Genomic DNA, 119,801 nt, shown 5'->3' with positions numbered 1-119,801 from the left:
GACACAGACATGTGTGCACACCGAGGAAAGACTGTGACAACGGAGAAGACAACCATCTATAAGCCAACGAGAGGACTCTCATCCTGCAAACACTTTGATCTTGGATTTCTAGTTTCTAGAACTGCGAGAAAATTAATTTCTGTTGTTTGAGCCAGTCTGCGGTACTTTGTCATGGCAGCCCTAACAAATTCATACATGTTATAACATGGAAGAATCTTGAAAACATACTAAATGAAAGAAGTGAGACAAAAAAGAGCATAGTGTATGATTTATGTGAAATGTCCAGAAAAGGCAAATCTATAGAGACAGAAAGGAGATTAGTGCTTGCCTAGGGCCGGTGGGATTAGGGAGAATGAGGAGTGACTGCTATTGGGTGTGGGGATTCTTTCTAGGGTGATAAAAATATTCTGGAATTATGGCCGGCGCAGTGGCTCACGCCTGTAATCCTAGCTCTCTGGGAGGCCGAGGCGGGCGGATTGCTCAAGGTCAGGAGTTCAAAAAACCAGCCTGAGCAAGAGCGAGACCCTGTCTCTACTATAAATAGAAAGAAATTAATTGGCCAACTGATATATATATATATAAAATTAGCCGGGCATGGTGGCACATGCCTGTAGTCCCAGCTACTCGGGAGGCTGAGGCAGAAGGATCGCTCGAGCCCAGGAGTTTGAGGTTGCTGTGAGCTAGGCTGACACCACGGCACTCACTCTAGCCTGGACAACAAAGCGAGACTCTGTCTCAAAAAAAAAAAAAAAAAAAAAAAAAGAAAAGAAAAATATTCTGGAATTATAAAGTGGTGAGGTTGCACAATGCAGTGAAGATACTAAACACCACCCAATTCTTTCCTTCTTTTCCTTCCCTTTCTCTATCCTTTTCCTTTTTGTTTGAGACAGATTCTCACTCTGTTGCCCAGGTTGGAGTGAAGTGGCAAGATCAATCAGTCGCAGCCCACTATAGCTTCCAACTCCTGGGTTCCAGTGATCCTCCTGCCTCAGCCTCCCACGTAGCCAGGGTTACGGGCTGGGGAGACCACACCCAGCCAATTTTTCTTTATTTTTTGTGGAGATGGTGTCCCATTATGTTGCTCAGGCTGGTCTCTAACTCCTGGGCTCAAGTGATCCTCCCTCCTTAGTTTCTCAAAGTGTTGGGATGACAGGTATGAGTTACTGAACTCAATCAATTTTTTTTTTTAAAGACAGAGTCTGGCTCTGTTGCCTGGGCTAGAGTGCCGTGGTGTCAGCCTAGCTCACAGCAACCTCACACTCCTGGCCTCAAGCAATCCTTCTGCCTCAGCCTCCCAAGTAGCTGGGACTGTAAGGCTGGTGGCAGGGGCCCCCTCCCCTCCCTAGATGGAAAAAGAAAATGCTTAGTGACCTGACCTGCCAAGGACAAACTGCCAGGCCCCACTGAGAGGAACCACACCCAGATCTCCACCTGGATTCGCTCCTGGATTCCACAATACCTCCAGTCCCTCCTATTTCTCAACGACCTTCCAAGGTCACAATAGAGAATCCCAGCTCTTCCCGCCACAAGTCCCTAGCCCCGCCCAAAGGGTATAAAAGGCCTCAGCCTCTTCAAACTGCAGCTTCCGGGGGGCCCCGCTCTTGGGGCCCCAGAACCTCATCCACGAGTGTATAATAAAGCCACATGGTTTGGCCCCCCTACTCTTTCTCTTTCTGTGTCTCTTTTCTTTTCACCACCGCTGAAAAACCTTACAGGGACTACAGGCATGTGCCACCATGCTCGGCTAATTTTTTCTAGAAAAAATTAGTATTAGAAAAGATTTAGAAAAAATTTTAGAAAAATTTAGAAAAAATTTCTATGTATTTTTTATGCCTCAGCCTTTCAGAATACCAAAATTACAGTCACTCCTGTAATCCTAGCACTCTGGTATTTTAATTTTTTAAAATTTTGTTATTTTTGTGCAAAGCATGCAGCCCTTGCACCAACCAGAGTAGGTTCCAAAAGACTCCCTAATTCTATATCTTATTTTTTTTCTTGGTGCCATAACTCAGATATGAATAATTTTACACAGGCCAGGCACAGTGGCTGATGCCATGGCATTCCAGCTCAGGCAACAGAGTGAGACTATGTCTCAAAAAAAATAAAAAATAAAAAGAATATGCAGCTGTTATAGACCTATTGAAAGGTGGCCTTAGTAAGCTACGTAACAGGGGAAAATAAACTATCAAACAGAAAGTAAGAGAAGTAAACTCACAGCACATAATTGACTGTTTGAAGAGGAAACTCACAACATAACTACCCCCTTTGTTTTGTTCAATTAAAACACCTGTGGCCTAACTCAGTTATCTTTTTTTTTTTCTTTTTTTTGAGACAGAGTCTCTCTTTGTTGCCCAGGCTAGAGTGAGTGCCGTGGCATCAGCCTAGCTCACAGCAACCTCAAACTCCTGGGCCCAAGCAATCCTCCTGCCTCAGCCTCCCGAGTAGCTGGGACTACAGGCATGCACCACCATGCCTGGCTAATTTTTTCTATATATATTAGTTGGTCAATTAATTTCTTTCTATTTATAGTAGAGATGGGGGTCTCACTCTTGCTCAGGCTGGTCTCGAACTCCTGACCTTGAGCAATCCTCCCGCCTTGGCCTCCCAGAGTGCTAGGATTACAGGCGTGAGCCACCCCACCAGCCCCTAACTCAGTTATCTTTAAGAGTTTTCCTTTTCTCAGCCTTGAAGAGCCCCAAGTGGACAGTAGGGGGGGCGAACTCTGCTCCCAATCTCTGCCTCACTTCCTGTCAGAATCAAATTCCAAGGACTCTGATAAACTGGCCTCACAGAGAAAAGAGAAAATAAAGAACACCTGCAACTGCTTTGCCACTGCTTCTGTTATCAGCCTGCTAAAGGAGAGAAAAAAAAAATTTTTTTACCGTTAAAACTCCAAGCAGCTTTTTCTCAGCTGCCAGGCATTTTCATTCCTTCATTCACGTGCCGTGGCCTCTCTCTCTCTCTCTTTTGCTCTTTCTTGAGAAAATAAAATAAACTTCATTTCCTAAAACTATTCTACCCCTGGTGTGAGAGTTCTTTCTCCAGTCCCTGCTGTATGCTCCTCATGAGGTCCCCATCCTAACACCTATTAACTGGAGAATACAATGAAAGTTTCACTGACTTTGAGAATCATAAGATCACACTCAGATTACCATTTCAGCCTCACCTAGTCGAGATCATCAAGATAGCTAAAAAACTACAGATGGAATTGATTGAGTTCTCAGTAGATGACTTTTTAAAGTCAGTGTTTGATACTAAGAAAGATTCAGTTGAAATATGGAAAAATGGGGTAGAATACCCATACCTTTGGCAACATTCCCAAAAAAATGCTTTCTTGCTTTTCAACCACTTATTTTTGCAAATCTACATTTTCCTACCTAACCCAAATCAAGACACCCTTAGGGTCCCAAATGACTGATACCCATCTAGTGCAGGGGTCCTCAAACTTTTTAAACAGGGGGCCAATTCACTGTCCCTCAGAGTGCGCACTGTGGGCCCAGGACTGGTCAGCTAAGCAGGACAGGCAGCAGCAGCAAAAACACCCAGAGGGCTGGATAAACGTGCTAGGTGGGCGGCATGTGGCCCAAGGGCCAGGCCGTAGTTTGAGGACACCTGATCTAGAGGATCAAACGAAACTGCAGACCACCATACTGCAACCAAATATTCAAATGCTTTCCAACAAAAAGCAGACACAACAAAGTCATTAAAAGGTTAGTTAACTTTAAAATTAACAAATAGTTTTCATTTTTTGAAATTGTTAAGTACACAGTTTTTACAAAATCTTATACATTTTTAAGTATATCTAATTGAAGTTTATTGAATGTGGCCTTATTTGATTACAGCTAAATGATGCAGCCTTCCAACATGAAAAGGTTCCCCACCACTGCTCTAGGAGATGAGAGTGTCTTTGGCTGACAGCTAGCAAGAAGAAATGGGGATCCAGTCCTATCACTGCAAGGAACTAAATTCTGCCAACAACCTAAATGACCTTGGAAGAAGACTCTGAGCTCCAGATGAGACCAAAGACCTGGCCAACTCTTGATTTGAGCCTTGTGAGACCCTGAGTAGAGAATCCAGCTATGCTATACCTGGACTTCTGACTTACAGAAACTGACAAATAATAATGGGTATTTTTTTAAGCTGCTTAGTTTTGGTAAATTGTTATTAAGCAATGGAAAACTAATATAAACAGCTAAGGACTGCCCTCAAGGTAGCAGGGAATTCAGAATTGACTGAGAGATAAGCAAAGGTTACCTGCAGTGGTGGTGGGGAAAGAAAACAATCTCTGGAGTCAGACAAGCTAGGGCTCAAATGTAAGCAGCATGATTTATTAGATGTCTGATTCTTGGGCAAGTGTCCTTCAAGTCCATTCGTTTCTCAAAACATTAGAGATAAATACTTATGTCATAAGGTTGTTATGAGGTGTAGCTGAGGTAATAGTTTGTGGCATACAGTGGCACATCATAAATTATAGTCATAATTGTATTTTTTTAAAAAAGGCTGGGCATGGTGGCTCACATCTGTAAGGCTGAGGCAGGAGGACTGCTTGAGCCCAGAAATTTAAGACCAGCCTGGCCAACACAGCTAGACCCCATCTCTACAAAAAATGTTAAAAATTAGGTGGGTGTGGTGGTGCATGCCTATAGTCTCAGCTACTCATGAGGCTGAGGTGAGAGGATCATGAGTTCAAGCCCAGTCTGGGCAAAATAGGGAGACACCTCCCCATCTCCCCAAAAACAAAAACAATAGCCTTACTTCAATATCCAATCTAAGCTGACTATAGGCAAAGTGGAGAGACTAAGAGCAAGGAGACTAGTCAGGATTCAGTTGTATTATACCCAGTTATTTCTCATTTATGCAAGCTCTTATCCTAAACTTGATGGAGATTTGATGAACATTAATTAAACTGCAAAGAAGTCAAAGCTTCCCCTGATGTCCTTTGGCTAGTATAGGGGTAGATAGGGAGTGATTCTTTTCTTCCCCATCATAAGGGTTGTGGCTGAACCTCTATAACACAAGACAGGTTAACAAGAGAAAAGCATAACAAGTTTGATCACAGGTTTTTTTAAATTTTATTTTAGCATATTATGGGGGTACAAATGTTAAGGTTACGTATATTGCCCATGCCCCCTCTCCCTCCTTGAGTAAGAGCTTCAAGCATGTCCATTCCCCAAACGTTGCACATCTTACTCGTGGTTGTATATACCCATCCCCTCCTCCCCTCCCAACACCCGATAAATGTTACTCTTACATGTCCACTTAGGTGTTGATCCCTTAATACCAATGAGTACATGTGGTGCTTGTTTTTCCATTCTTGAGATACTTCACTTAGTAGAATGGGTTCCAGCTCTATCCAAGAATATACAAGGAGTGCTATACATATACCACATTTTATTAATCCACTCATGAATCGATGGGCACCTGGGTTGTTTCCACAGCTTTGCAATTTTTCATAAAGTGACTTTTGATCTTTTGGGTAGATGCCCAGTAGTGGAATTGCTGTATCTAAAGGTAGATCTACTTGTATCACTTTGGGTATCTCCATATTGCTTTCCACAGAGGTTGAATTAGTTTGCAGTCCCACCAGTAGTGTAGGAGTGTTCCTCTCTTTCCGGATCCACGCCAGCATTTATTGTTTGGGGTTGACCACAGTTTGATGTGATACAGGAAATTTCAGATTACAGACCCAAAGATATAGGGAAAACTGTACATTTTTATGCTTAGGTTCCATAAAGTGAAGATAGCTATGTAGAAATGTGATTGCACAAAAATGGTCTGACCTAATGAAAATAAGAGTGAGTGGGAAAATCTAGCAAAGCCTGTCTGTTCAGATTCTTCCTAGCCATTTTGTGGCAGCATTTCTTCCTCCTGGGTATGGAGTAGGTCCCCTCTGGAATAACTGTCTTAATTTCTTCATGGCCAGCTGTTATACAGAAAGGCAAGAGGCAAGGTTAGAGTGATATTTTTAGGTTTTATGGCTGGCTTTGGGGGATATGGGTTCTAGTTTCTATGACCTACCTTGGGGAAGAGGGATTCTAGTTTCTATGGCTTGCCTGGAGGTACAACAAGGGGCAAGAGACAGCAGGGTAGCAGGTCAGAGAGAAACTTGGCTTCTGAGGCCTTCACTTAGGGTAGTTATTATTTTCTGAGCCTCAACACAAGATTAGTGGTAGAAGGTGAGGGGAAGTGCTTTGAAACCAAATGCTTTTTAAATCCTTTTTCCAGCCAGGTTCATACCCACTAAAGCCTCCCTGCTAGGGAGGAAAAAGAGAAGGGCAGATGCTGAGGCTTGGGAGATAGGGACGGGAGTGAGGAAAAGGGGCCTGGAAATCCAATTTTCTTTCCTCTGTGTCCAGAGATAGAGAATGGGCGCTACTATGACCAAAGAGACTGTCAACTCTGGCTTGGCATCCATATAATTCAGGCGTGGGAGAAGTGCCCCCACTGCCCAAGGACTCAAAGTCAGGTTGCAGTTACTGCCGTTAGATGTAAGAGTCTCGGAACTTGATCAACCCCTTTTCAGCGCGGTCTGTTACTCAGGTTCAAGAGCCCTCCTGTAAGGGGTGGGGACAGGCGTTTGGCCGAAAACACCGAGGTGTCTCAGAACTGGAGATGTGGTGAAAAGAGCCCTGATTGCCAGCAAGCAACCTAATTTCTGTGCCTCTTATCTGTGAAACGAAGCAGTTGGATTCATTTTTTAAAGCTTGCCGGTTTGTGACATAAGCATAGTTACTAATAAAATCTCTTACATGTAGGCAGTGTTTTCCCATTCGTTCTCTTATTTTGTGTCCAACGTGGGGGGCGGGGGAGGAAAGAAGCAAAGTAGGTATTTTTGTTATAATTTGTGGTTGTTATTGCCATCATTCCCATTTTGGTGATAGAGTCGCCTCCGGAGCCGGACCGGAACGCCCACGCAGTCCGTCGCTTGCCCTACGCCGTCGTTCCACCCTAGTTCCACCATGGCTGCCGCAGGTCGCCCGACCCTAGACAGGGCGGGGCGCGCGCCCACGCGGTTTGTCCTCAGCGCGCCGCCGTAGCCCGTCGCGGCCGCGCGGGTCCCTCCTCTCGCCGAGGCGCGAGCGCCGTAGTGGGCGGGCCTGCGCCGTGCGTCCCTGCGTGAGTCCGGCCCCCGCCAGCTCCTGAGCGTCCCGCAGGCTCACAGCCGGCTTCTCTCCAGATTCGTCGTGCTCACTAGCATCGCCGTCATGCTGGGCACCGCTCTCCGCCGCTGCGCCGTGGCCGCAGCCAGCCGGGCCGGCCCTCGAGGCCTCCTGCACCCCGCCCCGGCCCCCGGCCCCGCCGCCGGTAAGGCCCCCAGCCAACCACTGCCCGCGCCCTCGTGTCCTTGCGGTGACCTGGGCCCCCGCCGCCACTCGAGGGCAGGCTCCCCGCCTCGGCCTAGCCACTGCCCTGCCGGCCGGCGGCCAAACCCCGGGACTGCGGACCGTTCTGGCCGCCGCCTCGAGTTGTGGAGGACGTGAGGGCGCGCCCCCGGTGCCTGCTTCCGCGCCTTCCTGGCGCTGGCACCGAGAGTGGTCAGGTGTGGATCTGCTGTGGGCGCCAAGGAGGGGACTCAGCGCTCTCCTTGGGTTCCCGGGCCGTGACCGTGCCCCGGCGCCGACCCTGCGGCCACCTGACCGGGAGTGGCTGCCGCCGGCCTGCAGTGCCTTGGCGAAGGTGACATTGAGTCTCCGGGCGCGCCCTCAGGGTAGAGGCGGGGGTGGCCCCTTCCAGGGACCTCGGCACCACTGCCCGCCTCCAGTTTCCGAGGACTCCAAGTGCTTCCATGTGGGAAACGTTATTACACTGTTAAATCAGGCGTTTCTTAGCGTTTTGTGTCACCTTTACAGCCTGTTGTGTCATTTTTTAGAGATTGCTGTGCCACGTTCTAATTCTTCCACGTTTAAAACAGATCGACGTGTGTGGTTGTTCGCTGGGAGCCGGAAGAAAGCCTGAGTATTGATAGGTCTTATGATAAGAATATTACTATTGAAAATTTGATACCACAGACTGTTTTTTTTCCCCTTCGGATCAGAAGCCTGATTGCTGGAGTATGAGATATGCTGCTAATTCTTGTCTCTTATTTTCCTTCCCCTTACATGTGTTCTGGGACATTTTGTGTCCAGCACTCTACTTTTAATTACAGTAACTACATTTTGATCTTGGTCTATGATGATAGTATGTGCTATGTTATGAAATACAGCTCCTAGGCATGCCTATTGAAACATATGAACTCAGAAACTCAAAACCAATTATGTTTCCTTGACTGTTTTAGGTATTGTAACTAAACACTTAAGAAGATAAAGAATATGTTTTGCTTCGTTCAATTTATGCTTTATCTTTTATAATTTATCATACAACAGTAAATTGGAGTGCACTTGAGAGACTATGGAGACCATCTTGTTTTACAGAACAGGAAACTGAAACCCATCTTGAGAAACTGACTCCTTTATTAGTGGTGAACCATTTTTGTTTCATTTTTTTGAGACAGAGGCTCACTCTGTTGTCCCAGCTAGAGTGCCAGAGTGTGGTGGCCTCAGCCTAGCCTACAGCAACCTCAGACTCCTGGGCTCAAGCAATCCTTCTGCTTCAGCCTCCTGAGTCCCTCCTGGGACTACAGGCTTGTACCACCATGCCTGGCTAATTTTTTTCCATATATTTTTAGTTGGCCAATTAATTTCTTTCTATTTTTGTTAGAGACAGGGTCTTGCTCTTGCTCAGGCTGGTTTTGAACTCCTGACCTTGAGCGATCTGCCTGCCTCCGCCTTCCAAAGTGCTAGGATTACAGGCTTGAGCCACCGGGCTCAGTCTCCATTTTTGTTTCTTACCCATAGTTAGGTTTAGGCTATCCAAAGTTTGTCAGATTTTGGGAGATTTGTTTGTTTCTTTCCATATCTAATTGCTAAGGCAGCAAATACTATTTTAATATTTTCATATAGATACATTTGGGGAGGGTACTCTTGACTTTTTCGAAAGAATTGCTGCATTTTGTGGCATTTTGGGGAAATGGCAGGGGTTTTAGGTAAACTATAGATTAAGGGGATTCTTTTCTTAGTGGTTTATCTCCTAGGTGTTGTATTGCTCCCCCCCAGTGTAATTCATAAAGCAAGAACTTTATTTTAGGTGTTTGTCCTATAGACCTAAATACTTGCCACAGGGAGGCAGTATTAGTTGTAAGTGGTGTCAGCTACGACTTTCTGTGTGACCTTGGATGTGTTAACCTTAAGCCTCAGTTGCCTCTAAATTCAGGATAATATTTGGTAGTTGTGAGGTTTAAGTGAGATAATGTAACTCTTAGTACCTTGCCTGGCACAACTGCCTAATGCATATTTGCTTTATTACAGTGCATTTCATTTTTGCATATTATGGGCTGGGATTTGTTATCAGTATGAGACTGAGGAGGTTTTGTGTAATTGAAAGTCAAAAGGAATTAAGGGGCCAAGTGCAATGGCTCACACCTGTAATCCTAGCACTTGGGAGGCCAAGATGGGAGGATTGCTTGCAGTCAGGAGCCTGAGCCAGAGCAAGACGCTGTCTCTACAAAAAATAGAAAAATTAGCTGGGTGCCGTGGCACAAGCCTGTAGTCTCAGCTACTTGGGAGGCTGAGTCAGTGGGATCACTTAAGCCCTGAAGTGTGAGGTTGCAGTGAGCAACACTGCACTTTATCCCGGGCAACAGAGTGACACCCTGTCTCCCCCCGCCCCCCAAAAAGGAATTAAGGGTCTTGGGTGAAACTATCCAAGGTCAAATACTTGAAATGTCTGGAAGGATTGACTTAAGGGACTTCAAATTTGCTCTAATTAAGTAGCAGCCCAAATTCCATATTTGGTCAATGAAGAAGCCTTCGACTTAAAACATAACTGTTGCCTAATAACTGCTGAACTAGATGATTAAATGTTTTAAATAACGGTTAGGTCTTCTAGTCAACTCTTTTTTTTTTTTTTTTTTTTTTTGAGACAGAGTCTAGCTTGTTGACCAGGCTAGAGTGAGTGCCATGGCGTCAGCCTAGCTCACAGCAACCTCAAACTCCTGGGCTCAAGCAATCCTTCTGCCTCAGCCTCCCGAGTAGCTGGGACTACAGGCATGCGCCACCATGCCTGGCTAATTTTCTATATATATTAGTTGGCCAATTAATTTCTTTCTATTTATAGTAGAGACAGGGTCTCGCTCTTGCTCAGGCTGGTTTTGAACTCCTGACCTCGAGCAATCCGCCCGCCTCAGCCTCCCAGAGTGCTAGGATTACAGGCGTGAGCCACTGCGCCTGGCTAGTCAACTCTTAAAACCTATGAAATCCTGGCTCTTACATCCTTACCCTGAGACCTGGGGAAACCTGGGAGGTAGAGAATTTTGTCTTTCTTGATGCAGGGCTGAATTTTTTTTTTTTTTTTGAGACAGAGTCTCACTTTGTTGCCCAGGCTAGAGTGAGTGCCATGGCGTCAGCCTAGCTCACAGCAACCTCAAACTCCTGGGCTCAAGCAATCCTTCTGCCTCAGCCTCCTGAGTAGCTGGGACTACAGGCATGCGCCACCATGCCCGGCTAATTTTTATATATATATTAGTTGGCCAATTAATTTCTTTCTATTTATAGTAGAGACGGGGTCTCGGGGTCTCGCTCAGGCTGGTTTCGAACTCCTGACCTCGAGCAATCCGCCCGCCTCAGCCTCCCAGAGTGCTAGGATTACAGGCGTGAGTCACCACGCCTGGCCTGCAGGGCTGAATTTAAGTGGCACTCTTATTATCTTCCAACCTTCTTTTCTGCACCACTCTCACATTTCCAAGGTCCAGTGCAGTTTTGCACCTTCAGTAACCCTCCTGATAATTGCCAATAACTTGTTAATGTGCCTTCTACATCATTCACTGCCATTGCTCATTGCTAGAGTTACCACCACCAAAATATTCATTCTTTGGGCCTGTCTGAGCTGATTAGTTATTAAATATAAAGCCATCTGATTTAACTAAATTGAAACCCAAGGATTAATGAGCCATTTGATTTTTCTAAATACATTAGGAGTTTTATTTTGTTTTGAGACAGTTTTGCTCTGTCACCGTGCTAGAGGCTAGAGTGTGGTGGTATCATCATAGTTCACAGCAACCTCAAATGCCTGGGCTCAAGCAATCCTTCTGCCTCAGCCTCCTAAATAACTGGGGCTACACGCTTGTGGCACCATGCCAGACTAATTTTTCTATTTTTTGTAGGGGCACTTGCTCGGGACTGGCCTCAAACTCCTGGCCTCAAGCAATTCTCCCACCTCTGCTTCCAAAGTGCTGCCTGACCCACCTAGCCCAGTAAATTGAGTGCGTAACTGAATGCCAAAACGCAGTGTTAGAAATAGCTTTGTAGTTTGAGGCCCTAGAAATGTCCCCATTTTTCGTAGTTGCCTCCCTTTTCTTACTTTGGAATCTTCAGATTGTGTAAAAACACTGAGTAATTGTTATCCAAAATAGTTTGCCTTACAAGCCTCAAAACTAGATGGAAAATACCTTATTTTTTTTTTTTTTTTTTTTTTTATTTCGATTGGCTACATCTGTGGAATAGATGGAAAATACCTTAAAGGTGGTGGTGGTGGGCAGAGAATTCTTGTATAGTTCGCCTTAAAAAAATGTTAAGTATGGTGGGGAAGGGCAGGACATGTCCATAGCTAACAGTATAGCTACTGCTCTTCCCATAACTAAAGTTAGGGATATAATTTAAACCATGTGGGAGAGTCTGTTTTTGCCTTCCTGGAAGGGATGTATGCTCCAAACAGTTGTTTTCTAAAAGACTTTGAAATACAACCAGTTTGTAATTTGGCTTCCAGAGAGAGGTGATCAAATCATTGACGGTAATGATCCTGACTTGGATTTGTAGTTGCTGGTCATCTTTTTCACAGTTAGGAAACAAAGCTGGTACTCATCTAGTCAAATCCATGCCCGGCAGTGAGCAAAAGGAATTGCTTATCATGAAACATTTACTGTTCTGGGTAGAAGGGCAGGTAATTACCTCTGGAGAGAGAGTACATAAATTTTCGTTTTTCTTGGGTAAACACTTAGGAATGGAATTATTGTGTTATATGGTAGATGTGTGTTTAACTTGATAAGAAACTGCATAAACAATCTTCCAAAGTGGTTGTATCATTTTACACTTGGACTTTTAAGTATTCATTTAAGGGTAACTTTAGTTTTTGAAAACAGTAGCTTATAAATTCTTTCTTTTTCTTTCTCCAGTGGGGTTAGACCACAGGAATAAATTCTTCTTTTTTTCTTTTTTCTTTTTTTGAGACAAGAGTCTCCCTTTGTTGCCCAGGCTAGAGTGAGTGCCATGGCGTCAGCCTAGCTCACAGCAACCTCAAACTCCTGGCCTCAAGCAATCCTTCTGCCTCAGCCTCCCAAGTAGCTGGGACTACAGGCATGCGCCACCATGCCAGGCTCATTTTTTCTATACATATATTAGTTGGCCAATTAATTTCTTTCTATTTATAGTAGAGACGGGGTCTCGCTCTTGCTCAGGCTGGTTTCAAACTCCTGATCTTGAGTGATCCGCCCACCTCGGCCTCCCAGAGAGCTAGGATTACAGGCGTGAGCCACCACGCCCGACCTAATTTATGCTTTCTGATATATTAAATGTGAATATCAGTCTTGTAAGCCTTACTAAATATCCATGTAGTGTTATTAAATGTTTGCACTTACCAGATACTTTTAGGTCTAGAGATCCATTCTTTTTTGTCATAGAAATTAAAATATGTCCACTTCTAGTCCATTTGAAAATATGTCCCTCTTCATTCTGGGCTTGGATTGTGAATATAATTCAGGTCTCTGGGAAGATTGGGACTTGTGCTTCGATCCTGTGGGACTAATGGCAGATGTTTTGCTATAGGCTCAAATGATAATTTAAGTGGAAGTCCTTTCACTTAATCTAGCAGTGACAGTCTGTCTCCAGAACTGGCTAGTCTCCCATATTCATCATTTCTGCTTCTGTTTTTCCCGACTCTTCTGCCAGTTATTGTATTAAGGATATATAGGATATTCCTAACATTTAATTTTTAGAGTATTCTTTCATTTTTCTTGAGATAGAGTCTCACTCTGTTGCCCAGGCTAGAGTGCCATGGCATCAGCCTAGCTCACAGCAACCTCAAACTCCTGGGCTCAAGCAGTCCTCCTTCCTTAGCCTACCAAGTAGCTGGGACTATAGGCACTCACCACCACACCCCACTAATTTTTTCTGTTTTTAGTAGAGATGGGGTCCTCACTCGTGCTCAAGCTAGTCTCAAATTCCTGACCTCAAGCGATCCTCTCACCTTGGCCTCCCAGAGTGCTAGGATTACAGGTGTGAGCCACCTCACCCAGCCGTAATTTTTAGAGTATTCTTAGAACTATAATGATGAGAGGTTTCTAGGTGAGGTGTTTTTTTTTTAATATGTTAGGAAGCCTTAAATAACTAGAATTATACCAACCATGTCTACTTCAGATAATAGGAAATGTCCATAACTAGGTCAATTAAGATATTTTTAGATAAGGGTTAATTTATGGCTACCATTTAGTTAGTACCTACCAGGTGCCAAGCCCGATGCATAGTGTTACCTATCTGCTTTCATAGTTAATATTCATAATCTGCTAAGGTGATAGTATTGCCATTTTATAGGTAAGAAAAATGAAACTTAAGTTTCCAACAGTGGGAGAATGCAGAGCCTAGCTGTATCTGACCACTAGGCTGTGCTGTATCCTAAGATCCAAAGGTAAAAGTTCTTGCCTCCTATCCCCCACCTGTTTGAGAGGCTGTTCAGAAGGAATCCAGCCAGGTGCAGTGGCTCATACCTGTAGTCCTAGCCACTAGAGGGCTGAGGTGGGAGGGTCACTTGTGACCAGGAGTTCAAGGCCAGCCTGGGCAACATAGCAAGATCCCCATCTCTAAAATAATTAATCAATTAATAACATAAGTGGAATCCAGATTTCCAAACTCTTTATTCAGCACCCATTTCACAGGCAGAAAGAAAAAAATGAAAACACTTTTGATAAGGTACTGTAAAGGGTATATTGGTTGGGAGCAGAATGCTAAAGGCAAGAAAAAGCAAGAAAATAGTTGTGTGTCCTGCTTTCTTGACAATATTATATTAAAAATTTCATTTATAGGTATCTTATAAAACAGTATTTTTTTTTTTTGCATTGGGTGTAGATCAGAGGGCATGTTCCACCTTAGGGGATTATCAAAATCTTTGGAGAAGGGACTGTAGCTTGATAAAACAATTTCTAAAATTACCATTGCTTTGTTGGGATGTATAACTTATTTTGGAATATAATAGCATAAGATTTTTTAAAAATTATCAATAAAGTATGTTATAAATTTGCTTAAGAACTTAGAGGGACATTAATATAATTTTATTTTATAAAGATGATTTTATTTTATGTTGCCCAGCCTGGCGTGCAGTGTCTAGTCACAGGCATGATCATCACACACTATAGCCTTGAACTCCTGGCTCCTGCAGACCTACTTTAGCCTCCCACGTAGTTGGGACTACAGGCATGTACCACCATGCCCAGCTTGGACATTTTTAATTAGGAATTAATACTTTGATTGTTGTAAAAATTTAAAGAGTATGGAAGTATATAAAGAAATAACATTTCTAGGCCTTGTGCAGTGGCTCATGCCTGTAATCCTAACACTTTGGGAGGCTGAGTTGGGAGGACTGCTTGAGGCCAGGAGTTCAAGACCAGTCTGAACAGAAGCGAGACCCTGTCTCTACCAAAAAAAAGAACAACAACTAGCCAGCTATGGTGGCACATGCCTGAAGTCCCAGCTACTCAGGAGGCTGGGGCAGGAAGATCACTTGAACCTAGGAGTTTGAAGTCACAGTGAGCTATGATGACACCACTGCACTCTTAGCCGGGGCAACAGAGCAAGACCCTGTCTCAAAAAAAGAAAAGAAACAAAGTTTTTCCTTCCCAGAGGAACCACTATTAATAATTTCAAGCTTATATTACACATTAAGGGGAAAGCATAAACATAGCTATATAATAATTTTTTTTCTACTTGCTTTTCTTAATTTTAAAGATTTCTTTCCATATTAATATATGATATATTTCATTTGACTTGTTAAATATTTTTCTGCCATAACATATATAGCTGATTCAGAATTTAATGCATTAGACAAGATATGTCAAGTACTATTTTGTACGTTGAAGTTATTGCTCTTTCATTATTATAGCTATTCAGTCAATTCGCTGCTATTCCCACGGGTCACATGAGACAGATGAGGAGTTTGATGCTCGCTGGGTGACATACTTCAACAAGCCAGATATAGATGCCTGGGAATTGCGTAAAGGTAATTGGAACATAGCCATATTTATCTAATTTAGTGTGTAAATATGAATTGTTTCCACTACTATGTTGAAAGCAGCTATTTTGAAAACATGTATCATGTAAACTCATTACCGTCATGCAACTTGCAGGTAGGAAAGTTTATAGCTTCCATAGTAAGTGTTTCCTATGAAGGAGGGTTTCAAAGCAGGTGCTATTGACATTTTGGGCTACATAATTGTTGTAGAGGACTGTCCTTTACAGTGTAGGATGTTTAACAGTATTGTTGGCCTCTCCTCACTGGATGCTGATACATACACACATCTGCATGTTTTTCTTTTTTTGTTTTTTTTTTTGAGACAGTCTCTGTTGCCCGGGGCAGAGTGCCGTGGCATCAGCCCAACTCACAGCAACCTCAAACTCCTGGGTTCAAGCCATCCTCCTGCCTCAGCCTCCCAAGTAGCTAGGACTACAGGCATGCGCCACCATGCCCCGCTAATTTTTTGTATATATTTTTAGTTGGCCAATTAATTTCCGTCTATTTTTAGTAGAGATGAAGTCTTGCTCTTGCTCAGGCTGGTCTCGAACTCCTGAGCTCAAATGATCCACCCACCTTGGCCTCCCAGAGTGCTAGGATTATAGGTGTGAGCCACCGCACCTGGCCACATCTGCAGTTTTGACAACCACAAATGTCTCCAGACATTACCCAGTGTTCCCTGGGAGACACAACCATTCCAGTAGAATACCACTGCTGTAGCCATAGGGCTAGGTGAGCAAAAGCTAACAGTTTTGTACATTTTAATTTTCTTTCTAGGTGCCTCATTAGCTCAGTGGGTAGCATGTCAGTCTCATAATTTTCTTTATTTTTAACTTGGTACAAAGAGTCAGCATGGATATACATTGTAAATAATGTACACAGCAGTCATTTGGGTAATGGTTTGGTTTTTTGTTATTTTTATTCTCAGTTATGAATTGTCTTGCCCTGAATAAGTGTCCAGTCTAAATAAGCTAGAATTTGTCTTTCCTAAGTTTGCAGATGCACATTGAACATGCATAAGTACCATTAATGATAACTTAGTCACTAATTTTAAGTATAGAATAATTTATTTCAGACCAAAAATTCATTCTCTGTGACAGCATTCTAGCATTGTATTCACCAGTGTACTTTGTTTAAATATTTTAAAATAATAAAAGCAAGAGACCTAACTGCTTTAAACTTCTCTGCAGGAATGTAATGACTCCATTTTGCTACAACCAGGGGAATTCTTACTGAATAATCTTGAGTAGAAGTAATGCAAATAATAGCAATTCTCTGTTTCCATTAAGAGAATCTTAAATTTTATGATGTGTCATTTTGTGCAAATCTGAAAGTAATAATGCCCAGTCGTTTTCTGGTTGAATGTTTATGAGTCTATGCACTAATTCTCTATAAAATCTCCCTAATGTCCTCATTTGGGCTTCATTAACTCTCCTTAAGCATTTCTCTGGTTGTTTTTAGATTATTTTCCAATCGAATCTGTTTTAAAGCATCCAAAATACATGCATGTACTAAGTGTTAAAGATAGGGGTTGAAAGTGACCCTCTTGGCTGGGTGCGGTGGCTCACACCTGTAATCCTAGCACTCTGGGAGGCCAAGGTGGGCAGATTGCTTGAGGTCAGGAGTTTGAAACCAGCCTGAGCAAGAGTGAGACCCCATCTCTACTAAAAATAGAAAGAAATTAATTGGTCAACTAATATATATAGAAAAAATTAGCCGGGCATGGTAGTGCATGCCTGTAGTCCCAGCTACTTGGGAGGCTGAGGCAGGAGGATTGCTTGAGCCCAGGAGATTGAGGTTGCTGTGAGCCAGGCTGACGCCAAGGCACTCACTCTAGCCAGGGCAACAAAGCGAAACTGTGTCTCAAAAAAAAATAGAAAGTGACCCTCTTGTTTGAAAAGAAACCAGCTAATTATTATGAAAAGTGTTTACATTTAAGAAAACTCTTAGGGTTTTTCCTTCAGTGTGAATGCCATTTCATAGTTCTTTCTTTCCACTAATACACTGTGGAAGATCGATCAATTGTGATCTTATCTAGAATTTGTTAATGGTAGGTTTTTCTTATTTTATAGATAAGAGAATGGAGGACCTGGTGAGGTGGCTCAGGCCTATAATCCTAGCACTCAGGAAGGCCAAGGCAGGAGGATTGCTTGAGATCAGGAGTTCTAGACCAGTCTGAGCAAGAGTGAGACCCTGTCTCTACTAAAAATAGAAAAAATTAGCTGGGCGTAGTGTTGCAAGCCTGTATTCCCAGCTACTCAGGAGGTTGGTGATAGAAAGATAGCTTGAGCCCAGGAGTTTGAGGTTGCTGTGAGCTAGGCTGACACTGTGACACTCTAGCTTGGGCAAGAATGAGATTCTGTCTCCATAAAAGAAAGAAAATAGAGACCCAAACAGATAAGATCACGTGTCTCTGATTCAATAAAAATATAGATAACTAAATTATAGTTTAAGTAAGGATATACTATGTTGACATGGCTCCTTTTTTTAATTTTGCAGGGATGAACACACTTGTTGGCTACGATCTGGTTCCAGAACCCAAAATCATTGATGCTGCTTTGCGGGCATGCAGACGATTAAATGATTTTGCTAGTGCAGTTCGCATCCTAGAGGTTGTTAAGGTCAGTGAAATAACAATACTAAAATTGTTCTGGGAGTGGGTGGGTTGTTGATCGGGTATTAGCATATTCTATATCTTTGAATTGGTTAGAATGCCTAAAATTAGTTCTTATATAGCTAGAGGAAATGTACATTGCAATTACAGTCTTTCTAGAGGTCACTTTGACAGCATTTATCCAAAGCCTCTAAAATTGTGCATGATATATATTCTTTTGTTCAGCAATTTCATTTGAGAATTTATCTTAAGGAGATAAGAGTATACAAAGGTTTCATCTTTTTGCTATTTGTGATACGAAATTAAATATTCTTAGTGGTTTCTTAAAATGAGACTTCCCAGAACAGATTATTACTACACAACTACTGATATTAAAGAAATGTGTTTGACATTGAGCATATTTGTGGCATATTAACTAGAGAACGTTATGAAACAGTGTTTGTGGTGTGACTCCATTTTATTTTTTAAAAAAATACATACATATGAAAATGTAGGAGAATATATCCTAATTCCTCTCCCTCTTGTTTGGTTATAGTTTCTAGGTTTTTTGTAATTAACAAATATATTACTTTTTTTTTTTTTTTGAGACAGAGTCTCACTTTGTTGGCCAGGCTAGAGTGAGTGCCGTGGCGTGAGCCTAGCTCACGGCAACCTCACACTCCTGGACTCAAGTGATCCTTCTGCCTCAGCCTCCCGAGTAGCTGGGACCACAGGCATGTACCACCATGCCCAGCTAATTTTTTCTATACATATTAGTTGTCCAATTAATTTCTTTCTATTTATGGTAGAGACGGGTCTCACTCTTGCTCAGGCTGGTTTCAAACTCCTGACCTCGAGCAATCCGCCCGCCTCACCCTCCCAGAGTGCTAGGATTACAGGCGTGAGCCACCACGCCCAGCCTAATATATTGCATTTTAAACATGAATTTTTGTTTTGTTTTGTTTTGTTTTTTTTGAGACAGAGTCTCGCTTTGTTGCCCAGGCTAGAGTGAGTGCCATGGCGTCAGCCTAGCTCACAGCAACCTCAAACTCCTGGCTCAAGCAATCCTCCTGCCTCAGCCTCCCAAGTAGCTGGGACTACAGGCATGCGCCACCATGCCCGGCTAATTTTTTGTATATATATTAGTTGGCCAATTAATTTCTTTCTATTTATAGTAGAGACGGGGTCTCGCTCTTGCTCAGGCTGGTTTTGAACTCCTGACCTCGAGCAATCCGCTCGCCTCGGCCTCCCAGAGAGCTAGGATTACAGGCGTGAGCCACCGCGCCCGGCCTTAAACATGAATTTTAATTTAAAAAATATAATTAAGGAGACCTAGAATTTGTTGAAGCAGAAGAATAGCAGCTTGGCACTTTCTTAGTTCATTTGACTTTTTAATATTTGCTCTTGAGGAACCTTGTAACAATACAGGTATAATTGTATGTTGTGAAAATTCTGCTCTGGGCGTGTATATTCTCTAAGCAAAGCTCTCCATGAAAAGACATTATGGTCTGTAAGAAAGAAATTCAAGGTCTGTTAAGGGAAAGTGTGACATTACTTTATCTATAATGGGTAAGATAATTAAGGGTTCTGTAGGCTGTCAATCCATTCAGCACTGGTAGTTAATTCAGTTAGGGTCTCAAATTGGAGGCAAATGAAAGTATTTTTCCTGTGTTAACTTAATTATTTCTGTTGCCTGCTGGGCATGTTTAATTGCCTTCGCAGAATTCTGTCATCACCACCTTCTTTTCCAGTAATTCAAGACTGTGAAATACTTTTTCTGGATTTAGTGTAAGTGTCTTAGTCTTAAAAACCTACCTGGGCCGGGTGTGGTGGCTCATGCCTGTAATCCTAGCACTCTAGGAGGCCGAGGCGGGTAGATCGTTTGAGCTCAGAAGTTCGAGACCAGCCTGAGCAAGAGCAAGACCCTGTCTCTACTAAAAATAGAAAGAAATTAATTGGCCGACTAAAAATATATACAAAAAATCAGCCAGGCATGGTGGCGCATGCTTGTAGTCCCAGCTACTTGGGAGGCTGAGACAGAAGGATCGCTTGAGCCCAGGAGTTTGAGGTTGCTGTGAGCTAGGCTGACGCCATGGCACTCTAGCTCTGGCAACAGAGTGAGACTCTGTCTCAAAAAAAAAAAAAAACTACCTGAATAATGCCTATATAAGACGCTCTTTTTATGAACAAATGTGTTAACTAAAAAGTAGATGACCTGTATTTTATGCTACTAGCCTCTGTATGTAATTAAAACCTTTTTCAAGTTCATTTTATTAAGAAAGAGCTTTTCAGAGAGTTAAATGTGAATATTCTCTTTGCCATCAGGACAAAGCAGGACCTCATAAGGAAATCTATCCCTATGTCATCCAGGAACTTAGACCAACTTTAAATGAATTGGGAATCTCCACTCCCGAGGAACTGGGCCTTGACAAAGTGTAAACACCATGGGTAAGCAACAAACCACTGAACAAGGCAGGAGAAGAACAATCCAGGGAGGGATGAGGAGATGACATTTTGGTGCTCTCTGGTAGATAAGACCTTTTAATGTTCTTGCTAGAGGTAGTGGCCATGAGCATAAAGAGATTTAGAAAGTACCAATGATGATAAATTTAATGAACTGAAATTATTTCTAGTTGTTATCATTGTTTTATTACTGGTATAAAGGCAGTAAAAATCTGTATAAACTATTATAAGCATAAAAAATAGCTTAGAGGACCATATAATGAGTCCATGTACCCACACCTAGATTTCAGATACTATTATTTTTCTTTCTTTCTTTTTTTTTTTTTTTTGAGACAGAGTCTCCCTCTCTCACCCTGGCTAAAGTACAGTGGTGTCTTCATAGCTCACTACAATCTCAAGCTCAAGCAATCTTCCTACCATAGCCTCCCAAGTAGCTGGAAACATGGGCTCACACCACCATGCCTGGCTAATTTTTTTCTATTTTTAGCAGAGATGGGATCTTGTTCTTTCTCAGGCTAATCTCGAACTTCTGACCTCAAGCAATCCTCATGCCTCTGCCTCCCAGAGTGCTGGGATTATAGGCATGAGCCACCATGCCTGTCCTTTTTCTGACTCAAAGTCTTGCTTTGTTGCCCTGGCTGGAGTGCTGTGGACTCAGAATAGCTCACTGCAGCCTCAAACTTACGGGTTCAAGTGATCTTGCCTCAGCCTCCCAAGTAGCTGGGACTACAAGCATGTGCCTCCACGCCTGGCTAATTTTTTATAGAGACAGGGTCCCATTCTTACTCATACTGGTCTTGAACTCCTGGCCTTTAAGTGATCCTCCTGCCTCTGCCTCCCAAAGTTCTGGGATTACAGGCATCAGATCATGCTGTCCCCTGATCTTTTCATTTTGTCTTTGTTCACCCCCTCACCAACACAAGCTCCGTGAAATCAGGCAGCTCATCTTTATAATATATGGTAAGAATTTTGTGTTATTAAAGATTTCTGGGCCGGGCTCAATGGCTTACACCTGTAATCCCAGCGAAAATTTTAAAAATTTGCTGGGCGTGGTAGTATTTGCTTATAGTCCCAGTTACCTGGGAAGCTGAGGCAGGAAGATCACTGAGCCCAGGAGTTGGAGGTTGTAGTGAGCTATGATGGATGATGCCACTGTACTCTAGCCCAGGCAATAGAGCAAGACCCTGTCTAAAAAAAAGGATATATATATATATATATAAATATAGCCAGATGTGGTGGCTCATACCTAGTTTTTATATATATATAAAAAATTATTTCTTAAAAAAATATATTTTAGAGACAGGGTCTCACTCTGTCACCCAGACTGGAGTACAGTGGTGCCATCATAGCCCACTGTAACCTTGCACGCTGGGCTCAATAGCTGGGACTACAGGTCCTGGCTGGGAGCTATACTACCATTCCTGGCTTTTTTTTTTTTTAAGCAGGGTCTTTCCATGACCAATGCCTCAAAGAGTGGGGGCCGAGTTCCATCTTGCTATGTTGCCCAGGCTGGTCTCAAACTCCTGGCTTCAAGCGATCCTGCCTCAGTCTCCCAAAATGCTGGGCTTATAGGCGTGAGCCATCACACAGGGCCTAGTTACATTTCTGAAAATTTTTGTCTATGGTTCAACTCTTAATTTTTCATTTTATCATATGTTATTTCCCCGGGGTCCAGAAGATCCATGTTATATGGAATATATTCTAACTGCAGTAACATACTTTTCCCAAAAAAAAAATTTTTTTTAAGGGGCAGCTACCAAATGCTTTTCTAATTGGAAAAGAAGACTACCCCAGTAAGTACTAGTGGTATAAATGGCAGAAAAGCCACAAAGCTAGTTCCCTGTGAGTTGACTATAGACAGGATTAAGTATTATAAGAGCAGAAGGGGCTACAGAGAAAGGGTGTTTTTCCTGGAGTGTAGCTCTAAATGTTATTTTTAAATAAGATTTCTAGCTTTTTCTTATTCTTTGTGTTTTCTATTACAGATGGGCTTCCTAAGAATTTATTGATATTACTACTTGATTACAAACAGTCACCTGGAAATACTGATGATAACATATTACCTTATTTGAAAATGTTTTCCTTTATTGGGTACCAAACCATGTAATGGTAACTTGGACTTTAATAAAAGGGAAATGAGTTTGAACTGAAATTAGGTATTTGTTTCATGTGTTTACATTGAGAATCAGAAAGTGAAATGTCATAGGGTCATTGGTTTCCCAGTTGGGTTGCCTTCTTACATGGTGAGAGAACCACTTTCATTCTCTGGAAACCATCCGATTTGAAAGTCAGTTTCATCAACATGTTCGAGTGCTCTGGCTGGCAAATTTGCTCAAGGCTAGAAGGCATTTATATAAAATTTTCTTATTGACACCTTAGGCTTAGGTGACTAGTTATCTGTGGGAATGGATCAAATTGTGTACTTTCCCAAAACAAGTGAAATGAGGTTTAAAAGTGGTCATTGAGATAGTCTTGAGGATGTGCTGTGCAGCAGCCAAGCCCTCTCATACTGTATGTCTCTCTTAGTGCCCCTTTCCTTCCCTATCTGTTCCTCCATAGCAGTGTCCCTGTCAGTGTAGTGATTGCCTTGCACATCACAGCATTTGCTGTGGCGGATTTGGAAGCGTTCTGATTAAAGAAACTGAGTAAAACACATAAATCCTGCTTTGCTTTAGAAGCCCCATAATACTAGAAGCCAGCTACTGGATAAGGAAGTTCTAAGTCTGTGTGACTTATGTAATAGTGTAGCCAGTCCTGACCACAGTATCAGAGAAATAGGGTTAATATTAGGTTGAAATTTAGATACCTTCTCTCCTAAAACCATGTAAGGAATTGTTACTAAAATCAGTTTGAATAAGGTTTTAACACCAATGACGTTTTGTAAAGGCTGATCCCCTACCAGCAAATCCCCTCTCCCTTTTTAAGAAGTAGAAATGTGAAATAAACTAAAACAGCACATATGTTTGTTTAATGTGTAGTTAGGCCATGGTTCGGTTCTTAGTTTGATCTCCTTTTTCGCCAGCTCTTTCCCCCTCGCTCTGTGTAGTATAGCATCCCAGTCACCACTGCTTTATAGCTTTCCTCCAGATCCTTCCCTGTTCCTTCTTCCCAGCAATGAACCTCATAAATCCTGAATATGGAGGGGGTGGTGTGGGAGTGAGAGTGTAAACAGAGTAATCACATATACAGGTATGGCAGATTTTAAAAGTTCTATGAATGTACATATGGGTTCTGTGAGAAAATAGAAGGCTTCTGAGGAAGTGACATTTAAGTTGAAGCCTAGAGGATGAGGGTGGGGTGTTAATATTTGGTCTAAAAGGCAATTTTGTATGATATGTTTGGTCTTAGGAGCACTGGAGTGAGGAAGAGAGATTTTCTTTTTTAAACATATGTGCATACATAATCACATTTAAACCTTAAGTTACCAAGATCGAAAAGATTTGCCATAATGAGCTGAAAGAGGACCACCATGTCAGTGTCATGGGCTCTTATCATATAGGGGGAAGGTAAAATGGTCTGTGTTCTCAAGGTCATGGGAGGGAGCAGAGGAGGAAACATAGGTTCACACTTATCTATGAGGGTGAAATAAATGCTATGATGGTCTTCATGCTGCAAACACTTACTGAACACCTACTGTATATCAAACTTGCCAGGCACTGAAGATAGAGCAATGAACAGGAGAGACAGAATTGGACCCCAGAGACACTGGAGATAGGCACAAAAATTACAAAGTTGTACAGTGTGCCTATAACTTAATGAGGATTTTGAATTAGGGTGACAGGAGTAGAAATGGAAAGAGATGAATTTTGAGCATCACATTACTGAGGTGTAGTTGATAACTAATTCAATGGGAGGAAATGAGAACTCGGCCAGTTTTATAGATTTGAGTGATGATGCCATTCCTAGGAAAATAGTCAGCAAAAAGGGGAGCTTGGTGGGAATAGAGAAGTTGCTACATTTGATTCTGGATCTGTTTAATTTTAGGCATCAGTGGGGAAGGTATGTATGCCTAGAGCTCTGAAAAGAGACTGAGACTAGAGAGAAGAATTTAAGGTTTGAAACAGCAAAAAGCGAGACTTCAAGGAGGCCCTTCGGAGGCAGATGTGAACTAGGCTGAAGGCTGAAGTTGTGGGAGCAGGTACATTTAGAGGGAAAGAAGAGAGTAACTTTTTTTTTTTTTTTTTTTTTTTTTGAGACAGAGTCTTGCTTTGTTGCCTGGGCTAGAGTGCCGTGGCATCAGCCTCTCTCACAGTAACCAACTCCTGGGCTCAAGTGATCCTGCTGCCTCAGCCTCCTGAGTAGCTGGGACTACAGGCATGCACCACCATGCCTGGCTAATTTTTTGTATATATTTTTTGTTGGCCAATTAATTTATTTCTATTTTTAGTAGAGAGGGGGTCTCACTCTTGCTCAGGCTGGTCTCCAACTCCTGACCTCAACCTCCTAGAGTGCTAGGATTACAGGTGTGAGCCACTGAGCCCAGCCGGCAAAGTTTGTCTTTTTAAAGCACGACTATAAGGAAGGAATGTTAGACTTTTTTTTAAAGAAAATTTTGATATAGGTCTTTTTTTCTTCCAATAAAAATGTCTTTACTGTTTTTCCTAATCATGATAATGCATGTTCATGAAACAATACCAAAAACAAGAATGTAAAAAGTGTCTGAAATTCCACCACCCAGCTATAACCACTGTTAGTGTTTTGATGACCATGCTTCCAAACATTTCTCTGTTGTGCACATGTATATACTTTTCTTTTTTGAGACAGAGTCTCGCTTTGTTGCTCCGGCTAGAGTGAGTGCCATGGCATCAGCCTAGCTCACAGCAACCTCAAACTCCGGGGCTCAAGCGATCCTCCTGCCTCAGCCTCCCGAGTGGCTGGGACTACAGGCATGCACCACCATGCCCGGCTAATTTTTTGTATATATATTTTTTAGTTGGTCAATTAATTTCTTTCTATTTATAGTAGAGACGGGGTCTCGCTCTTGAGCAATCCGCCCGCCTCGGCCTCCCAAAGTGCTAGGATTACAGGCGTGAGCCACCACGCCCGGCTGAATGGAGAACTTTTAAAAGCCATTTTCCTGAGGATTAAATGAGTTTAGGTGAAGCCAATAAGCATATAATGATGCTTAACAAATGTTAGTTTTTCCACAATGGAACTGAGGGAGCTGAGGCCAAATTGCAGGTGAAGGAGTGATCTTGGGCAATGAGGGCAATTTGAAAGATTGGTGTTTCTTTCACATGCTAAAAGTTTAGTGTGTAGCTGGATAGAACCAGTAGATGGAAAATGGTTACTGTTTCCTTTGTGTCTTAAATTCGACTGAGATTTCAAAATTTTGTTTTGCCTGAGTCAGTCATCTCTACTTAGACAGGTACTATGATAAGTTTTTCTGTAAATGTTGACTTTTAAGAGGAAGTACCTCAGAACCAGTATTTTCCCCCATCCACTCACTGTAAGATGTTGATCAAAACATACCATTGTCCCTGGTTATCTAATGGCTAGGGGGAAAAACATACCATTGGCCATGTAGTAAAATGTTACAGCTACACTTCAGACTGCAAAAATAAGCCCTACCATTCAACATGCATGCTCACATTATGTATTTTCTTTATCTCCAAGATGGAGGTGGGCAATCTATGGCCCATGGGCCAAATTTAGCCCACCATCTGTTTGGTACTGCCTGCAAGCTAAGAATTGTCTTTCCATTTTTAAATATTTGAAAAAAATTAATAAAAAATATTTCATGACATGAAAATTTCATGACATGAAATTCAGAATTCAGTGTCCATAACCAAGGTTTTGTTGGAACATAGCCTCATTCATTCATTAGCATATTATCTATGACTGCCCTTTTTTTTTTTTTTTTGAGACAGAGTCTCACTTTGTTGCCCAGACTAGAGTGAGTGCCGTGGCGTCAGCCTAGCTCACAGCAACCTCAATCTCCTGGCTCAAGTGATCCTCCTGCCTCAGCCTCCCAAGTAGCTGGAACTACAGGCATGCACCACCATGCCCGGCTAATTTTTTGTATATATATTTTTTAGTTGGTCAATTAATTTCTTTCTATTTTTAGTAGAGACGGGGTCTTGCTCAGGCTGGTTTCGAACTCCTGACCTCGAGCAATCTGCCCGCCTCGGCCTCCCAGAGTGCTAGGATTACAGGTGTGAGCCACCACGCCCGGCCTGACTGCCCTTTTTTCCTTTTTAATAAGTTGTGGTACCAGGCACGGTGGTTCATGCTTGTAATCCAGCAACTCAGAAAGCTAACAAGGGAGGATGACTTCAGACCAGGAGTTTGAGGCTGCAGTGAGCTGTGATTGCACCATTGCATTCCATCCTGGGTGACAGAGTCAGACTGCATCTCTAATTAGTAAATAAACCAATATTGTAGTGAAATAATATGTAAAATTTACTATATTAACCATTTTTAAGTGTACGGTTCAGTGGCATTAAGTTCACATTGTGCATTATCTATGGCTGCTTTTGCATTACAGTGACAGAGTTGAATATTTGGGCCAGAGACTGCATGGTCCACAAAGTCAAAAATATTTACTGTTTGGCTGTTTATAGAAAGTTTGCCAACTCTTAACCTAAAATAATAGGAAATTAGGCCTGCATGGTGGCTCATGCCTGTAATTCCAGTACTTGGAAGGCCGAAGCAGGAGGACTGCTTGAACCTAAGAGTTCAAGGCTGCAATGAGCTATGATCAACCAACTTCTAAATTACAAAGCCTATTACTAAGAAGCAAAGGTGACAAGACCACAGAATAGTTGCAATTGCAAGGAGGTTTGGAGATTGTTTGGATGTGGAGAGCAGCTGTATTTATTACCCTGTGTCTTACTCATAGTTGCATACAGGTGAACTCAGTGATGGCTATGATTGGGGTCGTCTTAATCTTCAGTTAGTGACTGAACAGAGCTCCCTTGATGACTTCCTTGCAACTGCAGAACTTGCAGAAACAGAGTTCACAGTTGAGAAACTTAACATTAACATTGTGTTCCCTTGGGCTGCAACTGGACTTTTGTCTTTTGAGGAGAGCCAGAGAATTAAGAAGCTCCATGAACAAAACAAACAATTCTTTTTTTTTTCCATTTTTTTTTTATTTCAGCATATTATGTGGGTACTAATGTTAAGGTTACATATATTGCCCATGGCCCCCCTCCCCCCTCGAGTCAGAGCTTCAAGCATGACTATCCCCCAAACGTTGCACATCTCACTCATTATGTTTGTATATACCCATCCCCTCCCCTCTCCCACCTGCCCAACACCTAATAAATGTTATTCCTATACGTCCACTTAGGTGTTGATCCGTTAATACCAATTTGATGGTGAGAACACGTGGTGCTTGTATTTCCATTCTTGAGATACTTCACTTAGTAGATTGGGTTCCAGCTCTGTGAAAACAAACAATTCTTGTGTATTGGTATACACAAGAATTGTATTGGTATACACAAGGAGACCAAAGTGGGACAAAAAAACTAGCCCAGAAGAACCCAAACAAGCAGAGAAAGATAATTTTCTAGAATGTAGACATCAGCTTGTCTGGCTAGAAGAGGAACAAAAGCTGATATTGACTCCATTTGAGCGAAATTTGGACTTTTGCCGCCAGCTCTGAAGAGTCATTGAGAGAAGTGATATTGTGGTCCAGATAGTAGATGCTCAAAACCCACTCCTATTTAGATGTTAGGATTTGGAATGTTATGTGAAAGAAATTGATGCCAATAAGAACATCATTCTGATCAACAAGGCAGACTTACTGACTGCCGAGCAGCGGCATGCCTGGGCCACATACTTCAAAAAAGATGTGAAGGTTATTTTCTGGTCAGCCTTGGCTAGAGCTATTAAACTGAATGGTGACTCTAAGGAACAAGTAAATGGAGATCATGGAGAAGGCAACACAACTGAGTTTGAAAATTCCAGTTTTTTTTGTGTTTTTTTTTTGAGACAGAGTCTCACTCTGTTGCTCAGGCTAGAGTGAGTGCCATGGCGTCAGCCTAGCTCACAGCAACCTCAAACTCCTGGGCTCAAGCGATCCTCCTGCCTCAGCCTCCCAAGTAGCTAGGACTACAGGCATGCACCACCATGCCCAGCTAATTTTTTATATATATATTAGTTGGCCAATTAATTTCTTTCTATTTATAGTAGAGACGGGGTCCCGCTCTTGCTCAGGCTGGTTTCGAACTCCTGACCTCGAGCAATCCTCCCGCCTCGGCCTCCCAGAGTGCTAGGATTACAGGCGTGAGCCACCATGCCTAGCCGAAAATTCCAGTATTGATGAGTCTGAAATTCCAGACAGTGAGACTGAATATCTCCTGGATTCTCTCTCACTTAGTGAAGATTCCACTACAGATGAAGACAACACTGAGTATGAGGACTGTCAGGAGGAGGAGAAGGAAGATTTTCAGACGTGTTCAGAAGAAGACAGCTTCCATGAGGAAGAGGCCTGTGGCCAGGACTGGAAGGAAAGCTGTGCTGCAGATTCTGAACAAAGCCCCACAGAAGAGGCAGATACACAGTTTTAGCCACCTAGTGTCGAAGCAGGAATTACTGGAGCTGTTTAAGCAGCTATACAGAAGGTGAAAGATGGGCAACTTACTGTTGGACTGGTGGGCTATCCTAATGTTGGTAAGAGTTCAACAATCAGCACCATCATGGGCAACAAGAATCTGCCACCCCTGGTCACAGCAAGCATTTCCAGATTCTCTACGTGGACCCTGACCTCTGCTTAGGAGACAGCCCAGGCCTAGTGATGCCATCTTTTGTGTCTATACCAAGGCAAAAATGATTTGCAGTGGAATCCTCCCAATTGACTGGATGAGAGATCACATCCCACCTGTATCACTAGTTTGCCAGAATATTTCAAGACATGTTTTAGAAGCTACCTATGGCATTAATATCATAAAGCCTCGAGAGGATGAAGATCCCCATCGACCTCTAACATCAGAAGAACTGTTGACAGCTTATGGATATATGTGAGGATTCATGACAGCACACGGGCAGCCAGACCAACCTCGATCTGCTCGCTGTATCCTAAAGGATTATGTCAATGGTAAGCTGCTGTATTGTCATCCTCCTGCTAGAAGAGATCCTGTGACCTTTCAGTACCAACACCAGCGACTCCTGGAGAACAAAACGAATGGTGATGAAATGAAAATGCAGCCAGCTGCAAATAAAAAAGCAAAGCAAGGCCGGGCGCGGTGGCTCACGCCTGTAATCCTAGCACTTTGGGAGGCCGAGGCGGGCGGATTGCTCAAGGTCAGGAGTTCGAAACCAGCCTGAGCGAGACCCCGTCTCTACCAAAAATAGAAATAAATTAATTGACCAACTAAAAATATATATACAAAAAATTAGCCGGGCATGGTGGCGCATGCCTGTAGTCCCAGCTACTCGGGAGGCTGAGGCAGTAGGATTGCTTGAACCCAGGAGTTTGAGGTTGCTGTGAGCTAGGGTAATGCCATGGCACTCACTCTACCCTGGGCAACAAAGCGAGACTCTGTCTCAAAAAAAAAAAAAAAAGAAAGAGAAAAGTCGTAGACTCTATAAGCACCTGGATATATGAACTTGGGCTGCAACAGAAATGGCATCTGCACTGTGCAAATGGAAAATAACAGAAGCTGCTTGTGCCTGTGGAAATTTCCAAGACACTGGCACTCTAGAATGGACCCTGCTCTTGTAGAGCACAGCTGCACCCAATAGTCTTGATGTCAAGGCTGGGGCTCCAGGAAACACCAGCTCTGACTAAAAGCAGTCATCTTGGAGCCCCAGAAAACTCATATTTGTAGGGGACTGACATATATTTTCCTAGTTTAAGAATTATATTTAGTGAGTAATGTACGTGCCCAGAGCATTTGAAAGTAATCTGTTCCGGACAAGCTCCCTGTGATAAACAAAGGTGTCGCCTAGAGGCATAACAAAGGACCTGAGCTGCAACTAGCAAGAGCAGCCCCGCCCCATGGCACTGGGGGTCTAGAAGCCACACAATAAACATATTGTTCCTGTGATTGCTGTGTACACCCCATAAGATGGCTGGTTAGTCAATGACGGGTAAGACCCCCTCAAGGGAGGGGCGACCTAAGCCAGGCACAGCCGCCAGGGTTCAGTCAAAGACCTTAAGGGGTCACCCTAAGAGAAGCTGGGGATGAGAAATGCCCCCTGTGGCTCACCATGCCCATCCTTGCTAATCTCGGTCCTTTATCTATGCCTAGTGCCTAGAGCAACCACCTTGAAATTCTGAGTCAGGGGATATCTGCTTCCCTAAGGCTATTCTGGAATTTATGGCTATTGCTGCCACACCTGGGTGGTTACATACAAGGAACTAACTTTAATCTTTTAGAGTATAAAAATAAAACAGACCCGGTGTATTATTACTCGAGTCAACCAGTCTACCCTTTGTACGTGTGTCTGCGTTTTTGTGTTCTGCGCGTTTGTGTTTTGTGTTGTAAATGGTCCATGACACCTATAGAAGGCTGAACTTAAGAGGATGAATGATGTGTTTATTTGTGAAACATATTCACAAATGCATACTAATTTTTTTTTTTTTTTTTTTTTTTTTGAGACAGAGTCTCACTTCTGTTGCCTGGGCTAGAGTGCCGTGGCGCCAGCGTAGCTCACAGCAACCTCAAATTCCTGGGCTCAAGCCATCCTCCTGCCTCAGCCTCCCGAGTAGCTGGGACTACAGGCATGCGCCACCATGCCTGGCTAATTTTTTTTATATGTATATATACATTTAGTTAGCCAATTAATTTCTTTATAATAGAGATGGGGTCTCGCTCTTGCTCAGGCTGGTCTCGACTTCCTGACCTTAAGCAATTCACCTGCCTTGGCCTCCCAGACTACTAGGATTATAGGCGTGAGCCACCATGCCCGGCCACAAATGCATACTAATTTGTAAGTAATTTGTAAGTTGGGAATTTTCTGAAAAGATATTAAATTGCCATTAAAAAAAAAGAATAATACATATGAAATTCTAATTATATCCCCTCAGGAGGGACATGATGTCTGTTTATCCTAGTTTTTTATTACATATACCTACCAGCTGATAGAAGACAGCATAATGTAGCAATAAGATGGAATAGTGCCTGTAATCCTAGCTCTCGGGAGGCCGAGGCGGGCGGATTGCTCAAGGTCAGGAGTTCAAAACCAGCCTGAGCAAGAGCGAGACCCCGTCTCTACTATAAATAGAAAGAAATTAATTGGCCAACTGATATATATATATAAAAAATTAGCCGGGCATGGTGGCACATGCCTGTAGTCCCAGCTACTCAGGAGGCTGAGGCAGAAGGATCACTCGAGCCCAGGAGTTTGAGGTTGCTGTGAGCTAGGCTGACGCCACGGCACTCACTCTAGCCTGGACAACAAAGCGAGACTCTGTCTCAAAAAAAAAAAGAAAAAGATGGAATAGTGGGGTTTGAATTTAGACCTGTGATCAAATTCCAATCTGCTTAGCAGCCATATGACTGGATAAGTTACCCACCCTTTCTGTGACACGGTTTTCTTATCTGAAAATGGGAGCTACCTTGCAGGGTTCTGAGGAGAATGAAAGATTACTAGATTATGTTCTATTTGATTTTTATTATTTATTTTTTAGAGACAAAAAATGTAGGCTGAAATGTAGTGGCCCAGTCATAGCTCACTGTAACCTTAAATTCCTGGGCTCAAGCAATCCTCCTTCAGCCTCCTAAGCAGCTGGGACTACAGGCTCAAGCCATCACAGCTGGATAATTTTTTTTTGGTAGGGACAGGGTCTTGCTGTGTTGTCCAGGTTGGTTGTCTCAAACTTCTGACTTTGAATGGTCCTCCTACCTCGGCCTCCCAGAGTGCTGAAATAATAAGGATGAGCCACCTCACCTGGCCATGTCCTATTTGTTATAATCTTTTTTTAAAATTTTTTTTATGCTTGTGAAAATAGCTTAAGCCTAGCTGTTCTCTCCTAAGCTTTGCTAGATATCACTGTAGTTTTTCCTGCCTTAGCTGCACAGTCCATCTTTACATTTTGCAGAGGCATTGTTCAATTTGCCATTTTTCTGCATTGGGGAAGTTTGGTTGAACACCAAAGGTGAGATGATTCTGGTTGGGTTAGGTCCTTAATCCGTTTTCTGTTACCTAAGGCTGGGTAATTTATAAAGAAAAGAGGTTTATTTAGCTCACAGTTCTACAGGCTGTAACAGAAGTATGGCACTGGCATATGCTTAGCTTCTGGTGAGAGCTTCAGGCTGCTTCTATTCATGGCAGAAGGCAAAGGGGGCGAGCAGGCTTGTGTAAGTACCATTTGGTAAGAGAGACAGGGGAGGAGGAAGGTGCAGGCTCTTTTTAACAGGAACCAACAGTGAGAACTCCCCCTTGCCCCCCAGTGAGGACATAAATCTATTCATGAGGGATCTGCCTCCATAACCCAAACACCTCCCACTAGGCCCCATCTCCAACTTTGGGTATCAAATTTCAAAATGAGGTTTGGTGGGGACTGAAACCATATCCAAACCATAGCAGCCCTCCACCGCTGTGGCTATGCCTTTGCATATGACTAGCTAATGTGGAGACAAAGGTGGCACTGATGACCTGGGAGCCCAGAAAGACTTGCAGATTCATGAGCTCCATCTGGGTTATCTGGGCTCTACCAATAATGGGAGAGGTTCTTGGGCTATTGGCTGAAACCTGGTGAGACAGTGGATTCTGAGAAGGGGAAGGAAAGCTTGAAAGGGAAATAGCAGGATAAAAAAAAAACACCGTCCTTCATCCCTTTTAATGTCTAACCGCAGATACTTGCCTATATGAAGGAATTTAGCTCCAGTGACAGCAGAACCAGAATTCTCAACTGATGATGGAGACTCATTTATCCCAGGACCATGAGAATGGGTGGGCCCATGATTTGGAGCCAAAGATAAAGAATGTAACTGCCAGGCCGGGCACAGTGGCTCACACCTGTAATCCTAGCACTCTGGGAGGCCGAGGTGGGAGGATCGCTCAAGGTCAGGAGTTCAAAACCAGCCTGAGCAAGAGTGAGACCCCATCTCTACTAAAATTAGAAAGAAATTAATTGGCCAGCTAAAATATATATAGAGAAAAAATTAGCCGGGCATGGTGGCACATGCCTATAGTCCCAGCTACTCGAGAAGCTGAGGAAGGATCACTTGAGCCCAGGAGTTTGAAGTTGCTGTGAGCTAGGCTGATGCCACGGCACTCTAGCCCAGGCAACAAAGTGAGACTCTGTCTCAGAAAAAAAAAAAGAATGTAACTGCCAAATGGCAGTTTCAAAAGCCAGGGTGGGAGTCCTTATTCCTAATAGTCAAAAATCTTCCCCCAAGGTCTTCCCACACATAACAACAAAGAAACAAGACTGGGCCGAGCGAGGTGGCTCACGCCCATAATCCTAGCACTCTGGGAGGCCGAGGCGGGTGGATTGCTCGAGGTGAGGAGTTCGAAACCAGCCTGAGCAAGAGTGAGACCCCGTCTCTACTATAAATAGAAAGAAATTAATTGGCCAACTAATGTATATAGAAAAAATTAGCCGGGCATGATGGTGCATGCCTGTAGTCCCAGCCACTCGGGAGGCTGAGACAGGAGGATCGCCTGAGCCCAGGAGATTGAGGTTGCTGTGAGCTAGGCTGATGCCATGGCACTCACTCTAGCCTGGGCAACAAAGCGAGACTCTGTCTTAAAAAAAAAAAAAAAAAAAGGAAACAAGACTGTTTGGGGCCTGGGCACAGTGGCTCATGCCTATAATGCCAGCACTTTGGAAGGCTGAGGCAGGAGGAGAATCACTTGAGCCCAGAGGTTCAAGGCTGTAGTGAGCTATGATCACATCACCGCACTCCAGCCTGAGCAACAGAGACTCTGTCTCTTAAAAAAAGAAAAGAAAAGAAAAGAAACAAGACTGGAAACCTGGGACTGGTAGGTACCTTATCTGTCTTCATTAGGGCTGCAGGACTTAGCATACCACCTGCCACATAGATGAATACGGTTTTGCTGAGTGGAGGAGCTGAGGGTCCCCATGCCTAGCAGGGGAGCCAGCAGTCACTGTGGTGAGTTAAGGTCTGAATAGAGGGGTGAGGAAGACCTTTGTGCTTTCTGTGCTGTGGCAATTCTTGTCCTGGAGCCTCATCATCTTACAACCTAGGGTTTGTTTATTTTTGGGGGGGTGGAGGGAATGGAGATTTTTCTTAGGTTCCTAGTGAACATAATTCCTTAAGTGGAAAGGGAACTGCCCACATCCAGGCCAGGTAGGGTATGAGGACTGAACTCTAATTTTTTTGCTAAAAACTCCTTCCTAAGGAGGCCAGCTGGGTTAGGCTGGCAAATGGTAAGGAGGCCAGCAGGGTTAGGCTGACAAACGGTAAATTCCCACCAAGTGGCTTTTGTTAACCAAACGAAGCAGTGGTTTACTTCCTGACCTGATTCTGGTATGGCATTAACATCACCTAAAAGATAGGAAGCCCCTGTCTTAACTCAAGCATCCTAGCAGATGCCTATCATAAATTTAAAATATCTTAACTCAAGCATCCTAGCAGGCGCCTATTGTAAATTTAAAATGTCCTCCTGTCTGGACCTCCCAGAGTGCACATACCCTTATCTTAAAGTAAGCACATCCTTTCTGGTCTTCTAGATAAATTCTAACTCTCTCAGCCAATTGCCAGCCAAAGAATCTTTAAACCCACCTATAACCTGTAACCCCCCGCTTCGAGATGTCTCACCTTTTTGGGCCAAACCAATGTGTGCCTCTCATGTATTGATTTGTGACTTTGCCTGTAACCCCCGTCTCTCTGAAAATGTATAAAACTGAACTGTAACCCAGCCACTGCGAGTCCACTTGCCCAAGGCCTCTTGGCAGTGGCTCTGGATCATGGTCCTCAAATTTGGCTCAGAATAAATCTCTTTAAAATTATTTTACAGAGTTTGGCTTTTTTCCGTCGACAGGTACAACTATCAACAGACCACCATTCCTTCTTTTTTTCTTTGCGACAGAGTCTTGCCCTGTTGCCCAGGCTAGAGTGCCATAGAGTCATCATAGCTCATTGCAACCTCACACTCCTGGGCTCAAGCAAATCTCCTGCCTCGGCCTCCCAAGCAGCTGGGACTACAGGGACTTGCCTCCACTACCAACTTTTTCTATTTTTAGTAGAGACAGAGTCTCGCTCTCGCTCAGGCTGGTCTCTAACTCCTGATCTCAAGCGATCCTCCCATGTCAGCCTCCCAGAGTGCTCGTTCAGATTACATGTATGAGCCACCACACCACACTGGCCAAAGCCTCATTTGTATAACAAGATTTATATAACAAGAGTAATTACTTGCTTCATTGAGAAGTCATAAGGATTAAATATTAAGTTGAGCCATATGAACCTGCTGTTTATTTCTGGAGGTCAAAAACTGTCTAATAGATCATGCATGGGTGGTGGTAGGGGGAGGGAATCTATCCAGATAGTAATTCCTTTGTGCTACTGACTTTTCAAAAACCTCAGACCTAAATTCTTTCTATTCTCCTATTCTGCCCAAGGCACAGTACTGCTGCTCAACAGTCTGGGTGGCCCTGGGGGCTCAGAGGTTGTACACTATTGACTGACCCTGTGGAGGCCAATAAATTACCCAAGGGACAGCCTCATGAGATTTAGCAGCAGTTCCTCCAAAAATAGAGCTTTTTCCAGCCAGCCACAAGCACATCCCTTGGGGGCCAGAGAAGTCAAGAGCCTTGACACATACTCTGCCACACAGACTCAGAGTGCACTTTCACTCTCCTTCCCAGCGCCTATTTTTGCCTTTGTCACTGTAGGACGGATAGTGACATTGGTTCCATTTTAAAATAGGGAAACTGAGGCCTACAGAGGACCAGGCCTCGTCTAAGGTCTCAGGCGCTGCCTGGTCTTGAAAAGGACCAGGGGGTTTGACGTCAGATCGATCAGCCCAGGAACTACCTCTAGTGTCACCTCAACAAAGTTCTTGAATCTCTTGGGCTTGATACCTCTCTTCCTCATTCGGCTATTTTCAGTGCAAGCGAAGCCCTCCCAGCGAGATGACCTGCGAGGAGCGCCGAGAGCGCGCGCGCCAAGGCCTGAACGGTGGACGCCCGCCGACGCACACCCGCGGCCCCCCAATATCAGTATTTAATTCCGACTAGAAACAGAACTGAGGCTAAATATCGCCAGGTTCAGGCTGACTGCAAATTCCAAGAACCCAAACAGCGGGACCCCCGGGCGCTGCCCAGACTCACTAAAGGGCGGAACAGCCGGGCTGGCTACAGCGGCGCGACCGGAAAGGGTCAGAAGAGACGTGCGCGCCTGCGCGCCGCCATCTTGCGGAAGGGGAGCCGCGCCGCCCGGCGGAAGTCTTGTTAGGCACGGGGTGGGGCTGCGCGACCCCGAGGGGCGGGGCCAGGCCATGGCGGCTGTGCAGCCCGACGGGCGCGCGGTGCGGGCTCCTGCCAGGACACCCCGACCTGGCGGGGCCACGGACCCAGCGCTAGGAGCTGTGGGGCCACCCTCGGGGCAGAGTGGTAACAGAGCTCTCCGGCCGGGGGAGCGCACCCCCGCCGCCGTGGAGAAGCGGGGGCCCTACATGGTGACGCGCGCACCCTCCATTCAGGCCAAGCTGCGTGAGTGTGGCCGGTGTGGGGGGAGGTCTCCGCCCTTGGAGGGCTGCCGGCTCCCGAGGGCGGGCTCCGGAACGCTGCTGGGCCTTGTCCTCAAAGGGAATGGGTTAGCTTCAGCCTGCTCCCGCCCCTGAAAATCGTTCGGAAAGAGCGAGCTGGGGAGACACTGCAGAGTGGGGAGGTTCCGGCTGACCCGGGCCCTTTAACTTCCAGAGAAGCACCGGGACCTGGCCAAGGCCGTTCTGCGGAGAAAGGGCATGCTGGGGGCCTCGCCGAACCGCCCCGACTCTTCAGGGAAAAGGTCTCATCAGGCGCCACCTCCTCTATGCCGACAGCTTTCAGAAAAGTCTTTCATCCTCACTCAGGCTGGGAGACAGGGTGCTCACGTCGATTAAGGCCGAGCTAGTGATTCCCCTGACGGCAACCCGTCAGGTTCCTATCTTTAAAATAGGAACAAGGACAACCTCTTTTCTTTTAAAAATGTGAAAGGGCTTTGGAATAGGGAAGTTCTGTCATTGGACAGGATCGTCCATTATCTGAGTTTCCACGTTCGGGAGAAGAATAGTGGCTGGAGTCCCAGGAGTGAAGATGGAGAGCAGTGTGGAAATAGTGCCATTTTTGTTTTGTTTTTAAAAACAGAATAGTAAACTCTTAGAGCTGGATAATACCTTATCCAGTGCCTCCTTGTATAGATAAGAGTTAAAACTTGGAGAGGTGGAGGGATTTGCCCAAGGACTTGTGGTTTTTCTGTCCTCTGGTTAAATAAGGTGGGGGTGCAGGGGAGAGTACTTTTCCTGGTTCATGAAAGGGGTATGCTTTTTCTCAAGAGCAGGGAGGGGGGTAGTGGAATGAGGACTATGTACTTGGAGCTGCAGGCATTGGTGGCTGTGTGACCAGGTAGAAGGTGAGTCAGGAGTAGTACAGTCAGTTCTTTTTCTATAGCAACAAGGACTCTGGCTTTTCCTGTGAAATGTAAGTGCTTTCATCAATGCTTGGTCTCTTCTTCCCCATCTCCCCTCAGGTCAGTGAAGTTTAACAAGGGCTATACTGCTCTTAGCCAGAGTCCAGATGAAAACCTGGTGTCCCTTGACTCTGACAGGTGAGTCCTTCCCTTGGAAACATCCCTTGGGGAGTGACTTGGCTAGAACTGCAGGTGGCTTGGTGCTTTTGTTCTCTGTCTCCTCCAAGGTCCTTCATGTCCATTCCAGGTCTGTTCTCTTCTCATCCCCTTCCTGGGATGGCTTGGTTAGCTGATTCATAGGTAATCATGCTGCTGTAGGATTTGAAGGACCAATGTTGTCTGGGGGAACTGTCCTGCTGTATTATGTCTGTACTGTTAGTGAGAGTGACCCCATCCATACCAGATCCAACTGAGGGGAACCACTTTTACTCAAGGCACATTCTGGGCTTGAGTTGTAGGGTGTGAGTTCTTTGCTTCACAAGTCTTCCAGACGCCCTTGCATGCTCTCCACTTTGCTGTTTGCAGCTGTGCTCCACAGACATCCCCCTAAACTGACCGTTTTCCTTTTCTCCTAGTGATGGGGAGCTGGAATCCAGATACTCCTCGGGGTATTCCTCTGCAGAGGCAAGTCCAGAGCAAGTTTCTGCGCGGGGCCAGGCTGCAGGCAGCATCACTGCTACTGCCAAATGCTTGTTCGGTGCCTGCTGTGTGCACAGCACTGTGCCAGACTTCTGGTCTGTTCTCCAATCTTCCACTCTGCTATTCCCCCAGCCAGGGGCATAGGTGTCTGAGGAGGGCTGTTGAAAATCCAGGAGACCATATATCATCAGGGCTGGAAACAGTCTCAAAAGTCTTCTAGGCCATAGCTTAGAAAAGGAATCCTCTTGCTAGATCCCAGCTAAGTGTATACTAGCCTCTGCTTACTTGAATGCTTCTTGTGATTGGGTACTATCTCCAAGAAGCCTTACTGCCCACCCCTCCAACACACACACACAGTTCCTTCTTTGGGTAGCTCTTAGAGAAGTCTTCCTTATTAATCTGAAATGTTTCTTGTAGCCTGGACTCATTGGTCCTAGTCCTGTTTTCTAGTGTCACACAGTAACTCTACTCTCCCTTCTTTTGATGTCTTTTATCTGAGGTTAGTATTCCTGTCGCTCCTCCACCCATCCTCCACCAAGCTTGTTTTCTTCCAGGCTAAACAACTTCTGTTTATTCAGTTGTTCCATCTATGAAAACTCAGACTAAAGCATTCCTGGGCTGGCCTTATGGACATGTTTCCAGAGGGATTTTCCCAGACAAACACAGGGACATAAAGTTCTGGCATGTACAGTTTACTCCTTTTGACAGCTGACATGCTGGAGACATGACTGTACACTGCTATTTCTTCCTTATTCTCCTGGAAATCCTTGGCTAATCTCTTGAGTTGCTGCCAAAGAGAATGGAGGCAGTTTGCAAATTATGTCCTCCTTGATTGCCTAAGTGTTAAAACTAAGAAAAAGGCCAGGCGAGGTGGCTCACGCCTATAATCCTAGCACTCTGGGAGGCCGAGGCGGGTGGATTGCTCGAGGTCAGGAGTTCAAAACCAGCCTGAGCAAGAGTGAGACCCCGTCTCTACTATAAATAGAAAGAAATTAATTGGCCAACTAATATATATAGAAAAAATTAGCCGGGCATGGTGGTGCATGCCTGTAGTCCCAGCTACCCGGGAGGCTGAGGCAGCGGGATTGCTTGAGCCCAGGAGTTTGAGGTTGCTGTGAGCTAGGCTGATGCCATGGCACTCACTCTAGCCTGGGCAACAAAGTGAGACTCTGTCTCAAAAACAAAACAAAAAAAAAAACTAAGAAAACTTACCAAAGATCCAGAGGAAGTTCTACAGTTTTTCTTTCTTTCTTTTTTTTGAGACATAGTCTTACATAGTTTTAAACTCCTGACCTTGAGCAATCCGCCCACCTTGGCCTCCCAGAGTGCTAGGATTACAGGCGTGAGCCACTGTGCCCGTCCTTCTACAGTTTTTCTTAGCCCCATTTATTTTCCTTCTGCTTAGTGATGCCAGGCTGACAGGTTCCATTTTGCAGGGATCCAGCTCTGCTGATATTGAAGGGTAACTCATCTAACTGGCAATATAGACAAAGCTGCTTCCCACTCCGTTCCATTGTAACCCATACTCTTCCACTACTTTGGAGCATTGTTCTGTTATCATTGTCCCATATTCAGCCTTTGTTTATTTTATTTTATTTTTTTGGCATGAATTCCAGAGCATTTTTTTTTTGTTTATTTTTTTATTATTTTTTTTTTGGGGGGGACATGCCATATTCAGCCTTGAGAGGGATCAGTCTAGGTTCCCAGTGGGAAAGGTCAGGTATTACCTTTCAAACATAATCTGGAATTAGATATTTATGTCAGATGCCTAAGGATCTTCAGTGAGAACAGCTTATGTGAGGGGGGTCAGTGCCAGCGAAGCCAAGGCTCACTGCTGCGTAAGGCACAACTAGGTAAAGGTGGCTCTTCCGCCTATAGTTCAGTGATGTGTGGGCTTGGCCTAGGAGTGGAACATGGACAGGAAGCCTGGTAAGGGAATGTGGGCCCATCTTTGAGGCAGTTATTTCTGCTTTGCATCTTGGCTAGTTCCCTCCTCTCCTTCTCTTAGCAGGTGAACCAGGATGTGAGCCGGCAGCTGCTCCAGGATGGGTATCACCTGGATGAGATTCCAGATGATGAGGACTTAGACCTCATTCCGCCTAAGCCTGTGGCCTCTTCAACATGTTCCTGCTGCTGGTGCTGTCTTGGGGACTCTTCTTCCTGTACCCTCCAGTAGACATAACCTTCCAAGATGGGCCCTGTTCACCATGAGGCTACAGAACCCTGTTGGCCCCTCATAGCTCACAGAATGCAGTGGGAACTGCTGTCAGCCCAGAGTCACTAGAGGCACTGACTCTGGGAAGTCAGTAATATTTCAGGTAGCTCTTATCTGGTGCTTCTCAGGCCAGGGGGCCACATCTGGGCTGTTCGGTTAGAAGTGGAATTCTGCAGTTTTCTTCTGCTGTTGGAGCAGAGTTTGGAGAAGGCACTTTAATAAGGGCAGGAACAGAGGAATTCTGATTTTCATGGTGGGTGACAAAGGTGGCAAAAGAAAACACTTGCTGCAGCCATCTTGACTGGTATTTGTCATGGTGCTTTAGGTCACAAAGGTGGCAAAAGAAAACACTTGCAGCCATCTTGACTGGTATTTGTCATGGTGCTTTAGGAGGGGAAAAGAAGAGCTTTTGTGCCCAGTCTATGCTGGATAGTGTTGTATGGAGGCAGAAAATAGCACTTTATGGGTTGTAGCCTGGGAATCTGAAGAAGAATTTAACTGTATGAGACCAGTTCGGGAAATTACACATGCTCTCCTCCTCATCCCAGCTCTAAGATGGGTTACAGGTTTACCTTTAAGAGAGCGTAAAGTGGGTCCTTTTGACCCTCTTCAGGTTACACCTGTCTAGCTATGGCGGTATTACAGCAGGTTGCTTAATAACCCAACAGGATCATGGCCTCCAGAATCCCTGGACCTGGGGTATCCCCAGCTGGTCCAACTGTCTGAGTGGGTTTAGTGACTCTGGTGGGCCCTTCCCTAGTTAGAGAGAAACTGTTCCAACATGTACGTATTTGTTTATTTGTATTTCCTTGGTCTTGGCTAGTCTTTTCACCTGGTGTCCAGCTAAAGATTGGGTTGAAGGTACTCTAGCCCCAGTGCCTGCAGTTTTTGTTCTTACCACCAGAGAGCTGCAGGGAGCAGTCTGGTGCCGCCTTATTTGTTTAGCTTTTTAAACTTGAGAAGTAGCAGTGAGTGAGAGTAGGTACACTGGTATAGCTGTGTAGGCATTGGCCTAGAGGCTTACAGACAGGATGGGGAGGAGAGGCCTAAGCTAGCTTCTAGGCCCCTGCCTGAGATCAATCTGCCAGTGCTGAGGGCTTCCCCTCATTCCAGCATGCACCATTTTATTGCCAGATTGTTCTGGTTACAGCATGGTCCTCACAGTGGATACTCAGTAGGCTTTATAGTAATCCTCTGGGTATAACATAGCTTCTTGGCCCCCAGCCTGAACACAGCAGAAACAGGCATAATTTCCCTTGTGACTGCCCCTACCCTGACCCTGTGGATAGCATCTCTTGCTACACCAAGCCTTTGTAGAATTTAGTTTGTCAGTAGTTCCTTTATTTTTTTGCCTCACCCACGACTACAGTGAGGTTTCAGTGGGCCTATCCAGGGTTCCTAGCCCAAGGGCATGGTGGTCAAGATTAGGGTATAGGCCCCATGTGGGAAAGTGTCCAGTCTGTTGCTTCACTTGGTGTCCTGGGACCACTAGAGGCACATGAGGGATGATTTGGCTTCCTTTTGCTCTATAAGAGATGATTAAGAGACTGAGAAGATTAGATAAAAAGAGGCCTTACTGGTCAGATAGCTATCCTTGTGAGGATAGTCCTATTATTGATAGTACTTAATGGGCACAATCTTTGTGTTTCTCTAATTGTGGAAGGTTGTGAGGAATACAATAATTAGGGGCTGATTTATTCTACGAGCTAGTAGTACCACAGGAGGGGGATGGTACAGAGACCAGCAGCACGCCAGCTTGGGGTCTGGGGAGTAGGGGAGGCAGATGTTATTCTCTTCTGGACTGGGACTCTGCAATTCTACCCAGATGGAGCCACATTTCTATGGGGGAGTTGGTTAGGGCAGAGTAGCTTGGGCATTTTGGCAGCTGCTAGGGTTAAGGAGGGCAGGACCCTAAAACCAAGGCCCTCTGGGTGGTTGCTGCAGTAATCAACACTGATGTATTTAGCTGCAGCTGTCCCTGGGGAGGATCTTTCAAAGCAGGTTGAGCCCGTTGTAGGAATGCAGTACCTTGTAGAAAAAGCTTGCAGTGGGCCAGTCTCATGCCTGTAATCCCAGCACTTTGGGAGGGCAAGGAAGATTGCTTGAGGCCAGGAGTTTGAGACCAGTTTGGGCAACATAGCAAGACCCTGTCTCCACAAATTTTTCAAAAATCAGTCAGGCTTGAGGACACATGTCTGTAGTCTTAGCTACTCAAGAGGCTGGGGCAGGAGGATCACTGGAGCTCAGGAGTTGGAGATTGCAGTGAGCTGTGATCATATCACTGCACTCCAGCCTGGGCAATACAGTGAGACCTTGTCTGTCACACACACAGAAAAAGCTGCAGGGACCTGGAGGGACAGTGTGCAGTGAAGTAGGGTAAAAATGGTCAGTTGTGGCCGGGCGCGGTGGCTCACGCCTGTAATCCTAGCTCTCTGGGAGGCCGAGGCGGGCGGATTGCTCGAGGTCGGGAGTTCGAAACCAGCCTGAGCAAGAGTGAGACCCCGTCTCTACTATAAAATAGAAAGAAACTAATTGGCCAACTAATATATATAGAAAAAATTAGCCGGGCATGGTGGCTCATGCCTGTAGTCCCAGCTACTTGGGAGGCTGAGACAGAAGGATTGCTTGAGCCCAGGAGTTTGAGGTTGCTGTGAGCGAGGCTGACGCCACGGCACTCACTCTAGCCTAGGCAACAAAGCGAGACTCTGTCTCAAAAAAAAAAAAAAAAAAAAAAAAATGGTCAGTTGTTTCGGGCCAAGGGTCACAAACCAAAATACCACCAATAAAGGCACCAAGGTGCCCAGAGCCGAACTGCCTTATTTCAGAGTGCTGGGTGTTCTGCAGGTGACAGTCCCCTGGGGACAGGGTTGTATGCAAGCTTACCTCATAGATAGGAGTGGTACCATGTGGTATTTCCATACTACTCTGTAGAACTGACCTGCACTTCTCCAGTTCTGCATATTTATGAGAATAAATGCAATCATGCTAGTTGAGCTGTGTCTGTGTTACAATAGGGTTTTTAAGAAAAGCATGGATATCCTGAAGTGAAGAAATAGTGTAATTGCCCAACTGTGGCAATTCCTCCTGGAGACCCCACTTCTACTCTTCCTGACAGGCTTCATTTGGGGCCCATTTCATTGGAGACCATGAGTGAACAGGCCCTTGCAGATCACTTCTCTTTAGGATAGGTTCCCTTTAGCACTGCAGTCCCCAACCCCCAGGCCATGGCCCATTAGGAAATGAGCTGCCAACCAACACACTCTGGTCAGTGGAAAAATTATCTTCATGAAGCCAGTCCCTGGTGCCAGAAAGCTTGGGGACCACTGCTTTAGCAGACCCTTTATTTAGCTGAAGGAAATTTGGAGGCCAAAAAAACCAGAATATCTTTGAGGGGGCTTCCTGGAACTCTGGTTTACAGGGGCCTAGTATAGAAAGAAGCCCAGAAACATACTTTTGTGTGAATCTAATCCTTTGCCCCAAAGAAAGGAGTCAGTGGCCTGAGTCTGCCTGGTCTAGGGTGACAGATTTAAGATTGTAGGTCAGAAACCTTAGCAGGAACAGATAGCCCAATGGCCTCTTGCATAGGTATGTTTCACCTCTGGAAGTGGGGCAGAGGGAGAGCAGATGCCCTCCTAAAGTACTCCCTGCTAGCTTAGGAAAGGTAGCTGGGGTTCTCAGAATGAAAAGTGGTGGCTCACGCCTGTAATCCTAGCACTCTGGGAGGCAGGCGGATTGCTCAAGGTCAGGACTTTGAATCCAGCCTGAGCGAGACCCAGTCTCTACTATATAAATAGAAAGAAATTAATTGACCAACTAAAAATATATATACAAAAAAAATTAGCCAGGCATGGTGGTGCATGCCTGTAGTCCCAGCTACTTGGGAGGCTGAGGCAGTAGGATCGCTTGAGCCCAGGAGATTAAGGTTGCTGTGAGCTAGGCTGATGCCACGACACTCACTTTAGCCTGGGCAACAAACTGAGACTCTGTCTCAAAAAAAAAAAAAAAAAGGTGGATCGAGCCCTGGTGCAGTGGCTCATGCCTGTAATCCTAGCACTTTGGGAAGCTGAGATGGGGATTGCTGGAGCTCAAGAGCTGATGCCAGCCTGGGCAAGAGAGACCTGCCTTTACTAAAAATATAAAAATTAGCTGGGTATGGTGGCATGCACTTGTAGTCCCAGCTACTCAGGAGGCTGAGGCAGTAGGATTGCTTGAGCACAGGAATTTGAAGTTGCTGTGAGCTAGGCTAATGCCACAGTACTCTTTCCCAGGGCAACAGAGTGAGACTCTGTCTCAAAAAAAAAAAAAAAAAAAAAAGGAAATTGAACCCTCTACCTCACTCCCCCACCTTCATATAAGAAAAATTTCTCTGGGAGGCCAAGGTGGGAGGATCACTCAAGGTCAGGAGTTCAAAACCAGCCTGAGCAAGAGTGAGACGCCACCTCTACTAAAAATAGAAAGAAATGAATTGGCCAACTAAAAATATATAGAAAAAATTAGCCGGGCATAGTAGCACATGCCTGTAGTCCCAGCTACTCAGGAGGCTGAGGCAGGAGGATTGCTAGAGCCCAGGAGTTTGAGGTTGCTGTGAGCTAGGCTGACGCCACGGCACTCCAGCCTGGGCAACGGAGTAAGATTCTGTCTCAAAAAAAAAAAAATTTAAAGAAAATTGGATCAGTCTGTCCCTGGGGCCCTATAATCAGCAATGATTATATTCTAGAGAAGGGGTAGGCAAACTCTGTGAAGGGCCAATCAATGATTTTACTTTTTCAGGCCATATAGTCAACCTTGCCATTGTGGCTTGAAAGCAGCAAGGCAATATGTAACTGAGCACGTGTGGCCCAAACTGGCCTGCCAGCCATAAGTTTGTTAACCCCTGCCCTAGGGCCAGTTGAAAATAAGAAGCAAAAAATCTTGCACTGATGACTAGTGTACCCTTAGACCCACCTTCTCTCTGTAGGGCTGGAGGGCCCAAGCTGCCAAAGGCTCAATGTTCTTTACCCCACAGCTGCAACACAAGTGACCTTTAATTTCTTTGACACAGCAAGAAGTGTAATCAACACTAGTCCACAGGCCTGCCTTTTCCCTTTTCTTCTCTACTGCCTAGGAAATGGGCAGTCTCAGGGCAAGAACTCTGTCCTTAGAAATTACCTGCCTCTTGCTCTGACAGATGCTGAGTTAATACTGGGTCACAGATTTCACCAGACAGCCTAATGCTATAGGCTGTAGTAGAGCTGCTGCCTTTGGAGTTGGCAAAAGTCTGGCTTGGGTGTGGCAAGGAATGGTGAGCAGATACAAGGAGTATCAGGCCCCTCCTCCCCAAAGATGGTTCAGCCTGGGTGTACTCAGGAGTCACTACCTCCAAGCTCACTCCTCCATCCCAGCTCTTCCCGCATGTACCCAGGGAGTCCAGATAAGGGAAGGGGGCTTGGGCTGGGCCCAAGGAAGTGAGGCTGGCCAGGATTTGGGGTGACTAGCAGAGGAGGGCTAGGGAAATTGCAGCTTCTATAGAAGACAGCAGGCACGGAATATCAGCAGGTCCTTAGGCACCGTAAGCTTCAGTGAGACACTCTCATTGGCCCCGATGAAGAGCACTCCACCACGCTGCAGGGGGATTGTTGTCTGGGCTGTGGGTGTGCTGACTGTCACTGCCCCCTGCACCATCAGGAGGATGCTGGCAGAGTCTAGTGCCAAGACCTTGTACTCAGTGACAGAGCCAGGGACCTGGGCAGGAAGAAATGATAGGACAGTGTAGTTCAGACTGTGCTCCCATCAGCTCATGGGCCCAGGATAACCCCCAGGGCATAAGAGAGAGCTCTGCCGCCTACTACCCCGTTGCTTGGGCTCTGTCAGCATGGAGGCCAATCTATGGTCCCTGGTACAGGGAGGAGTGGGCAGGCCCTGTGGCCATCCTCCAAGCAAGCTTGATGGGAAACCCAGCCCCAGGTATACTCCACATTGTGACCTTTGCCAGGGTTTTTCATGCCACACACAGGATGCCCCCCACGGTCCCTCACTCACCTCCATCTTCATAATGGTGAAGTCTGGCACAGGGGGGTCATAGATGGAGAGGTAGGGGTCTTCCGGACTCCGTGTTGGGAGAAAGAGCCTGTCCTTGCTGGGGCTTGGGGTATAGCTGAGCATTTCACATAGGGTTGGCACATCGATGAACTTGGGTGTCAGGCCAGCACGCACAGTGTTGTCTGAACAGGCCATGCACTCCACACAGTCTGGGGACAGACAATTGTCATGTGCTAAGCTGATGAAGTATATAGGCCCTGGAATAATCTTGATCCAATATAGCCTGGGTTCAAATTGTTCCCACAGTTATTGACAGGGCTTAACATCACGCAGTCTCATAAACTCATGGGGTTGGTGGGAGGAGTGTCCAACACTAAATTGGCATTCATCATCCCTACTGAGCCCAGGAACCCCCAGAGGTCAGAGCTGAATGGTCCTTAGAGAAAGTCTCAACCATTGTCTCACTCTTTTGTCCAGATGGGGAAATAAGGCGCAAGGGGGATAGCAGTGAGGCTCACTGCTGAAATGTGGCTCACCTCCCTTCAGGTAGGCATGGGGAACACTGGCCCCCAGAAACATGGCCTCCCCCGGCTTCAGGGTAAGTAGGTTCAGGAAGTAGATAGCAAAGCAACCGATATCGCCTGGGTACTGCTGGTGCAACTGCAGCAAAAGCTCGCCGTAGACGTCCTCCATGTTGTTTCCAGCAGCCACTGAGGATCACAGAACACCCCAAGGCTACTTAGGGATACTCAGTGGTGTTCACAGCCCCACCTTGGCTGAGGAATCCTGGGGAAGGTCCCTGCCCACTGGAATACAAAAGTTGTGGTGAGTCTGTCTTCCTGGATACACCCCCAGCCCTTTGGGGTTCAGCCTTCCTTGATATTCCAGCCCATATGATGATCTTTCATCATATCTTCTTTTTTTGGAGACAGAGTCGGTTCCCTCAGTCACCTGAGCTAGAGTGCAGTGGTGTTATCATAGCTCACAGCAACCTCAAACTCCTGGGCTCAAATGGTCCTCCTGCCTCAGCCTCCCTAGTATCTGGGACTACAGACATGTACCACCACACCCTGCTAAATTTTTCCATTTTTAGTAGAGAAAGTGTCTCACTCTTGCTTAGGCTGGTCTTGAACTCCTGAGCTCAAGCAATCCTCCTGCCTTGGCCTCCCAGAGTGTTAGGATTACAGGCGTGAGCCATTGTGCCCAGGTTCTTTTACCATATCTTGACTGCTCACATGTCCAGGACTATACTAGCCACTACAAGGGCTAGAGTATGGTACTTGTAGAACAGGAGTTCTCAACCTTGCTGCTATTGATATTTTGGGCTAGGTAATTCTTTTTTTTTTTTTTTGAGACAGAGCCTTTGTTGGCCAGGCTAGAGTGAGTGTCGTGGTGTCAGCGTAGCTCACAGCAACCTCAAACCCTTGGGCCCAAGCAATCCTACTGCCTCAGCCTCCCAAGTGGCTGGGAATACAGGCATGCACTACCATGCCTGGCTAATTTTTTCTATATATATTAGTTGGCCAATTAATTTCTTTCTATTTATAGTAGAGACTGGGTCTCGCTCAGGCTGGTTTCAAACTCCTGAACTCGAGCAATCCACCTGCCTCGGCCTCCCAGAGTGCTAGGATTATAGGCGTGAGCCACCACGCCCGGCTATAATTCTTTTTTTTGAGATAGAGTCTCTGCTGCCCAGGCTACAGTGCCATGGCATCGGCCTACCTCATAGAAACCTCAAACTCCTGGGCTCAAGCAATCCTCCTGCTTCAGCCTCCCGAGTAGCTGGGACTACAGGTGTTCATCACCACACCTGACTAATTTTTTCTAGTTTTAGTAGAGACGGGGTCTCAGTCTTGCTCAGGCTGGTCTGGAACTCCTGACCTCAAGCAATCCTCCCATCTGAGCCTCCCAGAGTGCTGGGATTACAGGCCTAAGCCACCACGCCCGGCCTGGGCTAGGTAATTCTTTGTTGGAGCTGTCCTGTGCACTGCTGGATGCACCATCCCTGGCCTCCACCCACAAGATACCACTAGCACCCCCCAACACAGATTTTCACAATGAAAAATGTCCCCTGACAATTGCCAAATGTCCCCTGAGACATTTGCAAAAACCACTGCTCTTGGAGCTCAAAATCTAGTTAGGGAGATAATCCAAAAGAGTTCCAAGAAGAATAACCAACTGTGCCTATTAGCCTAGGACCTTCCCAAACTTTTAACACCCCAAGTCCCATGTCTCAGGAAATCTCTCAGTCCCATGCATAGTGGGATGGTTGTTCATCCCAGATAGCATGAGGCAGAATGTGCCAAGGGCCAACATGTGTCCTAGAGACTGACCAGGGAAAGATGAGCTTGGCCTGGGCTAGAGTGGTGAGGGCAGACATCTTAGAAAGGGGCAGGAGCAGGGTGAGCAGGATTTCAGTGTGCAGAGTAGGGGACAGGGTATTTGTAAGTAAAAGCATAGTATGTGAGTGCCACAATTAAGAAGCCATGTGGTCCAGCTTGGAGGGTGCTTCCGAGTGCTCATGTAAGACTTACTGAATGCAGACATAGACAAAGGTCAGGGAGACAGGTTCCTGCCTGGAGAAAACTCCAGTTTTAACAAGTGTGCACATGATGACATAGCCTCACAGGTGCTAAAAGCTATACCTGGATGTAGTGCTCCGTGCAAGAATAATCATTTCTGCTGTGAGTGCAAGCCCCACAGGGAAAGGAATGCAAGCAAACACCAAAAAACAATGAACAAAAAATAAGGTATGTTTAGGTAAAATACATAGTGCTTGTGGCTCAAAGGAAGCAGGGAAAAAGTGTAAAGATAAAACCAGAAGAGAGCTCTAGAGCCACCTGGAGAAGAGGCTGGGCTGCCAGGCTAAGGAGTTGAGACCTTATCGCCTGTGCCACCTTAGCTCACAGCTGAGAGTCTCTTCTGCCTTGTGTTTCTCATTGCTTGTGTTGACTCCCCAGTCCAAAGGTGACATGAATGCACCCATCACAGTCATTTCCTGAACTCTCCTTAGTTAGCATAGCAGGTCGGGCACATAGCAGGTATTTAAAGAAAGATCTGGTTGGGCGCAGTGGCTCACGCCTGTAATCCTAGCACTCTGGGAGGCCGAGGTGGGCAGATTGCTCTAAGTCAGGAGTTCGAAACCAGCCTGAGCAAGAGTGAGAACCCGTCTCTACTATAAACAGAAATTAATTGGCCAACTAATATATATCGAAAAAACTAGCCAGGCATGGTGGCACATGCCTGTAGTCCCCAGCTACTCGGGAGGCTGAGGCAGAAGGATGGCTTGAGGTTGCTGTGAGCTAGGCTGACGCCATAGCACTCACTCTAGCCTGGGCAACAAAGGGAGACTCTGTCTCAAAAAAAAAAAAAAAAATAGAAAGATCTAATGATTGAGAGCTCCAGGCATCAGGCCTTTGGAGAAGTAGGTTCCTTTTGACCCCTTCCTGTGCTCTAGCCCCAAAATACAAGTCCATCTGTGGGGAACTGCTACAGGGCTAGGGAAAATCTCAGAATACCTAGATAGAAGACATCCGAAGAGTCTTCTCCTCCAACCATCTAGAGCAAGCAGTTCCCCAACCCTTTTGGCACCAGGGACTGGTTTCATGGAAGACAGTATTTCCACAGGGGTAGGCAGTAGGGAAAGATGGTTTGGGGGTGATTCAAGCACATTACACTTATTGTGCAGTCAGACCTCTCTGCTAATGATAATCTGTATTTACAGCTGCTCCCCAGCACCAGCATCACCACCTCAGCTCCACCTCAGATCATAATTAGATTCTCATAAGGAGCCAGCAACCTAGATACCTCGAGTAAGGTTCGAGTTCCTATGAGAATCTAAACCTGCCGCTTATCTCACAGGAGGTGGAGCTTATGTGGTGATGGCAGCGATGAGGAGCGGCTGTAAATGCAGATGAAGCTTTGCCCACTCACCTCTGCTCACCTCCTGCTATGCAGCCTGGGGCAAGCCACAGACCCCACAGACCGCAACCAGTCTGTGACCTGGGGGTTGGGGACCACAGATCTAGAGATGACGACCAGTTAGGAAGTAGCACTCAACCCAGGGCCCCAATCCACAAAGACTGGAAAGGAAATGCTAAGTTGCCAACAGGCCATCTAGTTGGGCCTCTTTTAGTGTTCCACTTGGACAAAGGGGTTGAGAACCCTGTCCCTGAATTAGTGTCTGTGCCAGGAGCCCAGGCTAAAGCATTGCACCCACCCAGGCATACAACCATGCCCACCTTGCTGGGAAATCCGCTTCACCAACAGGTTGAGCTGCTCTATCACCAGCTTCTTCTCACTCTTCATCAGGTGGGAGAAACAGCTCTGCAGAGCAGAGGCCACAGCCTGGGAGTCATGGCTCATGCTCTGCTTCAGCTGTGTTGCTGCATCATCTCCAACCAGGAACTGGAACTCAGGCACCTCTAGAGGAAGGCCAGGCCCAGGGCCCATAACAGGAATGGTTAAGATGGAATTCACAGAAGTGGGCAGTTGAAGGAAGCCTTCCCATCCAAACCCTAACCAAGGAGCCAGGCAATGCTAAGGAGTGAAAATCAGCCATTCACCAGCAGGCCTTAGCAACCACACCTGTGCCTTGTCTCATTGGCCTGGCCCACTGGCTCCAAAAACTGCTTCATAAGCATCACATATACTCACCATCAAATTGCTTTTACCTAGGCCAGGCGCGGTGGCTCACGCCTATAATCCTAGCTCTCTGGGAGGCCTAGGCGGGTGGATCGCTCGAGGTCAGGAGTTCAAAACCAGCCTGAGCAAGAGCGAGACCCCATCTCTACTATAAATAAAAATAAATTAATTGGCCAACTGATATATATATATAGAAAAAGTTAGCCGGGCATGGTGGCGCATGCCTGTAGTCCCAGCTACTTGGGAGGCTGAGGCAGAAGGATTGCCTGAGCCCAGGAGTTTGAGGTTGCTGTGAGCTAGGCTGATGCCATGGCACTCACTCTAGCCTGGACAACAAAGCGAGACAGTCTCGAAAAAAAAAAATTGCTTTTAACTGATCAACACTTCAGTGCACATATAGTAATAACACTCACTGGGTATCGGGCAGGTGTAGGGGAGGGGGGAGTATATACACACCTAATGGGTGCAGTGCGCACTGTCTTGGGGATGGACACGCTTGAAGCTCTGACTCAGGTGGGGCAAGGGCAATATATGTAACCTAAACATTTGTACCCCCATAATATGCTGAAATAAAAAAGAAAACAAAACTGCTTCATGAGGCCAAACAAGTCCTTGGGTTCCTGTGACATTTAGCCTCTGTTCTCTGCCACTGAACCACTCTGGTCTGAACTCCCCATGCATCCTAGGCCCAATATGCATGCCCTCAGCATTCTGCCCAAACCTTACTCTTCAGAAAGGTTACAATCTCCTCAACTGGCCGGAAGCCACATAAGCCCTGGAACGAGGTGAGGGCAATGGCCATCTCTGGCTTGTGGTTGGCATCAGGGTAGTGCTGTGGAGCCTGAAGGTGCAGCTTCTCTGCCAGCTCCTATGGGGTGGCCAGAGGAAGGAGGACAGTCAGGGTGCAACTATCACCCAGCAGGAACACCAGTGCCACCCAGCCCTGCTCTCCACCCACCCTAGTTGCAGGATGGCAGTGGCTTCCTACTTTGGCAACAAGCCCAGTCAAGGCATGATGCACAAACTTGGGGCTCAGCTTACCCAGGGCAGAGAAATGGGCCAAATCTGGGGGAGAACTGGGGCCAACTTTAAGAGGCTTGGCCTGTGAATCAGGAAACTCAAATTTCAGGCCAACCGCTGACACAAACAAGCTGTAGTGACTTAGGGTAAAACCCCTTCCTTCTCTAGATAGGCCTTACTTTGCTTATGTAGAAATGAGGAGTTTGGACCGACAATTGCTTAGGATGGGACTCGGGGGCTTACACAGAAGACTCCATGGGGTTGGAACTGCTCTGCCTTGCAAGCTGAACTCTCCCAGAGAGCAAGTGGGAAATAGCAAAGATGAACAGACCAGGGCAGGATGAAGGGAGACCAGGAATAAGCCCCTAGGAAAGAGTTTAGAGAAACTCCCCTGGCACAGGCTGGTCAGCTGTTCACTTAGACTTAGCTGTGGCATGTGTTCACCACCATGTGGCTTTACAGAGCTAAATTGGGACGTGTCAGACCTGGATTTAGCCTTGGGCAGGAGCCTGGTAGGGGTGGGGTAAAAGCAGCAATAAAACTCCATGGGTGGGCCTTGATATATGCTCTTCTCTACCCTGACCTCTGTACCCCACTCTGGTCCTGTACCTTGTTAGGGTGTGCCTGGATAGACAGGGCTGTTTCAACTGAGAGCACTTTGAAGAGGAAGGGCAGGTTGCCATTAAAGGTGTCCTTGACCTTTGAGCCCAAGCAGTCCTGATTCTCAGCAATCCATTGACCTAGGGTCTTCTGTATGATCCGGTTGTCAAGGATCTTGGCATCTCCCCGAGGGTGTGTCCCCATCCACAGCTAGAAAGACAGGATGCTTGGAAAGAAGGGGGGGAACCTGGCACCGCTAGTTGGCCTGCCCCAATCCCAGTTATGCTATGCTCCCCACACAGCAGCTGAGTCCTAGAACAGGCCTCCCAGGTCTAAGTACAAATGCTCATGCCACCATGGACATACAGGGAGGCAACAGACCCCAGAATGTCAGAAGTAAAGAGATCCAGGCCCTTATCCAGGGTCTGCTGCTAATTAGCTATGGAGAGTTGGGCTAGTTATTTCCCTTCTTCAGGTGTAATTTCCTTATCTGTCCAATGAGAATGACACCTGCCCTGTCAAGGTCACTGAAAAAGTATGCCTCTCAAATGGTTCTGTGAAAGCTTAACATTCATTTATTCCAGTCTCACAAGCAGAGGCTAAAGCCTTCCTACCCTTTGGCTTTTCTCCATTAAGTAGGTGGAAGAAAAAATATTTTAGGTTAATACAAATACAAAAAATTGTCAAAGAGGACTGAATTAAAATTCACTAAGTGCTGAGTGGTATGGGGAAGGAAAGTACTGGAAATCCCAGCCTATTGTGACAAACCTCTCTTCTTCTGGTGCATCAACCTGCGTGAGTCTGAAGAGCCAGGAGAGTCCCCTCCCTCCTTGCTGCCCCTACTCTTCCCAGCTGGTGTATGCCCTTTTCTCTCCCTTGCAGGTAAGGTGGGCTGAAATACAGCCCGGGTCTCACCTCTGCATAGGGCTTGTCCTCTGAGATCCGGGCCAGTGGGTCACTGCTGGCCAGCAGCTGCGCCACTTCGCTGCTGGAGCCCATCTTCCCCCAGGCATACTGCTGCACCACGCAGGAAAGCGGGAACACTGGGGACACAGACAAAGGGTCAGCTTCCATTCCACTCCTCAGACCTGACCCTAGTAGCTGGGAAAAGCAGGCAAGAGCTGGGAGTTCTCAATGGGGACACAGTTTGTAGGTTGCTGGGTGAGATTCCTCCCCTGTGCAGGCCTCAATGTTCCCAACTGTAAGATGGGCAGTAAGGATCTTGTGCCGACGTCACGCACAGAGCTGCGCTGAGGAGACGGGAAGGGAGCGGGAGGTACCCAGCCCAAGGTACCCGGTCTCGAAGTGATGCGGCCAGGAAGAGCGGAGTCCCCTCCCCTTGAGGGTTATAATACTTAGCGCAGGTGCCCCCTCCTTTGCCCGGTGCCCCCTATCTTTCCTCGGAGTCCCAGGAGTGAGCCGACCTGGCAGATCATGCCGAGATTCGTCCCCAGGACGCGCCCCCCACCACGCTCGCCCACACCCTGTACAGCCCCTGACCTCGAGGAGCAGCCATCGCAGCCGTACAGGGCCTGGATTAACGCACGTATCCCTTCCCGGCAGCACCCGCGGCCGTCTGCGCCCGGGGCTTCACGGGAAACGTAGTTCCCCAAGCGCCGCGCGGCTCGTGGTGCACCGGTCTGGCGCTCCGAACCGCTCCGCCACCCGCCGCCTATCAGGAAAGTTCCCTGGGTCTCAGCATTCCTTCCTTCCTTCCTTCGCCAGGCACATACTTGTCGAAAACCTGCTAAGTGCCACGATGGATACCTCAGAGAACAAGAAAACGTTCCCTCTGCCTCTGTGGAGCTTCCGTTCTGGTGAAGGGAAGACAAACAAGTGTAAGTAAGACAATCGTGTAGTATGTTGACAGGTAATAAAGGCTTCCCAAAGCAAGGGGGTGGTGGGAGTGGGAGGCAGTTTGCAAAATTTAAAAGGTTGTCTGGTTCAGCCTCATTGGAAGGTGAGATCTGAGCACAGACTTGGAGGAGAGGAAGGGAAGAGTGTTCTGGGTGACACAGTGAGAGCAGAGCACTGAGGTGGGAACGTGGGAATGTGCCTGTCGTGGTCAGGAGTGAAGAGCAAAGAGGCCAGCGAGGCTGGAGCAGAGTGAGCAAGACAGATGGAAGTGAGGAAGGCAGAGAGGAAAGGCAATGGGCAGAGCTTTTTAGACAATTGGGAGAAGCATCTCAGCAATTAGAGGTTTGGGCAATGAATTGCTGTAGTGTAAGTGGGGACTTACTAACGATGATGACCGTAAATGTAATTTCCCAGGCTCTTAACCTCTCTGAACATTGGTTTCTTCCTCTGTAGAATGGGGACAATAATGCCAGCCTGACACACTTGTTGGAGGGCCAGATGGGATGATGTGGGATGCCTATAAGGCAGTCGGTGCCCTGTGCTCCTCCAATCTTCCCTCTCCAGGAGCTCAGAACCCCACCAACTCACACACAGAAGTTAGGGAGAGTCACCAAGAACCCTGCATGGGGAAGGATGGGCCTGGGCCTTGGCTGAGCAGAAATCATGCTATATCATGTGGAGAAAGACCCTGACATCCGGATCTTCTCAGTCAACAGCCTAGGAAGAGGGCAGCCAGCTGCAGGGACCTAAGAGCACAGCAGTCAAAGCTCCAGGGAACCTGGAGTGGGGGATTACAGTCGTGACTCTACCCCCTCATTCCCTGCCACTGTCATGCGCTGATTCCCACAGCCTCTACCACACATGTCCAAGAGAAAGAGAGGGTGCTGTTTTCTCTGTAATGTGCCCAGGTGTGGATGTCAATCTCCCATGGGGCCCTCTCTGGCTCAAATAAGTCAGCCTGCATTTCAAAGGAAATTTTGCCATACACTGCAGAATAATCATGCAAACAGCTATCTCAAATACCTCCTGCTTTGGAATACCACTCCTTCCCCTCCTCCCCACTCCTCCACCATATGAGCCTTCTTGGAGAAGAATGAGGAATTAGTTTAGGCTCAGGGGGTTCTCAGAGCACTCCCCACTACCACCACAGAAAACAGAGTTAGAGTAAGTTACTTCCTCATGGCACCCTTGCACAGGGAAGGAAGAACTTAGATTGTTGGGACAGATGGAGCCCCCATGCCATTTTTTTTTTTTTTTTTTTTGAGACAGAGTCTCACTCTGTTGCCCAGGCTATAGAGTGCTGTGGCATCAGCCTAGCTCACAGCAACCTCAAACTCCTGAGCTCAGGTGATCCTCCTGCCTCAGCTGGCTAATTTTTTCTATATATATTAGTTGGCCAATTAATTTCTTTCTATTTTCAGTAGGGAAGGGGTCTGGCTCTTGCTCAGGCTGGTCTCCAACTCCTGACTTAAGTGATCCTCCCACCTCGGCCTCCCAGAGTGCTAGGATTACAGGCATGAGCCACGGCGCCCGGCCCCCATGCCACATTCAACCAACACAGGAAAACTTAACTATAAGGGCAGCTAGGGTCTTTGGAGAACCTAGAACCCTGCACCCTTCCCTACTTTATCTTGAGAAAAGAAAAGAGCTTTTATCTGAGGAATGGGAGTCCTTTTAAATTATCAGGCCCAGAGAGACATTAAAATGAGACAGCAACCACATCCTAGTCCTCACCCCCTTTTTTTTTTTTTTTTTTTTTTTTTTGAGACAGAGTCTTGCTTTGTTGCCCAGGCTAGAGTGAGTGCCATGGCGTCAGCCTAGCTCACAGCAACCTCAAACTCCTGGGCTCAAGCAATCCTCCTGCCTCAGCCTCCCGAGTTGCAGGGACTACAGGCATGTACCACCATGCCCGGCTAATGTTTTCTATATATATTAGTTGGCCAATTAATTTCTTTCGGTTTATAGTAGAGACGGGGTCTTGCTCTTGCTCAGGCTGGTTTCGAACTCCTGACCTCGAGCAATCCGCCCGCCTCGGCCTCCCAGAGAGCTAGGATTACAGGCGTGAGCCACTGCGCCCGGCCTCACCCCCCTTTTTTTGAAACAAGGTTTTACTCTGTTACCTAGGCTAGAGTGCAGTCATAATCATAATTCACTGTAACTTAAAACTCCTGGGCTCAAGCTATCCTCCTGCCTCAGCCTCCTGAGTAGCTGGGTCTGCAGGTGCACACCACCATTTACAGCTAAATTTTAAATTTTTTGTAGAGATGGCGTCTTGCCCCAGCTGGTCTCCAATGCCTGGCCTCAAGCAATCCTCCTGTCTTAGCCTCCCAAAGTGCTGGGATTATAGGTATGAGCACCCACCCCCAGCCCTCCCCGCCTTTGAGCTGTTTATTCAAACCTACCTTCCTTCCTTCCTTCCTTCCTTCCTTCCTTCCTTCCTTCCTTCCTTCCTTCCTTCCTTCCTTCCTTCCTTCTTTCTTTTTCTTTTCTGTCTTATTTCTTGTCTTTCCTCTTTTCTTTTCTTTTCTTTCTATATAGACCTGACACATATGTATTTATCTCTTGAAACTGCTTGCTAGTGCTATAAGTAGCTATAAATTAACCTAATCATGTCATGCCATACAGGACACTATAATCCATACTCTGTAGTTTAACAATGTATAGCCAATCACTAATCAATGTTATTTCTGTAAACCAATGAGAATTCCTGACAAACAACTTTGTTATCAGGCTATTCCCTGTCCCCCTTTTTTGCCTTCAACAACCTGCCTGTAACAAAGATGGAACAGAGCTCACATCCACAGTTACTTGGGTCTAAGTCTGGGCAGTTGCCCTCACTTTGGCTCAAGTAAACTCTTCATATTTTGTGCCTCAACATCTTCCTTAATTTTTTTTTTTTTGAGACAGGGTCATGCTTTTGTCAGCCTGGCTAGAGTACAGTGGCATCATCACAGCTCACAGCAACCTGAAACTCCTGGGCTCAAGCAATCCTCCTGCTTCAGCCTCCCAAGTAGCTGAAACTACAGGCTGGCTAGTTTTTCTATTTTTTTTTTTTTTTTTGTAGAGATGGGATCTTTCTTTTGCTTAGGCTGGTCTCAAACTCTTAACCTCAAGGCATCCTCCCACCTCAGCCTCCCAGGACTATAAGTGTGAGCTACTGTGACCAGATGGCCTCAGCCTCTTCCTTTTAGATTGACAACCGCTATTAGAACTGGTCACATTCTATTATCTAGCAATGGTCTGCTTTCCTCTCTCCTCTTCTAGCCCATATGTTTAATTCAGCTTCACATTTGTGCCTCTTAGATTGCTTAAGGCCAGGAGTTTGAGGCCTAGCAGAGGGTTCAAGCTATAATAGCAACTAACTTTTATTGCTTGTTATACACTGGATACTGTGCAAAATCCTTTCTAATAATTCTTTTACTTCATTCTTGTGATATTGTGAAGTATATATTTCGTCTTCCTCCCATTTCCTGGCACACAGCTCCTGAAACCCTTGTAATCTCTTAAGAAGTAATAAGTGCCTTTTTGTATGCTGATGAATGACTGGGGCCTGGGGACACCTGGATAGCCTCTGAAAGAGGGCTGGTTGCCAGAGGAACCAACCAAGTGATTAGAGGGTTGGAACTTTCAGCTCGACCCCCAGCCTTGTGGGGAAGGAGTGGAATGCTGGTTGAGTAGATCCCCAGTAGTCACTTATGTAATCAGTCGTGCCTGCTTACTGGAGCCTCCATAAAAACCCAAAAAGGACTGGGTTTGGGGAGCTTCCAGATAGTTGAACACATGGAGGTCCCTGGAGGGTGGCGCTCCAGACAGGGCATGGAAGCCCCACACCCCTCCCCACATGCCTTGCCCCATGAATTGATAAGGAAAACCCCCATCTATTACTTGGCACATCTGCCACCTGAGACCCCACCCTCACGGAAGACTCACATCAGCATAACACTAACCTATTACCTGGCCCTGCACCTAACCTATTACCTGGTTCATCAGCATAACACTAAACCTATTACCTGGTGCATCAACATAATACTAACCTATTACCTGACACATAAACTAACCTATTACCTGGCAGGCATTAGCTACCTGATACCCCACCCCTCCCCTTTATAATAAACCAGTAAAATAAGGTGTTGGAATCCTGATAAATACCAGTTATTTAGAATGAACAGGTCACAACCTGGGTCTTGGGATTGCCAATGAAATTGATGGGGACAGTCTTGTGGGATTGACCTGTGGGATCTGACACTAACTCCAGGTAGACAGTGTCTGAATTGAATTGAAGGACATCTAGTTGGTGTCCACTGGAGAATTGCTTGGTGTGTGGGGAAACAACCCCCACACACCTGGCGTCAGAAGTGTGGTGTTACTCTGGGAGGCCTAGGCAGGCGGATTGCTCGAGGTCAGGAGTTCGAAACCAGCCTGAGCAAGAGCGAGACCCCGTCTCTACTATAAATAGAAAGAAATGTAGGTTTAGGTGCTGAGTGCATATTTGAATGTGATGGTTGTTTAACCAAATGCCTCTCATTCTGGGAGCTCTTTGAAGGTGTGTGGATACTGACGAACACAAAGTTACAGGCTGAGAGGGGACACTTGCCACTGGCATAAATAGAGGTGGGGACTTAGGGTAGACACGGTAAGGTGAATTGGAAGGGGATGAGGATGCAGAAACTGAAGAAGGCCAAGTTCATTTATGGTTTAGACAGAAAAGGGCAGGGGCACATTAGGAAAAACATAAAATAAAACAAACAAACAAAAACAGAGAGATTTACTCTGAGCCAAATTTGAGGACGATGACCCGGAGCCACTCCCAAGAAGCCTTGAGCAAGTGGACTCACTGTGGCTGGGTTACAGTTTGGTTTTATACATTTCAGGGAGAGAGGGGTTACAGGTAAAGTTATAAATCAATACATGGGAGGCATACCTTGGTTTGGCCCAAAAAGGTGGGCCATCTCAAAGAGAGGAGCTTACGGGTTATAGGTGGACTTAAAGATTCTTTGGCTTGTAATTGGTTAAAGACATGAAGCTTTGTCTAAAGGCTTGGAGTGTTTTAACATAAGGAGATGTTTATCAGAGACAAGCCACTAACATATATTTGTTGGGTAAATTGAGGACCTGCAGGTTTGTCTTGCATCTCTTAGGCCTGTTAATGGATTACAAAGGATGTCTTCAAGAGGGGACATGATGAGGCATGTCTGACCTCCCTCCTAGCTGGCAACTTAGTTTTAGGATATTCCTTTGGCCATGAGGGGGTCTATTCAGTCAGCCAGTTGGGGGTAAGCCTAAAATTTTATTTTATTTTATTTTCCACTCACAAACTCCTGGGAGAAATTTTATTTTATTTCACAACACTATTCTGGTGGCTGGTACATCAAGACCTTGGCATTATACAATTCATCCATGCAATAAAAAACACTTGTACTGAAAGGGGCAGCCTTGTAAAAATAACAGGAAAGTATCTAATCCCACAGTTTCCCCAGTAACAGTTAAAGATCAATCCTACCAGGTCTCTCACCAACAGGCACCCTGCAGGAGTTTTTTTTGTACAACTTCTGAAAAGAGTTGAAAAGACAGAAAAGAGATGTAAATCTCTCTTTTAAAATTGATTTTTTCAGGCCCCACCACACCCGGTTCATGCCTGTAATCCTAGCACTCTGGGAGGCCAAGGCAGGAGGATCCCTTGAGCTCAGGGGTTCAAGACCAGCCTGAGCAAGAGCCAGACCCCATCTTGAGACTCTGTCTCAAAAAAAGAAAAAAAAAAAGAAATAAAGCTTTGTCTAAAGGCTTGGCATCAAAAGAAGGGAATGTTTTGTGTTTTTGTTTTTTTTTTTCGAGACAGGGTCTCACTTTGTTGCCCAGGCTAGAGTGAGTGTCGTGGCGTCAGCCTAGCTCACAGCAACCTCCATCTCCTAGGCTCAAGTGATCCTACTGCCCCAGCCTCCTGAGTAGCTGAGACTACAGGCATGTGCCACCATGCCCGGCTAATTTTTTCTATATATATTTTTAGTTGGTCAATTAATTTCTTTCTATTTATAGTAGAGACGAGGTCTTGCTCTTGCTCAGGCTGGTTTCGAACTCTTGGCCCGCCTTGGCCAAGAAGGGAATGTTTGACTTAAGATAAGGGAGTCTGCTAATCAGAGAGCTAGCCTCACATTCACTCAGTGATCTGTTAAGCAAATTGATGGTCTGCAGGAGTGATTTAACCTTTGCCTTGCTTGGCCTTCGGTCCCATTTGTGATTAGTCTAAACTTGGAAAGGGATTGGGGAATAAGGAGACATTTAGACCTCCCTTCCCTTCATGGCTGGAAATACAGTTTTAAGGTCTTTCTGGGAGGGGGGGGGTCCCCTTGGCCAAGAGGAAGTCTGTTCATTTGGCAGGGGTTTAGGGTTTTACTTTTATTTATTTATTTTTTTGTTTGTTTGTTTTTTGAGACAGAGTCTCGCTTTGTTGCCCAGGCTAAAGTGAGTGCCGTGGCGTCAGCCTAGCTCACAGCAACCTCAAACTCCTGGGCTTAAGTGATCCTACTGCCTCAGCCTCCCGAGTAGCTGAGACTACAGGCATGCGCCACCATGCCTGGCTAATTTTTTCTCTATATATTAGTTGGCCAATTAATTTCTTTCTATTTATAGTAGAGACGGGGTCTCACTCTTGCTCAGGCTGGTTTCGAACTCCTGACCTCGAGCAATCCGCCCGCCTCGGCCTCCCAGGGAGCTAGGATTACAGGCGTGAGCCACCCACTCCCAGCCAGGGTTTTACTTTTAGTTTACATAATCTGCAATAGGTATTGTGAAGGAAAAGCCCAGGGTAATAGGAGAGTTTATAATGTTAGGAGTGGCTGATCCAACCTAGAGAGTGAAGGGGAAGCTACCCTTGAGGATAGGGCTTCAAAGCTTGGATTCGAAGGATAAGTAGAAGTTAACCAGAGGATGATTGGGAGGGGTGTGGGCTAAGAGTATACTAGATGGAAAGAACACATATGCAAAGGCCCTGAGACCAGAGAGAAATAGGTTCGTTTGAGGAACTCAAAAGCCACTAGGATGGCTGGAATGCAAGGGGTTGGGCAGGAGGGATGGGAAGAAGTAATTGAGGAGGGAGCATATTCCGTAGGACCTCAAGGGCAAACTAAGAATTTGGGCCTTTATTGAAATTAATTGAAAGATTTTAATAGAATGTTTCATGATAATTTTGCCCCCCTTAAACAGATCTCTGGTTACAACATGAAGAACTATAGACCAGTTAACAGCCCTATACTAGCCCAGGGTGAAAAATGAGTGGCTGGATTCAGTGACAACAGAGCTGAATAAATAAGGTGGATTTGTGGAGAGTCAATCAGCCACCTCCATGCCTGAGGCTGCACTCCTTCGCTCCATTAATGCTTGATGCCCAGGTTCAAATCCCAACACAGGTCCCAAACTTGCCTTGGCCCAGGGATCCTCATCCCTAAAAGGAGGAAACTTGACAGCAGGGACAAGTCCTAAAAGAGGCCAGCACAGTTCGGGTGGAGAGCTGTTGAATAGTCCTCGTATTTCTCTCTCTCAGAGCACGTTCTTCAGAGGAGAAACCCCTCTGCCTTGGTCCTTTCACCAGAGCTCTTTCCTAATTCTCCCAAGGCCTCCCCTTCACTGGTCACCCTTGTCCTCTGCCCAGGGACTAGTTTGGGACTTTCCAAATTTGCCCTCAAGGGAAGCGAAGGGTTAAGTTTCCAGTCCCACTTTTGGGAGTTTGCTTTAGAAACACAAAGGTATCCGACTGATAGGGAGTTGAAGAACTCCGGTCCTGCCTCAGACGCCCGAGTCCCTCTGCCAGCCGGGACCCCAGATTGCCCGCCCAGCAGAGGGAAGACGTGGACGGAAGCCGAAAGCCCACCCGCCGCTCCGCTGAGAGCTGGCAGGGGGCGGGGCGGATCTCTGTGACGCCACGGGCCACGCCCCTCTGGGAGGGCGCTGCGCCTGCGCCAGAACGGCTGCCTCGCTCCCGGAAGTGGAGAGTCTGCAGAGCGCCGCTGGGTCTGGGTGCCCGGAGGCAGGAGCGCTCGCTGAGGTCACCCGCCAGTCTCGACCGCCATGTCGGCCTTCGACACTAACCCCTTCGCGGACCCAGTGGATGTAAACCCCTTCCAGGTAGAGCCCCCAACTCATAGCTCTCTCTAATGCCAAGGGCCGCCGCCCGGGCCTCTTTAGCCAGAGCCGGGAGACGTGGCGTAGGAGGGACGGGCTATCTGCCCAATGGGAGAGCAGGCTTTGAGGGCTATCGTATCGTAGGTTCTGGGGGGCGGGACTAGCAGCAGGTGGAACAGCAGAGGGGGCGGGGAACGGGGACCCGAGCTGGCATGGTCGGACTCTTAAGGAGATCCCCTAGCTTCAGGGAGAAAAGCAAAAGGTGACTGTCACATTCCTGCAGTCTTGGGAAGACACCTGTCTTGAGTGACCTTAGGAGAGCGAGTGACAGCAACATAAGGAGGTGTAAGCCTCTGGTGAGATGGAGAAATATGAGAAAAGCCCAAGACACATACTTCTCTCATCACCACCACTACTACCAGCCAAACTAGAGTATAAGGTGAAGGAAAGGCCGTGAGATTTGTTTGGAAAAGAAGAGTAGGAAGATAGCCCAAGTTCAAAAATGGCCTTGATAAGAATTCCACACCTTGGCCGTGGGTCGTTTGGAATGGGCTTTGGCCAGATAGGGGAGCCCCAGTTAGTGAGAGAGGAGAGATGAGAGAGTTCTGAAAGAGTCTGGAAGCACAAGGAACATTAGTTTAACCGACCTGTGTGTAGTAGCAGTGTAGTTGAGATGTACTGACCTATGATCTGGCCTGACTTTTTTCTTTGTTTTTCATGTTATATTCACATTTATTATGTATTTATGACTGTGAAGCAAGCTTAAACATTTTAGGCAGCATGGCCTGACCTTTTGAACAAACAATTGAACAGTCTTCCTACTTAAAGCCAAAACCTTTCTGCTGAGAGCACAGAGGTGTTCTTTTTCTATGGGGAAGGGCTGGAACTCCATTTAGCTCCAGAGCTCCTGTGCCTCTTATTTCATGTCTGCTCAAACCCAGTTCTGGGGAAGCTTGTTTGTGCTGACTGGTTGATTTATGAGCCCTGAGGTTCTGCTCTGTCAGGATGTCACCAGACACATTAACTCATCTGGCTTGTCCTTTTTATTTTGGTCATTGGCAACTTCAGAGTTTCCTCCAGGTGTCAGGGAGGTCCTTGGAGGGTCCTTCCTGCGATCCACAGCATGAGTTTTCCCCACCTTGAATCCCTCCAAGGGTCAGAGCAAAATCAAAAGAGAGTTGAACTAAATAATTATTTGCTGTCAGGAGAATGAATGTTTTATGCTTCTTTCTCAGTCTAAGAAGGTGTCTTAGCCAACGGGAGCCCTCAAGGCAAATTCTGGTAGCTTGTTCCTTGTAATGTCAGGGAATTCGAAACATTCCTCTTGTAGCTTAACGCTTCTTGACAGAGCCTTTGGGAGGACCTTGTCTCTTATGTAAGGCAAACAGTCATCTCTATTGGTTGAGTAAAGAAAGAACATTTGCATTTTTTTCCTCCAGTGTCTTGATAACTGTTTTGCTTTATTTTTTATTTTTTATTTTTTTGAGACAGAGTCTCACTTTGTTGCCTGGGCTAGAGTGCCATGGCATCAGCCTAGCTCACAGCAACCTCAAACTCCTGGGCTCAAGTGATCCTCCTGCCTCAGCCTCCCGAGTAGCTGGGACTACAGGCATGCGCCACCATGCCCGGCTAATTTTTTCTATATATTTTTAGTTGTTTGGCTCATTTCTTTCTATTTATAGTAGAGATAGGGTCTTGCTCTTGCTCAGGCTGGTTTCAAATTCCTGACCTTGAGCGATTCTCGCGCCTCAGCCTCCCATAGTGCTAGGATTACAGGCGTGAGCCACCTCTCCCGGCCCTGTTTTGCTTTAATTACAAAACTGCTGTATAATACCGGGGTTTGTGTTTTAGTAAAGATTCAGTAACCCTTTGGTGTGTGTGATGATTTTCTTTCTTTCTTTTTTGTCCTGTCAGAATCAGAAATAAAATATCTGCTGCTGTCTGACAATCAGAGGCAGTCATCTGTCCAAAGATGCATAGAACTTTTCTCCAGTACTAGCAGTTCTGCCCTGTATTAATAGCTGCTTGAGAATCTTAAACCTCATCTCTGGCCCCAGAAATGACTGTGCAAACTGTTGTAGAAGTACTTCTGCATTCAAGCAAGACAGTCTGGTCTGTCCATCAGGTAGCCCCAGGATATGGCAAGACAGGAAGCAGCTGTGGTCCTGTCAACTAGCCACATCTGGTGGGAAATCCTGTGTGGGAAGAAGAGAGCTGGCTGGCTGCAATTTTGCTCCTCCTCATCCTAGGCAGGGGTTTTCCTCCTGGTGCACAATTGCATGGGGAGAAGCAGCTTTGGATGTGAGGTCCGAGCTGCTTCTTCTGGTCAGAGCTGCACTCCGTTCCTTAAGATGGTAGTGCCTGCTTCCCTGACTGCCACGGCTGGGACATTGGGAGGGTGCAGCCCTTGGGAGACTGGGTGTGAGCCCAGCTTCATTTACCCAGGGTGTTGGCACAGAGCTCAGGAGAGCGCGGGTAGAGAGGCACTAGACTCAGAACCCGTCACACCTAGTCAGACTCCAGAGCAGTTGTTTTTTTCTGTCACCCCATTTAATGTTGGATTACGAAGACATACTTAGCGTTCAGAATCCACGGCTAACTGTTATTCTAACCTCTTGAGTTGAGAAATGAGGATGGCACATGCCAGTCACCAGCTACTTAGCAGTAGGCAGGGGCTGACACAGTCTCATTCCTAAGACAGTGCTGTTTCAAAGGATTTTAAAGCTTAGACATTGGTATTAAACTGCCTTGGGGATATTTTAGGCTACCTGAGGACAGAATGGGAGCCACCGCACCCAGCCTTATTGTGCTTTTTAAAACAGTACTTTAAAGCAATATTTGTTCTCAGTAATGCCAGTCCTGAAAAGTGCTCAGGGTTCTGTGGTCAGTTAGGTTTGAGAATTGCTACCTGGCCGGGCACAGTGGCTCACCCCTGTAATCCTAGCACTCTGGGAGGCCGAGGCGGGCAGATTGCTCGAGGTCAGGAGTTCAAAACCCGCCTGACCAAGAACGAGACCCTGTCTATACTATAAATAGAAATTAATTGGCAAATTAATATACACAGAAAAATTAGCTGGGCATGGTGGCGCATGCTTGTAGTCCCAGCTACTCGGGAGGCTGAAGGCAGCAGGATTGCTCGAGCCCAGGAGTTTGAGGTTGCTGTGAGCTAGGCTGACACCACGGCACTCACTCTAGCCTGGGCAACAAAGTGAGACCCTGTCTCGGAAAAAAAAAAAAAAGAGAATTGCTGTCTATTCTATTTTTCTTTCTTTTTTTTAGACAAAGTCTCGCTCTGTTGCATGGGCTAGAGTGCCATGGTATCGGCCTAGCTCACAGCAGCCTCAAACTCCTGGGCTCAAGCGATCCTCTTGTCTCAGCCTCCCAAGTAGCTGGAACTATAATCATGTGCCACCATGCCCGGCTAATTTTTTCTATATATTTTTAGTTGTCCAGATAATTTCTTTTTATTTATAGTAGAGATGGGGTCTTGCTCTTGCTCAGGCTGGTCTCGAACTCCTGACCTTGAGCAATCCACCCACCTCAGCCTCCCAGAGTGCTAGGATTACAGGTGTGAGCCACTGCTCCTGGCCTATTCTGTTTTTCTTAAAGATCAGCAAGGCTTGTTAGTTTTTGTTGTTGTTGTTAGTTTGTTAAAGGCTCTGAGAAATCCTACAAAAAAGACATTTATTTGCTCAGCTTTATTTGAACCCGCATTTCTCAAAGTTATTCAACTGTGGAACCCTTTTTCTACTCACTCTTAGGTCCTGTGAAACTCCCAGTTGATTTCCTCATCCAAGGTTCTTTATCCAGCTCCTGTTCCCCCACCCTGCACTGTGGGTGTGGACTTTTATGACCTCTTGCTTGCATGTAGTTATAATTGGGATTATTAGAAAACTTCCTGCAGAGTAAGAGCTGTGAACAGAAAGTTAAGAGCATGCAGTAGAGGTTTACCAAACTAGGAGGAAGCAGGAAGCGGCAAGGCAAGTATGCCGATTTCACAACCTCCACTGCACGCCCTGATTCCCCTGTTCATTATGGTGCTTCTGCTCTGTGCCCTCTTGGCGTGTGGTTCCCTGCTCTGCTGTGATCTAGGGTGTCTGCTCCCGAAAGTTTCTCATTAAGTCTCGTCAGGGGACAAAGGGGTGGAAAGCTAAAGGGGGCGTTGTCCTGTCCATTTTTCAGCAGTCCACTAGAAATCAGACCACCCAGGCAATGCCAGGGCTGCTTTCCCACTGGGCACTTCTGCCAGACTGGCCCGGGCAGACAGCAGTGATCTCGAGGAGGGGCGTGGAATAGGTGGTGATGCCGAACAGAGGAAGCCTTTCAGTGTGCAGGATTTGCCAAGTCACACAATATCACTCTCACACATTGCCTCCTTGCAGTTCAAAGATAATCTTAGTGGTGTGGCTGCTTCCCAAGGATTGGGAACATTACTCTCCTGTGAGAGGAGAAAATGGTGGCAGAAACGTGATTTGGGTGTGAACAAAGTTACATGAAGTTCCCTGCATAGACACTGGAGCTTTGCCACATCCCAGAGAAGGTCGGCTCCAGCTTGATTATAACTTTTGAGAATTCTTGGACCCACCAGATGGACCTGGTAGAACTTTTCTGCATAACAGGAGCAGTGTCTCAAGAAATTTGAAAATGGCAGTGTTCTTATAGCTTAACTCTGACTCTAGACACCTCTCCAGATGGGGTATTCCCACCTTTATGGATGGCACATGGAGCTAGGCTGGGCGTTAGAAAGAACGTGTGTAGAGAGAGGAACTGTGTTCTCAACTTCTTAGTTGTCTTTGGTGCCACTTGGTGTAGGATAATCCTGTGTTCAGAGAAATGGTAATATTTAACCAGGACAAACAAGGAATACTTGCTGCTCATTCAGAAAAGAGTGCCGTGCACATTGCAAGGTGTGACCCGTCCAGCAAGTGCTGCTTTGATATGCTCACATGTTATCGCACATCACTGAGGCACTGCTGCTCCGCAGGCCTGTGTAGGAGACCAAGGTAAATGGGCACAGTGCGTGGTCAGTGGCCTGCCAGAGCTCCTGATCTGCAGGGGAGCTAGGAAGTGCTCACTGTTAATTGCAACCCAGCACCTCCTCCATCTCAGATCCTGTGCTCTCTTGGGGAGCCATGAGGTACATCTGCTGCTTGTGACACATGTGCTTATTTCAATTAGTCTCTTGAAATTCTCTCCATCCTTGGCCTCTTTAATCCTAATAACTCTCACCTACCTCGGCTTGTCTTTACTTTCTGTCTTGTACATTTAGGAGTAGCCCGCAGTTCTGTCCTCAACCCTGTTCTCACTTTGTGCCTTCACATCTCTGGCTTCAGAATAGCACCACACCCCGGTACTGTGGCCCTCACCTCTCTCCTGAGCTTCAAACCAGTGTTTCCAACTCACTCCTGGGCCTTCCCAACCATTCCAACCAGATATGTTCCACAGGTATCTCGAGTCCAACCCTGTATCTTCTCAGATCTTCTTACCCTCCTACACCCATCCCTGAAAAGCCTGTTCCTCCTCTCCTGTGAGCGTTTATCTTGGGCTCTCAATTCGTTCCTTCCTTTCCCTTTCCTGCCCTGCAGTCCTTCCATTCCCCCTGGCAACACAGAGTTCCTGAGCCTGTGGCATTGGCCTGAGGAGGGTCTCTGGAGTCCCTCCCCTCTCCTCCTTCCCCCGCTGCCATCCTGTAGTTCACTCCTATCTGTCACCCATGGCAACAGTTGTTTTCCCAGCCAGGCTTCCCACCATCATCCTCCCATGTGCGCTGCACTCTCCTTACTGCGGTCAGAGTGAGCATGGCAGTCTCTAGTTGTTCCCCATTACCTGTAGGGTCATGTCCAAACTCCTACAGCCTGGCCCCACCTCTGCAGGCTGGTTCCCTGATACTCGTGGCTCCTCTCTTCACGTAGCCCACTCCATAATCTCCAGAACCTTCTTCCATTGCCTGAACATGTGAAAGCTCTTATTAAAGATTCTGTGGCTTTTGCAAATGCTGTTCTTCCCTCCCTCTTTACTGCTTGTTAAATTTCTTTTCTTTCTGAAGATCCAACTCAGATATCAGCTCATAAAGTCTTCCCTGCCTCTCCCAGACAACTCAGTCACTTGCTCTGCTGTGATCTTGCTGCATTTGTCCTCATCCTGGTACAGCACCATGTGCCATCACTTCTTGCCCTGGCTTACATTTGGTTCTCTGTGTTATTTGCTTCTCAAGGGCCAGAACCAAGGCTTTTTCTTATGCCTCCAGCCCTGCACTTGGTGTGGAATGGTTTGTATAGGGAGTGAATAGAGAGTGATGCGAAGAGATGACAGGTGGCTCAATTTGAGGAAAGACTGCTTAACAGAGTACCAGCCCTAGAAGGCCTCAAATGCCAGGCCAGCTGGTTTAGACTTGCTTTTCTGGATGATTTTGTACATCGCCGTCTGTGGCAGAGAGGGAGGCCTAAGAGTGGTCCTTGCTTGTTTGGTCAGTTCTTGGGCTTTTTTTTTTTTTTTTTTTTTTGAGACAGAGTCTCACTCTGTGGCCCGGGCTTGAGTGCTGTGGTGTCAGCCTAGCTCACAGCAACCTGGGCTCAAGCGATCCTTCTGCCTCAGCCTCCCAAGTAGGTGGGACTACAGGCATGCACCACCATGCCCGGCTAATTTTTTCTATATATTTTTAGTTGGCCAATTTCTTTCTTTCTTTCTTTCTTTTTTTTTTTGAGACAGAGTCTCGCTTTGTTGCCCAGGCTAGAGTGAGTGCCGCGAGCTAGGCATCAGCCTGGCTCACAGCAACGTCAAAGATCTGGGCTCAAGTAATCCTGCTGCCTCAGCCTCTCAAGTAGCTGGGACTACAGGCATGCACCACCATGCCCGGCTAATTTTTTCTATATATATTAGTTTCCCAATTAATTTCTTTCTATTTATAGTAGAGACGGGGTCTCACTTTTGCTCAGGCTGGTTTTGAACTCCTAACCTCGAGCAATCTGCCCACCTCGGCCTTCCTGAGTGCTAGAATTACAGTCATGAGCCCCTGTGCTCGGCCTGTAAGTGTGTTTTTTTGTTTTGTTTTGTTTTTTTGGGGGGGGGGCAGAGTCTCGCTTGTTGCCCAGGCTAGAGTGAGTGCCGTGGCGTCAGCCTAGCTCACAGCAACCTCAAACTCCTGGACTCAAGCAATACTGCTGCCTCAGCCTCCCAAGTAGCTGGGACTACAGGCATGCGCCACCATGCCCGGCTAATTTTATATATATATATATTAGTTGGCCAATTAATTTCTTTCTATTTATAGTAGAGACAGGGTCTTGCTCTTGCTCAGGCTGGTTTCGAACTCCTGACCTCGAGCAATCCGCCCACCTCGGCCTCCCAGAGTGCTAGGATTACAGGCTTGAGCCACCGCGCCCAGCCTGTAAGTGTGTTTTTAAAGTAAAAGTAACATGATTATGTTCTAGAAAATTTGGAAAACAGAAAATGTCATCCATGTTTCTACCAGTCTTTTAGAAACATTGTTATTTTGGTGTTTTCCTGCTAGTGTTTTTTCATGAGTACTTTTGTTTTCTTTTTTTTTTTAGGACGAGGTTCTGGGGCCCCAAGAAAGGGGTGCCCCAGAAGTCGCCCTCATGAGTACTTTTGATAAAATCATAAGTTAGTATTTATATAATAAAGGCTTTTCTGTATTGCTGTACTGTCTTCATAGCTGTGATTTTTTTGTTGTTGTTGTTAAGAGAGACAGGGACTGGCTATGTTGCAGGCTGGTCTACAACTCCTGTGCTCAAGTCATCCTCTGTCTCAGCCTCCCGAGTAGCTGGGACTCTAGGCATGCGCCATCACAGCTGTCTAGCTGTGGTTTTTAATTGCTATTTAGGTTTTCAAGGGGAGTGTGCACCAAAAACATACTTGTGCTCTCTGATATTGGACATTTGTTTTCTGCTTTTTTCTCCTATTGTAAATCCTGCTGCAGTGAGTATCATTGCAGGCACAGACTTTTACGTGCTTCTGTCGTATTTCCTGAGGATTGATTCTCAGCTTCCAGGTCAGCTAGCAACCAACGTCAGTGTGGCTCTCTGTGCACCTAGGACCCAGCCAACCACTCTGGGGATGATTGCCTTTTCTTGTTCTGTGACACACAGCCGCATCTCCAAAGCAAATAGAACATCACAGAGGTTCCAAAGTGTTGGTGACTCTCTGCCTCCTAGAGAGAACGGCCCTAAGTTTTTTCAGTCCATGAGGTATTTATTTAACGTGTTTATTTGAAGCCTTAAATAAACCTAACACTGGGTGTTTGGGTGGAGTACAGGATGGGAAAGCAAGGAAAAGTCGCAGAGCTCAGGCATAGCCGGGACCTGTGAAACGAGTGGAAAGAGATTTCCGAACCAATGCAAACAAGTGTGTTTTTCATGGCCCTTCACGCTAGAGCCACAGCGTGACCTGGCCTGCCCCTCTGGTCTTGGTACCCTCACGCTCCAGCTGCCCCCAAACGTCCCCCTGCCCTGCAGCAGCCGCGGGCCTTGCTGACCCACCTTTGCTTGTCTTCCTCCTTCCTCCTGTGACTTGGCCTTCCCGAAGCCCTGCAGGATGTGTTCCCTCCCTCCTGTTGTGTCTCTGAACCTTGCTGTGGTCCCTAGCATGCTCTTTGGGTGTATGTACTCGTGCTAGGTACCAATTGCAGACTCCAGGAGGGCAGGAGGTGTGTCCTGCTCATTTTGGCATGTTGCTCACACTGTAACTACTGAATGAGAAAAGAACAGAGTTTAAGAGCTTTTTATTGGTTATAAATTCAGTGAAGGACATTAGCCATTCTGAGTGGGACTGAGGGGGTTTTAGGTTACTCCTTTATAGGTGAAACTCAGCCCTTACCATCCTTTTAAATTACTTGACCCAGGCTGGGCACGGTGGTGCATGCCTGTAATCCTAACACTCTAGGAGGCCGAGGTGGAAAGATCGCTTGAGGTCTGGAGTGTGAGACCAGCCTGAGCAAGAGTGAGACCCTGTCTCCACCAAAAACAGAAAGAAATTAGCTGGACAACTAAAAATATATAGAAAAAATTTGCTGGGCATGGTGGCACATGCCCGTAGTCCCAGCTACTCAGGAGGCTGAGGCAGAAAGATCGCTTGAGCCCAGGAGTTTGAGGTTGCTGTGAGCTAGGCTGACGCCATGGTACTCTAGCCCAGGCAACGGAGTGAGACTCTGTCTCCAAAAAAAAAAAAAATTTACTTGACCCACTTAAAAGCCAGTTGATGCTTGGTGAGGGGAAAGGAGGTTGATGCTGTTGACTTTCTATTTGTGACTTGGAGTAAAAGCTGATGGTCCTCACTAAGGCTGGTCAGTGTGGTCCTTGCTGGAAAGACTTTCTGTATATATTTATTTTGCCAAGGGTGTTCCCCAAGAATTAGCTTTTCAAACTCAGGAAACAAGCAGAAGCCCTTGTCAGAGTCCTTTTGTGGTGGAGCCTATTTATTCAACCTTTTTTTTTTTTTTTTTTTTTTGAGACAGCGTCTCACTCCGTTGCCTGGACTAGAGTGAGTGCCGTGGCATCAGCCTAGCTCACAGCCACCTCAAACTCTTGGGCTCAAGTGATCCTCCTGCCTCAGCCTCCTGCGTAGCTGGGACTACAGGCATGCACCACCATGCCTGGCTAATTTTTTCTATTTTTTGTAGAGATGGGGTCTCGCTCTTGCTTAGGCCGGTCTCAAAGCCCTGACCTCAAGGGATCCTCTTGCGTCTGCCTCCCAGAGTGCTAGAATTGCAGGTGTGAGCCACTAGGGTGATAAGAATCTCACAACAGCATCATTGTGTGGTTTGGCACATAGCAGACACTCAGTAAATGTCAGCTCTCTTCCCCACTCCCTCCTCCTTCCTCCCTTTCTTGCCAGGCCTCAGCTTCTCTTAAAGCCACCCACATCTTTCAGAGGAGCCCGTTTCCTCAGAGGGGAAAGGCCCATGTGTCACAGAGTATTTTAGGTTCCTCTTTCCAGGCAAGGTGCTTCGGGCTGCTGCTGTGGTGCAGGTGCCCCGGTTCCTGTACAGCCTAGCATGTGGGCCGTGCTTCCGGAGCAGGCTGGCGTTGTGCTGCGTGTATTCTCAACACTCACGGAGCTGCTGCTCTGCCTCAGGCCCTTCTCCGAGCACCAGGGACTAAAGTACGGACTGGACACAGATGCAGTTGGCTGCAAAGAGTTTCCAGCATACTAGTGGAGACAGGATCTGTTAATGATGAGCCTGGTGAGGGGTCCAAGGGCCAGGTTAAGAGTTTAGGAGAAAGAGGAAGGATCAGAATGGACAGAGTTGTCACCCCTGCCATCTCCATTGCACCCCCAGAATCCCCTTCTTTCTGCCATTGGTAAAGGAAATGGTATCTCTCTATGGGTCTGGAGGTGACCTATTAAACATGTATGCCTTGGCCAGGTGTATTTATGCTAGCACCTGAAACTGCTACCAGAGCTGCCACTCTGTTCCTCTGTTCTTGGTGACTCAGACTCGAGTAACCAGTTCTGTGGATGGTGAATCTCCTTTCACTGACCTCAGCTCTCTCTCTCAGCTATGGCTAGGTGTTTGCTGAGTCTGAAAGGGGAACAGGTACTAAGCCCCAGATCCTCCTTGCAGGAAGCCGGGTAATACTGGGAGAGAACTACTGGTTGTTCAGCCATGAAATGACCTCAGGGCCAGTGCCTGCAGCATCAGGTAGCCTCCTGAACCTCACTTTGTCACTTTGTCCAAGTTGCAGGAGCTGCCAGAGCAGAGGTGGTGTCTAGCAGAAAGGACATAGCCGCAGTCTGTTTTGCAGAGAAGGTTGGTGGGGGAGCTTGCATAGGATAAGGTTTATCCAGAGACACAGAGCGAGTTCTAGCTGTGTTCCTAGCTCTGGGCAAGGTCTCAGTGGTGGTAGGACACAGAGTCACCTACAAACTTGTGGCCCAGGTGGGAAGATAAGAGTCAGTATCTGTGATAAAGCTGTGATAAAAACACATACATAAAATCTGTGAGAAAAGACATTCATTACCAACCTCCAACTCTATAGATGTTCAGAATAAGGAGCTCCTCCTTATTCAGAATAATTGAGCTCCTCTTTTGAGACCTAGGACAAGTTCTGTCACCATAGTCATATTCTACATCTGTAAATTTAGGGGTCACTCTCCGAGGGTCTGTTTAATGTTAGCATTGTGTTTAAGAATTGCCTCGGTGGAGGGGAGGCTGGGCCTGAAGGACAGGGCGAGGCTGAGGTGCAGGGACTTGGGCAGGAGCAGATTGGCCACCCTCACAGCTGTTCCTTCCAGAGCCTGGGAGTGGCCCTGGAGCTGAGGCCTGCACCTGTTTCCAGGATGGAGTTGGGGTAGGGTGAAGATGGGCTGCCCCAGGCCAGCAGGGGGCCACTTGGGCAAGGGGATGGTGGGAGCCCCATGCAGAGATTAGATGGGAAAGGGACTATTGAAAACTCATGACAAGGCTGTGTACTGAGGACATTCTTGCATTTTCTAAAAAGAAAAAAACCCACCAAAAACATTTTCTTGGCTTTTCATCTGAGCCCTTCATACCTCTGCTCCTAGCAAGTATGCTGATTAATAAATTTAATAAATCGGTACTGGTAGCCAGCAGCATGTCTTTGTTCTAAAACCTTAGACTGTCCTTTTAAAAATAAGAGGAAGGAGCTGGGTGCATTGGCGCACGCCTGTAATCCTGGCACTCTGGAAGGCCGAGGCAGGAGGATCACTCAAGGTCAGGAGGTCAAAACCAGCCTGAGCAAGAGTGAGACCCCATCTCTACTAAAAATAGAAAGAAATTAATTGGCCAACAAAAAGTATACAGAAAAAATTAGCCAAACATGGTGGCGCATGCCTGTAGTCCCAGCTACCCAGGAGGCTGAGGCAGAAGGATCGCTTGAGCCCAGGAGTTTGAGGTTGCTGTGAGCTAGGCTAATGCCAGGGCACTCTAGCCTGGGCAACAAAGTGAGACTCTGTCTCAAAAAAAAAGAAGAAGAAGAAGAAGGGCTAGGCTTGGTGCTCATGCCTGTAATCCTAGCACTGTAGGAGGCCAAGGCTGGAGGATCACTTGAGCTCAGGAGTTTGAGACCAGCCTGAGCAAGAGTGAGACCCCGTCTTTACTAAAAATAGAAAAAAATTAGCTGGACATGGTGGCTTGCGCCTGTAGTCCCAGCTACCCAGGGATTTGAGGTTATAGTGAGCTATGATGAGGCCACGACACTCCAGCCTAGATGACAGAGTGAGACCCTGTCTCAAAAATAAATAAATATTAGGATTTTGTGGCATTAGAAAAAAAATTTAAAAATAACACATAATAAAAATAAGAGGAATTAAATGCTTTCTGTAGAATAACAAAGCAGTACAGAAAGGCTATACACTGAAGAGGCAGTCTCTACCCTTACCACTCCATTCACCTGCCTCCCCCCCAAAAAAAAGAACAAGCCACTCCCTGGAGGTAAATATTAGGAACCATTTTGAATCTGTATGGGCCACTAACAAGAACCTGTGTGGTGTCTGTGCTGAGGCCTCAGGTGTAAACTGGGTCTCTTCTGGAAAGTCAGTGGGGCTGAACCTTTTCCAGAAGGGAGAGGGACTGCAGCTGTGGCGCGGCAGGGTGGGCACAGGAGCCTTCGGGAGAAGCTTCTCAGGGCTGGGCGGGGCACTGCAGCCTTACTTGAACCAGCGTTCTCTCCTCTCCTCGGTGTCTAATGGCTCTTTTTCACCTTCTCAGGACCCCTCTGTGACCCAGCTGACCAATGCCCCGCAGGGTGGCCTGGCTGAATTCAACCCCTTCTCAGAGGTTGGTGAGCATGCCTTCCTTCTGCGTGCAGGGTTCCTCTGGGCTGGTGCTGGGCTCTGGGGCAAGGAGCCTTGGCACAGACAGGAGCAGCTCTGGGAAGCTGAGTCTTCAGAGACGATCTAACCTGAACTCCTCGGGGTGGGGTGAGGATGGGAAAGTCACCAAAGCCTCTCTGAAGTTCTCTTTGCATCCATGGTCTTGGCCCCTTCCTGAGGAGGCCAGGGGTGCTGGGTCATAGCACCGTGAACTTGAGGCACGTGGGCTGAGAAGCTGCAGCGGAAGGCGCAGTGCGGGCCCAGAGGGAGGGCCCTCACTGACTCTGCTGTGGGTTTGCTCCTGCTTGCCAACCAGTGGCGTCCCAGTCCCTTCCTTCCTTTTGTCTGTCCCACACAGACAAATGCAGCGACAACGGTTCCGGTTCCTGTCACACAACTCCCTGGGCCCTCACAGCCGGCGGTTCTCCAGCCCTCAGTGGAACCAACACAGCCAACCCCCCAGGTACGGCTGACGAGGAACCCTTTGGCCTCTCCTATCAGTGAGGGAGTCACCCGGACCAGTAGCTGGGCCCTGAGGCTTGGGGGCGGGTAGAGAGCCTTCATCCCTGGCTCCACTTCCAGGGGCCAATCCTTTTGGAGCTAGTCACTCGTGAGCGGAGAGGCTGCTCTGATATCCTCACCCCACCGCCACCACCAAAAAATAAGCTCTAGCAGGCCAGGGCCCTTGGTGTCTCCAGAGACAGCATTTCTCCTTGCTGTGCCCCTCCGGGTCCTCATCGGGTCTTTGGCTTATTCTCTCTCCCTTGGGGACCTGAATCTCTTTTTTTTAACCTTACTAATTCCTACCTCCCTTCCTATTTCCCTTCCCCATTCACCAAATACGGTGAGTCTTACCTGCCTCACTGCCCCACCCCGCCCCACCCCACGCTCCTCGCAGCCCCCCATGAGCGGGACCCACAGTGGAGTTGTGTGTTGCAGCCCCTGCTTAGACAGGCCAGCAAGTTCCTGCCTACTCGATTCCTGGCAGTGAGCGAGTTCTCAGAGAGGCAGATGCTACTAGGCGGAGATAGTATTCTCAGAGACAGCTACATGCGAAAGCTTCCACAGGTAGGCCAAGTGTAGATGAGCATGGGGAGGGCAGGTGCCTGGAGCCTTGCCTCTCCCAGGCCCTAGAACCTGTGCAGGTGAGGCCGGCCTGATGTGCAGGACTGCCTTTACACTCAGCTGGGTGGTGGGCTGTGGGGGTCTGGGGCCCACTCAACTAAAGTCGCAGACTGGGGAGAGGAGGCTGAGACGCCCAGCGTGGTCACTTCTGCTCCTGCTTCTGCCCCCTGTGTCTGCAACTCACCTCCTGAAGGCAACCGTAGGTCTTTGGATAACTCCTTTGGGAGAGGTTTGTGTGCGGGTGCGTGTACGTGTGTACACACAAACACACCTGGTTTGTCATCTTACAAGATGACCAGCTTGATACCTGCTCCCTAAAAAAGGACTGTAATCTTATTCTCTAGGAGGAACTTGGTCCAAACAGTGGCAGTGGCCAGCAGGAGCAGGGTTCTGCCCCAGGTCTGCTCAGCCACACGTAATAGTCCCCTCACTGCCTCACTCAGGGACCCTGCTCTGCCTGAAGCGGAGATGAGCTTGGACTCTGCATGCCGGACAAGCCAGTGTGCAGGGCCACGCGTAAGGGGCTGTCCTGGGCTATAGCGAGTTACAGTTCAGGGAGAACCTGGGAGGCAGCTCCTGGACAGAGCAGGGGCAGGAGCTCATACCGATCCCGGTCCCGGGCTGTGCTCACTGCTGGCGCACTGTCCCCCTTCACACACGCACCCGGCTCTTCGAATGAGGCTCGGGTCTCTGAGTACAGGTTAGTCTCTTGTGAAGTCTTTTCCCCTTTGCCATTGTCACCAAAGCTCACTCTCACTGAACTCTGCCAGGATTGCAGTGTGGGAAGGGGAGGGGAAGCCACTGGGCCTGGTTTTCCTAGCTCAAGTTTAGGGATGAGGGGAGAGGAGAGCCTGGTAATGGCCAAGAGGCCAGAGTGGTGTGGGAGCAGTGGGACATAGGTCCTCTTAGCCTCTCTTTGGTGGCTTCTGGAAGCCTAGACACTCTGTGGACAGGGACTGCATCTGGGATGCCCTGCTGGCTTCCCCTCCCTGGGGTGAGGCCTTTCTTCCTGCCTGCCCGGGCTGACACTCTTTCTTGTGTCCGGCTGCCTCCCCTCTTCCCTCTAGGCCGTGGCATCTGCAGCCCAGGCAGGCCTGCTTCGGCAACAGGAAGAACTGGACAGAAAAGCTGCCGAGCTTGAACGCAAGGAGCGGGAGCTACAGAACACTGTGGCCAACTTGCATGGTAAGTGAGGCTGCTAGGGCCTGGGGCCGCCCTGCCTGGCACAGGAGAGTGTGCTGAGCCCTGCACGTTGGGCCCTCCCTGCACTCACCCTGGCCGCCTGCTTCCTGGGCAGCCTGGGAGCTCTGTGGAGCTCGATCATCTCAAAAGGGTGTCAGTCCCAGGGGAGAGCAGTAAGTTGCAAGTCAGGAGGCCTGCAGTGTGGTTCTAATGGATGTGGATTCTCTCTGCACTCCTTTCAGCTCTAAGCTGTTTGATAGCATAAGGGCATTGGTCTCCCAATTCCTTTTTCATGATGATGACCTGAGTTGTCACACTTATGGGCTAGTTGTTAAAAATAATCACTTAGGCTGTTCAGCTCTCTGTATTTCCCAGTGCATTTGGGGTCCATTATCTTGGAGTGAGCTTCTGGGTGTCTCTTTGGGTCCCATTATCCTTTTCCATTCCATACCATGCTCTATACACGCCCAAGCCCAGGTTGCTGGAACTGCTCTGAAGCCCTGGTTTGGGCCATAAACTGCTAGTGTGGGTGCACTCCTTGATGCTGGTACTGCTTTCTTTTTTCTCTTTTTATATTTTTGAGACAGAGTCTCACTTTGTTGCTCAGGCTAGAGTGAGTGCCGTGGCGTCAGCCTAGCTCACAGCAACCTCAATCTCCTGGGCTCAAGCTATCCTTCTGCCTCAGCCTCCCCAGTAGCTGGGACTACAGGCATGCACCACCATGCCTGGCTAATTTTTTGTATATATATTTTTAGTTGGTCAATTAGTCCTTTTTTTTGAGACAGAGTCTCACTTTGTTGCCCAGGCTAGAGTGAGTGCCGTGGCGTCAGCCTAGCTCACAGCAACCTCAAACTCCTGAGCTCAAGCGATCCTGCTGCCTCAGCCTCCCGAGTAGCTGGGACTACAGGCAAGCACCACTATCCCCGGCTGATTTTTTTTTCTATATATATTAGTTGGCCAATTAATTTCTTTCTATTTATAGTTAGAGACGGGGTCTCGCTCTTGCTCAGGCTGGTTTTGAACTCCTGACCTCGAGCAATCTGCCCACCTCCGCCTCCCAAAGTGCTAGGATTACAGGCGTGAGCCACCGCGCCCAGCCTAGTTTCTATTTTTAGTAAAGATGGGGTCTCGCTCAGGCTGGTTTCGAACTCCTGACCTTGAGCAATCCACCCTCCTCGGCCTCCCAGAGTGCTAGGATTACAGGCATGAGCCACCGCGCCCGGCCTTTTTTTCTCTTTTTAGACACAGGCTCTCATTACGTTGCCCAGGCTGGAGTGTAGTGGAGCAATCATAGCTCACTATAACCTTGAATTCCTAGGCTCTAGTGATTCTCCTGCCTCAGCCTCTTGGGTAGCTAGGAGTATAGGTGCATACCATGAAGTCTGGCTAATTTTTCTTATTTTTTATAGAGACAGGGTCTCGCTATGTTGCTCAGGCTGGTCTCAAACTTCTGGCCTCAAGCGAAGCTCCTGCCTGGGCCTCCCTAAGTTTTGGGATTCCAGGTGTGAGCCACTGTCCCCGGCCAATACTGCTTCTGAAGCTGGGCCCTCACCTTGTTGTTCTTTGTTCTTTCCACACAGTGAGAGAGAACAACTGGCCACCACTGCCCTCATGGTGCCCTGTCAAGCCCTGCTTCTACCAGGATTTCTCCACCGAGATCCCTGCCGACTACCAGCGGATATGCAAGATGCTCTACTATCTCTGGATGTGTGAGTCCCAGCCTGCCCTCTGAGCTTACAGGGGAAATGGGCAAGACTTGCGAGCCACATCTCTGCTCCGGCTGCCCTGTGCAGACCCCACCCTTCCTCAGTGCCTGCGCTGGCTTGGGGAGGTGCCGTCTGCCCACCGGCTACTCCATGTCTGAGAACCTCCTCGAAAGGGACAGTCCAGACCACAGATCAGGCGGTGTGGGACTAGCCAGAGACTTCTAAGTCCCTGTGGAGATCACTACACTAAAAGGCCCTCCTCAGCTGAAGGCCTCCCCTCCCGACAGGCCCCAAGGGGACAGGGAAGAAGATGCTCCCTGTAGCTCCACTGTGGGCCATCCAGGGCCAGGGAGAAGACTTGCTGAGAGAAAGACTCCATTCCCCAAGGATCAGCCCTGGGTCTGCAGCCCTCTTCCCCTCCCACCCCCCCAAATGCCTGGACTGTCCCATCACCTCTTGGGAACTTAGATGGATCCCTGGTTTTGAGATCCCAGAAAACTAGGATTTGGGAACTAACCCTGCCTAGGTGCAGACCAAGGTTCTCTATTTCTGCAGCTGCCCTGACAGCATGGACCTCACCTCTCCTAGGGAGAGATGTTGGGGAGCCCGTCAGCCGCCTTGGCACAGCCATATCTCTCCCCTCTTCCCTTCCCCAGTGCATTCCGTGACTCTATTTCTGAACCTGCTTGCCTGCATGGCCTGGTTCTCAGGCAACAGCTCCAGGGGAGTGGACTTTGGCCTCTCGATCCTATGGTTTGTCATCTTCACCCCCTGTGCCTTCCTTTGTTGGTACCGACCCATCTATAAGGCCTTTAGGTAAGTGGGGCTGGGGCAAGGGGCGAGTGTTTGGCTTGCATCCCAGCTAGCAGGCTAAGGGCTGTGGGCCCTTAGGCCCTGCCCTAGTCTTCGAGCAGAATAGAATGGCAGAGAAACGCACTTTCCCATTCTCCCCCATAGCCAGAGCAGATGGGATAAGAAGCCTTACCTGCCATCCCACTGCCCCAGTCTGGCTGGTGCCATGGCATTTCCATTACTGGGAAGAGGGAGGGGACCCTCTTTAGGAAGCCCCCTTCTGCAGCTCTGAGGTGTGCTTCTCAGAGGGTGTCAGGTGCTCTCAGTGGCTCATCTGTCCTTATTTATGCTCCTTGATAACTCGGGCACCCGCCCATACTCAGGACGATGTCGATACTAGTCTCACCAACACTTAGAACAGGTACTGTTAGCATCAATGGAGACCCTTACAGACCCTGGGGATTTTGGAATTGTCCCTGAGGATTGATGCTTTCAGGGCAGGAAGGGGAAAGGGAAGGGGGTGGGGTAGGCGCTGCACCCCCACTGTACTCTGCTGTAGGACAGAGGTGGAGGGGCTCAGCCCTTGAGGACTTCTGTCCTGTGTTCCCTAGTCCCTGAATATCTTTTTTTCCACCCAGGTGTACAGTTTTATTATTAGAGATTTACGCCTTTGACTTAGAGTTTCTTGCCTGTTACGAAATGCAAATAAGCACTCTGGTAGAGGGAGTGGTTGGTTTTTATGCTGTCTTTTGGGGAAGCAACTTTATCAGCTCTTTGAAGAGGGGTCGAACACTGACTCTTTAAACTGGAGGGCAGTGAAGGGCAAGCCCTTCTTGACTATGGTGGCACATGTCCATGTGTGTGTCCTTACGGACAGTGTGGCTGGTCCCCTGAGGCTCTTTCCCTTGCCTATCATGCCTCCTGGCTCCTGGTAAGGAGAGATGTCCCCAAGTAAGAAATGCTGAGGAGCATGGCCCAAGACCTTTTGTGACTTCTTTTTCCCTCTCTCTCTCTACAGGTCCGACAACTCTTTCAGTTTCTTCGTGTTCTTCTTTGTATTTTTTTGTCAAATAGGGATCTATGTCATCCAGTTGGTTGGCATCCCTGGCCTGGGGGACAGGTAAGACTTGGGGCATCACAGAGGGAATTAGGCTTTGCATGTAGGGCTCAGCCTCTCTCCCGTTTCTTAGCTCCCAGCGAGACCAGCAGATAACCCACTTCCCCTGCGGCAGGGAAAGAACTGAGAGAACTGGGTGGGCCGGCTCAGATCTGCCTGTGCCTCCTCTCCCGTAGCCACGCACTCTTTCCTCACTCTCCACTTTCTGGGGTCTTGTGGGCAAACTTAGCTTGGCTCTTTAGGCTCGCAGAGCTGTGCCCTGCGTCGCAGCCTCTACTCCTGCCACAACCTGGAGGCTGGTGCATGACAGACCCTAAACTGTGACTTTTCCCAGAGGCCTTGTAACTTCAGGAGACGGGGCCCTAGCCTCCCCTGGACAGGCTCCTTCCCGCTGCTCCTGCTCTCTTTGAGCATGTGGCTGGATTGAGTTTCCTGGGCACTTCAGTCCTCAGCTCAAAATTAATCGCAAAAGAAAAGCTGATGGCTGATGTTTACTTTCTGCCCCAGTGCACAGGGAGCATTGCAGAAAGGTCAGGCTGACACTTGGCAGAGTGCCTGAGCCTGGAAGGGCTCACACTATTTTGTTGTCCCCTCTCTCTGGCGGAGCTGGCAAGTCCAGAGCAGTGGGCAGAGGAGGCCTGCCTCCCCTTGCCCTCCGAGCAAGTGCACACTGCTCTCCTACCACCCCTCTTCCTTCTCTAATCTGGCCCCTTTTGACCAATGACTCAGTTCCGTCGTTTGTTGCCCTATGTGAGGTCCTGGTGGAAGAGCTATGACTCATGACTGCTGTTTGCACCTGTCTGGGAATCAGGACTCTCGAGTTCTGACCCTGGCTCTGCCCTCACTGTCCTGCCGGGTCTACCTCAGTGAGCTCTGCAGTCTCCTAATGCCTTTCCAAAGCCCTCTGTGACCATTTTCTAGGGGAACCTCACAACATCCATGGGTGGATAGGTATAATCCCCCTTTTTAAATTATAAAATACACATAACATAAAATTTACCATTATATTTACCACTGAAACCATTTAAAACTATACAACTCTAGTTAGTATATTTACAATGTTATGCAGTCATCACCACTATTTAGTTCTGGAACATTTTTATTACCCCAAAAAGAAACTCCAGGCTGGGCACAGTGGGAGCCTATAATCCTAGCACTCTGGGAGGCCGAGGCAGGAGGATCACTTGAGACTAGGAGTTGGAGACCAGCCTGAGCAAAAGCAAGACCCCATCTCTACTAAAAATAGAAAAATTAGGCCGGGCACCATGGCTCACGCCTGTAATCCTAGCACTCTGAGAGCCCGAGGCGGGCGGATTGCTCGAGGTCAGGAGTTGGAAACCAGCCTAAGCAAGAGCGAGACCCCCATCTCTACTATAAATAAAAAGAAATTAATTGGCCAACTAATATATATAGAAAAAATGAGCCGGACATGGTGGCGCATGCCTGTAGTCCCAGCTACTTGGGAGGCTGAGGCAGCAGGATTGCTTGAGGCCAGGAGTCTGAGGTTGCTGTGAGCTAGGCTGATGTCATGGCGCTCACTCTAGCCTGGACAACAAAGTGAGACTCTGTCTCAAAAAAAAAAAGAAAGTAAAAATTAGCTAGGCAAAAGCAGAAACAAAAAGTTAGTTGGGTGTGGTGGTGGTGAGCACCTGTAGTCCCAACTACTCGGGAGGCTGAGGCAGGAAGATCACTTAACCCCAGGAGTTTGAGAGTTTGAGGTTGCTGTGAGCTAGTCTAATGCCACAGTACGCTAGCCTGGGCAACAGAATAAGACTCTGTCTCAAAAAGAAAAAGAAAAAAAAGAAACTCCATATGTAGTAAGCAGGCACTCCTCATTTCTTCCTTACCCAAACCCCTGGCAATCGTTTCACTGCTTTCTGTTTCTATGGATTTACCTATTCTGGAAATTTCGTATAAATGGAATCGTAAAATATGTAGCCTTTCCTGTCTGCTTTCCTTCACTTAGCATAATGTTTTCAGGGTTTATCCATGTTGTACTATGCGTTAGTACTTTATTTATTTTTATTTACTTTTTTTAAATTTAATTTTCTCACCCAACATAAACTTTGACTACTTCATTTGTTTTTTTTGGTTTTTTTTTGAGACAGAGTCTCGCTTTGTTGCCCAGGCTAGAGCGAGTGCCGTGGCGTCAGCCTAGCTCACAGCAACCTCAAACTCTTGGGCTCTAGCGATCCTCCTGCCTCAGCCTCCCCGAGTAGGTGGGACTACAGGCATGTGCCACCATGCCCGGCTAATTTTTTCTATATATATTAGTTGGCCAATTAATTTCTTTCTATTTATAGTTAGAGACGGGTCTTGCTCTTGCTCAGGCTGGTTTCGAACTCCTGGCCTCTAGCAATCCGCCCACCTCAGCCTCCCAGAGTGCTAGGGTTATAGGCGTGAGCCACCGCGCCCGGCCTACTTCATTTGTTTTATGGCCGAATAACATTCTATTGCATAGGTATCTTGTATTTTTTTTTTTTAAGAGGCAACTTCTCAGCAGGGTGTGGTGGCTCACACCTGTAATCCTAACACTCCAAGAGGCCAAGGTGGGAGGATCATTTGAGCTCAGGAGTTCAAGACCAGCCTGAGCAAGAGCGAGACCCCGTCTCTACTAAAAAAAATAGAAAGGAATTAGCTGGACAACTAAAATATAAATAAATAAATACACACACATATATATAAAAATTAGCCGGGCATGGTGGCACTTGCCTGTAGTCCCAGCGACTCAGGAGGCTGAGGCAGGAGGATCACTTGAGCCCAGGAGATTGAGGTTGCTGTGAGCTAGGCTGATGCCACGGCACTCACTTTAGCCTGGGCAACAGAGTGAGACTGTCTCAAAAAAAAGGAGGTCCAGGCATGGTGGCTCATGCCTGTAATCCTAGCACTCTGGGAGGCCGAGGCGGGTAGATCGCTCGAAGTCAGGAGTTCAAAACCAGCCTGAGCAAGAGCGAGACCCCGTCTCTACTATAAATAGAAAGAAACTAATTGGCCAACTAATATATATAGAAAACATTAGCCAGGCATGGTGGCGCATGCCTGTAGTTCCAGCTACTCAAGAGGCTGAGGCAGGAGGATCGCTTGAGCCCAGGAGTTTGAGGTTGCTGTGAGCTAGGCTGACGCCACGGCACTCACTCTAGCCTGGGCAACAAAGCGAGACTATCTCAAAAAAAAAAAAGAAAGAAAAGAAAGAGACAAGGTCTCACTGTGTTATCCAGGCTCAAGTATAGTGGCATGAGCATAACTCACTATAGCTTTCTGGGTTCAAGTGATCCTCCTGCCACGGCTTCCCGAGTAGGTGGGACTACAGATGCGTGCCACCACGCCCAGCTACTAATTTTTAAAAATTTTTTGTGGAGGTGGGGTCTCACTATGTTTCCCAGGCTTGTCTTAAACTCCTAGCTTCAAGCAATCATCCTGCCTCAGTTTCCCAAAGTGCTGGGATTACAGGTGTGAGCCACTGCACCTAGCCTGGATATCCTGTATTTTGATTATCCATTTATTGATAGACATTTGAATTATTTCTATCTTTTTACCATTGTGAATAGTGCTGCTATGAATATTTGTGTACAAGTTTTTTTTTTCCATGCTTATGAGTTTGACTCAATTTTTTTTTGAGATAGGGTCTTGCTGTGTTACCCAGACTGGGGTGCAGTGGCATCATCATAGTTCACTGCATCCTCCAACTTCTGGGCTCAAGCTGGGACTATAGGTGCATGCCACTACACCCAGCCAATTTTTCTACTTTTGGTAGAGATAGGGTCTTGCTCTTGCTCAGGCTGGTCTTGAACTACTGACCTCAAGTGATCCTCCCACCTCAGCCTCCCAGAATACTAGGATTCCAGTCGTGAGCCAGTGTGCCTGGTCTGTTTAATTAAGGAACCACCAAACTATTTCCCACAGCGGCTGAACCAGTTTACATTCCCACTAGCAATAGGTGTGGGTTCTAGTTTCTCCACGTCCTCACCAACTGTCTTGGTCCATTTTGTGCTGCTATAACAGAATACGCCCGACTGGGTGACTTATAAACAATAGAAGTTTATTTGGTTAATGGTTCTGGAGCCTGGTAAGTCCAAGACTGAGAGGCTGCCTCTATTGAGGGCCGTCTTGCTATATCGTAACATGGTGGAAGGAATCACATGGTAAGAGAGAGCAAGAGATTGAAGGTGAAGCCCCACCCGTCTTATAAGTGGCATTAATCCATTCCTGAGGGTGGAGCCCTGATGACCTAAATACCTCCAATTATGTCCCTCTTCCCAACACTGTTAGATTGGGGATTGAATTTCCAACACATTGTTTTTTTTTTTTGGGGGGGGGCACATTCAAACCATTCACATGTGCTTTTTGGAAGACATAATGATAGTACTAATGTTTGTTATTTTCCTTTTAACCCTTTTTTGAAACTTTTTTTTTTTTTTTTTTGAGACAGAGTCTCGCTCTGTTGCCTGGCTAGAGTGCTGTGGAGTCAGCCTAGCTCACAGCAACCTCAAACTCCTGGGCTCAAGCAATCCTTCTGCCTCAGCCTCCTGAGTAGCTGGGACTACAGGCATGTGCCACCGTGCCTGGCTAATTTTTTTTTTTTAATTATCATTTTTCTTATTTTTCTTGTTCTTTTTTCAGGAGCTATTTCAAGTTATTATTATTATTATTTTTTTTTTTTTTTGAGACAATCTCACTTTGTTGCCCAGGCTAGAGTGAGTGCCATGGAGTCAGCCTAGCTCACAGCAACCTCAAACTCCTGGGCTCAAACGATCCTCCTGCCTCAGCCTCCCAAGTAGCTGGGACTACAGGCATGTGCCACCATGCCTGGCTAATTTTTTCTATATATATTAGTTGGCCAATTAATTTCTTTTTATTTATAGTAGAGACGGGGTCTCACTCTTGCTCAGGCTGGTTTCGAACTCCTGACCTCAAGCAATCCGCCCACCTCAGCCTCCCAGAGTGCTAGGATTACAGGCATGAGCCACCGTGGCTGGCCCCAGCTAATTTTTTCTTTATATTTTTAGTTGGCCAATTAATTTGTTTCTATTTTTAGTAGAGACAGGGTCTTGCTTTTGCTCAGGCTGGTTTCGAACTCCTGACCTTGAGCGATCTGCCTGCCTTGGCCTCCCAGAGTGCTAGGATTACAGGTGTGAGCCACTGTGCCCAGCCTCCTTTTTTTCCCTTTTTTTAAAAAAAAAAATTATAGCCAACTAGAGATGTGGTATTTCATTGCATTTCATTATAGTTTCGATTTGCATTTCCTGAATGTCTAATGATGTTGGTCACTTGTATATCTTCTTTGGAGAAACAGTCTTTGATCCATTTTAAGTTAATTTTTGTATATGGTTAAAGTAAGGATTTAACTTCATTTGTTTGCATGTGGATATCCAGTTGTTCTAGTACATTTGTTGGAGAGACCGTTCTTTCTCTTTTGAAAGGTTTTGGCTCCCTTGTCAAAAATTAATTGACCACAGATGTATGTGTTTATTTCTGGACTCTCAGTTCTATTCCATTGATCCATTGATCTATGTTTGTCCTTATGCAGGTCCCACATGGCTTTGATTATTGTAGCTTCATAGTAAGTTGAAATCAGGAAATGTGAGGATACCCTTTTACAGATGAGGACAACTAAGGGTCATCAGGAGGTAACTGGCGGGAGGAGCTGAGGTGACAACATGAATGCAACAGGTTGGCCAGTGGTCTTCCTGCCCTAAGAGGGCAGATACTTAGGAGCGAGCAGCCAGACTTTCCATGCCCCCAACCCCAAAGCAGCAGGAAAAGGCCCACCCAGTGTTCCTCCTGATTCCATATAGGCAGCAACCACATCCTCCCTCTAGACCTCATACAGCCAGAAGATTCCCCATGTGAATCTATCTCTGAGGCCCTGGGGGAGGACACGCTGGGGCAGTGTGGCTCTATGAGCCTTCATGGAGGCCTGGGCTCTCACGGGTAAGAGCTCTGGGTCTCAGGGCTCCCTGCGCTCAGCGATGCTGAGGTGGTGGTCAGGACACAGCAGCCACATGGAGAAGAGCCCCTCGTGGGGACTCCTGGGGGACCCACTCCCACTTTGCCCCCTCTGGCTTCTTTCCTTTGTAGTGGTTGGATTGCAGCCCTGTCCACGCTGAAGGAAGAGTCCTTGGCCGTGTCAGTCATCATGATGGTGGTGGCCGGCTTCTTTACCCTCTGTGCCGTGCTCTCACTCTTCCTCCTGAAGCGGGTGAGTGCTGGGGTCTGGGTGACTGCAGACCTGAGGAAGCAGGCACCTGTCTCCTGCTTTTGCCACAAGATGTTTTACCACCGCAGCTGCGTCTCCTGGGCCCCCAAAGATGCAGCACCTTTCCCCAAGGCTCTGGGGGAGTGGGGTCAGGCAGTGTTGGGCTCCTGGTGACCCCTCTGAGAGTATAACCTGGATGGCAGGGTTCCTGGTGGGCTCCTTTCACCTCCCTTCCTTCCCCAGGTGCACTCCCTGTACCGCCGGACGGGGGCCAGCTTCCAGCAGGCCCAGGAGGAGTTTTCCCAGGGCATCTTCAGCAACAGAACCTTCCGCAGTGCGGCCTCATCTGCGGCCCGAGGAGCCTTCCAGGGGAATTAATCCTCTTTACTCTCTTGCCTCTACCTTCGCCTATCCTCTCACCTGCCTTCTGAGCTGCACTTTCCGTGGGTGCCTTATGCAGTGGTTCTGCCCAGCACAGACCTGGTGAAGGTCTCACTGTGGCTCTTCCTCCTTCCTCAGCAACCAGCTCTCCCTGGAAGGGAAGGGAGGGACAGGGACTTTTTTTACACAGAAGAAAAAAAAAAAAACAAAAACTGTCTTTTCTTCTCTAGTGGTGGTTTGGTAGGATTCTTTTGTCTCTCCAGAAGCAGTGGGACTGAAGTTCTCTTCCCCTGTACACTCACAGACACCCCCACACACTTGGGATCGCTAGCTGACCTGGGATCACTCCAGCTGGAGTTTTCTGCCAGGGTCTTGAGACTCCACTCCTCCCCCAGCAGGCGTGGCCTGAATCTGGCTCCGCAGCCCTGTCCTTCCTGCCCAGGCTGGGATAACCTTCCCACGCGCTTCACTTTAGGGGAGCTGCAGTCTGAGCAGGTGGATGGCTCTGTTCCCAGATCTCTCTGGGGGTCTCCAGGCTTCCCCTGCCTCGTGTTCCTCACTGATAGATTCACAGCCCTTTAGGCCCCTGTACCCTCCTGCCGTGGGCAGCACCTTGTGCACTGTGGTTGGTTGGGGTTTGGGGATGGGGAGAGACAGGAGGACACTGGCCAACCCTAAGTTGTCCTGCCCAGCTGTTGGCAGTTGTCCAGGAGGGTGGGGTCTGACTGTCCTGGTACTGTTTGTTTTGACTTCCTCTTGTCCTGAGGGTCTGCTGCCTTCTGCCTTGGCCTTAATTTGCACCCCCCATCCCCAGCATTATCTGGCTTGTGTGACTAGGAAGGGCAGCAGGAGTCAGTCCAGAGCTGCATCCTTGATGCAGGACTGAGGCACTGATGGGACACCTTGCGATGGGTTCCCCATTCCCTGAGTCTAGGTCACCTTCCACTCACCCTGGGGATTCCTCAGGAGCTGTGTTTCTGTGACATGCACCTAGGAGACCATCGTCAGAACCTGCACTTTGTCCTCCAGAGGCTACAGGAGTTCTCACAAAGCTGGTCACCCCCTGCCTCTCGGACCTGGGCCCACCCTGAGGCAGCCCTCAGGTTGTCTGCCAGCTGGGGCAGGCCCTGAATCCCTGGATAAGGGCAGCGACAAGGATTTTGTAAAGTCCTTTCTGGTTATTTTTTCTTCATGTACAAATGTATATGTCTCAATTTTTGTGCTTAAATAAAAAATAATACATTTTCAGACACCATTGGTTCTTATGTCTGGTGGACTTGGGAGGACTGGGTGGCCCGTAGTGTTAGGGGCTGAGGCGTGCCTAGCACAGGTGAGAGGGGACATTAAGATGCTTACTGGCTGGTCTGTGACAGGCCTTCGAGCCCCAACTCAGAAGAGTGAAATGGAGTTGGGAGCCGGGAGCCTTGAGCCTCAGGGAAGGCGACTTTCCAGAGGCAATTTCTTGTCCCTGTGCCTCTACTTTTAGGGTGGCTGGTTTTGGGGGGGAACTCCAGGGGGCCTCCGTGAGTCCCCCCGCCACCCCACAGCCCCGCTGCGCCGGGCCCCCCTCCCGCCCTCGCGTGGGCGATCTCTAGGCGCATCTGCGCCTGCCGTCCTCGAGTCCTCCCTCGCCTCCGCTCGGCCCGCGGTGGCCTCAGCGTCTCCAGTCGGGGCTTGCAGGGAGGGACCGTTGGGCCGCGTGACGTCGTGCCGGGGAGGAGCCCCGGAGTGGGCGGGGTCGCGCCCGCCGGCCTCCCCGCGCGGCGCTGCACTTCCGGCGGGCTGGCTGGGGGCGGCGCGGGGAGCCCGGGTCCTGCGTGCGCCGCGGGCGGCCGGCATGGCGGGGCCGGCGTGGGGGCCGCCGCGCCTGCACGGCTTCATCCTCACCGAGCGCCTGGGCAGCGGCACGTACGCCACGGTGTACAAGGCCTACGCCAAGGTGAGTGTGGGCGCCCGCCAGCCCCAGCAAGCCCAAGGGGGTGCCGGCTGGGGAGGGCGGGAGCAGCCAGGGCCGCCGGCCGCCTCGCGCGGTCTGACTCGGCGGAGGAGCTGACCGCCTCTCTTAGCTCTCCTACACACACCTGTCTTGTCTGGAGGGTCGCTGGGGCCTGGGTGTCAGTGGCTAAAGAACAGGCTCAAAACGGAGGCCACCAGGTGCGCTGGGAGGAGTCTGGGACAGGGCTCTAGAAGGCGGGACCCAGTTAGGAGGCGGAGAGGGCAGTTCTAGAACGAAGAGGTGACATGCCTCTGCGGGGCACTCTAGAGTGCAGCGGAGCGGGCTGTGTGGCAGAGGGTTGGAGAATGCCAGGCTGGGTTGGGAAGCCAGGATTCCAGAATGCAGGTGCCTCATTGGCCTGCGAAGGGAAGCTGGGAAGCCTGGATGCTGGCGTGGGGTGGGTCGGCCCAGGGAGGGAGGGGCTGGGGTTAGACGGAACCCGAACCCTTCCAGCCAGGCATGGGTCCTGGCTGCTCAAGGCAGAGCCCCCAAACCCTGTCCCCCTAGAAGGATACACGCGAGGTAGTAGCCATAAAGTGTGTGGCCAAGAAAAGTCTGAACAAGGCATCGGTGGAAAACCTCCTGACCGAGATCGAGATCCTGAAGGGCATTCGACACCCCCACATCGTGCAGCTGAAGGACTTCCAGGTGCGGGCCGGGGTGGGGATACTCCCAAAGCGGGCTGGAGGAGAGACACTCACCTCAGGCTGCCTGCCTCTAACCACAGTGGGACAGCGACAACATCTATCTCATCATGGAGTTCTGCGCAGGGGGCGACCTGTCTCGCTTCATCCATACCCGCAGGATTCTGCCTGAGAAGGTGGCTCGTGTCTTCATGCAGCAATTGGGTAAAAGCCTCTGACCCCAGCCCCACACATGGGAAGGCCATGTTCTCTGCACAGGCTTAGAGCCTTGGCACACTGTAAAGTTGCCTCCTTGGGCTTTTAGGGCCCTGTCTTTCTTGTGTGGCTGTCCTTAGCTAAGGATACCATGAGAGAGACAAGGGAGGAGCCCAGCCTGTGCAGAGTTCAGGTTTCCACAGTGTGGAACGCAACTTAAGGACCTTGTGGAACATTCCAGGGCCAAGTGGGTAGGACCCAGTGCAGTGCTAATGAAAAAAGGAAGATCCGACCAGGCGTCGCCGTGGCTCACACCTATAATCCTAACATTCTGGGAGGCCTAGGTGGGAGGATTGCTCAAGGTCAAGAGTTCAAAACCAGCCTGAGCAAGAGCAAGACCCTGTCTCTACTAAAAATAGAAAGAAATTAATTGGACAACTAAAAATATATAGAAAAAATTAGCCGGGCATGGTGGCGCATGCCTGTAGTCCCAGCTACTCTGGAGGCTAAGGCAGTAGGATCACTTTAGCCCAGGAGTTTGAGGTTGCTGTGAGTGAGGCTGATGCCATGGCATTCCAGCTTGGGCAACAGAGTGAGACTCTGTCTCTAAATAAATAAATAAATAGAAAGAGGAAGATCCTAAAGGGCTGGGGCACCCAGGGAAGCTTCTGGAGGAGGGGAGACTTGTGAAGGAGCAGAGGGGAGGAAGGTGGATGCTCTGGGCAGGGTGTCAAACTCTTCAAAGTGGTGGGAGCCTTGTGCTTATATGTATAGCATTCCGTGGACCAGCCAGCCTGGAACTGGGGTTGAACAGGCTAGATGAGGCAGATGGAGGCCAGGGGAGGTGAGAGGCAGGCAGGGTCTGACCTCTGTTTCTGCATGGGTCCCACTCCCCAGCCAGTGCCCTGCAGTTTCTGCATGAACGGAATATCTCCCACCTGGATCTGAAGCCACAGAACATTCTGCTGAGCTCCTTGGAGAAACCTCACCTGAAACTGGCAGGTGTGAGTCTGGAACAGCAGGGGTGAGGTTTGGAGAGTGGGTGTGCAGGGGCCTCCCTCTTCTCATAGAGTCCTCTGTTGAGTCAACAAGCAATAATAGCCTTGGAGGTCCAGGAATGACCCTGTCACTAAAAGGTAGGAGCTTTCTCAGGCCATCCACACTGAAGTCCAGCAGCCTAATGGGTGGAGTGAGGGTTCAGTCTGTGGCCAACGTTGGTCCTGTGTGTCCAGGTTTCAGGCTCAGTCTGGGAACAAAATGATGCCAGGGTTCATTGTGGACCAGCATCACAAATCAGTCTGTGATCAGGGACGGGACTTGGTCAGTCATCATGACCCTGTCTGTGGCAGCATAGGAGTGTGTGCACTGGGGGAGGTGCTGGTTGCCACCCCTGATAAGATTTGAACAAGACTTGATGCTAGAGGCCAGAGAATGGTGTAACCTAAGCCTGGGGGGCAGTGAGAAGGTGGGGGCCCTTGTCCGCATGGCTGGTATGATCGGGTGCGCTTCCTGGGGAAAAGGTGCCCATAGGAGCTGTGCAGGATGGCTAGGATTTACAGCCGCAGAGCGAGACACAGGAGGGCGTTCCAGGCTGATGATGAGCATAGACTAGGAAGTAGGGTTGACCCTGGTGTGTCTGGGGGGCGGGGAGGAGCCCAGGCTGAGACGTCACAGGCCAGGAGTGGAAGCAGCTGGAATTTGAGCCCTGCTGTCTGGCCTCTTGCCTGCAGACTTTGGCTTTGCACAGCACATGTCCCCATGGGATGAGAAGCACGTGCTCCGTGGCTCCCCCCTCTACATGGCCCCCGAGATGGTGTGTCAGCGACAGTACGATGCCCGTGTGGACCTCTGGTCCGTGGGGGTCATCCTGTATGGTGAGACCTCTTTTCCCTGCCTCACCCTGAGGCCTGCCCTATGTGTCCTCAGGCTGGGCTTCTCTGGGCCACTCCTGGAGGGTTCTAGTGAGCACTCTGACTCTACTGGCTCTGAGTGGCATCAGGCCCCATCCCCAGGAGTGGGCCAGGCCAGGCTGACCCCATCCCCTCCCAGCCTCCTCTCTGCCTCCCTTCCACAGAAGCCCTCTTTGGGCAGCCCCCGTTTGCCTCCAGGTCCTTCTCAGAGCTGGAGGAGAAGATCCGCAGCAGCCAGGTCATTGAGGTAGGTCTGGCAGGGCCTAGCGACCGTGGGGGACGGAGGGAGCCAGGGCTCCAGGTTTCAGACACACTGCGCCTGCGCAGTTCGGAGTGTGGGTGTCAGACCACCTTGACGGCAGCGGGGTAATGCTCTGGACTGCAAGTCCCAGGGACTCAGGTCAGCCCCCCACAGGCAGCAAAAGGCCTGCCCCACAGACTGTTTAGCAGGCCCTGTGGGAGGAGAGCAAGGCAGAACCAAGCTCAGCCTTTGCAGGAGCACGGTCCGGGCGGGGGATCAGGACTCTGCCCGGGTTCTCCAGCAGCCGAGCCCAGTGAGCGCCTGGGGAGGGGGCCTGACTCTCCGCTGGTGCCCACTCCTGCACCCACCCTGTTCCTCCTGGCCACAGAGTCTCCCTGTTAGACACATATCTCTGGGCTTTCTCTTTTTTTGAGACAGAGTCTCACTCTGTTGCCCGGGCTACAGTGTTGTGACGTCAGCCTCGCTCACAGCAACCTCAAAATCCTGGGCTCGAGCGGTCCTTGCTCTGGGCTTGAACCCCGGGCTGGGGGCGGTGGCACTGGAACCCAGTGTGAGCTGTCACCCTGCTCCCCCACGCAGCTCCCCCTGCGGCCCTTGCTGTCCCAAGACTGCCGGGACCTGCTGCAGCGGCTCCTGGAGCGGGACCCCAGCCGTCGCATCTCTTTCCAGGACTTCTTTGCCCACCCCTGGGTGGACCTGGAGCACATGCCCAGCGGGGAGAGCCTGGCACAAGCAGTGAGCAGGGCTGTGGAGACGGGCTGGGGATCTCATCTGCCACCTTTGGTGGTGATGGATGACTCATCCAGCAGAGGCAGAGGGTGGGCTCGGGACAGCTGACCTTCTTCCGGCCAGGGCAGCTAGGGAGGTGGCCTGAATCCTGGTCTGCCTGGTCCCCAGACCGCCCTGGTGGTGCAGGCTGTGAAGAAGGACCAGGAGGGGGACGCGGCAGCCGCTTTGTCCCTCTACTGCAAGGCTCTGGACTTCTTTGTGCCCGCCCTGCACTGTGAGTCCCAGGCTATGTCTGGAGTCCCTGGGTGCACAGGGGGGTCATCCGTAGCTTCGGTGGCTGCAGTCGGGAGTTACCCATCCAGAGTTTTGCAGAAGACAAAGCAGCATAAACCTGGAAGTTGGGGATTCTGGAGGGTTTGGGTGGGCCAGGGGTCCCACCAGACTCCTCATGTAAACCCCACCTTCTGCAGATGAAGTGGATGCCCAGCGGAAGGAGGCGATTAAGGCAAAGGTGGGTGGGTCAAGTCCCTGTAAGGACATGAGCGAGGGTAAGGCTCTCCCAGAATCGGAGCTTCCTGTCCTGAAACATGCATGGGGCTGGGAAGGTGGCAGGCCAGGCTCAGTTGACCCCTGACGTCATTATAGCTTGTCACGGAGGACCCAGAGGGAGAACTTGGCAGTGGGTGCTGGTCGGGGAGGTGGTGGGACACCTCCTCCTCAGGCCCTTTCCCGCTTACAGGTGGGCCAGTATGTGTCCCGGGCCGAGGAGCTCAAGGCCGTCGTCTCCTCCTCTAATCGGGCCCTGCTTAGGCAGGGGACCTCTGCGAGAGACCTGCTCAGAGGTAGGCTCCAACTCCTGGCTGGCCCGCCAGGGCCCCAGCAGACCTCCCTCCAGCCTGACGCAGAGGCAGGTTGAGCTGGGCCTCCTGTGAGGACAGAACGGGCTGCGTCCCGCCCCTGACCTGAGCACGTGCCCTTCTTCTCAGAGATGGCCCGGGACAAGCCACGCCTCTCAGCTGCCCTGGAGGTGGCTTCGGCTGCCATGGCCAAGGTTGGTGCCAGCGGGAGGGATCCTGGTGGGGCAGGGAGGGGTTCTGGCCATGACCCTGAATGACCTGGTGTCGCTGTGCTGCAGGAGGAGGAAGCTGGCAGGGAGCAGGAGGCCCTGGACCTGTACCAGCGCAGCCTGGGGGAGCTGCTGCTGCTGCTGGCAGGTGAGCCCCTCCCCACAGCCCACCAGCCCCCAGCCGCCCCGCCCTCACCACACGCCCTCTCTTTTCAGCGGAGCCATCAGGTCGGAGGCGGGAGCTGCTTCATGCCGAGGTGCCCACTGCGGATGAGAGGGTTGGAGCGTTCCTCTTTCCCCTTTACTCTGGTCCGGGGAGACCTCCTTGGCTTCCCTCTGGAATCCCCTACCCTTGGGGTGTTCCAGGTCCAGGAGTGAGACCATTAGGGCCAAGGCGCTCAGATCAGGGCCACGGAGGATCCGGGGACCCAGTGGAGTCTGCTGGGCTGCTGCAGTCAGGAGGGCTTCCCAGAAGAAGGAGCAGGCGAGGGACTCGGGAGGTGGTTCTGATGGAGCAGGGGTTCTGGGGAGCACCGGGGCAAGGAAGAGTTCAGCTGGAAGCCTGTGCACACCCAAGGCTGTCTTCCCTCGGCAGGTGCAGAGCCTCATGGCTCGGGCTGAATACCTGAAGGAGCAGGTCAAGGTGGGCATGTGGGGGGCTGTGTTGGGGCAAGGGGTTCTGCTTTTCTCCACGTGTCGCTGTCTGCCCCCGTCTCTATCTGAAGGCCTCTCTGGCCCTGTGTCTGTGGCTGCCTTACCCCTCGTGCCGTCTTGACGTCCCACAGGTGCGGGAGTCTCGCTGGGAAGCAGAGACCATGGACAGAGAAGGGCTGTCAGAGTCTGTTCGTAGCTGTGAGTCCTGCCCTGGGTCTGACCCCCATCCAAGGGAGGGTGAGAGCTGGGCTGGCCCTGGACGCTGCTCTCCTGCCAGACCTGTGACCGCCCTCCTTTACTCCTCTGTAGCATGTACCCTGCAGTGACCCCAGAGGACGGCTGGACAGACCATGAGCCGCCTGGAGTGGAGGGGTGACCAACCCAGGCTGATGACCCAAATTAAGTGGCCCTCTGCAACCCTGGGGAGCAGGCTTCCTGAATAGACAGCTCTGGGACCCCCATGTCCTGGGTCCCCAGCCTCCCTCAGGTTATTGTGTGCCCCACAGAGGGACTGGCCACCCATGCTGTGTGCTGGGAGCCCTGGGCCCGGCCCCGGGGATGGGGGCAGGACTCTGGGAGAACAGTGTTTCTTTCATGAGACCTTTGTTACTTGGCAGTTGCTGGTCCCATGCCTGTTGATTTCAGACACGAAGCCTTCTATCACTTTTTTGCTCTGAGAAGAGGGCAAGAGGCCCCCTGGAGGGCACTCCTGCTCTTGCCGTCTCCCTGCCAGCAAGCACCCAGGCCCTGTGCCTGCCCTTCCTGGAAGCCTTTATTCCAACTCGCCTCCCTTCTTGCACTGAAATGGGACACTCCAAGACCCTTCAGGGACCACCCCGCCCACAGTGTGTACCCAGCCTCACAGAACTCGCCAGTCTGCTGGGAGCTCCCATCTGCCCGCCATCTCAGCACTTTAACTTAATCCTCCAAGCATGACAATAACACCCTTTCTAGGGGTAGGGCAAATTTGGGAAACCCATGCCTTGTTCCTGCCCTGGCCTGGGGAATGCAGGGAGGGGTCCTCAGTCCTCATCCCTGCCCACTCCGTTCCTCTCGGGGAACACACCTCTAGCCGCAGAGTGGCCTTGTGCTAGAGTTGGGCCTGAGAGGGGAAGCTTGGGGACTGCCATCAGGCTGCAGGGGCCCCAGTCTGGGATACCCAGTTCTATGCCTGACACTGCCACCATCCCAGCGTGTGACCCTGGCAAGCCCCTTCTCCTTTCTGGGCCTGGGTGGCCTCCCATCTCTGCAGTGGGGCTGCTGTGGCCACAGCAGGGTGCTTCAGATAATGGTGAATTGAACCTGGAGGAGAATGTCCACGCCTGCAGTTACTCTAGGGTGTCTTTTCAATAATCAGAGCGGGTGTTGGTGATTTCTAACCTTTCTGCCCTTAAATGCCTCCTTGGGACGAGTGTTTGTCCTCCCTACAGGAGGCTGCCTGTGACGAGTGTCATTCATTATTTACCTGTTAAATTATTTTCTCTACTTGTGCATCTCTTCTTGCCCTCGGAAAAACAGCAAGGTAGCTGCTGTTCACAGGCTGAGGTGGGAGGGGCTGCAGCAAAGGCTGGGGAGCCCCAGGTAAGGCTGGGGGGTCATGGAGTGTGGTACTGGAGGGCGATGGCCACATCTGCCTCCTGCCCTCAGCCCCTGGGATCCAGGATAGTCAGGCTGGTCAGGCTGCCAAATGAGCCATTCCGTCACCACCCAGGGAGCTGGGGGGAGGGGAGCACAGGTGAGAGCCAGGAAAGGCTCTTTCTCTCTTTGCAGGAGTGCAGGCTAAAATGCTGCCCCCAGAAGGGTCCCCTGGCCTCCCACCCCCTTACCCTAGGCCAGAGTGAGCAGTGAGCTTGATTGGGGAAGAGGGTATCATTTGGGATGCCATGCTTATACCCAACCCCAGCCACCCCCAAGCGGGGGTCATTTCCAGCAGGCTCTGCCCTGGCCTCCTTCCCTGTCCCTACATTCCTGCCAGGCATCAGTCTGACCAGCACCTGTTGGGAGCACCCCTGGGGACTTAAAGGAGGGAGAGCACATCCCCAGGCAGCCAGGGAGGGACCACCAGGATACCAGGAGCGGAACAGACCCGGGAAGAAATTAATCTCCCTGAAGCCTGGCCATTGCGGGGCAGTGTGGGGCGGGAGCCCACCAGGCAGAGGAGCCGCTGAGCCCCTGGCTCTGCTGCTTGGCCTTAAAGCTTGGGCCCGTCAAGTAGCGTCTTTCTCTGTAACGTGAGCATGAGGATAAGTGCCCCAGCTGAATTTGTAGTGAGCCTGGCACACAGTAAGATTCAGTAAAATGTTAAAAGTAGAAAAAATTAGCTGGGCATGGTGGCACATGCCTGTAGTCCCAGCTACTCAGGAAGTTGAGGCAGGGGGATCGCTTAAGCCCAGGAATTTGAGGTTGCTGTGAGCTAGGCTGACGCCACGGCACTCACTCTAGCCTGGGCAACAAAGCGAGACTCTGTCTCAAAAAAAAAAAAAAGATTTAGTAAAGTGTTATTTTCAGATCTAGGAAGAGAAACGTACTTCACATTATCTGGAAATGGGCCAGACAAGGAAGCCCCTATGCAGGAAGTGAGGGGAAGGAAAGAGGAATGCAAGAGTCCAGCTGGGGGTGGGAATTAGAAGGTGGAAGACAACTGAAGTGCAGGGTGACAGTGGGCCCACAGACCCGATTGTTTGTGGGAGCTGCACTGGCCGGTGCAGAATGGGCCTGACATTCTTACACACATGGGCGTGGCGAGGCGCGGGCCCCACGGGGTGACAGGCTGGTGGGGGAGCCCTTGAGAAGGGCCCTTCCCTGGGCAGAGCATTTGGGCGGCCTCTAGGCTAAGCCACCTGCCTGCCTGCCCAACAGGAGGCCGGGCCCAGGAGGGGCTGTCAGTGCAGGGCTCCCCTCCAAGGGCAGTGACCTGTGGGAAGCGTGCAAATCCACTTTTCAAAAAATAAATTTTTCCTCTTAGGAGCAAGAGTTGCTTCTGCTTCTCACCTTCAACACTTTGAAAGTATCCAGAGCAGGGTAGATCCCCCCAGCAGTGTTCAGGGTCCCCCTGCCCATACTCAAGTCACCCAAGTTCAGAGCCAGCACCTGGGCCTGTCACCCATGGCGCCAGCCCTAGGAGAAGCAGATGGCCTCCGGAGCAGACTGGGGGACCCAGCTGTCCCTGGGCCCGGTCTGCCCCTTCAGCCTACTGGGGATGCAGGAAAGAACACAGAATTTTGTTCCTGCAGGAGGTCATCTGGAAGGGCTCTTGTCCCCAGAGGCCAGATTGCTGTCCCTAACCTCCCTGAGAGGGAAATGGGCCAACACTGAGGAGGGAAGGGGCACATCAGTGACCACTGGCCCCAGAGTAGCTCACACCCACACCTACGCATTCGAAATCCCACAGACACACAGGAACGGGGGGAGCCAGGTACGAGCTCACAGACCCTGCGGGTCCCACAGGGACACATATGTGCTTGGGATCACGCACTGAAAGTACAGCTCTTAGTGAGGCTGAGCAGCCTCAACAACACCGCTGCCCCTGGCCCCTGCCCCCCCAAGCCTCACTCGGCTGGGCACAGCTCTGCCCAGCAGTGGGCTCTGTGGCTCCCACCCCGACCCTAGCCTCAGGTCTGCAGACAGGACAAGCTCCACCTCACAGGGCTGCGCATCAGCTGGATGGATGGGCCTGTCAGCCGCTCGGCTCAGCAGAGGAACATGCCCCAGATGTCCCCGTGCCTGCCTGGGGCCTCCAGGGTCTGAGGAGGAGCCATCTGGCTGTCGAGGGAAAGGCAGCCAGCCCTGGTCACCCCCCCAAACTCCTCCCTGGGGACCAGCTGGCCTCAGGGGAGTCACTTGTTCTCTCTACACCTCTCTTCCCACTGGGAAGTGGGCTTGAGCTGTCTGGCGGGGGAGGCGGCAGAAGGTGCTGCAGGCTCCCTGGGCAGGGGCTCCTTGAAATCCTTGTACGGGAAGCCAGAGCCCCAAGGGCAGTGGGGTGGGGGACAGACCAGCCAGCTCTCCTCCCCAGCCCTGCAAGAGTATGAGTTGGTACTTCCTGTGTCCAGACTGCCTGCAAGAAGAAGAAAGGGAGGGAAAAGAGCAGGGGGGAGGGGCCCGGAGCATCAGAGTCCAAACTGTGGTGCACAAATGCTAGGGTTTTTGGCCCCCTGAAAAGGGAAGTTTGGGTGCTGGTGGCTCGTGGAGAGCACATGATTGTCCAGAGAGGAGAGCAGGACAGGAAGAGTGGCACTTGTGCACCCAGGGCCTGGGGCTGTCGGTGGGGGCAGGCGCAGAAGAGGGGCTCCAGGTGGACAGGCCCGAGCCAGCTGAGGGCATGGTGCAGCACAGGCCCTGAGCCAGGAACGAGGCAGAGGGTGAGGGGACACAGATGAGGGGGGCACAGGCTGACGGACAGGGTGAGGAAGAGGGGAGGCCAACAGAGCGGGGAGCCCCCAGCCCATCTCTGCCTGGGTCTAGAACGGGCTCCTGCCCCATAGCCGCCTCCGCCTCATTCCAGGAACAGTGCAGACAGGGCTTCTTGAGGTTCCCTTCTCAGGCTGAAGGGGAGCAGGTGTGGAGGCTCAGCCCTCCCCAGTCCCTGACCCCAGGCCCCAGCCAGCCCTGCTTCGACAGGGTTCAGTGAGTCTGCCTCCCAGCCCCGAATGCTGCCACCCTGCCTCTCCCTCTCGGCCTGCAAAGCGCTGAGGGAGAAGGGGTCTGTCCAGTCCCATTAGGCGGAAGGCCCCGGAGGGCGGAGTGCTGACGTGGGCCCTGCTGCTGACGCGCCCTGAGCCTGGAGCTTGCATGAGAAGGGCAGGAGGCAGCCCAGGGACAGCTCAGAGGCCCAGGCCCCTTCCCTGGATGCTCAGGAGAGTGAAGCCAAGTGTGACAGCCGGGCAGCACGCCCCAGTCCTGGGCCTGTGTCCCTCCCGGCCCTCTCCCTGTCCTGCCCTACATTACCTACCAAACAGGTTTATGTTCCTTGTTCTTATTTTACAAAGGAGACCTCATGGAAACGTTGCCCTTGTGACCAAACGATAAGATGTCCATTCCTGCCTGTAAGTCCCTGCCGGACTCCCCTTGGGCCAGCACCTCAGCAGCAGGCCAGGGACTCAGACCCCAAGGGGGGCACCCAAGGCCTGCCCGTAGCACCTTCTTCCTGCCTGGGCCCTGGGGATGGCCTGCGTGGGAACTTCCTGGCTGGTTTCCTGGACAAACCCTGCTGCCACAGGTGAGCTGGATCAGATGTGGGGGCTTCATTTTCTTAAAGAATTTCTTAAAGAAATGAGTCACCATTTATTGATATGGCCTGTCACATGCCAAGGGCTTTATACATGGTCACCCTTTGAAACATTATTATTATTATTCAGCGTGGGGGGTGGAACCCTTCATTTTACAGGGAGCAAAAACAGGCTCAGAGAGGGAAAGGACCTGCTCACAGTCACACAGCAGTGCCGGGCTGGAATGCAGTTGCTCTGCCTTCTTTCTGTTACATCTTCCATCTCCAAGGTGAGGGGGTGTAGGCACAGGTGCCAGAGACAGCCCTGTGGTCTCAGTAATGCCCCCTGTACAGCAGCGTCCTGCTGGCTACCACGTCCGCCTCAAAGCCCAGACCTATGTCACATGGCCCGAAACCCGCCCTCCCCAAGGGCCCTGAGAGGACAGAACTCGAGCATCTTACGGGTGGAGCCAGAAGGGATTCTACGAAAGACACGTCCACTCCTGCACTGGGTGTCCCCTCCCTCCCATGAAGCTGTGGGTGAGGAGTTAAAGGACACCCCTCCAAGGCAGGCTCGAGGGGCTGTGAACTCCAAGACTCCTGGGCGTCAATAAGATGTGGGAAGATGGGCACAGCATTTGGGAGTTTTATTTTCCACTGAGCTAGGAGAGGAGATTCCAGCTATGGAATCCAGAAGAGAGCTCTATAGGAACAGAACAGAAACTGCCTGGGCCCTGGGCCCAGAGAAGGCCTGGAGCCGCCTGGGCTACTGTTCAGTGCCAGCTTCATCCTTGGCACTCCGCCCTCACATGGCTTCACTCGGTGCCCACAGTGGCAGCCACTGGAGGGGACGGCTGCAGCTGCTGCCCTGCCTGAGGAGGGCTATGGGCTTGGCTCTGAGAGGCCAGGGAGGCCAAGCCAGAAAGAGTCTTAGAAATTATCCAGTCTATTCCCATTTTACAGATGACGAAATGAGGCCCAGAAAGAGCAGTGGCTGTCAAGGACAATAAAGGTGGAAACTTGAACCCAGGACCCTTGTTTGCGGAGGGCATCTGTGTCTTGGGTCTGGAGGGCGGGGTACCCGGCGGGGCTGGACTTGGCGTGTGTGTCTGTGTGTGCAGGCTGCCTCTGCGGCCTACGCCTCTGCACGCGCCAATTTCTGTGCCCTGTGTCTCTCTATGGACGCTCCTGTGTGCAGGGGCTTGGCGCCATGGCCAGAGAGGACTGAGCCTGTTGCTGTGGTCCTGGGAGGCTCCGCAGGCTAAGTAGGGGTGGGTTCTGAGAGGCAGAGTAAGGAACAGGGACTTTGCTTTCCGTGGAGAGGGAGAGACCGGAAGGCAGACTTGGGGCACGGATGAGAGGGTTCTGGGGCTCGGGTGGGGCAAGGGACACAAAGCCCAAAATAGGATATGGGTCCCTGGACGTTGAGACACTGCCCTCGTGTGGGCCCAGCCCCCTGGTCATCCCAGTGGGCAACTCCAGGGAACTGGTTACATGATGTGGCACTTCTCAGCTGATTGCTTGAGGTCCCCCAGGGTGGCCTGGGCCTTGTCCTTGAGTGAGCCGAGGTCCAAGCCAGGGAGGCTGGCCAGCTGCCCGAGGACTGAGGCCTTCTCCTCCTCCTCCTCCGTGTCCTCCTCAATCATCTTGGCCAGCTCCCGGGGCAGCTCCACGTCTCCACCTGCCATCTGGATCTGGCTCTCATCCGTCTCATTCTGAGGGGAGAGGGTGTGGGAAGGGGCGGAGGTCTGTGAGGACCCAGGGTGGAGGGGCAGGAAGAGGCCTGGCCGGGGTCGCCGGGCCCTTGGACTCTTGGGTCCCATGTTGCAGTGAGCTCCGCCCCCACCCTCATACCCCAGGATCACGCACTGGATGGCTGGACACGGAGCCCTTGCACTTTTGTCCCCTCACCACACCCTGGGACAGGGAAGGACTAGCACTGCAAGTGAAGAAAAATGAAAAGACCCAGTGGACACAGTGCGACAGTTGGCTGTGTTGTGTGCTGACTGTCATTGTGCCAAAGGATGTAACCAGTAATACTGATGGGTACCATTTATCAAACACTGATATAGGGCTGACATTGAGCTGACTGCTCTTGATTCTTGTGATAACCCTGGGAGACAGGTATATTGGGGTTTTTTTGGTCTGTTTTTGGTTTTGGTTTTTTGAGACAGAGTCTTGCTCTGTTGCCCAGGCTAGAGTGCGTCAGCCTAGCTTACAACAACCTCAAACTCCTGGGCTCAAGCAATCCTTCTGCCTCAGCCTCCTGAGTAGCTGGGGCTACAGGCACCCACCACCAAATCCAGCTAATTTTTACTATTTTTAGTAGATACAGGGTCTTGCTCTTTCTCAGGCTGGTCTTGAACTCCTGAGCTCAAGCAAACCTCCTGCCTTGGGCCTCCCAGAGTGCTAGGATTACAGGTGTGAGCCACCGCGCCTGGCTGAGACAGGTATATGGTTATCTACATTTCACAAATAAGGAAATTGAGGCTCAGATAATTTAAGCAAATAACTCACTTTAAATTTAAGTTACTTACTTCAAGTAAATAACTTGGGGTAACTTAAATTGCCCAAGCTCATACAACTAGGAAGTGGGAGAGCTAGATTCAAAACATGTCACTGCTTCCAATGTCTGTGCTTTCTTTGCACAGCACCTACTGATGGCTATTGCATTCTCTGTCCCTCGGGGGGGGGGGGGGGTAGAGGGACTTGGGCTTTCCACTTTGTGTCCTTCTCAGTTGCATCAAAGTCTTGCCTTTTTTACTGGACTCAGAGCTCCCTGATGCCAGGAGTTTTGTCTTTTAAATGCTCAGTGCAAGCATCTGCTCCTAGCTGGGTTTGCAGTGAGGCAGGCTTTCTGGGCTGGTTTTCCCTTCAAGAGACTTCTAAAAGACTGTGCCCTGTGGGGAGTCAGAGGCAGCTGGGGGCTCAGTAAATATTTGTTGAATAAGTGACTGTGATGTTCTCATATATGATCTTTTGATTCAAGTGGAAGATCAAGGTCAGGAGTGCTATAGCATTGTACTTGTATTTTCCCCTCAGAGTCTAGCACAGTTCTGGGCACACTATTCTGGGAGTGGCTTGTGCTCTTTAGGCAACAGGAGCAGAACACCTACATGCCCATCTAGTGCTGGGTGCCCAGGGGCGCAGGGGGGTTCTTTGCTGTCTGTAGGCAGACTCCATACCATGGAAGGCGGCCTGGGGTCCTGGAGCAAATGCAAGCTTAGGATTCACAGGCTTGAGGACTAATCCCAACTCCATCACTTACTGGTTGTATGACCTTAGCCAAGTCCCTTAATCTCTCCAAACCTTAGTTTGTAAATGTGGGTGATAGCTACCTGGCAGTATTATTGGGGAGGTTAGATATGGATATGAAGGTCAAGTACCTGGCACACAGAAGGTGTGGCCTTCTCTCCCCCACCCTGCCCTCCATATATCTTCAGAAGCCCCGAGAGCACTCACCGCTGCAGTAAAGTCTGGTTTTCAAGAGCACTCACCCCTGTGGTCAGATCTACTGCTTTCTGGGGTTGGGGAGGTAGGGGTGGAGGAGAGAAGAGGCCTGGATTTGGCTCCAGAAACACAAACCTGTCAGTCCCCTGAGAACTGGGCTTCCCTTCAGCGCCAAGCCCTGGCCCTTGCCGGGGCTTGGTCAATTGTGAATTAATGAATGAATGAATGTGAGAGGGAAGGATCTAACCAAGCTCCCTGTGAGCTTACAGCTAAGAACTCCAGTATCCAGAATGGGGCAAAGAAGTCCAGGGTCGGGAGCTCAGGGTCCTGGTTGCACCTTGCAGACCTGGCCAGCTTACCTTGGGCAGCCGGTATTTGTCTCGGAAGTGGCTCCGCAACGTGGCCCGCTCTGCCTTCCTCTGCGTGAACTGCGCATCCCGCTCCATCCTGCGGGGACACCAGGGGTGGAATCATGGCAAGTGCTGAGAGAAGTGGCGGACTGTGAGGGAGGCGGTAAGGGGTCTTTTGAGTCCTGGCAGCTGCTGCATCTGTCCCTGTGTGTGGTCAGCTTGGTGTAGGGAGTGTGTGGTCAGCTGGTGTGTAGGGAGGGCTTCCTGACCTGACCGACCCAGGTTAGTGTTTGCTGGCTCTCCCCATCACAGCACACTTTGTCCTCATCTTTGCACCCACCGCTGGGCTGAGCCAGGAGGGAAGGGGAGTCCGACCATCTGGCTCTCTCTGCAGACTCTAATATTTGTCTCTAGTGGCCTTCGACTCCATCTTTCTTTCCCTCTCTGAAAAGCTGTGTCGTGTGGGGAAAATAATTTGAGACAAATGTGGGTTCTTCTCCCAGCCACACTACCATTTTAGGTATGTCCTTGGGTAAATCACTTACTTTCCTCTTCTGTAAAATGGAGATAAGATTTTGCATCTCACAAAACTGTTATCAGGATTAAGTGAAATAATAGCTATCAGGATTTACCACGTGCCAAGTGCTGTGCTAAACAGTTTACGTGCATTGTCACTTAATCTTCATAAGACATATATTATCATTACCATCTCTATTTTCCAGAAGAGGAAACGGAGGCAGAGAAAGACTAACTTGCCTAAAGTTACCCAGCTAATAAGAAGCAAAGCCAGGATCTGAATCCAAGTAGCCGAGCTCCAGAGTCCAGCCACTAACTCCGCTCTGAGTGCCTCTCGTCCCAGCACTGCCGGAGCCCAGGTAGGCTCAGTATCTACCAGCACCCTCATCTCAGGATCTGTCTCCATGAGTCTAAGCCCCTGTGGCTGCACCGCTTCCCTAAGAGCCTCGGGCTCAGAGGAGCCCCAGTTGGAAGACATAGGCAGCCAGGACCAGATCGGATTAAGGGATTACTTATTTCGTCAGAAATGCACGTGCACCCCCTCCCCGCCCCAGGCTCCATCGCCCCTCCCCCCACCCTTTGGCCAGAGTATGAAGCTGGAGCGGGTCCTGGGTTTGAGATGGGGTGGGTCTGGGGTCTGCCTAGAGGACACCTCTCCAGACTCTCACTGTGTCTAGGAACACAGTGGGACGGGGGATTGGGGCCTGAGGCTGGCCCAGGAGTGGGCCAAGCGACTTTGTATGTGTGCGCGGGGGGTGGGGGTGGGGGTCGTTGGAGCCAGGAAGGGATCCCACTCACTTCTCTTCCACCAGTTGCTTCTGATACTCCTCATACTCCTCTCGGCTCATGCCCTGCGCTTCGGCCGCCGACTTGTCCCCGTCCCCCTTGTCCTCGCCGCCCCCCAGGCTCCCGGTGAGGTTCTTCAGCTGGCCGCCCACCATGGTCTTCACCATGAACGCCATGGTCTTCGCCGGCCCTGGCACGGGGCGCTTGGTGCCGCGCGCCAAGCACCCGGCACGTCCGCGCCTACTTCAGCACTAGGTCTGGCGGACAGCTCCCGCTGCGGCCGCCTGCCGCCCGCCCCCGCTTGGGCCCGCCCCCACCTCCCCAAACCCCTCCTCACGGGGGGCGGGGGGCGTGCACGGGGCTGGGAAGGCTGGACCACGTGCCCGCTCCCCTCTCCCGCCTCCCCCACGTGCCTCCTTCAGTGCCAAGCTCCACTGGGCACTGCTGACAGTGGATTAGGGCCTGCGGTGGTGGGGTCCTCCGGGAAAGGGGCTAAGCTGGTACACGCCCAGAACCCTGTTCTCCACCCTCCGCCAACTTTCTCCTCTCCTGGGGCACTGATAGCCAGGATTTCAGCTGGAAGATCCAGGTAGCAGCAAGGGGTAAAAACCTGTGGCCCTGTCCTGTTCTCGCCTAGCCCCCCGCCCCTGCCCCCGCCCCCACAACTCGCTGAACCCAGCAGCTGCCCAAAGAGCGTGATGCTGGGAAAGGGAGGGAGGCCTGAGGGCGAGAGCGGGAATCCCAATTATGGTTCCATGAGGTGGCCTTTCAGAGTTCCTCTGTCACGCGCCTGCCCTGCTGGCCCTGGAGCAGCGCAGAGTTGGGAGGGAGAGTTGTTCGGTGACGTTGGCTGGGCTGGGTCATGAGGGACATTGGGAGATACTGCTCCTTGTTCTGGATGAATTTGGGGACAGAATTATACACAGTTACGACTCCCTCTCCCTCTGTAGTCCAGGGCTCAAAGCCATGGAATATCTGGTCTTTTGGCCATTGGGCAAGTCCGTGGCCTCCTTGCCTGCCTGGAGCCCACCCCCAGCTACCTACCCAGAGGAGGTGGATGCCTTCACAGAGACTAAGGTGAAGCTGGAAGGTAAATGAGTGTATCAAAGCACTGACAAAGGGAAATCACCTTTAATAAGGTGGGAGCTCACCAAAAGCTAAGGAGGTGCTGGTAGGAGCTGGCCACCAGAGATAGAGGATACTGGCCAAGCCCTCTCCCACCCCCAGACACTGCCTGCCTCCCCGTGGTGAGCAGCAGCTTCCAGGTGGGTCAGGCATGCATGCTGGGGGGGGGGGGTGGCTGCCTCCTCAGAGCCCCCAGGGCCCTAGGGACGTGTGCTGTAGGACCCTGAGGAAGGCTGCCTGTGGACAGATGCTCCCGAAGGCTCTTGTCCGGCTCCTGTCTGCTGCCAGAGAGAGAAGAGGTTACTTGGGTCTCTCTCTTCTGGGCTTTTGAAACCAAGACAGTCACAGTTGCCTGGCTCCGCTCACTGCACCACAGTCTCCCCTGCTCTGGGACCTTCTGTGTCTCCCTTCGCCTGCCACAAAAGGTCCACACTTTCCCCTCGGCATTTAAGGTCTGTGCAGGTGGCTCCAGGCTTTCTACCACCCCTGCATCCCTATGCATGTGCGTAGCCCATGATCATTCCATCTTGTGCCTTTTAAAGCTGAATATATTTCAGTCCTCCTCCAGGACCATCTCAGCCCCCACTGATGCTTCTTGTCTTGAAATTCCACCAGGAAGGGCTGTCAGTCCCATTTCTAAGGCCCATAGCACACCCACATTTCTAAGTGGTGCGCATTCATTCAGTAAGTAACCACCAAGCAAAATTAGTGACCTCCCCTCACCTTTTCAATTCTCTGTCCAATTTCACAAACTGGTCCCGCCCTTCGTTCCAACAGTACTGAACTTGCCACTTTTTCTCCAAGATATTATGCTTTTTTCATGCCTCTATGCCTTTTTTCATGCTGTTACCCCCCATCGATGCCTATGCTTTTACCTATTTTGTCAGGCTACAAAACTCTTGGTCACCTTGATGGCCCATATCAAATGTCCCTTCCAGGCCAATTTCCTGGTTTCTTCAGGTCAACTCAGGTGTTTTTGCTTGCACTCCTACAGCCCCTGAGCTTCCTGCTGTCATGGCACTGACTGTTCAGGGTGATACTGTCAATTACTTGTCAGTTTCTCACTCCAGAGAGTGAGCTCTGGGAGGGAAGGACACAGATGGGGCTGGAGGGCTGAGCAGATGGGCAGTAGTACCTGGAAAAAATTGGTCCTGACTTGGCATGTGCTCTTTGCTGTCTGGGGAGTAAGCAGGTCCCCTCTGGCCTCAATTTAGCAATATAGCCCTCCCCTCAAATTGAATGGCTATAGCCCAGAATCAAGAGATGCTGGGTGGAGTGGGAAGTCCTGCCCACAGGGAGGCCCACCTGAAGTGCAGGTAGCAGAAGAAGCCTACAGTCTGAATGAGGAGGAAGAAGAGGAAGATGCCAGGCCACAGGCATGAGAAGGCCTCTGGGGGCCAGCCAGGTGTGTGGATAGCCTTGGATGTTGCTTTCCTAAAGGGACAAGTCCAAGGTCCTGCCTCAGCTTCTCATCCAGAAGGAGGGAGGGGACCTAGAATCTGGGCCATGCGTGTGCTCTTTCTGTTTCCCTTCCCCAGGCTTGGGGCCACCAGCTCTCATCCGGGAACCTGGAGAAGGGGCAGCTACAAAACCGCCTCCCCTACCCCAGCTCCCTTAGCGACATCTGGGGACAGCTGGGAGGGCCTGGGGCCTGGGATCATCAAGGGCCAAAGGCTCAAAAGAAGAGAAAGAAGCAGAGAGCAAAAAACTGGGTGAGGGCGAGGGTAAGAGCAGGATGCGACAGGGGTGTGGGGAAGAGCCCACTCCACCAGCCCACCCCTTTTCCCTTCTGGCCACTGGGGGTTGGACCCAGGGTTCTCTAGGGCCCTGCTGGTGCTGAGTCTATGGGACTCTCCTGAGAGCAGAGGGGGACGAGAGGGTGCGATCTGAGTGCCTGCACGTGGGCATGCACACACAGACACAGACGCAGACACAGCTGGGCCTGCCAGACGTCCTGGGCGGGGAGGGCAAGGGCAGGAGGGGCCTGGGGGCTGCAGGAGTGCTGAAAGAAGGGTGGCTGAGCCTGGATCTCAGGGATGGGGCCCACATGCAGCCTGCTACTTCTCCCTCACTGCTGGGCTCCAAAGCCTGTGCAGGAGGCTCAGGATCTGGTCCAGCTCTAAGAAATGATGCTCGGCACCCACAGGCAGGTAGACCCAGGCTTCGGAGGCCATGCGGGCTGCTGCCTCCCTAATGGGGGTGGAAACCAAAGGAGATGACCCATTATCCCTTCTGGTTGCACCCAAATTACCTAATCATTTCCCACAATCCCCCGGGGCAGCACATGGGTAGGGAACAGCCACCACCCATGGGGCCTCTTCCTGGGGGCTGGTCTTTTCACCCCAAACCTTCTTCCTAGATCCTGAGATGACTTTAGCTCAGGTAGGGATCTCCCTAAAGCTGTTGGTCTCAAGCCCAGCCTCCCCTGGGCTCTGCCTTCCAGCTCCAGCTCCCAGGGGATTGAGCTCCTTTCCCTCTTCCCACGGATCAGCCCAGCCTTATAGATGTGTTTGTGTGTTTGTTTGGGAAGGGGGGGGGTTAGGCTTCAGGCACAGCAGCCAGCCTGAAGCCTCCTCCTCCCAGGCATCCCCAGGGCTCCTCGTACCCCCAGGCCCCAGACTCCTGGCCTGGAGTGGATGCTGGGAGGCTGAAAGGGGCAAAACGAAGTCAGGGATCGCCTCCTCCAGCTGGCCTCATCTTGGCTGGGCACCGTCCAAGAACCCCCATCAAAATGTTCCCTCCTTCCAGGAGCTGTCACTGAAGGAAGGCTCAGATTTACTAACCCTCCCTGGGGCAGGAATGTCTCACGGGGGCCTTCATGTTGGGCTTCTCCCTGAGAGAGTTGCTTTTGAACTGGGACTTTCAAAACTTTAAATTTGATTCAGTTAAATTCAAGTCAACTCAACAAACCTACTTCCAGCCCCAGCCCTTCCAATTGCCAGGCTTTGTGCTGCGTGCTCAGGAAATGACAAAAGAAATGAAGGGCAAATGGAGGAACTTCAGGCAGAGAAGCAAGGTGCAGGGGGTCCTGGGTGCCCCGCCTCACCTTGTCCCTTACCCTGTCCCTTCCCTTATCTCTTGGAGGGTCTGGAGCAGAGTCCGCTGTCCATGAGGCAGGGCACGGACTTTGGTAGAGTCCTGCAGGAGGGCCAGCCTCTTGTCTAGGGCCCAGGGCACAGCCCCGTCTTCTCAGAGCCCATCCTCCTCAGGGATGCAAAAGCATCCTCCTCTCGGAGGCCTTGCCAGATTACCAGGGCCGCCTCATTTTGGACACACTAAGCTTATTGGACCCCCGTCCATCCTGGTTTCTGCTTCCCACCCCCTCCCCAAAACCATCTCCCTAAAGGTGATTGTTTCCCCCAACAGTGGCCACCCCTGGGCTTTCTCAAAATCCCTCCCCTTTCTTAAAGTGGCTCTGTCCCCTGAAGGATGCACAGGCCCAGCCCAGTCCTGTCTGCCCCTTCTCTCAGGGCACCATCCAAGCTGGGGCCAGTGCTGGTCAACACCCAGTGGATGGGTCCCTGCCTCGCTGAGTGACCTGGAGAGGTGGCCACGTTTCTCTGGGGCTGATGGAACCTGGCAGGAGGGGTGCAGGGCCTGAAGGTAGGATCAGAGGCCTGGCCCTGGAGCGCAGGCTGCCCCCTCTTCCCCACTGCAGCAGCCCAGCCTAAGCTGCTCTGGCCTGAGGACACAGATTAAAACATCAAGCTGTCAGAGCCCAGCAAAGCCTGTAGGAGCTGCAGGCCCCCTCTGCCCAGTGCTTAGCACCTTGGCTGAGTTTAGCTCTCAGGCCCCCCAGGCTGGGCATGACCTGAGGCAGGACTCCCTGGGGGAGGAGCCAGCTGGCAATGGGGTTGAAATGAGGATTTTCATGCAACTGAGCATTAAGCAAGCTGTATGCAAATCACATGTGCAGCTACATGCAAATTAGCACCTAGTCTATTTCTGTCATTCATCTACAGACCTGAGTCCAAATACTTGGCATTTCCTTTCCCCAGCCCTGTGGTTCTGTGGGCACTTTCTTGTGCAGAGATGCCCTCCTGTATGCTCCCCTGTCATGTCCTGTGAGCTGCGGCTTTTCATCCCGCCCCTTCCTTCCAGAACTTGGGTGAGGCTAGTTCCTGGCTATAGGGCCGCTCCTGTTTCGGGCCTGCAGGGGGAGCTTTGGCTGTCAGAAGGACTCACCCAGCTTCCCTCAGCCCTGGCCTGGCCTGGGGCCCCCATCTGCTTCTTCCACTGCCTGTCAGCCTGGGCCAACTGCTTGGAGAGACCCTGGAGAGCCTGCAGGACCCAGCTGGGTTTGCCTAGCGTCTCCTCCAGGTCAGAGAGCCTTTCCCCTGGGGGTGGGAGCAGAGCTGGGCTGGGCAGCTGGGCTGGGGCAACACAGCCTATGTCTGGGGGGCATCTTGGAGAGGGTTGCCAGAAGGCGTGGCTGCTGCCACCAAGACCTTCCGCAGGAAAATGCGTCTGGGTTGGGAGGTGGGGCTGGGACAGAGCACCTGGGCCCCAGGTCCCACTTAGATAGGCCTCTGTTTTCTCATTGGTTAAAGGAACTGCTGGTTCTAAGGGAAGAGGAACCTGTGAGTCAGATGGGCCCCTGCCCCACCTGCCTACTCCCTGGGTCCCTACCGTATCCTGGAGCTGCAGAGATTGGCTGTGGAGTTATGTCCTCCCTGGTGCCCAGGGCCAGCCTTGCCTGCAGCCATTCCAGCTGCCTGTGCAGGCGGAGCTGCTCCACCTCCAGGGAGGGCAGGGAGAGGCTGCGGGAAGAAGACACAAAGTGGGGCCTGAAACCCGTGGGAGACCCAGAGGCTCCCTCACAAGCCAGTCTCCCTTCCTGACTAAACATGCACCCCAGCCAGGGAAGAGCTGTCAGCTTGGCCACCCAGCCCTGTAGGCTCCAGCCCTCTGAGCTCTGCGCCTGTGCAGACCCCCACATCCCTCCCTCGCTGCGGCCTCGGGCCTGGCCGCTGCTCCTCCGGTCCTTCAAGCTTGTCTCCTCAGGCAGCCTTCTCTGATCCCCTGGCTGGTTCAGAGCCCCTCTCTCTGCTCCCACGGCCCCCTGCACCTTTGGAGACCCAGCTCTGATCACTCTGAACTGTGATGTAACAGCGTGGCCCAGCCAGCCTGGGAGGCCTTGAGGACAGGGCCTGGCCCCAGCACTGCCCAACGCGAGGCCTGGCCTGTGCAGAGCTCAGAGGACAGGTGGAGGATGGCTGGATGGCAGTTCTGAGGGCACTATGACACGGGCGAGGGAAGGGTGCCTGGCTGGCCTCTCCCAGGTGGCCAGGCCTGGCATCACCACTGGGCTCAGCTCACTCAGACTGAAGGTCAGGAAGGACAGGACGTCATGGTCACCTGGAAGGGAGTGGATGGAGAAGAAATATGACCACTTCACCCGGAGTCCCTCCCTTGGCCCTCACCCCAGCGCCCATCGCACCCGAGGGAGGCAGTTCTCAGGCCTTTGTCTTGCTCATGTCACAGGATGGGTGTGGGGCACAGATGAGTAGAGGGGCTGTGAGGGTTGAACTTCATACTCAGCAGAGGTGGGCCCCCATGAGTGGGAAAACTGGACAATCACAAAACACCCTGGGCTAGAGCCCTGGTAGCAAAGTAAGTAACATTCTCAGGCCCCAGAGCACAGATGCTATTGGCAGAGGCAACCTTGCAGTGGCTGCCTCCGTGGTGTGGCTCTGACCACGTCACTCTCCACCTCCGAAACCTTCCGTGGCTCCCTAGTGCCCACGGTCTAAAGAATAAAGTCCTGGCATTTAAAGACTCCCATTCCCCTGCTGTCCACCTACAGGGCCCTCCATGGCTCTTTATTGCATCACTCCTCTTTGCTCCATTTCCCTAAATATTCCTCGTGGCTGTCCCTTTTCTACCTGCCCCACAGCTCCCACCTAGGGGCACTTATGGGGCCAACGCTGGAATACAAGCGTCTCTTGTTTTATCCCATTTTAGACTTCCAAGTCTCAAGGCAGACATGACTTCTCCCGATGGCCACCGAGCCTCAGAGAGGACTCATGATTCGCCTAGGTCGCATGGTGTGGAAGTGGCCAACCCACACCCAGCGCTCTTGGGAAGGTGTGCTCAGGAAGATGCATTAGTCCCCACTCTGCTCTCACCTGCCCAGTGGGATCCTCACCTGCCAGCATGCTGGTGGCTGCTGAGACCCCAAAGAAACCTCCAGCCACCAAAAGCAGGGCCCCACATCCACACAGACCTCATCTGGGTGGCTGGGAGCCAGGCCGCTGTTCAAGGACACCTGGGGGCTGTGGAGGGGTGAGCCCCTCTGCTCCCCCAGCAGCGGGGCTCTGTCCTCGCCTCTGACTCACGGGCTGCTGTGCAGGGCAGAGGCCACAGGGCTTGGTGTCAGAAGGGCACAGAGGTGACCTGTACTCCTGGTCTCCAGTTGGCCCTTACGTGCATGTGTTGTGTGTGAGTGTTAGGAGTCTGTGGAGGGTGGAGGAGCCCAGGTGTGTGTTGGCTGTCGTGGGCCAGGGACCCTGCGTGGTGTCCAGGCGCCAGGGGGGCTGTGGGCACTCACGGGCAGCAGCTCTGTCACCGGGGCCCTGTATTCTGACTCCCCACGTGGAGGACCCCAAAGACAGGAGAGGCCACTCACACGCAGCCTCTGCTCCAGTAGGTGATCCTTACTCTGAAGGGGTGTGGCCAGTTCCCGAAGTCCGGATGACAGGAGCCCAGCACCCAGCCAGCTCTGTCCCTGTGGGCACTTGGAATGCAGCCAGGTCACACAGAACCCAAGGCCTGGCCAGTGAGCGAAGTCCTAGAAGCCACTCTGCCCATTGCTTCCCCACTGGAGGTGGCGCTGCTGTGGGAGGGGAGAGCTGGGACGGGGCATGGCCTTGCTGTCATCTGCTCTCTTGGCAGGAGAGAAGGGCAGCGAGCAGGCCCTGCCTGACAGAATGCTAGAACCTGGAGTTTGCAGAGGAAGGGGCGGGGCCTCCCTGGATGCCTGGGGGGCGGACAGAGGCCTGGATCGACAGCAGGTTTCTGCCCTCAGTCCCCGACCCACCAGTCACCCTGCTGCCCTTCCCCCCGCCCCGCAATTCCAAGTCCCCGTGCCTCTGGCTAGGGCTTCTCTCTCCTCTCCCTGCTGCCAGCGGCTCAGACTGTGGCAGGACAGACAGGGCAGATGACATGGGACTCGTCCTAGTGGCCAAGGGCAGTGTGACAGCCCACCTTCTCCACAGGGCGGCGCGGCAGGCTTTGAGGAGTTACAGAAGAGTGTGAGCCCTGAGTGTCTCCCGGCCCAGGGGCCACGGACGCACCGACACTGTGCGGCTCATGCCAAAGCCGCTGGCCTCTCACGGCCACCTGGGCTTGCACTCCGAGCTGCGTGGCCTTGGCGAGTTACCTCATCCTCCTGAACCCTAGTGCTCTCGTCTTTAAAACGAGGATGATAATTGAAAGCAGCTCGTAACAATGTTACGAGGGTGACCAAGAGAGCCTGCCAACCGCCTGGTGATGGCCTGGCCACACACGCCCAGCGCCACGAGTGCCAGCAATTAGTCCGATTGTCACGGGCTACAAACCGCCTGGGCTACTGCAGGCAGGGGGGACAGGCCACGTCATCTGGGGAAGGGAAGGGACGGGGAGGGGCAGCTGGTGCGGGCAAGGGCGTGGATCCCCCACAGGCAAGTCTGGGCTGGCTTTCAGCTCTGCACACAGCGTGCAACCTCAGGCGCGTCACCTCACCTTTCTGCCCCAGTGTCCTTACCTGTGAATGGGGACCAGTACTTCCCCCTTGTCAAAGGTGTCGGGATGAATGAGCTAATGGGGCAGACACACTTATTGCAGGCCGCAGCCTGAGTCATTTCCCCTGGGCTATTGGGTGGTCCCTGGTTCGCAGGGACAGGGGCAAAGTCTGGGTCTGGGGCCCAGGGGCACAGCTGGGACTGAGTGGGAGTCCCAGGGGGACAGCCACCAGTTCAGAGTGAGATGCCAGCAGGAGTGACAGCTCCAGGAGGGGTGAGCTCCTTGCCGGAGCCCCTCTGGCCCAGGAATGAGGGGCTGTCCCAACAGGCCTTGCACGAGCTGCTTATGGGGGTGCGCCACTGGCCAGCACATGGATGACAGGGCTGTTCTGCATGGGGTGACAGTCAGCCTGAGCTGTGGGCACGGGAGGAGGCTGAGGGTGTGGGCGGGCAGGTGGGCAGGAGACCACTACTCACCTGGATAGCCCTGGCAGAAGAGTCGAAGATCGTGATGTCGTCCCACGAGAACAAGCCCCCCAAGACAGAGCCTACATGGCCCTGTCCCAGGTGCACCACATGACCTGTAGGTCCCCAGTCCTTCAGCTCAGGGATCCCTGCAGGACACTGGAACCCCAGGGCTCACCACCGCCTCCCTGATCCACACCCCTGTCGAGCCCGAGTGGGGCCACTCACCATGCCCTGGGCTCCCAGTGCCCTGGCTTGGTCACCTCATCTGCGTCTCCACCTCCCAGGCAGAGAAGGGCACAGAGGCCCTGCTCCACACGGCGCCGCTGCGGGGCCTCACAGATCGTGCCAGCCGTGCTTCCCCCAGGGCTGGGATGGCGTCTGTGGGCCAGGGCATCTCAGGACCCAGGCCCAATACACCCCTGCGGCCCTTCACTGTCGGGGCTGGCTTCCGGGAGAAGGAAGAACATTTGATAACGGGCCGCTGGTCCGACGCAGGAACCCACCGAGACGCGGGAACCATTGCCCAGCCCAGCCAGAGGGGCAGGTGCCAGGGAGGGTGACGGTGCCAGCATGGCCGCGTCCTCCCTTGAGCCTCGCCTCAGTCTGCGCCGTCTGTTTTTATAAGACCTCGTTTTACAGATGAGGAAACTGAGGAAATAAAGTTAAGGAACTGAGTGGCTTGGAATTCATCTCCTCTGACTCCAGAGTCCAGCTTTTTCCACCACGGGAGAGGTTTGTGTCTGACCCCTCCTGTTCTCGGATGCGGAGACTGAGGCGTGGGAGAAGGGCCGCCCTGCGACCACAGAACGCAGGACAGCGCTCGGGCAGAACAGCGGCCTGCCCAGGGCGGCAGGCTGGGCAGCTTGGAGGGGAGTGCGGGCTCCTCGGGGAGGGACCTGGGGCGGGCCAGAGGGAGGAAGCATGAAGCCAAGGTGCAGGGCAGGCTGGCCCAGAACGTGAGGAACGGGGGAGTGTGGGTGGGAAGTGTCCTGGTGGTGGCAGGGTCGGGGGAAAGGAGCCTGAGTGACGGGGAGGAATGGGGAGAGAAACCGAGGTGACTTGGCGGGAACCAGAAAGGGCATTCAGAGCCCTACTCCAGCTGTTTTTGACCCTCTGGCAGGCTAGGCTGGAACCTGGCCCAGGACCAGACCCTGCCGGGACTTCCCAGAGGGTGCTAATCATACCTGTTTGCCTGCAAAGGCCAGGACAGGGCAGGGAGGCTCAGAGAGTGCAAGGCCAGAAATCCTAGGGCCCCCAGAAGCTGCCACTGCCTCTGAAGTGACTTGGAGGCAAGGACTGCCAGCTGCCTGCTATCCTTATGCATTCGGCCTCGCGTGGATCAGTCGTGCCACCTCGCTCCAGACTGCGGCTTCTTGAGCCTGACTCAGCCGTGTGTCTCTGTGCTGGGCACAGAGGAGCATCAGGGCGGGTGAACGAACGAATAGGCGATGGACATGACGGGCATGCACTGGGCGGCCTTGGAGAGCGTGCCTCCGCTCCCCCACGTGATCTGTGGCAGCCCAGGCCAGGCAAAACCAAGAGCAGTGAATGGTGTGCAGGCCCTGCCCGCCTGGCTCGGTGCTGTGAGACAGCCCACCCCATCCACCTCCTGTGCCTCTTTGAAGGAGGACTGGAAGAAAGACCCTACTGACAGAGCCTGTCATTTTAAAAGAGTATTTTGTTCTGGCCCAGTCAGGAACCATGCCGTTTCTCAGAACTTACATCTCATAGATAGAAACACACAGCTGATCTGCTTTCTCTCTTTGCTTTGCCTGCTGGGAGGTTCTGAGCTAAATCCATGGCCCAACTCCGGAGTTGAGATCTCACAGCATGTTTTGGAAACTGGACTCATTTCATGTCCCATCCTGACCCTAAGTCTCATTCTTCTTGCTCACTCCTAATTTAAGTTCCTCTCTATCATATAGGCCCTTGTAAGTCATCACAAATGCTTTTTGAACAAGATCAGGCAGAAGACAGACTCTGTCAGGTCTGGGTTTGGAAGGCCCTGAACACAGACCCATGGGCTAAGATGCCCTCATGCCTGCTTCCACTCCCAACATGCATACAGGGAAGGGCTGGTGCCTGCTCTGGCGACACAGCAGGACACGAGGACGCCTTCCTGCAGGTGGGCCCTCAGTCCTCATGGACGGCACAGGCAGACAGGATGGAGCCGGGAGCCTGGGGCTTTGTGCTGGTCCAAGTTGCCTTGTTTCTGTACCTGGGACTTAGCGTGTGAGCATGTGTACCTGTGTGTGTTCACAGGTTCAAGAGGCAGAGGAAGGGGAGGGGTCCAAGGAGAGGCAGAGGAGGAGAGAGAAGTCCCAGGGCAGAGAAGCAGAAGGGAGAAGCTGAGACTGGGGAGTGGTGGAGCAGATCAGCCCGGAACAGTCCTGGGGCCCCTGGCACTGTCTGCCCCAGGCCCTGCCCACCCTGGACAGAGGCTGGCCCTGGCAGGCCCGTCCCCCACTGAGTTGCAACCCCTCCAGCATGCTGAGGGACCCTGGGCACGGCTGGTGCCCACCCCTGCCCTCGCCTCTGTGGTAGCTCCGGAAGGGTATTCCAGCCTCGGGTAATGCCAGCCCTGGGCCTTTGAAGCTGAGCTTGTGCTCAAACCTTCACAGAGGAGGTGTCCCCACCCAGTGCTGTGGGGACAGGAGGAGGCACAGCACGGCATGTGGATCACTGACCACCGGCATTGTCTCGGCAGCTGCTGTCCAGGCCCGTGGTAGACAGTAGCTGGGAGGCCAGGAAGGGGCTCCTGGGACCGGCCAGGCAGGGAGGAGCTTGGGACTGGCAGGAGCCGGGTCTTGGCACCGTCCTTTCTCTCCCTCCCTCCCTCCCCAACACAGACATCCTGCTCCTTCCAGGCCTGCTCTCTGGCCTGCGCCTCCTTCACTCCAGCCTGGCGTGGCCAGACCCCTTGCCAGCCCGAGCTCTGCCCTGCTCCCGGCGCAGGCCACCTTCCCTCGTCCTCAGCTCCTGCTGCTCGGGGTGCGCCTGGGGATGCACAGGCCTCACCCTTCAGCAGCCCTGGCCTCTCCTCCCTGTTGTGGGATGGCCACTGTGCCGTGCCTTCCCCTGCTTGTGGCTGTTGCGGCCACCTGGCTGTGTGCCCGCCTGCCCTCGCTCCTTCTCAGCCGCCCTCCTGGCCGTGACGCTCATGCCCCCGTCCCCGCAGCTCACCCTTCCAAGCACCCTGGTTTCCTCCACAATGGCATCCCTCGAGACAGGTCTTGAGAGACAGAGCAGAGAAATGCCACGTGTGCACCTCATTGGGAGACAAATTTTAACTCACCTATTGGAAAAAAGTGCAACGATTGGGGAAATTTGAACAATGGATATTTGATTATATTAAGGAATTACTGTTAAAATTTTTAGGAATAATATGGTATTACGGTTATATTTTAAAAGTCTTTTGGAGAAACATACTAAAGCTTTGTGGATGAATTGCTCCGTCTGGGACTTGCTTCCAAACCTTCCAGGCCTGGGGGTGCGGGCAGGCGCCACACACAGCCCTGAGTGGCCGCTGTGACGTGGGGTGAGAGCTCGCTACACTCTTCTCCCTGCTTTTATTTGTTTGGCAATTTCCATAATAAAAGTTTTTAAAAGATAGGAAATCCTATATTTCAAATATTTTCATCCAAATAGTTTGTTTTTCCAGAATGACTCATTTGCCAGGAATTCTGGGGAGCTGATGTTTCACTGTGCTTTGTAGGTTCCCAGTAGGATTCAGTCACTGAACTCCACAAACCGCTCAAAATCAAGGGTGTAAATGGGAAATAGTAGGACATGCTAAAAGAAACCTCTTCTCAACACCAAGCCCTCAACTGCCGCCACCTGCTCCCCTCCCCGTCATGGTCAAGCTGCCGCCAGGTGGTCCCACTGCGTCCCTGCCCCCTCGCCCCCCACCGATCCTGGAAGCCCTGCCCTCCTGCGGCTGCCCCTCCCCACCACACGGAATGCTCTGGCGAGGCCTGAGCAGTGACCCCGTGCTCTGGGCCTAGCGGACTCTTCTCAGTCTGGCCTCTGCCACGACTCACCCATCACTGTCACTGCGGCCGCCCCTCTCCTGTGCCCCGAGTCGCTCCAGCGCTCCCCTGCTTCTCTCCCTGTCCCTAGCTGCTCCCTTTGCTACTCCCTTGCCAGCTGCTCTCCCCTTAAGTTAAGGCCCAGGTGTCCCCTCACAGCGCTTGGGCCCAGGCCCCCTTGCTCCTTCCGGCACGTCACTGCCTGGGGTTCCCCAGTCTCTACTTCCTGGCCAGCCTCTTCCTGGAAGGTCAGAATGAATATCTTTCTCTGCAGGGGACATATCTGCTTGGATGTCTAAGGGCCCCAGACATCATGTCTCAACCGAATTCCTCTTCTCCAGCCCCTCCTATCGTCCTCCAGGCCTCGTTCTCACGGATGGCACCACCCTCACCCTACCAGAGT

At 50.0% G+C, this 119,801-nt stretch overlaps 7 protein-coding genes and 1 pseudogene across 12 annotated transcripts; 5 read left to right on the top strand and 3 right to left on the bottom strand.

Moving 5' to 3' along the window:
- The first annotated feature begins 7,080 nt into the window (after positions 1 to 7,080).
- COX5A (cytochrome c oxidase subunit 5A) lies at positions 7,081 to 22,517 on the top strand. Of its 2 annotated transcripts, none has more exons than XM_076004557.1 (5): positions 7,081 to 7,305; positions 15,181 to 15,297; positions 17,809 to 17,930; positions 20,228 to 20,350; positions 21,289 to 22,422. In XM_076004557.1, exons 1-4 carry the CDS (start codon positions 7,206 to 7,208, stop codon positions 20,339 to 20,341), a joined length of 453 nt encoding a protein of 150 aa, XP_075860672.1. In that variant the 5' UTR covers positions 7,081 to 7,205; the 3' UTR covers positions 20,342 to 20,350; positions 21,289 to 22,422. The 2 variants fall into 2 exon arrangements, with proteins under 2 accessions (XP_075860672.1, XP_012590917.1); XM_012735463.3 differs by having other exon boundaries at positions 7,083 to 7,305; positions 22,351 to 22,517.
- Positions 22,518 to 25,514: 2,997 nt separating this feature from the next.
- LOC105854818 (large subunit GTPase 1 homolog pseudogene) lies at positions 25,515 to 31,646 on the top strand (annotated as a pseudogene).
- A 5,062-nt stretch (positions 31,647 to 36,708) lies between these two features.
- On the top strand, positions 36,709 to 43,738 carry FAM219B (family with sequence similarity 219 member B). The gene is made up of 5 exons (XM_012735464.3): positions 36,709 to 36,938; positions 37,149 to 37,236; positions 37,957 to 38,034; positions 38,472 to 38,520; positions 40,544 to 43,738. Exons 1-5 carry the CDS (start codon positions 36,725 to 36,727, stop codon positions 40,709 to 40,711), a joined length of 597 nt encoding a protein of 198 aa, XP_012590918.1. The 5' UTR covers positions 36,709 to 36,724; the 3' UTR covers positions 40,712 to 43,738.
- A 2,018-nt stretch (positions 43,739 to 45,756) lies between these two features.
- MPI (mannose phosphate isomerase) lies at positions 45,757 to 54,636 on the bottom strand. 3 transcript variants are annotated; one of them, XM_012735469.3, is made up of 8 exons: positions 54,533 to 54,635; positions 53,948 to 54,075; positions 53,042 to 53,242; positions 52,139 to 52,280; positions 51,010 to 51,192; positions 47,305 to 47,478; positions 46,769 to 46,977; positions 45,757 to 46,471 (listed from the first exon to the last, which is right to left on the bottom strand). In XM_012735469.3, the coding sequence occupies exons 1-8, from the start codon at positions 54,546 to 54,548 to the stop codon at positions 46,253 to 46,255; spliced, it is 1,272 nt and encodes a 423-aa protein (XP_012590923.1). In that variant the 5' UTR covers positions 54,549 to 54,635; the 3' UTR covers positions 45,757 to 46,252. The 3 variants fall into 3 exon arrangements, with proteins under 3 accessions (XP_012590923.1, XP_012590924.1, XP_075860671.1); XM_012735470.3 differs by lacking the exon at positions 47,305 to 47,478 and having other exon boundaries at positions 54,533 to 54,636; XM_076004556.1 differs by lacking the exon at positions 53,042 to 53,242 and having other exon boundaries at positions 54,533 to 54,636.
- An 8,176-nt stretch (positions 54,637 to 62,812) lies between these two features.
- Positions 62,813 to 89,544, top strand: SCAMP2 (secretory carrier membrane protein 2). 2 transcript variants are annotated; one of them, XM_012735473.3, is made up of 10 exons: positions 62,813 to 63,007; positions 75,690 to 75,758; positions 76,152 to 76,256; positions 76,733 to 76,861; positions 77,986 to 78,103; positions 79,681 to 79,809; positions 80,463 to 80,622; positions 81,617 to 81,718; positions 87,794 to 87,914; positions 88,155 to 89,544. In XM_012735473.3, the coding sequence occupies exons 1-10, from the start codon at positions 62,951 to 62,953 to the stop codon at positions 88,287 to 88,289; spliced, it is 1,125 nt and encodes a 374-aa protein (XP_012590927.1). In that variant the 5' UTR covers positions 62,813 to 62,950; the 3' UTR covers positions 88,290 to 89,544. The 2 variants fall into 2 exon arrangements, with proteins under 2 accessions (XP_012590927.1, XP_012590928.1); XM_012735474.3 differs by lacking the exon at positions 76,733 to 76,861 and having other exon boundaries at positions 62,815 to 63,007.
- A 487-nt stretch (positions 89,545 to 90,031) lies between these two features.
- Positions 90,032 to 101,981, top strand: ULK3 (unc-51 like kinase 3). Of its 2 annotated transcripts, XM_012735467.3 has the most exons (16): positions 90,070 to 90,231; positions 90,796 to 90,936; positions 91,016 to 91,136; positions 92,025 to 92,129; positions 92,858 to 93,001; positions 93,202 to 93,284; positions 93,879 to 94,034; positions 94,197 to 94,302; positions 94,499 to 94,539; positions 94,768 to 94,870; positions 95,015 to 95,079; positions 95,164 to 95,242; positions 95,311 to 95,351; positions 95,690 to 95,737; positions 95,880 to 95,946; positions 96,058 to 97,233. In XM_012735467.3, the coding sequence occupies exons 1-16, from the start codon at positions 90,130 to 90,132 to the stop codon at positions 96,072 to 96,074; spliced, it is 1,419 nt and encodes a 472-aa protein (XP_012590921.1). In that variant the 5' UTR covers positions 90,070 to 90,129; the 3' UTR covers positions 96,075 to 97,233. The 2 variants fall into 2 exon arrangements, with proteins under 2 accessions (XP_075860669.1, XP_012590921.1); XM_076004554.1 differs by lacking the exons at positions 95,690 to 95,737; positions 95,880 to 95,946; positions 96,058 to 97,233 and adding exons at positions 100,737 to 100,966; positions 101,918 to 101,981 and having other exon boundaries at positions 90,032 to 90,231.
- Positions 101,982 to 102,291: 310 nt separating this feature from the next.
- Positions 102,292 to 106,347, bottom strand: CPLX3 (complexin 3). Its single transcript, XM_012735475.3, has 3 exons — positions 106,069 to 106,347; positions 104,764 to 104,851; positions 102,292 to 102,669 (listed from the first exon to the last, which is right to left on the bottom strand). The coding sequence occupies exons 1-3, from the start codon at positions 106,230 to 106,232 to the stop codon at positions 102,445 to 102,447; spliced, it is 477 nt and encodes a 158-aa protein (XP_012590929.1). The 5' UTR covers positions 106,233 to 106,347; the 3' UTR covers positions 102,292 to 102,444.
- Positions 106,348 to 107,326: 979 nt separating this feature from the next.
- On the bottom strand, positions 107,327 to 118,066 carry LMAN1L (lectin, mannose binding 1 like). Its single transcript, XM_076004643.1, is given in 16 exon segments — positions 107,327 to 107,459; positions 108,487 to 108,615; positions 109,243 to 109,371; positions 110,240 to 110,319; positions 110,707 to 110,778; positions 111,367 to 111,518; positions 111,811 to 111,936; positions 112,477 to 112,539; positions 113,330 to 113,386; positions 113,389 to 113,449; positions 113,810 to 113,823; positions 113,826 to 113,917; positions 114,926 to 114,978; positions 115,380 to 115,483; positions 115,596 to 115,748; positions 117,904 to 118,066. Coding segments are annotated over 16 exon segments (1,581 nt in total).
- Positions 118,067 to 119,801: the final 1,735 nt, after the last annotated feature.

Source organism: Microcebus murinus, chromosome 6 (assembly GCF_040939455.1).
Source record: "Microcebus murinus isolate Inina chromosome 6, M.murinus_Inina_mat1.0, whole genome shotgun sequence".
Taxonomy (NCBI): domain Eukaryota; kingdom Metazoa; phylum Chordata; class Mammalia; order Primates; family Cheirogaleidae; genus Microcebus; species Microcebus murinus.
Note: the sequence above shows the minus strand (reverse complement) of the source record. Positions and strands in the feature narration are given on the sequence as shown.

Bases quoted from the DNA above. Each gene is read 5' to 3' on its own strand.
- SCAMP2 (XM_012735473.3), top strand. From the start codon at position 62,951: ATGTCGGCCTTCGACACTAACCCCTTCGCGGACCCAGTGGATGTAAAC. The intron at 76,862-77,985 runs GTAGGCCAAGTG...TCTTCCCTCTAG, and splicing joins ACATGCGAAAGCTTCCACAG to GCCGTGGCATCTGCAGCCCA. The intron at 80,623-81,616 runs GTAAGTGGGGCT...CTCTCTCTACAG, and splicing joins CCCATCTATAAGGCCTTTAG to GTCCGACAACTCTTTCAGTT.
- COX5A (XM_012735463.3), top strand. From the start codon at position 7,206: ATGCTGGGCACCGCTCTCCGCCGCTGCGCCGTGGCCGCAGCCAGCCGG. The intron at 7,306-15,180 runs GTAAGGCCCCCA...TCATTATTATAG, and splicing joins GGCCCCCGGCCCCGCCGCCG to CTATTCAGTCAATTCGCTGC. The intron at 17,931-20,227 runs GTCAGTGAAATA...CTTTGCCATCAG, and splicing joins GCATCCTAGAGGTTGTTAAG to GACAAAGCAGGACCTCATAA.
- FAM219B (XM_012735464.3), top strand. From the start codon at position 36,725: ATGGCGGCTGTGCAGCCCGACGGGCGCGCGGTGCGGGCTCCTGCCAGG. The intron at 36,939-37,148 runs GTGAGTGTGGCC...TTTAACTTCCAG, and splicing joins CTCCATTCAGGCCAAGCTGC to AGAAGCACCGGGACCTGGCC. The intron at 38,035-38,471 runs GTGAGTCCTTCC...CTTTTCTCCTAG, and splicing joins GTGTCCCTTGACTCTGACAG to TGATGGGGAGCTGGAATCCA.
- CPLX3 (XM_012735475.3), bottom strand. From the start codon at position 106,232: ATGGCGTTCATGGTGAAGACCATGGTGGGCGGCCAGCTGAAGAACCTC. The intron at 104,852-106,068 runs GTGAGTGGGATC...GTGTCCCCGCAG, and splicing joins AAGCAACTGGTGGAAGAGAA to GATGGAGCGGGATGCGCAGT. The intron at 102,670-104,763 runs GTAAGCTGGCCA...CTCTCCCCTCAG, and splicing joins ACAAATACCGGCTGCCCAAG to AATGAGACGGATGAGAGCCA.
- MPI (XM_012735469.3), bottom strand. The intron at 46,978-47,304 runs GTGAGCCACATT...GTCTGTCCCCAG, and splicing joins CCATGCCTACCTGAAGGGAG to ACTGTGTGGAGTGCATGGCC. The intron at 46,472-46,768 runs GTGAGTGAGGGA...CTTCCTGCCCAG, and splicing joins TCACCATTATGAAGATGGAG to GTCCCTGGCTCTGTCACTGA.
- ULK3 (XM_076004554.1), top strand. From the start codon at position 90,130: ATGGCGGGGCCGGCGTGGGGGCCGCCGCGCCTGCACGGCTTCATCCTC. The intron at 90,937-91,015 runs GTGCGGGCCGGG...CTCTAACCACAG, and splicing joins TGCAGCTGAAGGACTTCCAG to TGGGACAGCGACAACATCTA. The intron at 95,243-95,310 runs GTGAGCCCCTCC...CTCTCTTTTCAG, and splicing joins GCTGCTGCTGCTGCTGGCAG to CGGAGCCATCAGGTCGGAGG.